The sequence below is a fragment of the Sceloporus occidentalis genome, unplaced genomic scaffold, assembly GCF_023333645.1.
Source record: "Sceloporus occidentalis isolate IW3139 unplaced genomic scaffold, rSceOcc1.0.p SCAF_5, whole genome shotgun sequence".
Classification (NCBI taxonomy): Eukaryota; Metazoa; Chordata; class Lepidosauria; order Squamata; family Phrynosomatidae; genus Sceloporus; species Sceloporus occidentalis.
In genome coordinates this window covers 80,429,612-80,566,539 of record NW_028316985.1, presented here as the reverse complement: position 1 = coordinate 80,566,539, position 136,928 = coordinate 80,429,612, and the positions used below count along the sequence as shown (strand labels likewise).

Here is a 136,928-nt window from a genome sequence, read left to right as displayed (position 1 = left end):
ACACAAGGGAAGGAATAGATACCTAGGAACTGTGGGTAGCGAGAGAAGAAGGGGAAAAAGAGGATGAGAAAGAGAGCAAAGTTAAATCAAGAATGAAAAGAGAAGGGAATCAAGGGTCTAAACAGAGCTAAAGAAGAAAGACTGATCCAAACTAGCTTTCTTTTTTTGGCTATCAGGGGTGCAGCACATATGTGCTATAGATCAAGAAAGAAAACTGTACTGCAGCTTTAGCTATTCAACTAGGGCAAGGAAGGCTGAAATATAATTAGAAGCATTAGTGACAAGATAGGCAGAGACACAGCCCAGCAGTCCTGTAGTACAATATATAGCAAGTCCTTTGGTGATAAATACTGAGACTGCTCAATATTTTCCCATGCTGACTTCTCTCTCACACAAAACTTAGGTGCCAGCTCTGGTTGGAGAAACTTTGTGAGGGGGAGTAGGAAAGAAAGGAGGCACCCAGGCACATCTCATAGAAAATCTGAAACAGCCTGAACAGCAGTGGCCAGAAGCATAAGATTTTTAAAAATCCTTCTCGAGACAATACTCTCACCCTGAGATTTCTCCTGGCTCTGTAGTCTAGAGGAGAACTGAGAACCCTAACCACATGTGACCTAGAGAGTTTCTTTAGCAGATGTCAACTGGCTCTTAGCCTTGCAAGAATAAAGAGATGACTTCTCAGGTGGCTGTACAACAGATCATAAAGTACTAACATTCAATATTTCTTCTCTTGACACCAGCAACTAAAGTGATGTGCCCTTGATGCCATTCACAGCAACAGGAGAATTAAAGCAGAATTAAATAGGCAGAATTCTTCAGTCCCAGCACTCAAAAAATACTTAAGAGTTTTTTGCAGTAACCATATTTTAAAATATTTGTTAAAGACAAAAAGGCACTGCTTGTCAGAAGGAAAAAAGCACTCCAAGGGAGTCTCCACTTTTTCAGTCAAGGGACGTTTTTAGAACCCTTGTTTTAAGATGCTTGACTTAGGAAAAACCAGTTACAGAAGCCCTGAAATACAAAAGAAGGGTTAATTGTATTTCTATTCCTTTTCAAAGAGGGGGGAAATTCATGTAATACAGATTCTGTCTATATTATTAGGAAACTGCTTTTGTACAGAGATTGTCTTGATGTTTTTGAAAACTATGTGAAGAGAAAGATATCTGTGCAGTCAGGGTCATGGCTCAAGGTAAACAAGATTTCTGTAAAGGAAGGTTATAGGTATAATGAAAGGTGACCTGACAGAGAAAGAGAACAATAATTGTATGCCTCTTGTATGTTGTTGTTGTTTAGCGTGAAAGCATGAAGAAATTCTGCCATCTCTCTCTCCAACCCTACCAATCTGTTAAAAAAGAAATTATCTTAAGGAAAATATGGAGTTATGGTAAGGAGGAGTTATGTTATTTATATTATTTCATGTATCACAGGCAGTTTGCCTCTGAGATGAAGGAAGGGTAGGGAAGCTACAGGAAAGAGAGACATGGAGAGAATAAGAAAGAAGAAATTATACTGGGTAAATGGGATGCCTCTGAATACCAGTCGCAAGGAAACTGGAGCAGAAGGATGCTGTTGGGGTCATATCCAGCTTGCACACTTCCTATGGGCCTCTGGTGCTACTGTGGGAACATAACACTAAACTAGATGGGTCTTTGGACTCATCTTGCATGCTCTTTATTTACAAAGTGCTGAACATTTCCTGGGCACTGTACAAGGATTTTTTTTTAAAGATAGGTCATGTCTTCAGGCTTACACTCTAGGAGAGACAGCATAGGGGGGAAACCCCATGAATATAAAAAAACCAAGCAACCATAAGTGCCAAAATATTTAGCTGTAGGATTACAAGGGTGAATGATCACTGAGGAGATGTTCCAGGAGAAGACATCAACACCATCTCTGTACAAATGCCATTTCCAGTGAGGCCCAGTTGAGTTGATGAATCAAGCCATGTTGTCTCTTCCTTCCCTCAGTCACAGCCACCTGGCTGCTTAAATAGCAGATAATTTCAAGAGACACCAAAGAATTAATGAGTTTGACACCGCCTTAACTGTCATGGCTCAACGTTGTGGAATTCTGGGATTTGTAGTTGTGTAAGATATTTTGCCTTCTCTGTCAGAGTGCTCTGGTGCCGCAACAAACTACAAAGTCCAGCATTCCATACCATTGAGCTATAGCAATTAAAACAGCACCAAAGTGCATTAATTCTGCAGTGTGGTAGCAGCCCGAGTTCCAAATGCCATTGGGAAATGCCGTTGCAGTGACAGAGCATGGAAAGGAAGCTCTGAGGTGCAGGAAGAGTGGCAGAGCTACTGAAAAGAAACAGAGGAAGACTAACAGGTGAAGTTATATTTGCTGAGTAACTGGAATGATATCAAAGAATATTATCCTGGAACAATGGACTATGGATCATAGATCTGTCCATATGGATTGATGTGCAGTGGTATCAGTGCAGCTAAGGATAAGGCTAACAAGATAATCTGGCTCTTCAAAACAGGTTAGTATTTCATATATTAAATTTGGGTTAGGCTACTTGGCCCCTCCAAATGTTTTGGAATACAGCTGTCTTCATTCCTGATCATTAGCCATTCTAGTTAAGATCTATGAATGTTGCAGTCCAAAATCAAGAAGGTAACCTATTGTCAAGCCAGATATTTTGGAGTGTGGAGGAGGGTTTAGGAAATTTACGGTCACTCTCACCTCAGAGAATGTGCTCTGACACTACAATAGGATTGCCATATGATGCCACAATCCCATTTCTACTTAACTGGGAGTAAACCTCAATATTTTAAAGGTAGCACTACTGAGTTTGGTATCTTTGAAACAAGACAGATGCAAGGAAACTTAGGACAATAACTTGATATTTATTTTATTAATAAATATACAAGCAGATCATGTTAATGCAAACTAGCACCTGTAATTAGCAATAAACTGTAAATTTTCTTTCTTATTCCTACAGTTTTATGAAGGTGGTGGTGATACAAACCATTTGGATTGGTTTTCCTAGACATTTTAATTGCTTCAATATAGCATTGCTTTTCATGTAAATAATTTTATTTATTTATTAGAGTATTTATACCCTGCTCTTCAGCCACAAAGGCTCTCAGAGCAGTTTACAAATGGTAAATTAGACAGTTCCCTGCTCTCAGACTTACCATTATTATTATTATTATTATTATTATATTATTATTATTATTATTAACCTTTATTTATAAAGCGCTGTAAATTTACACAGCGCTGTACATACAATATTTTTAATTGGACGGTTCCCTGCCCTCAGGCTTACAATCTAAAAAGACACGACACATGACACAAAAGGAGAAGGGAATGGCAGTGAGGAAGAGGGAAAGTCCAGCATATCTTCTCTCCCTTGGAGGCCTGGACCATGGCAGATGGACTGCAGGGAGGGCTCAGCTTTTAGAGAAATAAGAATATGAACAGATACAATGCAGACTGTGAGGACAGCCCCTGGTATTTGTTTTGTTTTTTTAAGCATTGCTATTCCACTTTAATTGCTGAATGTCTACTGTTGCATTCTGGGGTTTGTAGTTCTGTGAGGCTTATGAGCTCTCTGGCTGACTATTCTATTTTTTTATTGGTAGAATGAAATTAATAAATGTTATTATAATAAACTGATAAAACAAAATATTGGTTAATTTGCCTTACAATAATATATAAACACTTTTACATAATATCCCCCATACATATAATATATCCCTTTATATTCCATTCTTTACTACTTTATCTAAATCTAATTCATATTTCTTTTCATCATATACTTTTCATAATTCCCCCTCCCCCTGTTTTCCCCTTCCCCCAAGTGCTCCCCATCACCAGAGCCTAATATCTTCTTATTACTCTACCTCCAGAATTGTAGCTCTTCCTCTGGTGGTAAAACACCTCCTTCTTTTACTAAAACCTTTTGTACAAATGTTTTCCATATTGCTTCGAAATCATTTCTCTTGATTATTCATCTTCTAAACTTAATTCCACTAGTTAACTTATCATTAATTGCTATTTGCCATATCTCTCTATACCAATCTTGTATTTGTAAATCTCCCTGGTCTTTCCACTTTTTTGCTATCATTAATCTCGCCGCTGTTAATAAATTTGTAATTAGATCCTTTATAACTTGGGTGCAGTTAGTTTTATCATATACAGATAATAAAGCTATCTTTGGACAAAATTCTAAATCAATTTTTGTTATTTCTTTTATCTCTTCAAATACAATTTGCCAAAATTTCCTTACAGTTCTACAACCCCAGCCCCTGGTATTTGTTAGCACTCCTCCATCCAAGTTATAAACAGGGCTGAACCTGCTTAACTCCCAAGATCAGACAGGGTGGGGTTGCCATAAGTCTGAAACAACCTGAAGGCACATAACAGCAGGGCTGTTGGGGAGAGAGAGAGAGAGAGAGAGAGAGAGAGAGAGAGAGAGAGAGAATTGCAACAATAGGTGCAAATTCTTAAAACATCTGTTCAAGAAAAAAAACATGCTGAGGATGGAAGGAATATTTAAAAATGTATTTGTCAGGAGTCCAGAAACACTCTCAGCAATTCAGGACTTACTCTGCACAAAATTCACATTTTTTTTGTGCTGAAAAGTAGAAATACTATTTTGTGTGTGTGTGTGTGTGTGTGCAGAAAATGCTGTTTCCTGTGTAAAAAATATCCCCAACCATATGTGAATACATACTGAACTATGAACAGTCTTCAAAAACTGTGCAGTTTTCAAATACTTTCTTACAGCAGAAAGAAAATTGCTAAAATTACTCATTCCTCCCCTCAAATACTAATTCAGCAAGGAATTACATCCCATTCCCTGGTGTGGACAAGAAAGCGAAACAAGTACTAGAACAAGCACACTGAAAGAAATTCCTCCTGGAATGAAACAATATTCCATTGGTTTATTGTTTCCCATAACAGTATTAATTTGTTCTAGCAGGGACGTAGCTAGGATTTTAGGAAGGGGGGGTCCAGACTAAGTGCCACCATTATAATGGGGCCTGGGTGCGGCGGCACAGCAGCACACACCATTCATTTTTCTAATGGAAGGGGGGTCCGGACCCCAAGACCTCCCCCCCTTGGCTACGTCCCTGGTTCTAGGCAATGTGCATAGATAATCCTTAGCTTTGTGGGATGAACTGAGAACATATATCCTAGGCTGCATCTACACAGCAGAGTTAATGCAGTTTGACAGCACATTAACTGCCATGGCTCAATGCTATGGAATTCTGGGATTAGTGGTTTTGTGAGATATTTAGCCTTCTCTGTCAGAGAGTTCTGGTGCTACCGCAAACTACAAATTCCAGTATTCCATAGGATGGAGCCATGACAGTTAAAGCAGGGTAAAACTGATTAATTCTGAAGTGTGGCAACAGCCCTAAAAGCAGAGTGTGCACATGGCAAATAGAGAAACAACTAGCTATAAATCATGAGTTATTTACAATCAGTTCTACTTTCACTAATGAAAATATAAGTACTTTACAATACCTGTGTAACATAAGGGAGTTAATTTTGCTATTTATGCTATGTTTTACATTTTTTAAAGATTTCTGGAGTATGTCATTGCATTAATAGTGGGTAAAATTATTGCATGCTCCAAGTGCAGCCTCAAACTGTGTTTCATTCTTTCTTGTGGGTGCTGATGAAAATATAAGGTTGAGGAAAGAAGAATGCGTTCTGTCCCATATGCCAAAAAACAACAACTAAAAGTAAACCATTTAGTTAAGTTTAAGAACTAGGAAAGTAAACAGTTGGGGTTGGGTTTTTTGTTTGTTTGTTTGTTTTGCAGTTGTAACTGTAATGCCCCTAACTACCTTCTTTCTACAACCAACTTTCCAAGCCCCTTCTCAGAGTGTACAAAAATGTGGTTTGCCAAGATGTGCATAGGAATATTTAATCGATGAAGAAATAACCCAAGGTGCTCCATGGAAATGCTTACACATTTTCTTCAAATTAAAAGAGATAATATATTCAGGACAGTTGTTCTACTATGAGTGAACATAGATTTTGCTCTTTTGTGTTTATTGCCTTAGTCATCGGCTGCTAGACCTGGTTGTAATGAACAGACGTTTCAGTAGAAAGTAGAGATGAAACAGCCAGCGTGGCATAATGGTTTGAGTGCTGTGATTCTGGAGACCAGGGTTTGATTCCCTGCTCAGCCATTAAACCCACTGGGTATCCTTCAGCGAGTCGCATGCTTTCAGCCTCAGGGGAAAGCAGTGGCAAATCTCCTCTGAAGAAATCCCAATGATAGCTTCCCCTTAGAGTTGCCATAAGTTGGAAATGACTAGAAGGCACACAACAACAACGAGGCCCGTATTAATTGGATGTCACGAAACGCCTGAAGCTGCTATAAACATCCTCATTGACAACTTTCCTTTTTGGATAGTTGTCCTCCAGGTCCACATGGTTTTTCTTTCATTACAATATAGACTGAGACTTTTCTTCCCTCAGAAATATCCCTTTAACCCTTGATCCTTTTACTGGCCCCAATTCCTTTCCTAGTCCACTCAATAAGTGACTCAGAGATAGGCTCCCAGTATCCTTACCCATTAAGGGTTTTAATATTTTTGGTAGCGTGCCTTTGATGCGTTTAGTTATAAATTACCTCAAGCCATTCCTCTGTAAACAAGAAAAAATATAAGCTTTATTTACACACAGAAGTTAGTATCTTTTCACAGTTGGTTCTCAAATCATGTGGATACATTATGTACAGCACTTTACTTTTTAAAAACTGTCTTTGTTCCAGTTCCCTCACTGCTTTTATTTCCACTTGGACCGGTGTTTTATTTCTCTAAACACAAGTTCTAATATCACCCCTTTGTCACGAATATGAATCCCGTGAGAGTCTGGCTCAATTCACAATTAACATTCCCTGAGAACAAGGCGGATATGAGCCACCTTGATTTAGCCACTCATCAGGCAGGCCTCCACCTTTGCAGCCAGCCTAACTCAGATTGACTATAGGTGTTAAAGGACCTCTCCACTTTGTAATTAAAGAATCTGTTTTATTCTTTTAGTCATATTTTATTTCTTGGATTGAACTAATGTACTTTTGTTTGGATCAGGGGTGACAACTCTGGTGTGGGGAAAAAGGTTTAAGCACAAAGGCAGAGCGCATTATAATGCAATCATATTCATGCATTTAGGGAGGGTGATAGTAAGAACAATATACATAACCATCTCCTGGAAGTCAAGAATGTTATATATGAGACATGACTCACTGGAAAAGATTAAAACGCTCAAAAGAGTGGAATCATATTGTCTCAAGATACATCCAAAGTATGACAACCTCAGCGTAGTGATCTTTGCTTCTTGGGAATGTTCAGGCTTGATTTCCTCTACCCTTTATTCTTTAACTTTCATCCACAGTCATTTCAGGCCTTTGCTGTTTTTTATAGTTAATATGGTGCATTTGCATATCTTACACTGTTGATGTTCCTTCCCCTAATTTTCACATCTCCTCCATCTGAGTTACATCCTGCTTTCTGTATGAGATGTTCAGCATATAAATTAAAGTGAGAAAATGCAGCCTGGTTTAACCCCCTTGCCAATGGAAAATGTTTCTCTTTTTCTCTGTATTGTTTTCTGACATAGTGCATCATGAGTGTGTGCATGCACACACATTCAAGTTGCTGTTAACTTATATCATAGCCTTTCCTTAATACACATAAAAAGGTACTCGTGTGACATAGAAAGATTGTATCAGGCAAATCTTTTTTTCCCCCCACCACAACTCCAGAGTGATGAAATTGCTCTTCCAGAGAAATTTGCCTGGTGCCATCTTTTTATGTCACATGAGTACTTTTTTTTTATTCATTCAGACTTTTAAAATGACTTAGGTGTGTAACAGATGGCCAGGATGGAGTGGCCAGAAGCAGCTCCTGGCCCGATTGCTCCAGGGCCATGGCAACCACATACCACAGCCCCGAGGGCATCTGCTGCCGCAGTTCCAAATGGACTGCAGAAAGAAGTGGAAACATCAGCTCCATTTTGGGCCACCTAAGGTGCCCCAGCATGGCCCCAGGGAGGTTACAGCCTGGTTTGGGGACGTACGTCATCTAATTGCCATGCCCCCAAACTACACGGAAGGCTCCCCGTTTTTGCCCATCTGTAAAAATTCTAAAAATCGAATATTGATTTTGTTGTAGATCTTGTAGCACCTTTGAGACTCACCGAAAAAAGGAAATTGGCAGCATGAGCTTTTGTAGACTTCAGTCTACTTCCTCAGATGCACAAAATCTCATGCTGCCAATTTCTTTCAATTAGTTTCAAAGTTGCTACAAGATCTCTCTATGTACTGATTCTACAGGCTAACATGGCTATATCTTTGAATTGATTTTGCTCTTCACCATGGGTGTAGTTATCAGTGTGTGGTGGGGGGAGGGATGAGGGCACCTTCTCCCTGAAGAAGAATTCTGTTTCTTCAATGAAATTTTCCTTCAGTCCCCAAATTTCTAGCATTTCATTCACTCCTAGAACTCTTCTATTTGCTGAGTTCATATTGCCTTGGTAATTCTGCTGCCCCTTTTCTAAACTTATTTGCAAATGCTCAAGTGAAGTTTTAAGTTATTGCAATGCTAGAAATTTTTGAAGGAAAATTTCATTTGGGGCATCAGAATTCTTTTTGAAGGGCAACGTCCTCATTTTGTCTCATCATTGTAACACATACTTACTTGTCCCTAGTTGTAGCCTTCTTCACTTTAGTTGCCAAGAGCATTCAGAGTCCAGTGCCCAGCAGAGTAGTAGCTGGCTATGAGAGTCTGAGAGCTGTAGTCCAAAAAAGTAATTTTTCTAAGCTATGTGAGGGAGGGTTTTTTCTTATTCCTTCCCTTAAGGTACATGCTTCTGTCATTCGAATGCTTCGGCAAAATTGGAAGAAGAAAGTATTGTTTGCATACATATTATTCTGAATGAGACCCCAACAAAGAACTATAGCCAGAACTCTGCGTTCAGTAGAGACCTGGCTGCATCTGCAAAGCAGAAATAATCTGATTTGGCACCATTTTAACTGCCATGGTTCAATGCTATGGAATTCTAGGAAGTGTATTTTTTTGTGGCATCAGGGCACCATTTTGCAGTGCAGATGTGGCCCTGGTCTCAAGTCTTAAAAGTTTCACAGCTAACAGTGGTTTAGTTTTAAGTTACTGCTGGAAGATCCAGAGGTGGTTTATTACTGCTTCAACATGAAATAGTCACCAGAAACAGTGAAATTGGAGTAGATGACTTTAATCAGGCCTCCTGGGCAGAAATAGTTGGACAGCATTCAGTTTTCAAAGGAAGTATGTTTCATAGTCTGTTAAGTTGGAGATAAACAGATTTGGTTTCTGTTTATTTCCCCATGGAAGTTAAAGGGAGCATTACCTATGTTACATCTTGCAGAAACCTGTAGCATTTTGAAAACCTTGCCATATATATTTGAGCGGAGATGATAGCAAGACAATAAATGGATATTATAACGTTAAAAAACTACACTGTTAAAAATTCATAGGATACAAAGGTTAAAACAAGATTAAACAATAAAAAAATTAAGCAGATAGGAGTAGACAAGAGGAATAGTACTGCTTATTTATATACTTCCAAGTATTTTTCCCACCTTGCTCTTCAACCTAAAAACCTTCCAGAGCAGCTTGCAAAGAGTGATAAAACTCCTGCCTTCAGGCTTATGCCTAACAGACCTGACGCATGGGGGAAAAGGATTCAGAAGGAAAAAGGGAAGAGGGACTGAAACACACATTCGATGCTACAAAGTTCTTAAAACTGACAGCTGGCGTAAAAATACTTCTAAGAGGCAAAAAGCCAAATGTTGCTGGTCTTCCCCTGTCCTTACAGCCAACAAACAGACATGGCTTCTTTTGAGGTCATACACATATCTTTTTTTGCAGCAGAACGATGTGAATAACCTTACTCAGACATTCCAGTTTTGTTATTCACATTACAAAATGGCATCAATCTGCTTCTGTTCAGGTTTTTCATGGGAGATGGTGGCTGAGGCAGGGCAGCCCCCCCCTGCTGTTCCTGGGGGGAAATGTCATTTTCCTCCTGGAGAGCCACAAGAAGCCAGCCCATAGCAATGGGTGTGGAGGGGAAAAAGAAGAGTGTCTCCTTGTAAAGCCGGCCAGGAGGATTCTTGTCCCCCCCCCCCCCCAGCAGTTTGCAATGTGAATGTATTCAGACTGCATTCAAGGTATGATGAATTTAATCTGGGTCTCTTCACATTGTTCTTTACACCACCGACAATGCAAATCATTTTTTTAAAACTCGAGGGGAAACCCGTTATTGATTATCCTGGGTTAAGTGGCTTTTTTGGAAACACCCCCCCCCCCCCAAAACGATTTGAGTGCATTCAGGGTGTTGTGTGAACAACAGGGATTTGATCCAAATTCATCCCAGATTATTTTCACCATGTGAATAGCTCCTTTAGATCCTCAGATACATGGGACAACTAAAGGATTATTACTCAGTGTGATGAAAAATGTGTTACTGTATACGTAATTGCACTAAACCAAAGACTGAAACATAATTAAGACAACCTGAGGCGGGGGGAACGGGGGTGGTAAAAGCCCATTGACATGAATGGGACCTGCAGTTGGGGGCTCATGATATGTCTCTCCTTCATTTTTATGAGAGAAGATCTGTGGTCACATTAAGGTCTTATTATGTGGAAATATTCTTTACGCTGTTGTATTTCTAGTAATAGATCAAATATATTCGATATATTGCATCAGAATGGACTGGTTTCACCTTGAATGATTCCCTCCCTCCCGGGTATTTAAGTAAATCATAATCTACTGTGAATGCCTACAGCAAAGGCAGAGAAACCAAGTATGGCTGCATCTGCACTGCATAAATAATGCAGTTTGACATGGAATTCTGGGATTTGTAGTTTTGGGAGCTATTTAGCCTTCTCTGTCAGAGAGCTCTGGTGCCACAGGAAACGATAGTTCGTAGAATTCCATAGCATTGATCCATGGCAGTTAAAGTGGTGTCAAACTGGATTATTTCTTCATGTGGATGCAGCCTACATCACTACTGCCAGCTGCAGCCATATCAACAGGCTGCTGCAGTAGCAGCAGAAAAAAAATATGGCAACTACATTCTCATCTGAGAGATCAACAACTTTTGGTTCTGCTTCACTTTGAATTTGTTTTGCATTCTAGCTGGTCTTGATAAGAACGTTAACTCTGTCTGGTTGCATAATGGCCATTGCAGCATAGTATCTGTATAACAAGTGATTGTTAGAAGTGTACAACATTAAAAACAAGTTCCTGAGTTATCCTCTTTTCCCTCCCAACTCACTTTCTGTGTGTATGTCATGTCAGTTTACATTTTAAATGTCACTTTACATTTTAAATCAGAGGGATTTGTTTTTATTGATCTGTAAGATGTCCTGAAAGTCTGAAAGTTTTCAAAATTAATGTTTCATAAATGCATCAAGCTAGAGTGGAAAGTTATGTAGTCTTAACACTTTAGAGATGTAATTCTTCACTAACTTTGTTCTTAAAGGAATCAATATGCAGTTTTTGAGGATTATTCACACTCTGGGTCTTATGCATGTGATATTTACTTTATGCAGATAGCAGGAAATTGCTGTTTGCTGTGCAGAAAGTGCAAAACCTGGGGACTCATTCTGCACAAAATTTGCACATTTCTTGGCAAGCTGTGCAGAAATGGTGCTGCACAGAAAGTGTGCTGGTGGCTGTGCAAAACGTGCAATATTTGGGGACTCATTCTGCACAAAAATTTGCACATTTCTTGGTGAGCAGGAAACACCATTTTCCATGCAGAAAATCTTTGTATGTATCTTCTTTATCATATATTATTTTACTGCACAGAAAATGCTGTTTTCTGTAGAAAAGGGGTGTAACTTTTGCACAGAATAAATCTTAAACTGCAAAGATTCTTGTCAATCATAGGGATGGTAATTCTCAATTTCCCCTTTCTCAGAGGACATTGAGGGAAATCCATTTATTTTCCTTCCCATAACATTGGGAAGCGCAGGATTTTTCCCCCCTGAGATCCCTGGAAGCTGCACAGCTTTCTCTGGAAACTGCGCAGCTTCCATTGAAAAGTGCATAGCCTTTCAGGCTGACATGTTTCCCCACAACTTTCCCTCCCTTTTCCCCTCCCCAGCTTCAAAGTTGTACAGAAAAAATCAGCAAAGAAAAGACATTATAGCTATCAAACCAGTTGGTGGAGGGCTGGGGGAAACGGGGAGTTGTCAGATTGACAGCTTTCATTTTTATACATTTTATATTAACAGATATTTTAATCTTTAATTTTAATTGTATTAGGTTTAATTCTGTTTTAAGGGGGGAATTGAGATATAATATTGAACGTGGATATTTTAATGTGTTGTGAGCTGCTTTGAATGTCTCATCACAGAAAAGCGGGATAATAATAAAAGTTTTATTATTTGTTATTATTATTATTTGAGAGCTGCAGTGTCTGGCCAGAATTTCTGTGAAAGATTGGGAGCGTTGTGGAGGGAGAGAAGCCATGGATGTTTGGCTGCTGACAGGCTTGTTTCTTCTTTGTTTTCCCCACTGAAACATTTTTTCATAGCCTCTGGTCAGATTTTCTGTGAAAGACTGGGGCTTGAGGGGAGGGAAATTGTGCAAAAATAAAAACTAGATCAGCAGCTCCCAAATATCTGCAATTTCCCCGTGTCACAATCTTTCACAAAAATTCAGACTAGAGGTTGTGAAAAGACATTTTCGCTTCCTCCCCAAGCACCCAACCAGCAGGTTTCATAACAACTGAAACATCTTTTCATAGCCTCTGGTCAAGACTGGGCCTTGAGGGGTGAAAAGTTGCAAAAAAACCCCCCAGAAACTAGACTAAAATTATCATATTTCTTCTTTCACAGAAGTACTGGCTAAAAGCTGCAGCTCTCAAATGATAGCTTTGGGGCTCAGGTGAAGAGAAGTGAAGGAAAGTTGTGGGAAAATCAGTACCAAGAACAACTGACAATGCTATGCGCTTTTCAATGAAAGCATTGCAGCTTTGGGCCAGAAAGGAAGGGAGTCCAAGCAATGCTGCAGGAAGTTTGTGTTCTTCTTTCCTCACTTGAGGGACTGGGAACTCTGATTTCAATCCAATTTGAGAAATTGGTAAATTCCCGCTTCATCCCTATCCAGTAGTCTCCTTGTCAGGGTTTGCCAAAATACGCTGGTTTGAGACCGCTTTAACTGCCCTGGCTCACAGCTAAGGAATCCTGTGAATTGTAGTTTATTGTAGCACCAGAGCTCTCTGACAGAGAAGGCTAAATGTCTCACAGAACTACATTTCTCACAATTCCATAGCACTGAGTCAGGGGAGTTAAAGCAGTCTCACACTGGACTATTTCTGCAATGTGTTTTAGACCTATGACCCTTTTTTGAATATTTTCAGATATTCTTTCTATGTCTATTTCAAGCCCTTCTAACATGTGCAAAATGATCTTGAGGCTGCAGTATTGCAGTATATCTTATTTGACAAGAAATCTTAAAACATTTGAGAGATGGGTGTTTTCTGTCATTTTTAAAGTACTTGTTATATTCAACTTTTTTTTTTAAATAAAGAGGAAAAGATTTTATCTCTTAAATTATGTTTTATGTCAACTGTGTTGTCTTACCTATATCTGACAGGTTTGTAATCGCTGAGCTTTTTAAAGGAACCTACTCCAGTTTTTGGAAGTTAGAAAATTCAACAGTCTGTTTCTTTGTGGAATGCTGCTGCTGTTGTTTATGATGCTAGACATACCACAAACACACACACTATCCTTTTTATGCCCCTAACCAAAAGTCAGTTCATGTCGCTGAACACTAGCCATTGGATAGTATTTTGTAAGGGAGAAATTCCAATGAAATTTTTCACATTTTTTATTTATTTATTTCTATTATTATTATTATTATTATTATTATTATTATTATTATTTTGCTTTTCTACAAAACTTATATGTCTTAACTTGTTACCCTCGTGCACATGCTATGAATTATCCCATTTGGGCTACAAATAAACCAACAGTTAAGATTAAGTTTCTTGTTGTGGTTATAGAAATCCCGCTCCCATTCCAGATGCAATGCAACATTGCATAAAATTCATGCAAGATTTTCACAGAATTCAAAAGGGCATACCCATACTATTTGGAAATTCTAGAATTGCAGCTATTCAAATTCATTCCAGTGGCAAACTCCCATATGTGAAGATCAGTGAAAATCCATTAAAAGATTTCACTGAAATGTAGAATTTAATGTTTTAACCACCACGCCACCACAAAAGTATGTTTAGTGGGTTTCTTGGAGATTCCTTAATCCTAAAAAAGGCTTAAACCCAACATCACACTATAGGACTTCTCCATCTTCCCTTGCAGCTTTCTGTGTCTCCCATTGACCTATTCTGGTATGGCAAGGAGTGGAGGGAATCCAAAAGGAAGAAGGCCTGCAAATGGAAGTAATTTCATCTGTGAAACAACCTTATTGGATCCTGCCCTCTCCCCTCCCTCAATGAAATCAACTTTAAAGATGTGGAAATCCTCACTCAAGTTCTCCCGGCAGTTACAGAGCTCTGGTAACTTACCAAATAAGTAAGTTGAAGGATGATCAGAATTATTAGGTGGCATAAAATCAGTGCTGCTTCTTCAGCTGTCCAGAGTGGAAGCTGTTGGGGCTGAGGGACACTTCATCAGCTATTACTGCAGCCTCTTGGGCCACTCAAACATCTTCAGAATGAAAGACAGTCTGGAGGGCTGCCTCTGCCCTGCAATTTTAATCACTTAGATATTTACATTTATCAGAAGAGAAAACTGAAGTTTGCCCCAATCTGGATAGTTGTTGTGACCTTATCCTCTGCTGTGGAATCCAGAGGGCAAGGTCATAACAAAATAAAACAAATGAAATTGGCAACATTGTTTTTCCATTGATCTCTAATTCATGGGAACCAGTGCTTCTCCTTTGGCTAAGGGAAAGGCAATCATGATGTTGTTCCTTTTGGAAAGTGGTGAGTCACACTCTCTCAGCCGCAGGGGAAAAGAATGGCAAACAACCTCTGAACAAATCTTGTCAAGATAAACCCACAATAGGTTTGCCTTAAAATCACTATAAATTGGAAACGACTTGAAGGCACACAACAATAACAACAAAGCTATATAAGAAGGTGGGCTGGAGAGTGGAGGGAGTTGTGGCATAGTTAATACAGTGGTGGAAGCAGTGGCATAGTTAACATAGGGGGAATACAGACTGGCAGTTTATGTCAGCCTGTGTGAGCGGTAGGGCTGAGGGAGGGCAGAGCATTTACACACTCCTAACTCTTCTTCCTCTGCCAGGATGCCATCTTGGCGTGCGCCCGTTTAACAGGGCATGCAATGATTATGTCCTTCATGAGCAGCATCCAAACGGTGCTGCGCACAAGGGGCATCATAGCACCGCACCAGGGTGCTTATGGTGCCCCTGTAGCAGCAGAAATAGGAGGTGTATTTCGCAGTTCCTTTTTGCACTGGGTTGGGGGTATGGTGTCTGGTTGCTGTGTCCCAACCCAGCGCTTCCTACAGTGGCATGTACAGAACTATAGACCCTGGGTTTATTTCCATGTCACCTCCAGGACAGGTTTCTGGACCTCTTTACCAAACCCTTCATCATTTGCCTTTCTCCTGCCACCCCTCCTGTCCCTTGCTGAACCCTTCTGCTTACTTAACCTTATTTAGCTCATTGGTCAGCTTGCTCAACTGACTGATGCCCAAAGAAGAGAGAGACACTCCGCTGGTGATTGGAGCAATGGAGCAAATGTGAGCAGGCAGCAGCAACAGTGAGTGAGACATGGTTGCTGAGCCTGTGCTTCACAAGGCATGAAAGCGACCCAAGAAGCATCCACTCCAAGTGGCCATGGCTGTGGTTTCCTGTCCTTGTTAGCCACTGTATTTATTGAGGGAAGAGACTCTTGTTCACAGCCAGGCCTTTTAAAGGACCCTCGTGCATCTTTGAACTGTTGTCTTTAGAAGAGGCAGAGGTTCTGCCTGCCTTTAGCTCAAGGGCAGGGGGCATTTGCATTTCATGCCCTAACCCCTTTGGCATTCAGTATCCCGGGCATACAGGGTAACAATATAGCTTTCTGCCCTGTTATACCAGGTGTGTGGGGGTGTGTGTGTGGGAGGGGGTGGCTACTATGTTCCACATTTACTAGCAATTGTATCCAGTTCTAAGTGGACACAATTCAGCAATCCAATTTTTTACCATGGTAAGCAATGAATTTGTATGAAGCTTTCCTGAACTCTTGAGATTTTCATGATGTAAGGAGGACAAGTAAACAATCTCAATCTGGAGAGATACTAGTTTTTGTTGTCATAACTTGTTCTCATGTGCCTTCAAATAGTTTGTGCCTTATGGCAACACTAAGACAAACCTATCGTAAGATTTTCTTGCCAAGATTTGTTTGGGGTGAGTAGGTGTTGGACTTTGCTTCCCTCCAAAGCTGAGAGAATATGACTTGCTTAAGGTCACCCAGTGGGTTTCCATGTTTGTGTAGGAATTTGAACCCTGGTCTCCAGAGTTGTAGTCCAATGCTTGAACCGCTATATCACACTGGCTACACCTGAGGAATCTTGAATATAGGGGTATATGTATGGCCCATATGTATATGAAGGGGTATGTGTATAGCCCATATAGAGAATATTAGATGATATCATTATAAAAATTACTCTGCCACAAGCATTTTTTAAAAAAAGCTAATTATTGAAGGCCCTTCTAAAATTTGAAAACAACTTTCCTTCTGCAACGTAATAGCATCATCTCTGAATCTTTCATTTTGGAATCACTTAGTAAGAGACAGCATTCCTTCCTTTCCCCTACAGGCTGGTGGAGGTGGGGGGTAGATTTAGCCACCCCATTTCCCCTATGCCAAGCCAGTAAAGAGATTAAGCAATCAGGAGACAATTAAAGCCAATTAGAACAATTTTGCAGCTGTGAAAGGGGACCTTTCTATTGCAAGGATTTTGTCATTATGGCATACGTAATGAGAAGCTTGTGACTAAGAAAAGAATTAAGGTTTTTTTTCTCCCTCAGGGAGTGGGAACTAGTGTGGAACACTAAAAATAGGGCATGTTTTCCAATGCTTAATTTGTTATCATATACTAGATATTAGTAGTAGTGGTTGTTGTTCAATGTTGCGGATATGCATTTTAGTCATGCTTCCTCATTCTGCCAGCCATGCAACTACAATAGGAGATTCTGCTCACACAATGCTAAAGAAACCAAATCTGTTGCAGCACTTCTTTGTAAACTGAATGAACGCCAGTGAATGTCTTAGCCACTGCTCAGCAGAGTGTCAGGCACACTGAGGCGCACCAAAACCCATGGGCTTAAGTGCATCTAACTGTGTTGGACTGCAGCCATTTTTACAGTTTAAAAGACTTGGGCTGCAATGCCATCCTGTACATGCGAATCCTTTAGTCCCATTGATTACATGGGTGCTTAAAGCAAGTGTATGATTCCAGCAGTAACATTTAAATAAAAGATCTACTTTGTGGAGTAGGAGAATGTTTCTAAGGGGGGGGGGGAACCATTTACTTAGCTAATGACTTCCTTTCATGTGGAACTAGATTTATAGGCATATTCATGCTTTCATTTTCATTCACACCAATTTCATTTCAGCTGCAATTACCACATGCAAATTTCAATTGGAAAATGTAATGCTGACAATTGGAGCTGAACTGCTCATTCTTTCAAATGCCCCGGTAAACTCTATTCTCTTCCGATGCCTTCTCTCTCATGAGTATCTATCATGATCTCCAGGAAAGATGTGGCCCATGCTAATATGCAGCAAGGGAAGGGGATAACAAGAGAGATGGGGATTTGGCCTGCCTGAGACCTAATAGTTAATAGTCATTGACTGAAAGGAACTGAAGTTGGGCTTTGCATCCACCTTGCATTTTTTGAAATCCCCCTTCTTACACTGTACATACAGGTTTCACATTTTTGTTGTGGTGGTGGTAGTGGTAGTAGTGGTATGCCTTCCAGTCTTTGCCAGAAGTGCATAGCATGTCTTAGCTGAACTGCATATTGCTCAGTTTTAAACTCATCCGTTGTACTGTTGCCAATATTATTTCTAAATGAGAGGCACCAGTATTTCTATATTAAACCACACAGCAAGTCTCCTAAAAGTGTAAAAACACTCAAACATACCCCTACCTCATGAGCAAGACTATTATACCTTGATTTTGACATGATGATGGGAAATGATGTTGCATCACTTTCTGTTGCCATTTTGAGACGGACTACAGAGCAAAATTAAGTGATTTGGGCTTGCAGGGGAGGTAATGCCTATAAGGTTATCGGGAAAGGAACTGGTCCTCAGTACCCATGCAGTTGCCCATCCCTCAACCTTAAATGAGAAGCCTATCCCTGCTTTGTGGCTGTATTATCAGACAATGGATATGTATAATGGGGCAGGTTGCTCCTGGCCACCTAGTAGTTGAGATTCTCAATTGCATTTGCATTCAGGAGCCCAAACACATAATTGTCAGAAATATATTTAGAAGACCCAGTGCACTATGATAAACATAACTGTAATGGGGAAAAATGCATGGCACACAACTGCTTATGACTGCTGTGCCTACAGTTAATTGTGTCATTTATTTAGCTTAGAAATAAATGGATGTGAAAGTGCTGTATCAAGCAGTTGTTTTCTCACATGCATTACTACAGTGTGGCAGGTTAATGTCCAATTCACTTTACAAACTTATGCTGGGTTTATTCCATTTCAGCTATAAAGCCAACATACAAATAATTCAAAATTTGGTAAGACGCTGCAAATGTGTGGTGCAAAGTTCTTAAAAAGCAACAACGTAGAAACCCACAATTTCTTGGTTTCATCTTCCCTTGTCCTTACTGGCAGTGCAGAAGTAACAACAGAGCTATTATGAAACTTACAAAGAAACTTTTTGAATGTGTGACATGGACTATATAAATAGTAAGTATTTAGGTTCTTAGAAATGGAAGCATATGCTGCCATTCGTAATAGTAATACAAATATTAAATGTTGTCTTTGGGTTAGGGAGATGCCTGTCGAATAGTAGTAACGCATATGGGAATAGCTCTGTTGGTTATTGCTAATTTTGCATATCAGTTTTGTATGCTTTTTTGTATTTATTTGTATTTGTTTTTTTTTATTATTTTTGTAAGCCTCTTTGAGTCCTAGATTTGGAGAAAATGCAGGAAATAAATTCAACAACAATGGCAGATAAATAAATAAATAAATGGTACTATTGTTACTAGTATTATTATTTGTCCTCTGTTCACAATTCCAGTTCCTTCTCACATGTGGACAGCAACTACTGATATTCAACTGATTATCTTTGTGGAGCAAATTAAAAACAAAGCTTAACAACTCTCTTGAAACACTGTTGTCCTTTTAAAATGAAGAACAAAATTGACTTACCAATTTTTCTTCTCTAACTGCTCCATTCCCTTAATTGAATTTTTCCTTCTCCTTTATTACCATGTCATTATGTAACCTATATTTCATTTGGAAGGAGCAAACAAAATAAAAGCATTGGGGAAAACATAACAAAAGAGGTAAAATAGTTTGAAGTATTACTAAATAATATGCTCTTTATAGTTCACTGAGAGAATTGAGCAATAAGGCAGACAAATAAATGACACACAACTCAATAAGACCAAAGTAATGCACTCCCCTTAATGGAATTAGAGCATGGATGGATTTGATCCAAGTTGCTTTTGGTTTTTCACAATATTGGTTTAATTATAGGTATGATAGAGAATAATAGCAATATACAATTGCAGAGGTACCCATTATGCATAGCATTAAATCACAGAATAATTACCCTCGTGGAGTGCTTGGGACCAATGAATATGTATGTGTGTGAGAGAGACGTATGCAACATACTACGGTTGTTCCAAGTGTTTCATTTTCTTTTGGCTGCAGTCAAAGATCATCTCATTCCAATGGTATTGTTCTTGTAGCAGACCAAGGTATCTAATGCTATGTTCGGGTCCTTATGGGGTAATCATTCTGTTAATGCAGCCATAGTGCCTGGAATAATTCATTCAACTATTGCACTCTGGTCAATTGCAGCTATTCAAAAGAGGTATGATGACTGGGTGGATGAATTTGAATGCTTCTTTGGACATTACCACACAAGCCCTGCCGCAATTGCACTGGTCAATGAAAATAGAATTATATTTGTTTGTATAATAGCTATTACTGCACCTATTTGCAGTTGTCATGCTCCTTTCCTGACTGCCTCTTAATCTTCCCTATGCCTTACCCAGCATACCTTTTGATTTTTTTTCACACAGTTCCAGAGTTATGTTATTGTAAATGAAGTTTTTTTTTTTTTTTAAAGAAGAAAATATATAGAAAAATGAATAAAGGTGATCCGTTTGCTTGGGAATAGCCAGGGGGAGCGGGGAGAGGAGGAGTGACTAGCACCACGTGACCGGCAATATCACAACTGCCTTGGCAGCTATATTCTGCACCTGGGGAGTAGTGTGAGTGTGAACTCATTGATGAGTTTCCCCCATCAAAGAAAAACAATGCCCAAATCGTGCTTCAGGAACACAGCAGTTATGGGTTGGATGCGCCATCGTGCAATAAGTATTGCCAAAAGCCACTTTTTCTGGGTCTAGTTGTGGTTTAAAAGTCATGTTTAGTAATCTCCATAATGTGGGAGAGCAGTGCTTCCTGCTCTTGAAGAGGCAGTGGTGTGACCTCTCCTAGAAACCTACTGTGGTTCTCATCACAAATACTCTTTTAGGGGAACAGTTCTCAAGCAAGTTATAGCATTGTAATTGCAGGTGATTTTGGATTATACTAATAATGTACAGCCATTTCAATTCAGGATCAGAACTAAACTGGTCTTGATCCAACTTCAGAATCGGAGTAGCGGGGGGAGAGTTTGGTTACATCAGTGTTACAGCAGCCTCTTGACCCAGAAGAGTTGGAAAATGCACACTAAGATGGCAATGCTGAGTGAGTACTGAGAACTGAATGTGAAAACTCATATAGGGATGATGGATTCTGTAATGATCTAGGAAGGACATGATCCAACTGTCCTCTGGAACTCTCTGTTCTTGACTCACACTCCTGCCTCAGTCTGGGGCTGTAAGGGGAGGACTTAGGGACAAGATGTTCAGAGTCCTATTCAGCAGCATGAGCAGAAGTGCTCTTAATGGAAGTACAACAGGAAGTATAATAGTCATGATTATTAATAGCCATTGTTATCTAAGGAGAGGCCCTTCCCTTAATACAGTCATTTAGAGTTAGTATACATCTTACTTCTAAAGAGAGAATGGAAGGTTGTTGGCTTTGATTTATAGCAATCCAGAATTAGAGACCTCCTTGATCCCTAGTCATAAAGAACACTGCCCAGGTCTTATATTCAGAGCCATTGCTTTTCTTTTATTTTCTTTAAGGGGCTCGACAGGCAGCTGTACATTATTCTCTGAAGATGCCAGCCACAGATGCTGGTGAAATGTCAGGAAGAAACTCTTCTAGAACATGGCTACATAGCCCAAACCCCCCCACAAAAAACCTAACTTAATAAATTCTCCTGCAGTGTGATCTTTCTCTTTTCCTTTTGCTTCCCACATTGCCAAGCATCATTATCTTTTCTAAAGAGTCATGTTGTCTCACGATATGTCCAAAGTATGATAGCCTCAGTTAGTTGTTTTGGCTTCTAGGGAGAGTTGAGGCTTGATTTGCTCTATGGCACATTTATTGGTCATTTGTACATTCTATGGTATCTATAGAACCCTCATCTACCAGCATATTTCAAATGAACTGATTCTCTTCCTGTCAACTTTCTGTAGCTTTCACAACCATATATAGAAATTAGAAATATGATGGCATGGATGATTTTGAATTTGGTATTTAGTGATATATTTTATACTTGATGGTTTAAATGGGAGATAAAGACCACTGACAGCCAGTGTGGTAGGAGTGTGTGTGTTGGAACAGCACTCCAGGAGAGTTGACTTGTGGAAACTCATGGAATGACCTTTAGTAAATCACCCCTCTAAGCCGCAGAAGAAGACAATAGCAAATGCCCTTTGAACAAAACTTTTCAAGGAAACCTTGTGATAGGTTTGCCTTAGAGTCACCGTAAGTCACATAATTGTTTGCTATGTTAAAATATACATGGATACACACTTCCAAAACACTGCCTGCCAGAAGCTACATATAAGCTGTTAACACTAGCAGTCATAACTGTGTTGGAAATTCTGTGGGCCTTCAGATCCGTGCTACTGTTAACCAAATAAAGGTAGGGGACTGGGAAGTCCCCACCATGTCAGCTTCTCTTTAAATGTTGGGGGAATTAGCTATAGTCTACAGACAGGTAATTTTAGGATCAGTGGCATTTGTATATATCAGTATTAAGGTGAGAGAATTCCAGGTTTGGGTGAATTAAAGTTTTATTTAGAAATATGCAAGAGTGCAATCAAACACTCTCAGATAGTAATTCAGGCAGACACAACATTTAGAGCTAACCAAAATGGAAATATGGAAACTGGATAGCATAGTTTGAGGGGTACCGAGGAGTGATAATTACCTGTCTGTAGACTATAGAAATTGGGAGTGGCTCAGATGGGTCTGGGGTGACACATGAAGTGGAATAATCTCTCTGTGCACATGAGGGGGCTAGGTTTTGGAACCAATATTTGTATCTGAGATCCTAGCCTCAAGGGATGTGCTATCTTGCAAGCTAACAAAGACCAAATGGTCTTCCCAGGAATCAACATTAGTATTCCAGATGTTTGATGGCTTTAACTTTAGGGTAACAAAAACAGCAATTGGCTCAGGACAACCCCAGGGTGAAGGGATAGGGAAGTTGGCTGGGAATATGACTGGTAATAGGTAGAAAGCACTGGCTTATTGCTTTGATAGAATGAGACCTCCTTTGTCTTTTGGTACAAGAGGAAATGCAGATTGTCTGGGGGAGGAATGAGTGACTGGTACACCCATTTAGCTTTGATTATAGCATTACCTGGTCTTACACATGTCTTTGGATCTGCACTCCTTTCTCAGGGGAAATCTACCTTGTGTTCCAAAGGTCATTGTGACCCCTTATGAACATGCTGGCTCCAGATATGAAAATGTGAAAATATGGAGACCCCAAATACAATGAGGGGTATGTAGGGTATACTAATATTATTCAAAGTGGTAGACCATGGACTTTTGCCAGTCTGTAAAGTGTAGTAGGGGTGTGTGTGGTAGGGGAGCAGCTGCTGATCTCTGGCAATTTTCCAGAAAAGAAACAGTTGTTGACAACAGACACAAATATGTTACAGGTCTCTGGAACATTAGGGAGAAGAATTGTTGTCCTTCACATTAGATAGTCCGAGAAGCACTGCTCTAAATGTTGCTAGACTGCAACTCTCAGAATTCCTCCACTGACTATCCTAGCTAGGGCTGTAAGAGCTGTGGTTCAATGATGCCTGGCGGGCCAAATATTTCTCCCCTTCATGAAATAGAGAAGAGAGTGGTGGGAAACAGGGGCCAAGACTAGGCCACTCTTGGGACCTCTATGCTGTGATGTACCAACATGATTCTTCAAAGTTTTGGGAGAGGATTTTATTTCTCAGTCATCATTTTTGCAGTTTATTGAAAGTCATTTAAGTCTCTAATTACATGGAACAACGTGTTACCAAGTAATATTGGAAACTGCATGTCCAATACACACACATACAGAGTAGGGAACCTGCATTTAAGATCGAATGTTTCTATTGCTTCCAAATAATAACAATAATGCTTAAAGGGGGAGGCTTTCTATAAATAGTATTATAACTCTTTGCAATTCTATGTTTCTTCTCATTAAATTACAGTGTTATTTCTTTTTGGAGGGCAAAGACTGAGTCATGAAACTTGTCTTTTTCTTGAGATGTACTCATTAATGACCTACCAAGAAGAAAACAGAGGAGGTGGGAGGGGGAGTGATCGATGTTTGCATCCTGTGCCAGTCAACTTCAATTATACCCTGAAATGTGGAAGGAGGAACATTAGACAGTAATTTGTTCATCGCTGCACATTTCATTTATTCTGCAATGGGCAGGCTGCATGTAAGTCCTATTGTCATTTTTCTTGAAATCAAGTTGCTTAAGGCTAGCACTACAAGTCCCAGTTAATTAGTAACCACAGGTAAAAATGCTTCCCTAAACAATATCAAATGATGAAATATGTGTGTTGCCTTCCCAGTCTTGCCCTTAGCCGCAGTCCCCTTTCTTATGTTTTACTGGAGGTTATTACTAGCCACTGGAGCTGCCTATCTCCCGCCTGCACTGGCAGGATTACATGAGAAGTCCAGGCCAATGTGGGATATGCTATAGGCTGCATATGCAGAAATGGAGAAATAATGCAGTTTCCTACCGTTTTAACTGCTTTGGCTCAATGCTATGGAATTCTGGGTTTTGCAGGTCTGAGAGATAATTTAGCCTTCTCTGTTAGGGAGCTCTGATGCCATAACAAATTACCAATCCCAGAATTTCGTACCATTGAGATTTAGGGCTTTAATCACATGCGAATTTAAACTGTGATTCCCACTGGAAGGAAGCAGCATTGATGATGCTGATCTCACGACAACACTTCCCTCTAATAGCTGCCCCGTCCCTTTTCATTCACGGGGGAAACTTATGAACGAACTGCCGATCGTGCAATGCCCTGAGTGCGAAAAGCAATTCCCAGGGCATTTGCGTGATTGAAAGTCACATGGTGTCACTGTGCTTCCCCTTCCCCTCTCATTATTTTTTTAAAAACCTTCAGGTTTTCACACAATTCCAGAGCTTTGCAGCCTCAACATTTTAAATAAAATAAAATAAAATGTCAAATCAGAGCTGGAGAGTTCCAAATTGCACAAGATAATTTTAATTTTTTTAAAAAATAAAGGTATGCTGGGGAGGGAGGGCAGAGTTAAGAAAGAGGACGAGAAGGGAGTGTGATGATGGCAGCAGCCCCCAGTCATGCAAAACCAAATCAATGCGATGATGGCTGCAATAAAACCAGTATGTTGCCATTTTATTTTTTTATTTTTATTTGCCGTGATTGCAGCGAGAAAGGGACTGGTGTGATAAAGCCCTTAGCAGATCAAGCGGTGTCAAACTGTATTATTTCTTCAGTGCAGATGCAGCCATAGTGGGAAGAAGACACTTCACAGACCCCTTTCATGTATCCCAGGCTTTTCACATTCTCCTGGCACTACAGGAAAACATTTTTAAAAGAGTTCTCACAGCAATGTAAAAAAGAAGAGGTGATCAGCTCTGTTTATATTTACATATGTTGGTGGAGTATTTGTGTGCCTTTGTTTCTGACTTAGCACTAATGGATTTTTTGAGGCAAGATTTATTCAGAGAAGGTCTGCCATTGCCTTACTAAGGTTGAGATTGTGTGACTTAGACCTGGTACAGCCAGCCTGGGGCTGAAAGTAAGGCTCAGAAAAGCAGAGTGCCTGCACACTCCCAATCCCTACCGTGTGCCGTGCGCACCATCTTGGTGTGCCGCCATTTACACAGCACGTGTGACAATGACATGGTTTGTGTGCCATGTCCAAACAGTGCAGTGCACAAGGGACGTCACAGCGCTATCAGTGACATAGCCAAAAGGGGGTCTGTGGGGTCCGGACCCCCTTCTATGAAATACAGTGAATGGCGTGCGCTGCCACACCGCCGCACCACCATGCCCAAGCCCCATTATAATGGTGGCACTTAGTCTGGACCCCCCGTCCCAAAATCCTGGCTATATCCCTGGCGCTGCTCCAGGGTGCTTATGGCACCTCGGCAGCGCTTTTTCCCAGTGCATCATTGCTGTGCCATTTGGTTAGTGCAGCTATGATCCAGGGGAGAAAGGGGTGGCCTCTGTCCACCCCTTTCTCCCAGTCTGTCTAGGCCCTTAGTTAAGGTTATCCAGTGGCTTTCCATGGCTGAGCAGGGATTTGAAACCTGGGCTCCTGGAGTCAAAGTTCAACACCAAAAACCACTACATCAAGTTGGCTCTGATTTATTATATGGCATATGGGTTTTTGAAAAGCACATTTTCAATATATGTGCTTAATTTAGGGATGGTTGCAGAAATAGTTAATATGATGTTTTTAATGAATCTAATACAATATTAGTTGCCACTTTGTCATGTAATGACTTTAAATGCTTTCTGTGACATCAACACAGACAGGACCTTGCTCACAACTAGTACATAAATGTTATAGCATTTTATGAACCAAAGTTTCTGTCCTACCTGATGCACTGGGCCCTTGGTATCCACTGCAGTTTTGTTCCAGGACTGCCCTCCCTTCGTCCCTGTGGATACCATAATCCATGGATGCTCAGGTCCCATTATATACAATGGGGTAGTAAAACAGTGTCCCTTACATAAAATGACAAGGTCAGCATTCAGTTTTTGGAATGTATATATTTATTGGAATATATTTCAAGCCATGGATGGTTGAATCTGTGGATAAAAATTCCATGGATATGGAAGGCTGACTGTATTTCCTTCATATCTGATAGTCTTCTAATGTAGAGATAACCTGATTACAAGAAGTATATGTCACATAGTGGTAATAAAAATCCCCCCAAGTTTTGCTGTATTTTCACCCAAACTATAGGGGGGGGGAGCAAGATGGAAATGGAAACAAAAACTACCTGTAAAATGTATGAGGGTATATAAAAAAGGAATGGTGGCACAAAGATGACCCTTGGGTTATCATATTTTTTGAGTGTGAATAGAATTCAAAATGGGAATGGTGCCAGAATGTTTTCCCCATCATGCCTGCCTACCTCTGGAAGCTGAAAAGTCCTGAAGAGAGAACTAAAATGTTAATAACTGTCTTTAAAAAATGTGTATCGGCGTATTCCAATGTAATATTCTGTTTTGAAAACAGAAAAATCTTGAATGCTTTTAGGCTTTTCCATCTGTATAATCATTGGCGAAAAGTCTTATACTCAAGTACATGTGTATGTGTTTGTGTATTGTGTGCCTTCAAGTAGTTTCTGACTCATGGCAACCCTAAGGTGAACCTATCATGGGGTTTTCTTGGCATGATTTGTTCAGAGGAGGTTTGCCATTGCCTCCCCCTGATGCTTTGTGATAATTAAGAGCTATATAAGTGAGTTGTGTTCAGCTCTGGAACAAATGTACCAGTTTCTGCCTGTGCGCAAGTTTACTGCTTTAGTTTAAATTCAAAATATCTCTTTTTCACACACTGGACAGATTTTCCTTTCCATTACTAGAATTATGTACTTATATGGCCTAGTATTAGGAGAAAAGATATTTGCAGAGAATAGTGATTTTTTAAAATATAGCTCTAAATTAAATGCTGGCAGCAGTGTGTGCATATTCTGTCAACTTGTCAAATTTAAAAACCTCCATGTGTGTGTGTGTTGTGTGTATTTGGGTCATTACAGATTATGGCAACTCTAAAACGACCCCATCCTGGGGTTTTCTTGGCAAGATTGGTTCCAAGGAGATTTGCCATTACCTTTCCCCTGAGGCTGAGAGAGTGTGACTCCCCCAAAGTCATGGGTTTCCACAGCCCTCCCTCTGAATGCCAGCCTCTAGCTTCCCCTTCGCTTCCAGCCCAGCATTTCCGCTTCTTTGGAACCTCTTCCCTTCCCTTCCCTCCCAAAGCATTCGCATAATCTCTCACAATAATAATAATAATAACAACAACAACAACAACAACAAATGTCACTTGCAAGGGAGGCCACCTGAATGCCATCTCTGCATCTGCTTTCCCTCCAATTGCCACCCCAGAATGCCATCTCTCCTTACATACACACATGTAGCACAAGCATTCACACATTGTATCAATTTGCCAAATCCAAAGGGCAACATTTTTAACATTCGCATATTCTGTCTCTCTCTCACACACACACACACACACAAATATTTTTTTAAAAATGCCACTTGCAAAGGGACCTGCCATGCTGGCAGCAAGCAAATGAAAGGGAAATGTAGCACAAGAAGACACATTCTATCAGTATGTATCAACTTCTGACTTTTAATCCGGGTTACAATTCGGTACGAAAGGTAGTCTGAATGGCCCCTTTCTGTAGCTTTGTTTCATTAATAAGTGACCATCGTTAAGGAGATGAACGTTATTAGCAAAAGTTCAGAAACCCAAACCAAGTATACAGGTACAATGAAATAAAAGCACTACATTTAGCCACTCTTTGGATAATCTGTCATAACATAAACCAAAAGGCATCCAGTAAACTGACTGAAAATATTTGTCATCGGTTATTTATTCATTTCTGAATGTTTTATTCATGTCTGAAACACGGACAGCAATGGTTTGAACGTTTTGGCTATGATACAGCTTGAGCGAAAGCGGCTGTTGATCTCAGCATTTGTTATGAGCAAACAGTTTGGATCACACAGTAAATTGTATGCCCGGTTTTTTAAACAAGTCTTTTGCAGGCTCATTCCCATCATTAATAAACATGCAGCACTGCTTTCCTCTGCAAGCTGAAATCCATTAGTGAACGGGTAAATTTTCAAGCCAATCTGGAATTAAATCCCAATTAATGGGTAAAATTTGGTTTGGCAGCCACAAGGGAGTGTATATTCGTTGCTATTAAGTCTGGGAAAGGTCTGGGAGAAAAATCATGTAGATTGATATTAGTATTTGGATATAGTGGCATGAAACAGCAGCTGTTTCAAAAGATGTGCTTTTGAATAGTAATCATATCCGTTATGAAAACACCATTGTGTGTAATAGAGAAATAATAATAATGTGTAATAGAGAAAGATTATGCTTTAACACAGGCTTGCATTCTGCTTTTTATTCTGTCAGCAGTTTCAGCTAGTGAGCTTCTGCTTTTCAAACTGGACAAAGAGCCCTAAAAACAAGGTTGAATGACTAGAAGTGCCAGTTTTCCACTGTGCCCTTTTGGTTGGGTAGATTTCATAGAAGGACATGACAGTTAAAACTAGCATGCCGCTGTTTAGTGTGCTGCCCAAGATAGGGTTCCCCCCCCCGCCTTCTTTTAAATCCATTTCATACTCCTGCGAGGTATAGCTGCGGAAGACTGACGTTGCTAAGAGAAAACATTGTGTTTAAAAGCTCCAGAAAAGCATGTTAGTTTGTAATGCAACATTTATGAGTGTTAATGCAGCTTAGAAAGCAGAAGCGAATCGTCTATCTGGCATTGTGCTCCTGGCAATGAAGGCTCAAGGGTGGATTGGCTCAAACTGGTGTGATGGCTTGGAAAGTTCAGTGACTGAGGGAGCTAAATAGTTTGTAGTCCAGCTTCTCCGAGGAAAAAATGTTAGTTCGACTGGAACCGAAACCTCATGCAGGATGATGGCTGAGCCTTGAAGAGACTGCACTACACTCTTATAGCACTATTATGCCATTTTTACTGCCATGGCTGCCTCCTGTGGCATTCTGGGGTTTGCAGTTTAGTGCAGCATAGATGAATGTTTTATGAATGTTTTTAGCTTTTGTTTTGTAACGCCTTACACTTTGAGGTGCCTTATCCTTCTTTGTGGTTAGGACCTCTGGTCACTCTGAATGGAGGGAAAGCTTTTCTCCTGCTACAGAGAACCAATGGGTTCAAACTACAGGAAAAGAGATCCCACTTCAACATGAGGAAGAACTTCCTGACAGTAAAGAGCTGTTCATATGTTGCCTCAGATTGTTTGGAGGTCTTTAAACAGGGGCTAGATGGCCATCTGTCAGGGATGCTTTGTTTGAGAGTTCCTGCATGGCAAAGGGAGGCTGGACTGGATGTCTCTTGAGGTTTCTTCCAACTCTATATGAGATTTGCAAAGGCAGGAGGCATTTCTCCACTCTGGAATTAACAGCTGCCTCTGTGAGAACACAAGCATCCTCCTCCTCCTCCTCCTTGACATCTCCCTGGCTTTGTCCCAAATGCTTTCGGGAAATTATGCAAGACTTTTCCCATCTGGTGCCAGAAAGGAAGGGATTCCTCCTCCCCCTCCTGCAGCTTCTTCCACGAAGAGGCACTTTCGCCTTCCCCGAGACCGAGGCTGCATCCACACTGGAGAAATAATCCGGTTTGGCACCGCTTTAACTGCCCTGGCTCAAGGCTATGGGATTCTGGAAGTTGGATTTTGTTGTGGGGCCCAGAGCGGAGCTCTATTTGGAGGAAGGAGGGAAGAATGTCCCCTCATTTTCCAGTTTCCTAGGTCTGGGTGTGTGTTTCACAGAGATAGACACTCGGCTTCTTTATCTACGGATTCAAACATCCACGGCTTGAAAATATTTTTTTTACAAATATACCAAGTCCAAAAAGCAAACCTCAATGTTGCCATTTTAGATAAAGGACACCATTTTATGGGACGCACTAAAACAAAAGACAGTGCTTGCCAAAAGGGAATCATTGATTGGACAATACTTGACCATAGGAAAACACTGGGCACCTATTCAATGTTTCCCTATGGGCAAATATTCCCCTATGAGTCCCTATGAGCAAATATTCCCCTATGGGCAGGTAGTCCCCTATGTTTCCCTGTGGGGCAAGTCTTCCCCTATGATTCCCTATGGGCAAGTATTCAATGTTTCCCTGTGGGCAAATATTTCCCTATGATCCCCTATGGGCAGGTCTTCCCCTATGATCCCCTATGGGCAAGTCTTCCCCTATGATCCCCTATGGGCAAGTCTTCCCCTATGATTCTCTATGGGCAAGTCTTCCCCTATGATCCACTATGGGCAAGTCTTCCCCTATGATTCTCTATGGGCAGGTCTTCCCCTATGATTCCCTATGGGCAAATATTTCCCTCTGATTCGCAGGTCTTCCCCTATGATTCCCTATGGGCAAGTATTCAATGTTTCCCTATGGGCAAGTATGGTTTCCCTATGTGCAAGTACTGTCATTTGTTTCAGTCCGTCCTCCATTTCATGGGACTTGAACATCCATGGCTGTTCTAGCCTGCTCTCCTTTGAGGGAACAGCCAATCATTGAGGGAAAAAGCGCCCCGTTTGTGACCGAGACGTGGCTGGACTTCGCCCTGCCTGTGGTCACGAGTCTTTTCCGGTGAGCCATCTCATTGTTTCCTCGTTGAAAGTACAGCAGGAAACCCCTGGCTTCCCCCTTCCTTCCCCGTTCCTTTGGCGTTACGAAGAGCAGGGAGTGCCCTCTCTTTCAGCCTCCATGCAGAGCTTTCTTGGAGCAAAAGTCGTGGAAGGATTCCTCTGCGAAGGGATTTGGAGACTGATAGGTCCAAAACACACTGCAGAAATAACCCAGTTTGAGACCGCTCTAACTGCCCTGCCTCAGTGCTAGGGAATCCTGGGAACACTAGTTTTGTGAGACATTTAGCCTTCTCCGTCAGAGAGCTCTGGTGTCACGATAAACTACAGTTCCCAGGATTCCCTAGCACTGAGACAGGGCAGTTAAAGCGGTCTCAAACTGGATTATTTCTGCAATGCGTTTTGCTCCTAAGAAATCCTGGGGAAACAATCCGGTTTGTCGCGGCTTTAACTGCCATGGCTCAAGCCTATGGAAATTTTGGGAAGTGTAGTATGTTGGGGCACACTTCCCAGAATTCCATAGTCTTGAGCCATGGCAGTTAAAGCCGCGACAAACTGGATTGTTTCCCCAGTGTGAATGCAGCCTTTCTGACAGAAAGTTGGTAGCATGAGCTTTCTGGGATTCGAACCTCGGTCTCTGTTAACTTGTACTAATATGTATTATATTTAATCCACTTTCAATCTGGATCCATGGATCGTATAAACGCATTCTACCTCCCTCAACATCCCTCCCCCCCAATTTTATCTCCCTTTCCACAGAACGCTCTCTCTGACAGAAGAACAGAGGCTCGAGCCACCAACCGACGCCCGCTTAGCCCCGCCCCCTTTCCCCCCAAGCGCGAGGCTGCAGCAGGCAGCACCCGCCCGCCCTCCCTCCCTCAGTCCCTCAGAGGAAGCGGGAGAGAGAGCAAGCAAACCCAGTTGGCTCCACTCTCGGCCAAGAAAACCGTTAGAAAAAGCACCTTCTCCTCCTCCTTTGCCCCTCCCCCCTCCCCTTTCAGCCTCGCCTTGCGCAGCTCCTCCTCCTCTCCATCGGCCGCGCGCCCCCGCTTCTGTGTGCGCGCGCGCGCCTATATGTGTGGCAATGGCAATGGGGTTTTTTCGACAGTTCGTCGCCACCCGCGTTTCGCCACAGTTGGTGACGACACACAAAACACAAACACACAAGTACTGAAGCACACAAACACACTCACACAGTTCTTCGCTCTCCTCCTCCTCCTTCCCGCCCTTCTCCACACAGCGCTGCCATTCGTTCGCCCCTTTCTCTTCCCTCCTCTTTTTCTTTCTTTCTTTTCTTTCTCTAGCCTCGCCTGAGGAAATTCCCTTAGCGCCACCCCTTCTCCTCCTCCTCCTCCTCCTCCTTCATTCCTCTCTTTCTTTCTTCCCTCTAGTTCTGCCCCAAATGTTCAGCCCGGATAAACTGTTGGGGCAGCTGTCCAAGCTGGACAGATACGGGAACATGGCGTCCATGGGGGATTTTAACTCCGTCAGCGCCAACATCCCGGCCACCCGGGTGGAGGTCTCCGTCTCCTGCAGGTGAGGAGGGGACAGGCAAGACCCAGCCAGGGTTGTGTGGTTGTGTTGTGTGTTGTGTGGGAGAGACGGCGGCGGCTGCATCCACACTGGAGAAATAACCCGTTTTGCCAGCGCTTTGTCTGGGTCTTTGCTATGGAATTCTGGGAGTTGGAGTTTGTTGTGGGGCCCATTGGGTTAATTCTCTACGACGACGACGGGAAAGTGAAGGGGGTCTTGGGTTTGTTGCCCCCTTTTGAGGCGTGTGAGGGGGAAAGGGGGTGCCAGGAGGTTGGGGGATATGGAGAAGGAAGGGGAGGAACGGAGGGGATGGTGGCGAAATCTCTCCCTGCCAAGGTGCCTCCCCTGGATGGGGCATTCCCACGCAAGGGAGACCCGTATCACCGAAATCCCGTGGTTTCCCTTCCCCGCAGATGTGGACCTTGGGCAGGTCACACTCTCTCAGCCTCAGGGGAAGGCAATGGCAAACGTCCTCTGAAGACACTCATTGGGAGACCTTGGGCAAGTCCCACTCAGCCTCAGAGGAAGGCAGTGGCAGATCTCTGACGATATTCACTTGTTGGACGTGAAACCCACTTGGACAAGTCACACTCTCTCAGCCTCAGAGGAAGGCAGTGGCAAACCTCCTCCGAAGAAACTCACTTGGACATGAAACCCACTGGGAGATATTAGGCAAGTCACACTCTCTCAGCCTCAGAGGAAGGCAGTGGCAAACCTCCTCCGAAGAAACTCACTTGGACATGAAACCCACCGGGAGATCTTGGGCAAGTCACACTCTCTCAGCCTCAGAGGAAGGCAGTGGCAAACCTCCTCTGAAGAAACTCATTTGGAAACCTTGGGCAAGTCACACTGTTTCTGCCTCAGAGGAAGGCAATGGCAGATCTCATCTGAAGACTTGGACATGAAACCCACTGAGGGACCTTTGGCCAAGTCACACTCTCTCAGCCTCAGAGGAAGGCGATGGCAAACCCCACTCTGAAGAAACTTGCCAAGAAAACCCTGTGATAGGTCCACCGCCTTGGGGGTGAAGGCAAAACAACACACAGAGACACACGGATCGTAATGTGTCCCCCTCTACTGGAGCGATTTGTTCACCCACTTTGGGGTTGGGTGTGTGTGGGTGGGGGGGTCCCTCCTCTATACAACGGGGAGGGGGAAATGGGTGTGTGGTGTGACAGTGCAGAGCAGTAACTTGACTCGCGTGGGAACTGTGTTCTTTAAACCAACCACTTCCAATAGTTCAAAACAGAACAGACCACTTCAGGTGAAGCCAGAGCCGCGGAGGAACGACGTATATGTTCTCTGGGAGGATTTTTTTTTTAAACAGCAAAAGGATGATGATTTTGATGATGATGATGATTGAATATTGATTGACTGATTGATTTCTTACCCGCCTTTTCCCAACAACAGACCAGCAAATGTGCCTCAGTTACGAACACAAAAATCAGCTCAAAAGAACAAACAAGACAGATAGGCACTGTATTAGAACAACCAACGTTTAAAATCCAGTAATATCCAAACAATGAGAGTGTCCAAAGGAGGGAGACTAAAATGGTGAAGGGTCTGGAAACCATGCCCTATGAGGAAAGACTTAGGGAGTTGGGTATGTTTAGCCTGGAGAAGAGAAGGTTAAGAGGTGATATGATAGCCCTGTTTAAATACTTGAAGGGATGTCATATTGAGGAGGGAGCAAGTTTGTTTTCTGCTGTTCCAGAGAATAGGACCCAGAACAATGGATGCAAGCTACAAGCAGAGATTCCATTTAAACATTAGGAGGAACATCCTGGCAGCAAGAGCTGTTCAATAGTGAAACAAACTCCCTCGGAGTGTAGTGGAGTCTCCCTCCTTGGAGGTCTTTAAATAGAGGCTGGATGGTGCTTTGATTGAGAGTTCCTGCATGGAAGGGGATTGGACTGGATGGCCCTTGTGGTCTCTTCCAACTCTGATTCTAATAATACCTTTATTTGGCTAACCAAAATGCACAGGTATCATTGTTTGCATGTTATCGGATTTGGTATATGGCCAACACGGCTACCCCTAAGATATTCGTTTAAAATAACTACAAGACAGCACCCTTACATGCCATTGCCACCATGATACCTGAGTCGTTTGAAAGGGTCCCCCCCCCCTTTCTCACACACAGAGGGAGTCCTGAAAGTACACCAGATTTCCTTTCAGACCTTCCTTCCTCCCTGCTGAAATGCCTTTGCTTGCATTTTGTGGAGGGGTTTCCTGGAAAGGAAGGAAGCACATTCTTCTCCCTGCTTGTTTTCCCTTCCCTGGTGGAATATGCTGTAACTTCACTTTCTGACACTCCTGTGCATGTTAGACTTGTGGTAGGTGTGAAATGCCATTCCTTGCCTTGTACATCAGAACAGCCTTGCCATGGGTGTTTTGTTTGTTTCCCTTGGGCAGGAGGCAGCTGCACTTTCCTTCCCAACATTTCTTTCACCAGGGTTTCTGCTAAAGAGGGGAGTAGTGTGTGTCTCTCCAACCCATCCCCACCCCGAAATATCCTGGATGTGAATGAAATGTAGACTGTCCAATGGTAATATCCAGTTTTTAATGGCATAAGAAAACCCTTGTCTCTGAGGTGGACTGAGGTTCAAATCGGTTTCCCTTTGTGTGAGAAAGGAATAGGATCTGGGTCTGAAATATCCATCTTTTCAGCTCTGGGGACACCGCCCCCCTGCAATGCATAGTGGTAGTACAGTCAGTTGGAAGTTAAAATCCTCTTACTCTGAAAGATGTAAGATGACAAAAGGAGGATTAGGCTGCCATTCACCCCCCCCCCCCCCAAATGCTGTGACCTGAGGAAGTTAATGAAGCTTCACAAACTGGTTGCTTTTCTCCACATGTTGGGCAGTAGTGATTTATTTGTAGTGTCTTTGCACACTTTCCAATCTTGTTAAAGATGCCATGCTCCTCTTTGTTTTGGTACAAGATCCACTGAGCATTTATAAACCCAAGGACAGAAATGCAGGCTGTTTTGGTGTCCTTGTTTTTTTGTCCCCATCTGTTACAGAAAAAGGTGATTGCATTACCTTTGTGCAGACATGGGAGGGGTAGCATACTTTCCTGGTATTCATTAGTGGAGTTAGATTTCCTAAATCAGATTTATCCTAAAGGAATTAAGTTGAAATTCTCTGGTTAGAGAGCAGATAATTCAAGCCATTTTCTTTGCTCCTACTCACACCTTCCTCTCCCCCGCACCCAGCACTCCAAGGTGTGTTTTTGTTGTGGTCTATAATGCAAAGGCATACTAAAAACAAACATTTTAGGGAGAGGCAAGTAAAACTGGTTGCATGTATTACAAAGTCAGCACCCTTTGTCTGACTTGCTAATTCTTATTTTAAAAGGAATCTTTGCAGAGTCTCAGATGTTGGAGTCCTAAGAAAGAATGGCAGCTTGTTTTTAATATAACGCTTGAACTGATGGGTATTAATTTTTTTCCAGAACCTTCAGCAAAGGGGGCCAATGTAAATATTATTGTCTCCAAATCATTTTTGTTTGGTTGGTTTCTTGTATGATTAATGATTATGACCGGAGAACAGTTTTATTTTATTTTATTTTATTTAAACTGGTCTTTTCCCAACCCTTCTAATGAGTCACGTCTCATGAAATGATCAAAGTACAATGCCGATTGAGTCTCAGTTATCCAAAATGTTTAGGACTCAAAGTGTTTCCGCATTTTGGGATTTTTTTTTTGGCTTTGTTTGTTTTTTTGGATTTTGGAGTGTTTGCATATGCATTATGAGGTATCTAGGAGATGGGACCCAAGTCTCAATATTTAATTCATTTCTGTTTCGTATACACCTTATAAACATTGCCTGGAGGAAATGTTATACATAGCATTTTAAAATAATTTTGAACATAAAACCCAGCTTATGTACGCTGAACCATCAGCAAGCAAAGGTGTAACTATCTCAGCTACCCATGTGGACAATTTTGGGTTTTGGAATCTTTTAGATTTCGGAATTGTGGATGAGGAGGGATACTCAACCATCACTTCAGTACTTTGTTGTTCTAAGGAGAAATCAGGCTTGAATTTCTCTACGATCCATTTATTGGTTATTTTGGCAATCCATCACATTCATAGAACTCTCCTCCAGCACCACATTTCACACGAGATGATTCCCCTTCTCAGCTTTCTTAACCATCCACCTTTCACAATCATACATAGAAATCAGAAATATAGCATGAACTAGACTTTGCTCATTGCACTTGAGGATCTTAACTAGTTCCTTTACAGCCTGCCCTTCCACAGTCTTAGCCTTCTGATTTCTTGACTGCAGTCACCATTTTGATTTACGATTGAGCCAAGATATAGAAAGTCTTTTTGAGTATTTCAAAACCTTCATTATCCACTTTAAAGCTAAGTAAATAATTTCTGATCATTTTTTTCCTTTAAATTCAGTTGTAGCCCTGCTTTCTCATTTTCTTCCTTGACTTTCCTTAACGGTTCTTCCAAGTCTTCTCTGTTTTCTACAATTAATATGATATCATCTGCATATTTTAAATTTTCACACCTCCTTCCTCCAAGTCTAATCCACTTTGTGTATGAACTGCTCTGCGTATTAATTAAACAAATAGGGTGATAAAATGCAGTGGTGTCTGACCCTCTTTGCTAGCTGGAAATCATTCTGTTGCTCCATATTCTGTTCTGACATTGGCCCTGAGTATAGATTACACATCAACAAAATCAAATGTGGAACACCCATTTCTTTTATGATCCATAGCTTTTCATGCTCTGCACAGTCAAAGGCTTTTCTGTAAGCTATTAAGGACAGACTGATTTTCTTCTGAAATTCTTTGGAGCGCTCAATTATCCAATGTACGTATGTTTGCAGTATGAATTGTAGTGCCTCTTCCTTTTCTGAACCCTGCTTTGATGTCTGGCATTTAACTAAAATGTTAGTTATTAATAAGCTAAAAGATCTAATTCAATCACATTTACGTTAGAAGCATACTGTATATACTCGAATATAAGTCAACTTCATGTATAGGGCGAGGACAAGTTTTTGGGCCAAAATTATGGATTTTGATATGACCTGTGGATAAGTCGAGGGTAAAACTTAGCAGCATGTAAGAAAGGATGTAAAGGATGAAGCAAAGGAAAACAATACTAAAGATCTTTAAAAATGTTGTCAGGAATAACTCTGTGCTCACCCTAAAGGCTGGGTGGATGGGACAGTAGAGGGGGCTGATGCTTCTTTTTGATGCTTCTTTCATCAGGGTGTGGTTCTTATTTTAATAAGAGTTAAAGTACAGTACATACATTGACCCGTGGATAAGCTGACCCAGGTTTTTGGGGTCAATTTTTTGACTAAAATTCCTAGACGTATACATGAGTATAAATAGTATATACAGTTGGCCCTCCTTTCTCTCGGGGGATCCGCTCTGAACCCCCCGCGAAAACGGAAGCTCACGCTTATTCAAGCTCCATAGGCTTGAATGGAATGCGCCCCTGTATGTGCGGCATGGGCATGCATGCCATTGCAATTAGTGGAGGTCGGCCCTCCACGCATATTCAAGAACGTGGATCTCCGATCCACTCATTAGGAAGGGCAACTGTATTTGTTTTTATTGCCATTTAAGTGTAAGCTAAAAACCTTCACAGGAACCCTTATCAGAATGAAGCTGAAAAATGCCATAGATGATTTTAAGCTCTCTCCCTTACCTTCATTTTGTCCCTTTCTTGGGTTTGGGAGAGAAGGAAACAAGTTACATGAATTTTTTGAAAACCCTATTTCCCTCCACTTCACCAAAACTTTATTTTGCTTCCTTTTCCCCTTCCTTGTAATCTCTTTTCTTTCTTCACCTTTTAAGTCCCAGGGATAACTGCTTCATTATTCCATTTTTTGGGACATATGTGGAGCTTCTATATAGTGTCTGGTGTAGTACAGTATATGCAAGGACCATCTGGTTACAAAGAAGAAAAGCCTTCTTCCAAGCTTCCCTTAACTAGTTGTTTTAAATACACTTAATGTTAGAATTAACTAAATGACCATAATGTAATCATGATAAGAAAGAAAGGTTCCTATAGCCATTCATATTTGCAAGTCAAATCAGTTACTTTTTAAAAGACAAACTTACACCTGTTGCTAGAAAATTTCTAACTTAATTGATAGTTAATTGATTTCCTAACACTGTGCTATGGTTATTAAGAAGACTAATGCACTACACTCTCATAGTGCTGCTATTCCATTTTAACTATTCTGGCTCCTAGCCTTTATTTAGGTCAGTATCTTCTGACTCAGACAGGAGGTAAGAGTAGTCTTGTATGTTCAGAGAAATGTATGGTGTCCTTTGTCCTCTAGCTTTTAAACTGGGTGAATGTGTGTATGGGGACCCAAGAAAAGATATATTTATCCTGCAAACACAGGTCTTGAACTGGAGTAGTAACAGTATGTTCTCACCAGTCCAGTGAAACACTTTGCTTTGCTTTGACAGCAGATTGTGGACTTGTAGATAACATTTGTAGGTTCAGGTAGCTAACACTTCTATGTTGTCTCTGTAACTTACACAGTTGGATTATACTACACCTGTGCAGTGCATCTTCGGAATTGTATGGAATGCAAATAAGAATCTGTAAATAGCATGATGTTGTGGTTTGAGGTTTGGACTATGATACTGGAGAACAGAGTTCAAATCCTGGCTCAGCCATGTAAACCCACTGGGTGATCTTGAGCAAGTCACAAGTGGTGTACAGACCAATACTTTGTGCCAGCTTGTGGGCAGAGCCACAGTACAGCGCTCTGCATGCTGGACTCCACCCATCACGTCATGATGACACACGCCCTTCTAGACAGCACACGGCATCATGGTGCACCCCTGGTGCTGCATCTAGATTATGCAGTGCTGAAAGGGCGTCACAAAGCCGTGCCGCCACAGCTATGATGCTCTTTGGAGGGTGCAAAAAGGAGTCTCATAGTCTTGAATAGGGCGTGCACACCATGGTAAACACCTCAGGTCATCCCTCTGCGGATATTCGTGGGCGCAGAGCTCAGATCCACGAGTTAGGAGGGGCGACTGTAGTTATTCCCCAATTGGGTTAATGGGAATCTGTAGAAGATTTAGATTGGGTAGGTGGCAGGAGAAACACTGTCTTCAGCAAACACCAATTTGATCAAGTTAGCAGCCTCCTACTCAAATTTAAGGAGGAAAAAACAGAGAAATCTGATTTTGGATCTTGTGTGTATCATGTTAGCCATCAAAACAGGTAGTAGAGCAGTTAAGCCAGAATGTTTGTTGGTTAAAAGCATTAAACTTCCCATAGAAATGCAATGATGATACAGTGCACCCTCTCCTTACGTGGGGATCCTTTCCGGATCCCTCCGTGTAAGAGGAATTACACATGTGCTGGAGCCCCATTGGAAGTAATGGAGCTTGTGCCAGCAGTGCGCAACAGTGTGCGTGCACCACGGATGCACCCTATTAGTTCTTCTGGGGCGCGCAACAGGCTCTTCCGGCGCGGCTTTCAGCATATACTGAAAGCCGCGTATGGTGCTCCTGCATAAAACGCTGGCGCGCTGTACCTAAAAATATTTCTTGTTATGGATTCATTCTCAACCACCGACCGAACCCAAAGAGTGCTCAGCAATGGGTCCTTTTCATCCTGGAGAGAAGTGACCAGTGGGATGCCACAGGTGTTTGTCCTGGGCCCAGTGCTATTCAACATCTTTGTCAATGACTTGGATGACAGAATTGGAGGCATACTTATCAAATTTGCAGATGACACCAAATTAGGAGGAATAGCTAATATCCCAGAGGACAGATCAAAATTCAAAATGACCTGAATAGACTAGAAAGTTGGGCCAAAGCTAACAAAATGAAATTCAACACGGAGAAATGTAAGGTACTGCACTTACGGCAGAAAAATGAAATGCACAGATATAGGATTGGGGACACCTGGCTGAATGAAACTACATGTGAAAGGGATCTATTAGTCCAAGTAGACCACAAGTTGAACATGAGTCAACAGTACGATGTGGCAGCTAACAAGGCCAATGCAATTTTAGGCTGCATCAATAAGAAGTATAGTGTCTAGATCAAGAGAAGTAATAGTGCCACTCTATTCTGCTTTGGTCAGGCCTTACCTGAAATACTGTGTCCAGTTCTGGGCACCACAATTCAAAAAGGACATTGAGAAACTGGAGCATGTCCAAAGGAGGGCGACTAAAATGGTGAAGGGCCTGGAAACCATGTCCTATGAGAAGCGACGGAGGGAGCTGGGAATGTTTATCCTGGAGAAGAGAAAGTTAAGAGGTGATATGATAGCCCTGTTTAAATATTTGAAAGGCTGTCATATTGAGGAGGGAGCAAGCTTGTTTTCTGCTGCTCCAGAGAACAGGACCTGGAACAATGGATGCAAGCTACAGGAAGAGATTCCACCTCAACATTAGGAGGAACTTTCTGACAGTAAGGGCTGTTTGACAGTGGAATAAACTCCCTTGAAGTGTAGTGGCGTCTCCTTCCTTGGAGGTCTTTAAGCAGAGGCTGGATGGCCATCTGTCAGGATGCTTTGATTAAGAGTTCTTGCATGACAGGGGGTTGGACTGGATGGCCCTTGTGGTCTCTTCCAACTCTACGATTCTATGATTCTATATTTCAATATTCTTATGCCTTTTGCTTATAAACTAATATTCACTATCACTATGTTAGGATGATGATTGTAAGCCCCCAAAGAATTAGATGAGAAATTAAAATGGATAGACTGAGATAACATATACAAAATATGGAGTATAATTCTCCCAAATATATTTTCACAAACAAATATGTATCATCTGTACACCACATCCCCAGATAGGCCCAAAGCCAGCGCTTTTGGCCCATCTGTTTTGGGCCTTTGGCTCCAAAGTGGCTGTTCTTTCATTTTGCTTTTTTGAGGTTTGGGAGTTTGCGAATGCTAAACAAAACAAACCACCATGGGTTGTGCCATTTGTGGGTTATTATTACTGATTTTGCACTTTGTTACAGGTCCAACACTGCAGAAATAATCCAGTTTGAAACTGCTTTAAGTGCTTTGGCTCAATGCTTGGGAATCATAGGGGCTGTACAGACAGGCAGGAAGGGGTGGTGAGACACCGCCCCTTTCTGCCTCACATCATTGCCATGGCCACCACATGGCAGCAGCAACAATGCGCTGCAAAAAGGAGCCGCAAAACGCGGTTCTTTTCCGTGCCACTGTCAAAGCACCGTTAGCACCCTGGAGTGGCATGGTGATGTCTCTTGTGCGCCATGCCGTTTAGAGGCAGCACACAAAGCACATCATCGGTGCACACGCTGTCTGAATACATGCACGCCCAAAATGGCGCCGGGAGAGCATGAAGCATGCGGATGCTCCGCTCTCCTGAGCCCTAACTTTGGACCCAGGTAGGCTTGCCATATCCCGCCTAGGGGCGGGACTTTCCCGGTTTGGGGCGGGTCCGCACGGTCCCGCCCCGGTTTGGCCCCACCCCCGGGATTCCCCCCCCCAGCCAGGCCCTGGAGGCGGCTCCACAATCACAGAGCCTTCCAAGGCCTCTCTAGGGCCTGGGAGGCAGCGTCTCCCAAGCCCCAGAGGGGCCTTGGAAGGCTCCGAGGCAGGGGAGGAGGAGGAGGCTGCTTGCCATCGCGGCGATCGCGCAATGACAGGCGGCCCTCACACTCCTTCCCGGCCTGGGAGCAGGCCGAGGCTTCCTCCCAAGCTGGGAAGGAGAAGGAGGACAAGGTTTTAAAATGTAGGACTTTTTTTTTTTAAATTTCCTGGCTAGGAATGTTTTTTTAAAAAAAAGGTCCTACATTTTTAAACCTTGTCCTACATTTGTCCTGGTTGGGAGGTCCTCAGCTATGGCAACCCTAGACCCAGGCAACCACAAAGTCTGTATCAGGCCATAGCTCACTGTGGCTCCAGAGCTCTCTGACAGAGAAAGCTAAATGTCTCACAAAACTACAATTTCTAGAATTTCCTAGCACAGGGCAGTTAAAGCCGTATCAAGCTTGATTATTTCTGCAGTGTGTTTTGGACCAGTGTTTTGTGATGTATCTTGGGGCATTTAAAGGCCAGGAAAAAAAAAAGAATTAGGGTCTGCCTATGGCACATTAACTGCAGTTTCCTTGGCCCAATATATGGAGTGACATTAAATTTTTGAACTATATGATCATGGTGGTACATCTGATTTACAGATGTACTTCAACTGTAAATCTAGGTACTTGTTCTGTTTATGAGAGGAATGGACTACTACCAGGATATGAGGGCTACATTGACCATCCATGGGATTTGGAGAGCCACATCTCTTTCTCTGCCAACCCCCCCCCCCCCCCCCCCACTTCCAGCATTATCTATGCAGGAAACAGTATTTTGGGGACAGGAAATAATAATGGTGTGCAGACAATGCTGTTTCCTGTGCAGAAAATATTGTTTTCTGCACCAATCAACAACAAGTGTATTTGTTAAGTTTTTCCTCAGTCAAATCTTGGCTTCTTGAAATTCAATAAACATTTTTTTCTACCATTTTTTAATTATTTTAAAATATCCTTCCCATCCCTCTAGTATTGTGTGTGGATGGGTGTGTGTCTGTGTGTGTGTGGGTAGGTAGGTAGATAGGAAGGAAGATTGGTATGCGACTCCCATACTCCTGTTCACACCTGATCTATGCATCATTTCACTATTATTAACATGGTGGCAATATGTTTAAAAGTTTCTGGCACCCAGACAAAGGGTAGGGTGAAAAGTTATGCTGCTGTAACTCATAGAAGGCAATATACTGGAGTTGTGTTGACCACACAAGGCATTTTGGATTTTAAGTTCTCTGCTTAAGCAGGTGTGGCATTAAGCAAGTTACTTCATGTTGTTGCATGAGAGGTTCAGAATAATAACATCTCTCTCTCTCTCTCTCTCTCTCTCTCTCTCTCTCTCTCTCGCACGCACGCACGCACACACACACACACACACTTTGGTTTGAATGTTTCCCTCTTCTTTTGTAGCATGGCTGTGAGGAAGCTGGAAGCAACTACTCAGAGGTCCTGGTTATTAACTTGGGCAGACTCTGATTATATAGAATCAAAATGTGATTTATAATCCTGACATTTTGTCAAATATTAACAATTTAAATGAACCCAGATCCCTAAGTGAAAATGTCAGAGGGAACTTGGATTCAAAATGGATTATTTCAGTATTCTTGCACTTTAGGAAGAGGACAGAGAGCAAGCAGGCTCATTAAAATTCTAGTATTATGGTTTCACATTATGTCTAAACCGAGCTAGTGTGAAAAGATTTCTCTGTGAAGTCTTACATGTCTTAGCTATTATTTTTTATTATCTTCAGAGTATTCCCCTTCTAAAAGTGACAGGTTTATACATTGAAATAAAAGGTTTTTCAAATATTGTAGGGAAATTGCCTCCAGTAATGTATGGCCGAATCTTCTATCTTCGGGCCAGTACAGACTGCCGCAAAACGGTGGTCTGTATTCACCTGTTTTTAAATCCAGAGGAACGGTACAACCCCCAAACTGCACGCCGTCCCTCCTGAGTAAAAAGAACCCAGTGGCGAGTTACAGACCGCCATTTAGGACGCGCTCTGCACGTGCTAGGGTTAGGAAGGGGCGTGCTAGGGTTAGGAAGGGTTGCCCCTTCCTAACCAGCCCTGTTCCCAACACGCGCGGAGCGCGTCCTAAATGGCCGCGCCCATCCACATGGGCGCTGCCATTTTTACATCGTGGACACTGTGCATCCAGACATGGCGCGGCGGAAGTGACGCCGTGAGTGCGCGCCTTGCGCCTCGCGGCGCCACTTCCAGGGGCCAAAAAGGAGCGCCATTTCGGCGCTCCTTTTTCACTGCGGCCGGAAGCCTCGCGGTCTGGCTGCTGGGGCTTCCCGCCGCAGCTAATGGCAGCAGCGGGAGAACAGCCGCTTGAGGGCGGTCTGTAACGCGCCAGTGTTTCCAGATTCTTTTTGTGGTGCCAGAGTAACATTGCGAGTGCGTCACTGGTACACTTGCGACATAAGCAATGTGTGGCGACGTGTGGACACTGCGCGTTGCTTACATCAAAATGGCAGCACCCATATGGATGGGATGCCATCATTACTCCGCCGCTGTACTAGGGTTAGGAACCATGCAGTTGGTGCGTGGTTCCTAACCCTAGTATCGGCGTCAGCACGGCACATTCGGCCAGTCTGTTCTGGGCCAGTGTTAAGAAATACATTACAACCAGTATTCTCAGAGTAGTTGTACAGTAATTTAAAGTGAATGATGCATATTTCATCTGTTAGAGCAGTGCATCTTAAACAGTGGTGGGGGTGGGCAATTTTGTTTCCTAGAGTGCCACAGTACCACTATGGTACTGTGGTACAGTGTTTTGAGCATTGGACTACAAACATGTGGTACGGTGTTTTGAGCATTGGACTACAACTCCAGAGACCAAGGTTCAAACCCCCGCTCTGCCATGGAAACCCATGGGTGACCTTGGGCAGGTCACACTCTTTCAGCCTCAGGGGAAGGCAAAAGCAAACCCACTCTGAACAGATCTTGCCAAGAAAACCTTGTGTTAGGTCTAACTGGCAAAAACACCATAAATCAGAAACAATTTGAAGGCACACAACAATTACAACTGTATTTATGCCCACTGGCTATACAATTGTTTCTTTCTGGTGAGAAACACCAGGTCCAGTACTGGCAGCTCATCAGGGGCGGACAGCCAATGGTTCTTGGGCTGATACTGGTCCATTGAGTAGCACTGTCTATAAGTTGTCTATATCCCAGAGGTAGGTAAAACCCTAAATTTGATGCCAATTTTTGGTGGTATGGCAGGAAGAAAAGGGCCATAATGACATCTCAAAATAAGAGGCACAGTCCCCACACACGTTGCTCAAGGTTAAATTGCAGGTTTTTCATTTCAGTTTCACTAAAATTTGACACTGAAGGCGCTATAGCAGCTGGGAGATGTGCCCCCTCAACCCCAGACACTGCTTATTACTGCTGTATTTAAATTTTCAGATATCATATTCTTATGAATAAAAACAACAAATATCTTGTGGCACCTTAAAGACTAATAACAGTTTTGTAGGTTTTCTTTTTGCTTGTTTTTTTGTGGGCTGCAGTTGACTTCTCCCAAAGTTTATGTCATTATTTAAGGTGCCCAGGCTCTTTCATGTTTTGCAACAGATTAATACAGCTGCCTCTTTGAACATTGTTAATATGCATCCTAGTTCTCCAAGTAGTAAACTCACAGGGGCTCAGTATTTATCCTAAGTTTGGTTTCATTTTTATGGGGTCACTGGAGACATACAGAATCTTCTAGTATTTGTATGTATTCAAAAATATACAGTTTGCACATAGTTGGAAGACCACAGCATTAATATCCCAGTGATTCCAGGAAATTTTCCAGTCCTAGTTTTCTCCCTTGTTGTCTGTGTCTTTTTGAATTCCTTCTCTGTGTGCCTTCAAAAGTACACGCTCAGCTTACCTTCCCTATGCCTGACCACATAGCCAAGGAAAGGATGAGTCATCTTGCTTTCCAGTCAGAAAAGTAACAATTGATAACCATTCAGTTAACACTGAGAAGCATGGCCAGGCAAGAGCTAACTGGACCAAGTTGTCCTCTAAACTGGGCTCCTCCAGTTTTCCACCACTACAGTCCACACCTTGTGTAGAACTGTAACCAGAAGTGACATCATGCCTCTTCTGGTTTCATTTTTGGATATATATCCAGGGCACAGAGGAAGACACAGATGACTTCAGTGGCATCACTGCCTGTGGTGGCATTGCTTTGCGGGGAGCAAAAGGGCTTTGTCTACCTTGCTCCCACAAGCCACTGTACTCATGAGTAGAACAGCATGTGACATGGAGTGGAGCTGGGCAGTCCTCTCTCTGCCGAGTGCTGTTCTACTCACATTTAGAGTGGTGCATGGCAGGGTGGGAGTGTGTTTACCCCACTCCCTGCTGTGTGCTGTTTTATGTGTGGAATGGCATGTGGCAGGGGCGGAGGTGGGCACACTCCCTTGCTGCCCTGTGCCCCTCTACATGTGAGTAGAACAGTGTGTGGCAGGGAGAGAGGGTGGGCATTCTCCCTCACTGCCATGTGTTGTGGCGAGGCGATGGCACTGAAGTGGGGAGGAGGCAACCAGGTGTCACCCCTTTTCTGACATGTCACCAGGTGTGGACCACACCCCCCACACACTCTTAGTGATGCCACTGCATGACTTCCTACCCCCTAACTCAGTGGTCCCCAAACTGTGCTCTTTAAAGGATTTTGGACTTCAGCTCCCAGAATCCCAGACTATTGGCCAACCTGGCTGAGGCTTCTGGGGGCAGAAGTCTACAATCTCTTATAGGGCACAGTTTGGGACCACAGCCCCTAACTAATGGTTATAAATGCTAAGTAACTTATATCCATTGCGTGTTGTCATTGTTGTGTACCTCAAAGTCAAACCTATCATAGGGTTTACATGGCAAGTTTCTTTAGAGAGTTCCCTGTTGTCATCCTCTGAGGCTGCAGTGACTAATTAATCCTAGAATTCAAAGATATAGCTGTATTAGTCTGTAGAATCAGTATGTAGAATCAGAGATCTTGTAGCACCGTTTAGACTAACTGAAAGAAACTTGTTAGCATTCATTTCTGCAGACTTCAGTCTATTTTCCCAGATGCTTTTGGTCTTTTTCAGCTTCCTCAGAGGAAGTCTATTAATATTTAAGATTCTTGCTATAGCGACTGATTCAGTATGGATCCTGGGATAATTTTATTTCACATAGTAATGAATGACACTGAAATATGGTGACAACAGTATTAACCCTGCACTGTATTTGTATAGCTATACTTCGCAGACATGATAAAATTTGAAAGCCAAAGGAGGTCTTTCGCAGAATTCTCCAGTAAGCTATGCCAGATCACTGTCTGTGGGATGTGGGCTTGGGTTTGCATTATGATTTACGCTGTATTTTTTACACATCTATGGCTTGCACATATGGATTCTCTTCCTGCGTTCTGGTTCAAATCTGGTTCAAAATGTTCTAGAGCTGAGTCATTTTGGCATGAGCATTTCTCTTGTACTCAAAGGCTATGGCTCCCAATTACTTCCTCTTCAGCTGCTGCGACAGTGTTGTGTTAGCAACCTTCCTGTATATGTAGAGTAGAGCTCTGCCTGGTTGGTTAAGGATTACTGTATTGTTTGTCTAGTTTTATTCCTCTCTCTCTCTTCTATAATTCATCTCTTTGTTTTGTTTAATTTTTGCACCTCTTTTCCCATTTTGGTTTGTCTTCAGATATTTTTCATGGGTCTTGGGTACTTATGGTGTTTAAATCTTTCTTTAAGAAATATATGGCTCTTCTAGACAGTGTAAATTATCAGGAGGTGGTGATACTTGTTGCTGTACATCCCACTTCTAAAGAATAAAATGTAAAAAACAACAGCATAAAAGACCACAAGCTGTTTTACCAGTCACATGATGTTCTCAGCTATTTCCCTTCCTTTTCAGTGTTTTTCCAAAAGGTTTTGGTCTTATCCAAAAGATGAGGTTTTTAAATCAATACATTTTGACATCATGTGACAACTGCAATGTTCTCCAGGAATGTTTGTACCCTCTTTCTAATTTCCCATGCCTTCTTTTTATGTTTTTAATTTTTTGAACTCTTTCTAGAGCCTTGCCAATAAAGCTTTGGATTTCTGTACTCAGAAAGTAATCCTCCTTTACACTAGTTAATTTCAACTTGGGTTGAAGCTATAAGATTGGGAAAGAGAAGGAGGAAGAGATATGATTGAAAACCTTTCCTCAGGTGGTTGGTAAGTGTGTTTGCATGGGGTCGATGTTTCCACCACAGAAACCTGAACTTTTGCTCTAAGGCGCTATAGGTTTCTCTCTTCTTCTTTTTGCTCTCTAGAGCTATAGTTCAAGTAGTAAACTGATCTGTTTATTTCCATGGAGCTAGATCAGACCTCCCCACACTCACCTGTATTCACTTCTTGTATAAAATGGGTCACTGGAGGAGATTGCCTACTGAGGGAGTGATTTTACTTTCACAAAATAAATACAGCAGTAGCACTATTATCAGATACCAAGTGGTTACAAAGGACCCACTACGGCGCAAAGTAGTGGTTTGAACATTGGACTACAACTCTAGAGACCAGGGTCCATTTCCCAGCAGAGCCATGAAACCAACTGGGTAAACTTGGGCAAGCCACACACTCTCAGTCTCAGGGGAAGACAATGGCAAACCTCCTCTGAACAAATCTTGCCAAGAAAATGCCATGATAAGGTCACCATAAATTAGAAACGACTTGAAGGCATACAACAACAGCACTAATATATTTTCACACTTCAATACGACACCTTTGGAGAATTTTTTTTTTAAAAATGGGGAAAAATTCAGGAGCCACTGGACAAGAAACAGAAGGAGACTGTGTGGGGAGTGCAACAATTTGCCAACATGGCATTTGAAAGGGAAAGGAACAAGAAGCATCAAGAAGCAACATTAAGTGGTATGATATAAATTGGCACAAATCACCAGCCTGGGTGAGCCTGTGCAGTGAATGTACCTTCTGCAGATGGTCATTCATTTTGCTTGATTTGTTTTGGGGAGGGACACATTGTTGCATCTTGTCAGCACTTAGATTTTTATAAAGGCTTGAAAACTGTTCCTCTCATCTCCATTTGTGTGTGTGTGAGTGCAAATATTGAAGGGTGACTCAAATTGTCCTCTCCATTCTGAACCTCAGTCTGGTTTAGGTTGGCGCCACTCATATCTTGTTGACTACAAATCTGCATTTGGAAACTACAGTACTTCAGGTTTGGGAGAAGAATAATAGAATCATAGAATGGTAGAGTTGGAGTTGTTTTGTCTGCAGTTGCTGTTCTTGTTGTTGTGTTCCTTCAAATTATTTCTGACATGATGATCGTAAGGTGAACCTATCACAGGGTTTTTTTTGACAGAATTTATTGGGGGGGAGCTTGCTTATGGTTATCACACACTGGAGCATTCACGGATTTTGGTATCCTTAAGAGTCCTGGAACCAAACCCCAGTGGATACCAAGGGCTCACTGTACAATCATTATACATTCTTGCCCCCCCCCCTCTCTCTCTCTCTCTCTCACACACACACAGAGTCTTCACCAGGCTGAACCATGCTCAGCTCCTTCAGCCCATCCTCATATGTTTTGTTCTCCATACCCCTTATCATCCTTGTCCTCTGAATTGTCTCTGGCTTGTCTATATCCTTCTTAAAATAAGGTGCCCAGAACTGAATGCAGTACTCCAGATGAGGCCTATCTAGTCCAGAATATAGAGGGACTGTTTCTTCCCTTGACTTGGAAACTATAGGTCTATAGTTTAATCACTTTAACTAGGTTATTGAGAAGTGGAGCTGAGTTGAAGGGTTAGGAGCAGAAAAACATACTTGATAGTAACAGTAATGTATTTAGCCAGCTCGTGGGAGTCTGGTAATAGGTGCTGGGGAGTTACTCACATGGTGCTTATAATTAGGGAGCTAGCCATTCAGATAAGAGGGTGATAGATTCTGTCCAGCTGAGAGAGGGAGATGAGAAAGTGAGGCATAGAGAGTTCAAGGAAGGTTAAGAAGGAATACAGTTTTAACTATGGGAACAAGGAAGAAGGGCCAGCCTGGTAATTTTAAGTGTATAAAGAGAAGCCTTTTCTATTTGGTGGCACAGTAGTTAAATAGCCTGTACTGCAGCCACTTACTCAGTGGCTCAGGTCATCTCAGTCTGGCATCCTTCTGAGGTTGCTAAAATGAGTATCCAGCTTGTTGGGGGCAATTAGCTTATACATTGTAAACCACTTAGGGAGTGCTTAAGTGCACTGATAAGCAGTATATAAATGTACTTGCTATTGCTGTTGCTATATTTCATGATAATCTACTCCCTGAGACTATTCTGTTAGAGAACTTGCTGGGTCTTGACAACATATCTACAGACAACAGGGACATACATGTGCATATCTATTTAGTTCACTGTACAGTTGGCCCTTCACATTTGTGGCTTTGACATTTGAGGATTTAATTATTCATGGATTGGATTAATATGTTCTCTCTAGGACTATATAGGCCCGCTAGTACAACTCTATGGTTAACATCTGCCAAAAGTCCTGTTGAAGGACCCAGAGATTCCTAGAGAGAACACTTCTCTAGGCATTTGTAGGTCCTCCAGCACAATTCTATGGTCATCTTCTACAGTTTCCTAGAGAGATGTTCTCTCATGTTAAAAAAAGTGGTCTTTTATTTGTGTTTTTTCCAGTTTCACAGAGGTCCTGCACCATTAACTCCAGCAAATGTGGAGGGCCCACTGTATATACTTTGAGACAATCTGGTAGCAAGGTTCTAAGGAAAGCTTAGCCATTTACAAAATAATAATAATAACAATAATTACTGTAAAAGGTTCTTTTTCCTTCTAGCATCTGACCAAACATCAATGAAAGATGTTCTTGAACTTTCCATTGCAAGAGCACCAGTTTCCTGGGAGGCAAATTACATGCCATGGAATGATTGTGGATTAAATGTATAGTTGTGATGTACAGCCTTGTTGAGGAGGTACACATAAGGACTGCTTGGTGGGAGAGAAATCAAGATCCTTATAGGTATTGCTGGGTTTTATGTGTCTGATGGTGGAAGCGACTCTCATAATTTTAAGAGCAATTATGAACATGGTACAGTTAGTTCTCATTTCTTCATCCTTCAAAAGTACTCTTACCCACTTTCTAAGTTGTTAGTATAGAAAGTAGGAAGGTTTGTTTTGCTTGAGTCATTCTGGTGACAAACATTACTTTTGCTGATATAATGAAGACAATACTTATAAGGTCAAAGCACTGGCATTTGTAGATTATAGGGAATAATGACTGAACCCTAATGCATCAACTTTTTTGGGGGGGATTAAACAGATTGATGGAGGATAACGTTACATGTACAGTAGCTGCTAATTTCAGAGGCAGTATACCTCTGTATTGTTGTTACTGGGTAAAAGGAGGAGGAGCATGTTAATATGGTCATGTCCTTATGTAGGTTTCTCACAGACATCTGATTGGCTATTAAGGGAATGAAACTATGGACTAAATAGGTCTTTGGCCTGATATATCATGGCTCTTCTTTATGTTCATCAGTATGCTTTGTTAAACAATGGAAAAGGTATTTCTATGCAGATGGTTATCATATGCCATTGTTTAAACATGCCTTTCCCAACCTAATGCCCTTGAGATGTAACTATAATTCCCACCATTCCCGACTAGGACTGTCTAGGTTAAAAACTGTGAATGTTGGGATGTTACTGTGCCATTGTCTATAATGGGACTTGAACATCCACAGATTCTGGTATCCACAAGGGTGTGGGTGTGTGTCCTGGAACCAAATCCCAGCAGATACTAAGGGCCCACACAAACATTTACCAATTGTTCATATAGTGAGCACTGCAGTATATTTTACAGGTGGTATTTGTAGCAGTATCTTATCTGGAGATCCATTTCTGTTTGTAGCAGTGTCTTATCCAAGCATCCATAAACACACTTAAAGTTGTCAGACAGCAAAGATATTTATTTTGTATCTTTATTGCCTCAGTTCAAATTTACCATTGTGCAAATTTCTGATAAAATGTGATCCAGTTTTCTTACCTTTTTCCCCCTCTGAGGCTCAGGGCCAGGTTACCTGCAATAACATACAAAATTCTCCTCGTATATTTTATGGAAAAGCTGCTGGAGGAACCTGTGATCTTGAGAGGATGATACACTTAGTGGGAGATGAATTCGGCTTATTCCTCTCTTCCAGTACACATATAGTCGGCCCTGGATATCCGCGGACTTGCCACCATGGACTCAAGCATCCGCAGATGGCAAGCCCGTGTTGTCCCCAATGACGACGCATGCAGATCCTGCCAAAAAGACAGTTGACCAAAAACCATCCATCTTTTTGGTACTATCCTCTAGGTCATCACTTCACATGGCTATGAAGTGAATTTTCTGAATCAAAAGACTGGCTGCCTAAGCCTAAGAAAAAGTCTCCTCATGTCACTGAGCAATCTACAAATCAGTCCAGTTAGCAGCTCATCTCTGAACAACTTCCTTGCCCTCATATCCCTACAATACCAGGGAAACTGAACAACATCCACCTAAACATCCAATTCACGATGGAAAAAAAAAGGAAGGAAGATTGTTATTCTTGGATGTCCTGGTTATCTGCAAATCAAACCAACAGTTGGACCACACAGTGTATAGAAACCCTACACACACAGAGATACCTATATAAGAACTCCAACCCTCACCCAGGACAAAAAAGAAGCACAATAAAAACACTGATAGACTGGGAAAAAGGGATCGGTGAACCCCACTGCTTGGAAGACTGGGGTCTACAGGCTAATGGTTACTCCAGCGGAGACATCAGAAGGGCTGCCACACCCAGAAAAGCCCATAGGAGTGAAGACAAACAAAGGGAAGGTATTTTTTACCATACATCAAAGGAGTCATAGACAGAATAGGGAATCTGGTGAGGAAACACAACTTCCAGATGATATACAAACGAACCAAGAAAATCCAGCAAATGCTGCACTCAGCAAAGGACAGAAGAGGCCCTCTCACAGCTGTAGGAGTTTATCACATACTGTGCAGCTGTGGAGAAGTTAGGAAAGGGCATCCTTTCCGGACGTCCTAACCCTAGTATGTACCTAGTACGTACAAAATGGCAGCGCCCATTTTACGTGGGCACAGCCATTGGGACGTCACGACCGCGCCACCTTCAAATGGAGTGGCGCGGAAGTGACGTCCTGGCACTGCTGAGGGTGCCTGGGGCACCCTTTCCACGGCGCTGGAAGGAGCTCCGAAATGGAACTCCTTCCAGGTTTGTGTCGCTGGTGCAGCCTTTACAAGGCTGCGCCAGTGACACAAATGAGAAAGGGGCCAAGTGGCCCCTTTCTCTTCGTCCCCACCACTGTTGGGTGTCCTTGGGGCATGAAGCCTTTTGCCGCTTCCCCACGGCCTGGAAAGCGGCGGATCGGGGCCTCAGAGGCTGCCACTGTGGCAGCTGAGGCCCCGATCCGGCGGGGAAAGGGGTGGGAACAGGCCGCCCCAAAAGGGCGGTCTGTAAACCGCCAAAGTTTGGCTACCAGTCCTGAAAAATAGCAAAATCAAGACTCAACAAATGCAAATGAAAACGACCCAGAGTGAGGGAAATTCCCAGCAGAGAATTGATCATTAAGTAAACAGACAGCTTGTAGGCCTTACCATTCAGCGACAGAACAATACACAGATTAACACGTAAATCACTTCCTCTCAACCAACAGTATATATACCCCACTCTCCTCCATACCAGCATTCTCTGAAGATAACAGCCACAGCTGCTGGCAAAACATCAGGAACAAACTCTTCTAGAAACAGCCTCATAGCCCAAAAACCCCACAAAAAACTATGGATGCCAGCCGTGAAAGTCTTCAACTTCACACCAGGGAAACTGTTGGAGATTGAAAAGGAGTCTGTTGTTTCCTATCAAAACCAAGAAAAACCTGTAAAGAATATATTCACAGTGGAAGAATGAAAGGAGATAAAGTTCCGCTTGGAAGGTCGAAGGCCTCTTGGTATAAGTATGGATTGGACCCGGAGAGATATTATAGCCTGACTGCATCTAGATAGCAAAAGTACTCACCTTTGCCTTCTTCCTCCTATTCAAAGAAAATGTTGACAACTTCACAGTGAGGATGCATACGTACCAACTTTGGTTCATTTGCTTCAGGCTTTACACTGAACTGTCAAAGAGAAGTCTCTCCATATCAGTGGGCTCAAACTGTTTGGTGTGGTGAAGGCTCTTCACACATTTGAGATGATGCTTTGACATCGAGTAGTGTAGGTGGTGACTAGCAACACAATGGTCATATATTACATCAATAAACAAGGCGGATTTAAATTATCTACTGTTCTCCAACTAACCCTATAGCTATGGGATTGGTGCATATCCAAGAACATCTTCATCTGAGTAATTCACTTTCGGGCGAGGGAGGGGGAATGTGATAACTGATTTCTTTGAGCAGGATGTTGGATCAGTGTCACGATTGGAATCTCCATCCAGAGGGACTGTGTGAAATCTCTTGACATAGGTGCACACAAGTGGATCTGTTCACATCTCTGGAAGACTGTCAATGCAGGATGTTTTATTCCAGGATGCGTCAGAGGACATTGCGAGGCAATGATTTTCTATATTGTTGAGCAGTCCAAAAGTCTATATGCTTTCCCATCACTAGAGTTGTGTCAAGATTGTGTGAAGACAGAACAACTTACATCCTGATTGCTCTGTGGTGGCATGGATAGCCGTGGTTCATTCAATTTTTCCATTTGTCCCAGCACTTCTGTCTGAAACTTCAGTGTAAGGCAGAGTTGTTAACAATGCAAAATGGGATAGTCAGGCATCCAAACTTGGAGACTCTCAATTTGACTGTGTGGAGAATATAACACTAGCGTCCCTTCCAATGGCAGTAAGGATCATTGTCAAAATCACACACAGACTGTCTGCATAGTGCTCTTATTGATACAAATGGGAGTCCTTTCTTACCTTGTTGACACAGAAAGAAATCTGTCTGATTCAAACTTGAACCGCTCATTTGTTGGAGTTTCTTACTATCACACAAGAGTCTTTCTCTTTCTTCCATTCATTGCTACTTGGCTGTTATATCAGGTAACCTTTAATCCATTTGCAATTGTCATGTTTTTGGGACCCATTGATGAAGAAGATTTTGAAGGGCTACAGGAATATCCATTCCCCAGTTTCAGGACTGACTCCTCATTGGAGCTTGGACTTGCTGTTGTCTCTGATAGCCAAAAACATTTGAACCCATGGCGTCCTATGATACCAGACTGCTTCCCTAGAAGATTGCATTCCTGGTAGCTATCACTTCTTTAAGGAGAGCTGGAGAACTTTGTGCGCTACAGGTGGACCTTCCATACCTGTAAATTTTAGCCCGAACATTACTTTTGTGCCAAAGGACATATTGATGTTCAATCAAGACATTGATATTAAGACATTTTGTTACCTGCATAATCCCACGTCGAACCTGAAATGGACACTGTTATCTGGAGGGCTCTTGCCTTCTACATTGACAGGATTGCAGGATTCATAACCTCTGAAACACTCTATCTGCTACTTATCAAAGAAAAACAATCTGCTTGCTTCCTCAAAAGGTTTCTCAAAATGGATAGTATCTGTGATACACATATATTATGAGATGGCTAAGAAAACCCTCTGGTTTGTGTCTGGAATTACTTGACACAGGCTGTTGTTGCATCCTCTGCCTTTCTCACAGGGGTGCCTATTGAGGACATATTCAAGGCTGCTACCTGGTCACAACCTTTGACTTTCATCACCCATTAAAGGATAGATGCTAGGTCCAGAACTGAGGGAGAGCTGTCCTGTATTCCTGTATTACCTGATGATTCTGGGTATGCTATATTGTCTTCTTTATAGACATGACACCTCTCTTCCTATAGCTTGCTAGTTTCCTATTTGTGTGAATCACAGAGACCATGAAAGAGAACAGATTGCTTACACGTAACTGTAGTTCTTTGAGTAGTCATCTGTGAATTCATACAATCTCACCCTTCGCCCCTCATCATGTCCTGCCTATCCTTAGGTCTTTGGAGGCTCCATTTGCAGCCTCCGTGGAACTGAGGAAAAATGGTGGGAAGGGCAATATATGTTGCCTCTGAGTGCATGTGCTTACCATCAAAAATTGTATGCAACTGCTCCAGAAGGTTCCAAATGATGTACTGTGCAAGTGAAGTAAACACATTTATGTGAACTCAGAAATGACCACACAGAGAACTACAGTTACAAGTAAGCAACCTGCCCTTCATAATAGCATATATAATTAGTATTTTAAAATGGCTAAATAGTGTGTTGCAAACCTACAAGTGCCCAGTTGATTTATTTATCCTTTGTACAGTACTTACATGATGGTATGTTAAGCTTTGGGAGGGAGGCTTCAACTATATTTTTAAGTAATGTGTTAGAAAGCATGTTTCATGATACAGAATTACTGAGTTTGTTGTTATGTTCCTTCAAGTTATTTCTGATCTGTGGTGACCCTAAGGTGAATCTATTGTAGGGCTGCTGTTTTTGGCCAGATTTGTTCAATAGGGGTTTGCCCTTGCCTTCCTCTGAAGCTGAGATAGTGTGATTTGCCCAAGGTCACCCAGTGGGTTTCCCTGGCCAAGTGGGGGTTTGAATTCTGATCTCCCAATGTGCCAGCCCAACACTCAAATCACTACACCATGCTACCTCTCATGTTATTGAGTACCAACTTATAGTTTCAGTATATCTGAAGCTGGGTGTATACATTGCTGTAAAACGAGATGGTAAATTTTTAAGGTTGTAAAATGGCCAGCACTTCAGACTGCAGGTGGCAGTATCACTTTTCACAATTTTAATCACAATTAAAAAAACTTCACAAGAAAAAAAATAGTACATCACGGAGAAAAGAGACAAGCTCTGTTTGTTGCCTGCTATGCAGAGATTTTTTTTTAAATTTAATAGCAAAATTTTAAACGTAGGTGGATGTTCAAAAATATGAGTCACTAACCTGCAGTTTGAACCGGTGGTAGTCCTTTCTGTAGTAGTCTCTTAATGCAGAACTTAATTGTTCTGCATAAGGACCAGAAGTGTATTGCAAACCAAGGACCAAAGGCATGTTGTATATCAAAATTACTCTTAAAGAGGCCATCTTTCCCAGTCAAGTGAGTCGCAGAAAAGGCACCTGAGGGAATGCCTCCTCCCATATAATCCTTCCCACACTCTCAGGTCCTCTGGGATGAATCTATTGCAGTTAGAGAGAACTAGACTATTAACCACTTCCCAGAGGACATTTTCTGTTGCCGCTCCAAAACTCTGGAACGATTTACCGGACAAGATCCGCCAAAAAACATCCTTAGGTGCCTTCAAGAAGGCAATAAAAACGGATCTCTTCCGGCGAGCCTTCCTGAATTGACTTCCAATTTTTCCACTTACCTAATTGTTCCCATTGGATTGAATGATCTTGATTCATTTTATTGGCCATCGGTTGGGAATTGTTTTATTGTTTTATAGGGTGGGAGGGAGTTTGGGAACTTGAAATGTAATATGTCTTTTAACTATTGTTTCCATGTTTTGTTTTTGTTTTTGTTTTTTAACTTGATTTTATTGTCTTTGGTAGTTTGTTACCCACCTTGATCCAATACAGGGAGAGGCAGGATATAAATTATTATTATTATTATTATTTGTTTCAAAGTGCTTTTGCTGAAGGTGAAGGTGATTGTGGATCACTCTGGCACCATAGTACAATACATTTCAGAAATGTTCAGATATGTTTATATTAGTGGCAGCAGAATGCATGGCTGATGATTTTCAATTTTATTTCTTTATGTCATCTAAATCATGTGAGGCTGGATATATACTGAATCAGTCTCTGGATTTTTCTAAAAGGACTAATGAGGGCCAATAAACTGAGCATGACAAGATGGAGACACTGTTTATAAGTGGTTGTCACGATTGCAGAATGCGTATATAGTCTGGCCTGTATAAGGCTGCACTCCCATTGAAAGAGCAGGTGTGTTGTTTGAGGCCTTAGGGGCTGTACAAACAGCTCCGAAGGGGTGGCATGGAGCTGCCCCCGTTTCAGACGGATCGGGGCCACGGCAACCTCATGCCACGGCCCTGGTGCAGCCTTTTCAGGATGTGAAAAGGAACTGCAAAAAGCAGTTCCTTTTTGCACCTTGGAAAGGGCGCCATAGCCACGGGGGCACAGCTTGATGTTCCTCCCTCGGTGCTGCATCGTATGGACACAGTGCTAGAGGAGCATTATGATGCCGCTCGCTGTGTGGAGTAGTGCATGGTGTCATGGCGCCCTGGAGGCGGGGTCAGGCCATGTGTCATCTGGATGCAATGCCCGACTCCACCGCCAGGCCTGCCTTAGTGGATGGTCTGAAGAGGGCCCATAGAGGCCAGGAGCCTTTCATCTAGTTTACTAGTTACAACAATTCTAGATCTAGTTTCATTTTCATCTAGTTTACTAGTTACTACCATTCTAGATGGTGATAGCTTGCTACAGTTGTTTATGTACTGGCATCCCCTTGCTTTAATTATTGTAATGCATGGGTAGGAAAAGTACAGCCCCTCCCCAGTCACTCACCCCAACAGTTTAAAGAAATAGGTGTGATTTTCACGCATTGCCATTGTGAAAACACTGCCCTACCCACCCACAACCCTAAGTAGTTCCTACCTTAACTACTTTTATTTTGGTCCATAATGCAATGTCACATCTGGTTGCTATTTTGGGGAAAATGCAGGAAAAAATGGAAGTGTTTGGGCACATTTTCAGGTGGTGCAGCTTGCAGGTGTGGGAGGGAATTGGACCTGTCCCCATGTCACTGCATACTCCTGCTGTAATGCATTGGGAGTACCTTTTGAAGACAACTCAGAATCTGCAGCCAGTACAGAATGCAGTGACCAGGATTGTAATGGGAATAGTCTCCTTAAGTTAAACCTGTTCTAAAAGAACCACATTGGCTTTTTATTAATATCTGAACACAAATCCAAGATGGTGGTGCTAACGTTTTAAATGGCTTTGGATTCATTTATTTGGAAGAAATAAATTTTTCTCCCGGTATCAGCCTGCCTGTGCATTAAAATCTCCACCCCCATGTAGTTCAGAGACTTTAGGTGATGAGAAGGAAAACACGCTTCTCTGTTTTGGTGCTTCAGTTGTGGAAGACTTTTCCTTTGAAGGAGTGACTGGCAAAATATCATATTCTTTATGACACCAGCTGGTGTAGGTATCTGTTTTATGTATTTTGCTTTTCATGTTATAGTTTTATGTGATTTTGTTAGGGTTTAAATAATAGTAAAGTTGTTGTTCGATTACATTTTGTAAACTCTAACATACATATATTTAAATTAAATATATATATATAAATAGGAATAGACATACACTTCAAATAATATCTTACTACAGTTGCCCCTCCCAACTCATGGGGGATCCGTTCCAGACCCACCCTCCCCACAAAAATGGCTACTTGCATATATGTGAGTCCCATAGAGAATAATGGCATGTGCGTCTGTGGTGTGCGAGCAGGCGCGCACGCCCATTTTAAAGATAGCAGCTCATCCCTCTCATGAAGAGCGAGACTGGACTCCTGGCCCACACATATGGAGGACGACTGTATATAGCTCCATTTGGTTTAAATCTTTAACACTTTTTTCTTTTATTACTAGGAACCTTCTGGACAGAGACACTTTTTCAAAATCTGATCCAAGTAAGTATTATATTATAATGAGACTTGTTGTTCAAATGAAATAATACAGTATAAACTTACTGAGCCATGTAATAATAAGCCATGCTGTGGTTTTTCTGAAATCTGACTTGCAGTGTTGCCAATTTCCAGGTAATAAAAAGCCTTTCCGGGTAATTTCTGGGTATAAAAAATTATTGGGAATTTCTGGGGAATTAAACCTTCCCGTTGGGTAATTAAAAGCCCTTCCGTTTATGGGAAATTATTTCATTTCCCGAGCAAAAAAAATATGGCTGAAAATGCCTTTCCTACCCAAAAAATGGCCGACCTGAGAGTCCCCCCCCATGGCTGACCCGAAAGTCCCCACTCCCTTTTGCCTTCCCATAGTGCTTTGCGGCCCCTTGAGCCAGAAGTCCCGCCCCCTGGCCCAGATGCCCCAGGGAATTTGGGTGCGTTTCAGGGATTTTCAGGGGGATTTCCTTTGAGGGTGATTGGCAACACTGCTGACTTGTTCTCTTGTACAAACCTGCCTCTTCTACCTAGCTACCCAGATTAGTTACCAGTCATAGGCTGATTTGATGGATTCTATTCTAAATGCTAGTTTGTTTAAATCTTGGCTTGTCATGATATCTGTGCCTTGTCTGCACTAGTTTTTCCCCAACTTTGCACTCTGAAATGTGAACTGTTAAACAGGGAGGCAGATAAACAAACCAGAAACAAAATTGTAATTGGGAAGACAAGCAAAGACGAGGTACACACCGCCAGAAAGAGGCTCGTCCCCGGCGCCTCTCTTTGCTCCGCAGGAGAGCTGCAGCAACTAAATTGTGCGGCGCTGCTGTGGAGCAAAAAAGGAACGCCCGGAAGTGGCTCTTTTTTGCCACCCCAAAGCGCCAGCAACTGCGCGGTGACATCGCAGCTGCACCGCCCCGTTTGGAAGCAGCACAGCTGCAACGTCATTGTTACACACCATGTCTGGTGGGTACGCTGCTGCTGCGGCGCCCTCGGCACATATGAGGGTTGCTGGGCATGTGGGCGCTCCGCCCACCAGGCAACCCTCACACATGACGAGGGCTCCTCAAAGGCCCATCTGTTCCAGGCCAAAGTTTGCATGCTTCTCTGCTATTCAGTTTGTGACTTAAGCAACAAACCATGGTTAACACAAACCATGCCTTAATGTCATGTGCTAACATCCTAATTACTTCTTTTTATTAACTTTACCACAGATAAAAGTTTTCCTTTAGATTAATCTGGATTCTGCAAGGGTAGGATGGAAAGTTCATAAGTCTTTGCTAGTGCTCAGAATTACATTGTACTAATTCTACCACTGTCAAACATACTTGTTAATAAACTTGCAAAAATTACTAGCCCCCAAAGTTTTTTCACTTGGTTTTTTACGTGTTAGAGGAGCTAGTAGGCACAGACCTCATTTCTCCATAGCCTCTACTTTACAAATATGTTATTACAATCCTGAAATCAGAATAGGCATAGTGAAACTCTGCATATTTTGTTGGACTACAACTCTCACTATCCCTCATCATTTGATATACTTGCTAAGGACTTTATCACATGTGGGAAAAGCTGGGATTAAAAAGGCATTTTCCCAGCAAAGTCCCGAGATTGTGCAAGACACATCATGATTAGAGAGGATTTATCCTGAGAATAACCAGGGAATAACCAGCAACAAATCATTCACACATTTCCTCTAACAAAGAAGCTCCTATTTACAAAGGCTTATTACACCTGCCATCCCCCCACCCTTTCCCCCTTTTCCTGGAAGGTTTTTAGCAATATTGGAACTGGGAGGATAGTAAAGGAAGGCTGGTATAACACTTTTAGTATCAGGTTGCAATTGTTTGTCTACATACAACTATGCAATAAAGTTTGAGCTGGGAAATATTATTATTATTATTATTAACCTTTATTTATAAAGCGCTGTAAATTTACACAGCGCTGTACATACAATCTTTTTAATTGGACGGTTCCCTGCCCTCAGGCTTACAATCTAAAAAGACACAACACAAAAGGAGAAGGGAAAGGTGGTGGGCAAGGGGCCTCTCTAGTAGGATAATACGTATAAAATACATAGCAATACAGGAAATGATTCAATAAAACAGACAACAAAAGAACAACAAATATGGGATTCTACTGTAGCCAGTCCTACTGTAGTTGTAGTTATAACAGGCAAGGTGAACAGCTGCTGATTCCAGAGTCTCTTGCTGAGCATGTGTGAACAGCAGAACTGAAAGAAAAGGGGAAAGTGGATAAGCCTACTGCACCAGCTTCACCCAGCATGTTAAAAACAAACAAACAAACAAAAAAACAGAGACTTATAAGTATGACTATCAAAATGAAAATAATCAGAAAAATGGAAACTGGTGAAAGGAAAAAGAAATATTTCTGAATACATCTTGAAAGAAACTTTGAAGTGTTTTCTAGGAGGTTCAAAATGTTTCTGTTTACATATGCAACACTTACCTGACATGGTTGTTTCATTTCACACATTAATATTGTTAGCTTTGAATAAAAACTTTACTGAACTGCTCTTGCTATTTGTAGTGTAGGAACCTGTCCCTATTCTTTCCATGTTGTTTCTGCCTCTGGCACCAACTTCTCCATTAAAGAAGTCATGTCCAGGAACACATCTACAGTCAGTCATCCGTTTTTGCGGGGGATCCATTCCAGACCCCCCCCCCCCCCGTGCGCAAAAATGGAAACTCACACAGATTCAAGCCCATAGGCTTGAATGGGGGCATATGCCCTATTTTAACCCCTTCTGTGCCCTGAGGTGCGCATCCCATTTTAACCACCTCTTGTTTGCTCCTCGTGAGTAAGTGGGAGTTGAGGATCTGAAGTCCGTGCAAACAGAGGGGCAACTGTACTTTGTTAACTGAAGGGTACTTTATTCTGTCCTATTCTGTTGTACAGTGATAGTAATGGATTTTTTTTAAGTTTGCAGAATAGCTAGCCCTTTTGATGGACATTTGTGCAGAGTAAAATTTCAATAAATAATGGTTTACTACCCAGGAAAATATATCCAAAATGCACGTACAGCTTCTAATGGGTGCTAGAAAGTGAAAAAAGTTTAGGACTTGTAAATTCAGTCATATACAACTCTATTATTTTAGGCTGCACTCCTGACATTAATCATATTGAACAAATGACAACAATTATATGTTATGTTGATGTGATCAAAATTTCATACAGTGAAACATATGAGCCTGAGGTTGTCTTAAGAGAATGTTTATTGGGATTTGTTTCACTAAAGGAGACGATGGTGCGTTACAGACTGCCGCTGCTGTTTGCTCCACGAGGGAGCCGCAGCAGCCAAACCGTGCGACTCCCACGTGGAGCAAAAAGAAGCTCCAAAATGGAGCTTCTTCCTGCGGTGCAGTTATGATGCCACGAGGCGCCAATGGCGCACTTGCAACGTCATAAGCACCGCGCGACGTGTGGACGCACAGCGTCCGCTACGTAAAGATGGCGGCCCCCATGTGGACGCTCCGCGCGTACTAGGGTTGGGGGCCGTGAGGAAGAGATGGCTCTTCCTAACCCTAGTATGCGGGAGCACATACTATGCGCGCGTTTGTAACGCGCCTATAGGAGTTTTTATGATAGAAATTTTCTTAGACAGGTTGAGCAAATTGGATTACCAATTGAGAATCTATGTTATGTTAATGGGAGTGATATGAAAGGGAGGAAAAAAGGAATACCAAAGGGAGTCCTAGACATCACATGCTTTTTTGTGCCCTGCAATGTACACTCTTTAAACTTGGTAGTCAATGGTGCCGCTAGGTGTTGTCTGGAAACAACTAATCTCTTCAGTTTGGTTTAACAGATCTATAAGTTTTCCCCCTTATCCAGAGTTCTGAAATCAAAAATACTCCAAAAACCCAAACATTTTTCATGGGTGGCTGAGATAATGACACCTTTGTTTTCTGGCAGTTCAGTGTACACAAACTTTGTTTCATGCACAATATTGTTAAAAATATTTTGTAAAATTACCTTTAGGCTATGTGTATATGAAACATAAATCAATTTTGTGTTTAGAAGTGGGTCCTATCTCCCAAATATCTCAGTATTTATGTACAGTGCACCCGCATTAGATGCGGGCGCGTTTTACGCTGCTTCCAGCATACGAGCTGGAAGGAAGGGAGCCACACGCTGGAAGAAAACAATGGCACAGCTCCCGTGGTGTGCGCCACTGCTGCGCCACTGCGGGCACAAGCCCCATTCATTTGAATGGGGCTTGAGCATCCACGATTTTTCCCTTACGTGTGGGGAATGGTTCCCCTGCGTAAGGGAAGGGACAACTGTATATGCAAATACAGATTTTCTAAAATTAAAAAAATAATAATCCAAAATCCAAAACACTTCTGATCTCAAGCATTTGAAATAAGGGATACTCAACCTGCATAATTAATTATCTAGAGTGAGTCAGGGTTGGAAATTCTAACTAGCCATATATCAGATATTAATGGCTTGACAGTAATGGCCGATACATGACTAGTTAGTGAAACAAGGTAGGAGAGTTGGATTGACGCTTTGAAACCACTGTGGCAATATCTTGGTACTGTGTTGCTTTAATAAAGGTATTTAATGACACAAAGTTTATTGACACATGATTTATCTGGAAATACTTCCCATATTGAAGCTTAAAATCTTTACTGATGGAGTTTGTAAGTTCAGTTTGTAAACGTTATTTTTGGCATGATCGGGCACCACCATCAGTGCATGTGCAGGCGGGATGCCACTATGATGGCGACGTCCGTACAGACTAGGGTTTGGGAGTGTGCGGTTGGCGCGCACTCCCGAACCCTAGAATCAGCATTGGCACGTCACTTCCTGCCCATCTGTCTTCTTTTCTACACTTCCAGTGAATTTTAAATACTCATTTAGAAGTTTCATTTATTAATATTTAAAAGTCTTTTAATTATAGGGCAGAGTCCTGTATCAGCTACGTAGGCGTGAAAAAGACAGTGGGTAAGAAGTAGCTTGCTGCCACCCCTTTGCTCACTAGGTTGGGGCCGTGGCAACTGCACACCACACCCCCAACCTAGCCTTTTCCTGGCGCAAAAAGGAGCAGCTTTTTGTGCCAGGGAAAGGGTGCCTTTGCCGCCATGGCGGCTTTTTTAAAGCATTTCTTCAGCACAGCATGTGTAAATTTTGTGCTGCCAAAATGCCGTGGATCCACTGCATGTGCAGTTGGCCGTGCGGTTTCCCGACAGACTGGGGGCGTGCTGCTGTCTGAACGCCATGCCCCCAGTCCACTGGGAAGCCGGCTCTTTTTGACCATCTGTTTGACCCACAGTCCAGTATACTTAACTGAGTAAGCTCTCCTGTTCTATCCCCCTCAAACCTAACAGAAATATCATTCACTCATGCTTCAATCGCTGGCAGAATGGATCTCATTCTCCCCATGCAGCTGATGGTAAAGTAGGTTGGGATGGGAAGAGTTACAGTTGTGAGAACAATAGTGATTAAGTTGCAGTCTTGGATATGAAACAGTTATGGATGGGCAGATCTAAGTAACTGTTTTATATTCATGATCGCTACTTAGTCATGATTGTGACATTGTTGCCATGATTGTAACTCTCCCCAACCTATTTTAGGGTCATCAGCTGCATGCGGAGAAGGAGGTCCATTCTACCAGTGATCACAGCATGAGAGAATGATGTTTCCATCATGTTTGCAGGGGCGGGATCAGGCCATCCCAGGTTTACTTACATAATTGATACAGGATTCCAACCATAATATTTACATGTACTTACAAGCTAGATACATTGTTTGAATCTAATCAAATGATACAACATAAATACCAAATGCCAACTTCAGTTCAGTGGACTCATATGTCTTTCATAATATTTTAATGTTCTACTTAATATCTTCAGGATTATGGACTGGACATTTGTTTGTAATGGAAATGTTAAATATATATATATTGAAACTGATTGCCTGTTCTTTTTCTTCTTCTTCACAGTCTGTGTTTTATATACACAAGGTATGGGGAATAAAGAATGGAGAGAGGTAAATTTTTTTGTTGTTCAGAAAATTATGTATACCAGTTCCAGTTTGAAATGGTAGGGAAAATCTTGTAGATTAGCTGAAATAGAAGAAAAACTGGAGTGTCGTATAGAGGAGGTTTAGAATCATATTTTTAAAAGTTATATATGCTGGGTTTTTTGCACATGGTGCTAAACTGCGGTAACAAGCTTGAACAAGAAATAAAGCAAGATGGGAGGAGTTGGGAACAAGAGCAGCAGCAATAAGGGAGAGATAAGTTGGATTGGGGAGAATGTGGCAGTAATAGGGGTGGCTCTGGAAGTGGGTAAAAGTGGACTGGTGCAGAACATTTTTAAAGAGAGATTGATGTGTTTGGCACGCTTGAAAACAATATTTTAGAACTGGAACATTTCAGATGGAATATTTTTGTTAATGCTTTAACATTCCAAAAAGACAAAGTCTTTTTACAGAAACTCAGCCCAGCTCCTCCTTGTCTTTTCTTTTGTCTAGCTAGAAGGTTTGTTTGGGGTTTTTTTTAGCATTGGCATGATGGTCAAGGAGGACTTCCAATGTTGGGTTTCAGCAACATGTCAGCAGTAAACATTGCAATAAAGGTTGACTGAGAAAGAATGGAATTCTACTCTAGGTGATCCTAATGTAGCTTTGTGTGCTTACATACAACAGCGAGGTAAACAGCTGCCTCCAAAATCACTTACTGAGCATGTATGAAGAGCAAAAGAGAAATAAAAAAATAAAGCCAATTAGCCTGCCTCACCAGCTACCTAGGATGTTGAAAAAGCATAGCTCTATATGTTTGGGCCCCAAAATGGAAATCATATGAAAGAAAAAATCATCTTGGGGTGCATTTTGAAGAAACTTTCAAATGGTCTCTAGAATATTAAAATGCTTTTGTTTGCTTATGCAAGGCTTACCTGACCTGCTTGTTTCATTTCACATGTGAATATTATTAGTTTTCAGTAAAACATTTGCTGAAGCATCTTGAACTGCTCTTGTTATTTGTGGTGTAGAAACCTATCTATTCTTTCTATGTTATTTCTACCTCCGATACCAAAGTTTCTGTTAAAAAATAAAGCCAAGGAACATATCTACTTCATTAACTGAAGTATATTTCTAAAACAGTCCAGAACACCAACTTCCACCAAATTCACTAGTTGCATAAGATTAGATGAGAACGATGATGAAAGTCACACAAAATTCTAAAAGAACCCTTTTCTTGTCTTCATACTGGTCAAAACTTCTGTCTTGTAGGAAATAGCCTTGAAGCCAATTTTCAGATAGCCACTCCCCCTGATTACACCAGTTACACAAGACTAGGTGAATATAATGCCAGACACCATAAAAATCCCCAAAGAAACTTATCTTCTTGCAGCCGTTTCTGGCAACACACCTGTATTTTGGAAAATAGGCAGAAAAACTAAATATCTGAATATGCTCGTGGAATTCATCAGTCCTGCAAAAAGAGAGTAGTTGTTGTACATTTTTACTCACAATGCTACTCTTACACTGGTTAGTAACTTGGTTTTGTTTTTTGTTTTTAAATGAAAGCTCAGAATCTAGCCCAGATGGCAGTCCAGAGTCATCAGGTGGCATATCTAGAACCCATGGGCATTGCAACCCTAATGCCATCTGTTATGTGGATTGGCAATTCCAGTTCTGAGACAAGTAGCAGATTCTCTAAATGTATTCACTAAATAAAATATTATTTTTCATATCCTTTTTCTTCTGATGGTCTTCTTGACACTGTATAGTCAGCCCCCTGTATCCACCAATTCTGCATCCATGGATTCAACCATTCATGGCTTAAAAATAGCCCCTCCCCCCAAAAAATAAACCCCAAAAGCAAACCTTTATTCTGCCATTGTATATAAGGGACACAATTTTACTGTGCAATTGTATATTATGGGACTTGAACATCCATGAATTTTAGTATCCACGTCGAGTACTAGAGCCAAACCCTAGTGGGTACCAAGGGCCCACTGTATTCATTTTTCTTCTTGCCATAATACCATACAGAGATTATCAAATAATTATATTTATAATGATTTGCATAAATGGTTTTTGCAGATTCACTTTGGAGATATTTATATGGAGTGGGTTTTAGGGACTAAAAGCAATTCTAGTTATAACACATTGACCTTTTAAAATATTTTAGCATTTTTGCTTGAATGTATGAAATGAGTGAAAAGGATGGAAATAATCAGAAATATTTTTGGTTCTTTTGTTTCCTTTTGGGGGTTTTTTTTGGGGGGGGGAGATCAGAGAGCACACATATTGCATGTATCTAAAATATGAAAAAACACATGGGAGTAACAGAAGATGTCTCAGTTGATTACCTGTTGTAATAGGTTGAGATATTAGTGCTGAGCTGGCTTTCTGATTAATAGAATTTTTAAAATCCATTATTTTGAATATACTGGGCTATCATAAATTTCATTTTAATGTCCCCTATTCAAAAATCTTATATTGTACAGTGACTTTATTCAGAGTAATATTTACTATAATACCAAAGTTGGTACAGCCCCCCCCCCCCCGTTTACACCAATTCTTTATCCCTGATTCACCTATCCACAGCTTAAAATATATTTTTAAAAATAATATATTCCAATAAGCAAACCTTGATTTTGCCATTTTATTTAAGAGACATCACGTTACAATGCCATTGTATTTAATGAGACTTGAGCATCCATGGATTTTGCTGTCTATAGGAGGTCTTCGAACCAAAACACAGCAAATACCAAGGGCCCACTGTATTCTGTTCCTTAATTTCTATTTCTGACAAAAAACAAAAACTAGCAAAATTTAAAGAAAAAGAAAATATTTTTTCTGTTTAAAAGACTGAGAAATACTAATTGTTAGATTATAAAGAAACAGCCTGATCCTGTCCAGAATTGAGTGTACCTAAACTGATGGATTTCTGTGGGTTTAGCCATGCCTGCATTGGACATTAGTGACAAACTGACCTTTGCAAGAATACTGCAGATTCCCAATCACTTTTCTTCCTCTGTTTTAACGTGGTGGTTGAGGAATTGAAACTGCTTGAGAGAATCAGTGTTGAAATACTTATTCTTCCCCCTGCTGCCCAAGTACCAATATGTGGCAATTTCTTTTCCATAGCTGGACTTTGAAACTGTTAGTAAGCCCTGCAATAGCGAACCTCTATTGTGTGTGATTTGTGTGCATGTACACGTGCATGTGTGAGAGAATTACCAGGCGTAACAGGGGATTTGAATTTCTCTTCTGGAATTATTTGTTTCTTGGTCACTATAGAGTTGATCTCCTTTTGCCAAAGTAACTCTCTTCCACCTGCACACTTCCCTGTCTTGAGAGTGAAGGCTGAAACACTGACGCTTCCTATTGATTGCTGCTTCCTTCTTGCCACTCGCATACACACACTTGACCTATCCACAGGTCATGTCAAAATCCATAATTTTGGCCCCGAAACTTGCCCTCAACGTATACATGAAGTCAATTAATATTTGAGTATATATGGTACTTTCTTAAAGAAGTATATTCTGTAAAACTGCCATGTGCTGAAAAAATGCTCTTCTAACTGGCTGGTGCAAAAGGGAGTTGTCTAAAGAAATATGACACAATTCACTTCAAGGTGCTCTCTGTTCCAGTTGTATGTTCCAATTTTAATTGCAAAACCAATATATTTTAAGAATACTGTGTTTGTACTTATATAGGATAATTTTCTGAGGAATATTCATGAATAGACTGGCCCACCACTATCTTGAAATGTTTTTCCTCTTTCTGCATACTATATTCTTTCAAATATTATAGATGAAGGGTTAAGGTATGCTTGTTCTCTTATTCATAGGGAGTCTTCTGCTTTTATCAAAAATAATTTTATATGATGTTTAACCTGAAGTCCTCCTCCAGATCTTTTGCCATATTGTTGAATTTATTTACATACGTTTTATTGTTTAATTGCTCAAATTTGTAAGCTGATTTGAATTTTTTTAAATAAAAATAAAATGTTAAAGACAACTGTTAAATACACAAGATTAATATTTGAGAACATTTTCTGATAGAGATTTCTTACACTAGGTTCCTACATCAGGAACTGCTTAGTTGTTTTTTGTTCAGATTCCCCAGCTCCTCACTGTTAACAGGCATTGTTGATCTTTTGGTGTGCATGCATACACATATATTACATATAGCTTTTACTGATGTACATTGTGTAAAATAAATTTTCTTTTGTAGTTTGGGAGAACAGAAGTAATCGACAATACATTGAACCCAGATTTTGTAAGAAAATTTATAATGGATTACTTTTTTGAAGAGAGACAGAATCTACGGTTTGACTTGTGAGTTTATTTTCATACATTTTGTATGGTGCTATAATAGTGTATAGTTTTGATACAGTAATAATAGTGTATTTTTCTACTGTAATGATAGTTTATGGTTTTTATACTGTAATAGTGTATGATTTTACAAATGTGCAAATGGCAAAATGAAGTGAAATTTTAAACCACATACGGAGCAGGAAAATCTGTTTTTACCTAATTCATGAAATTCTATTTTTGTGTTAAAGTTTTCATTTCCCCTAATTTTTAAACATCCAGAACCAAGATCAGTCAGCTTGCAAATTCAGTGATCAGAATCACTCCCTCAAAGCATGGTGGGTTCTACCTCTTTGGAGGTTTTTAAACAGGGGCTGGATGGCCTTCTATCTGGGATGCTTTGATTTTGAGTTCCTGCATGGCAGGGGTTGGACTGGATGGCCCTTGTGGTCTCTTCCAATTCTATGATTCTATGAAGGCAATGGCAGACCTCTATGAAGAATGCATACAGTTTTTGCTGCATTTAGACTGGAACCTATGATGATCTTTACAGCAACCTAAGAGATGTTTAGGTATATGGCATTTTTAATTTGAAACTGAAAACAGTCTAATTGCCACCTCTGAACTACAACATGAGTAAACTACAATTCAAAGGTGCCATAACTCACTATGAGCCACAAGTCTTCCATTCTGCTGTATATCAATAAGCAATATATATTGCTATACAGGAATAATAGATTTAATGGGATAAGTAAGACATAGGTGGAAAGATCAAATTCCAGTTGAGCCATATGGCAGCCATAATCACAGGCGGGAGAAACTATTGTGCCCTCAGCCTCAGTGATTATGATATCTGGATTTTTAAAGGCATCTATGTCATTGGTGTTAGTAGTAGTTATTTAGTTTTATAGGAAAATGTAAAAATAATTATTTGTGGTCACAAATTAGTTATCCTGCATAATTTAGAACCTTCTAGAGCAGTGCTTCTCAACCTGTGGGTCACTACCCCTTTGGTCGCCAAATGAACCTTTCACAGGGGTCACCTAAGACCATCAGAAAACACATATTTTCCAAGACACTGCAATTTTATGGTTGGGGCCACCACAACATGAGGAACTGTATTAAAGGGTTGCAGCATTAGAAAGGTTGAGAACCACTGCTCTAGAGCATTAACTGAGCTTTTTTCAGTAGTCCTGCCTACCTCTTGTGCTTCCCACCAAAACCACCAGTTCCTTTTTGTCCATTGCTGGAGCAGGATTGCTAGTAAGCACATCCCTCAAATTCATCAGTCTTTGTTGATTAATTCCAGGCCTATTCTCTTTTGGCTTCAACATTGGTTGTTTGTGTTGGCATTGAAAGCCACACTTGCCCTTTGAGTTATTTCTACCACTGGCATTCTTTAAGAGGAGCCTTTTGTGTGGTGTTAACATGCCGGTACAGGATGGAGACTTGAAATACCTTCTATTCTTTGGTGAAGCTCATATGGCTGCTTATTGTGCCCACTGTACTGCTTTTACATCTCAGGCTGGATGGAAAAGAGTTGTATCTGAAAGCACTTTTGTGTAAACAGACTGTCAGGCCTCAAATACCATCTACTCTGTCTTTGGGATTGGTCAGTGTGGAGCCAACAGAGAGAAATTTGACATGGAAGTTGGTCTTGGCTTTTGCCTTGATTCTGTTTGCTCCACTGGCAAGTGTTCACAGGTAGAATTGGTGTCTCTACTGTCTGAAGCTGCATTGGCCCATCTTGATGCTGCAGTGGTGTGCTAACACCAGCTTGTGCCCAGCTGTTCACTGGAGATTTAACTAGAAGCAGCAGCTCATCAATGTAAACAACACGAAGAAACATCGCAAGGACAAGAACCATCATCACCCTCCTGACTCTACCTCCATGACCTCATCTCAAGTTGTTGTTGAGATCATCTCATTGCAAGAGCCTTCCTCTCCTGCTCAGTCAGCCTCTGTTGCACTGGAGGCTGCAGGATCAGTGACTTCAGGAGTCCTTCCTCCTCAGCTGCTAAAGAGCCTGCATTGTTCCTCCGAGTCTGTCAAGGTGGTTTCAGCCATTCGCCCACACAATGAAAATATATCACAAGGCAAAATTCTAGAGTTTTCTCCTGTACTGTCAGTTTTGGCTACACCTTCTCCTAGACAGCCCCCTTCTTTGGATATGCTTGAAACTAGACCTCTGCCTCCACTAATGTCTTTACTGCATTGGTGGTCATATTGATCCAGATCCAAGTCCTTTTTTATCTCTACTACTGATTTTGACTCATCTTCAAGTTTTCCATAAGACATCAACAGTTCTAGCACTCTCAGTACTGTGGTGGAGAGAGGTCACTCAAGAACCAGCTCCATATACTCTTCGTGTTACCACTATGGAAGTTATGTGGCCTTCTACCGTCACTACATGTCATAGTATGGGTTCCCTTATATTTTCTACTGTTAGAACAAGGCTTACCCACAATAACATTGGGGCTGAAAACATGCTCAGTCCTGTCACTGGAATGTTCTTCAGCAGCCACATTGGGCCAGCCTACTGCTCAGCATGCTAATGTTAATGTACAGAAGATTCCATAAGTAGCATAGCAGGAACCTGACCAATCCAATCTGTACAAAACCAACCACTTCCAAACTGCGGCTGAGCAGGTTGAAGGTACAGCTGAGACCAGAGCTCATTTACTTTCGCCCTGCACTACTTTGTCCCCTGAGTCTGGGCCTGACTCTGACTCCGTCATCATTCTGACACAGAAGTCTTCCCTGATGCTGTTGGCATGTTACATTCTTCCTCGTCTACTGATGATATTAGGGCATTCATGGACACATATTAGTAGTTACCTTGGGAGAAACGAACTCCTTCCTTAACAAACTCAGAAGAGGATTGTGGAATAGTGTCACTGCTATAATCTGAGGCCAATAAATTGACTGGGCAGCAAATCATGGCTTCTTGTCATGTTGCACACTGTGGAGGTAAAGCTCTGGGTGGAACTATAGCTCTTCAAAGACATGCCTGATTTAGGTCCTCTGGTCTTTTAGATCAGGTGTGTTCGGTCATTGAAGACTTGTCTTTCAATAACAGCATACTCTTCAAAGGTGACACTGACACAAAACTGGAGCACACAGTGAAGATGTGGTCCAGTGCCTAGACATATGGGTGCAACCTCTGTTTCAGCCTACTTTGAAGTCCAAGTCCACCTGGTAGAGATATGGCTCTACCTCTAAAGATACCTACGTACATCCTCTCCTGGTCTAGGCATCAATGTACTTTTCTGCTGCCTTCCTCTGCAATCTTGTATTTGAAGCCCCAGCCTGCCATCCTACCAGATAACCATTTCTCAACACTTTGTTGCTCAGTTCTGCAATGCCTCAGCTACAGATGATCCACCACATCTATCACATGTCATACTAGGCTTCAAATATGATCTCCACATGACTGGTTCATTTTCCAGTTCAATCCACTTTGAGACTGCCCCATGAAGTGGCTCATCATCTCTAGAGCAGCACTGTCTGAAGTGGTGGTTAGATGCAGCCAACATCCAGAGCAGGATGCATTTTTGTCCTCAGCCTCAGACAGTTGTTATTACAGGTTCATCTACAATGGAGTAGGGAGCCTATCTTGACAGCTTCATCATACAGAGTAGAGGAAAATTTTCCACATCAATGTTCTGGAGTTTTTAGCAGTACAAAAGACATTCTGTCCCTTTCAAATTCTCCTGAGGGGTGAGGTACTGCAGGTGCTAATTGACAACACTGTGGTCATATATTACTTCAATGAACAAGGGTGTACACAATCCATCATGCTCCTTCAGGTTACACAACAGGGACATCATGATCATTGCAATCTATCGCCCCAGAGATGTCATTGGGAACACTCTGGTTCTAGATCTCTTTGCATCAGAGGTGAATGCTCAGTGCAAGAGTTTTGCTCTCAGATTTGACAGGGGAGGTCATCCAAAGATGCCTTTCTTTTTAATTGAGGAGGCATCACCACATACTGTATGCTTTTCCTCCTTTCTCTTTCCTAATTAAGGTAAAAGCCGAACTGTCAAGACAGAGTGGCTTGCATCCTGATCACTGTTGTTTCCCCCAGCAGCCATGGTTCGCCCCTCTCCTTCACCTGTCTTGAGGAGTCTGTGTTCAGCTTCCATACAGACTGCATCTTGTTACCCTGTACCATGACTAGGTCAGGCATCCCAATCTCAGCACCCTAAAATTCATGGCATGGAGAATTGCTGACTTGCTTCTTTACTCGTTGTTATCAGGGACATTATCACAGCTGGTCACTAACCCTTCACCAGACAACTGTATTTGTACAAATGGAGGAAGGTTCAGGACTTCTTTGCATCTGTTGGCATCTATATTTTCCAAGCTGATGCCAGTCATGTTGTGGATTTCCTCCTTATATTGGCTTCAAAGGATTTGCTATTGCCATCAATCTGGTGTTGCCTCATGCAATTTCTGTAGACTTTCAGCTACTTGGGAATTCTTCCTGCTTCTTTGATTCTTGTGAAGACATTCTTGAAAGGGTGCAAGAATCTCCACTCTCCAGTGTTGGGCTTGATGCTATGTTGGAGTCTAGATCTTGTCTTGGCCCAGCTTTGGGGGAAGCTGTTTAACCGATGGTTACCTGCAATCTCCAGTTGCTGTCATGGAAGACTGCTTTCCTGATCACAATCATGATTGCCAGATGGTCTGGTGAGCTCTGTGATTTACATGTGGACTTCCATCCTGACTGAGCCACCTTGGGACTGAACATTACCTTTTTGCCTAAAGTGGTGTTTACCTTCCATGTCAATCAGGATACTCTTCTCCCAGCTGTCATGCAGAATCCCTTTTCTGCATTCAGGAGGAGGCTGTGCTGCTTTGACATACAGGGGGCTTTGGCCTTCTGCATTGACAGGACTATGGCATTTTGGACTTCACAAAGTCTCTTCACCTGCTACTCCATGATGAAGAAAAGACTGCCTGTTGCAGTGCTTCTTGAAATGAGTGGTACGGAGCATCCATCTCACGTGTGAACTGGCTCAAAAGGACCCTGGGGCTCAAGTTCAAGCCCATTCTACACAGGCTGTTCTGCTTCCTCTGCTTTCCTGACCAGTGTGCCACTTGAGGACATTTATTGGGTGTCTACCTTGTTGCAGCCGATGACCTTTATCTCTAATTACAGAGTGGTCTCAAGGTGACACTGCATTTGGAAGATCTGTACTGTTTTCTTTTATTACTTGAATATATTATTACTGTTTTGTAATAATTCCATCTTTAGACTTTGATTCTGTACTGTATACAGTGGGCCCTTGCTATCTGCTGTAGTTTGGTACCAGGACCCCCTGCAGATACCAAAATCTGTGGATGCTCAATTCCAGTTAAATACAATGGCATAGTAATAAGGTGTCCCTTATATAAAATAGTAAAAACAAAGTTTTCTTTTTGAGTGTGGATGGTTAAATCTGTGGATACAGAGGGCCGATTGTACTGATTTTCATATCCTTCATATCCTTTTTGTTCTTTAAATTGTAGGCCTCTCTGACTCTCGTTTTTTTGGAAAAAGCAGGATACTTCTATTACTACTACTACTACTAATAATAATAATAATAATTCTGTTTACTGAAGCCTGTTATGTACTGATATTTCCGTGTATTGGTATGGAAGTGTTATGGTCATGCTTGATATCATGGATGAATTTTATGTTCAGTAAATCGCTGCTTGTTTTCAGTGACATTCCCATCTCCTTGTGTAGCTTGCTAGTCTCCCATTTATGTGAGTCAGAGAGACCATGAAGGAGGAGGTTGAATACCTGTAAGTTAACTCTAGTTCTTCAAGAGATCATCTGTGAACTCACATAGCCCCACACATCATTGTGTCCTGCCTGTTTTTTGGATGGCTTAATCAGCATTCAATGGAACTGATGGCTTTGCCAGGAAGCCCATTATATACTGGTGCTGGAAGAATTCCTTTCCCCATAGCTATCTTAAGAGGAAACATGGATGGCAATAATACCATTGCTCCTGTTAAAGATGAATTTCTAGGGGTGGCAAATTTGCAGCCACTTTAACCAAAATTGTTGGTAAGGGGTCATGGGTATCATTTTGGCTAGAAATTGAAGCTACAGACTTTATTGTAACATGTGGCTCTCCAGCTATTGTTAGACTGCAAGTCCCAGCATCCCCTTGCTGGTATAGCCAATGCTGAGAAATGCTGGGAGCTACAGTCCAACATCATCTGGATCATGGAAGCTGTGCTATTTGAAGGTATACACACACGCACGCACGCACGCACACACACACACACACACACACACACTTTGCAATCTCTGCAGCCCCTAGAGCCAGGTGGGCCATCTCTGGTCCCAAGGCCAGATGTGGCCTTCAGACTGTTTTTGCAACCATTAGTTCCTCCAACATGTCACCATGGGAAAGAGAATAAGTGTGGCGGGGAGAGGCACAGTCAGGAATTGGAGGGCCTGGGGGTGTATGGTGGGAAAGCCCCTGTCTTTGAGGGTTTCCTGTTCCTACATTAGTCTTTCTTTACTCACCTCCTTTAAGGCCTCTGTGAGGATAGGAGGGTTCAGGTAGATTTCAGGGAAAGGAATGGGCAGAGAGGAATTCTTCCAGAACCAGTATGTTGCTGTGAGGTCTGCCAGTCATAATATAATTTTGTAAAGTGAAGTTTGGTTGAATTAACTTGTCTCAAATGGGCAGTCAAGGACCATAAACATTGCAAAAGATATTCTTATATGATTACCTATGACTGCCCATTTTGAGACCAAGTTAGTTTGGTTAGAAAGGATGCTGAAGAGGGCATGGAGACCTGCTAAGAGGGGACAAAGAAGTATCAGATATTGAGGACAGGGTAGGCGTTATTACCTCATAGAAGCTTGCTCAGCCAACGTGCTGGAAGATGGAGGAAAGTCAGAGGAGTGTGTGTGAGAGAGAATGGCTGATACCTCTGCTAGCTGCTGTGTGTGCAGCTGTGGTGGGTTCAGGGGGAGTCAGTTTTTGGTCCCTAGGCCTTTTGTGGGGCCTCATGAATTGTTCCAAATACCCCAAGCAAATCCACTCTGTATTTTTGGGAGGATTATTAAATAGTGCATGGAGAGATATGAGCTATTTAAAGGTAAATTGCTTCTCCTGGAGCCCTTCAAGAGAGGCAGCTCACCCTTTCATGTGGCACAAAAGTGCAGCCAAGAGATACTGGAGAGGTCAGGGGCCACAAAAACAGATTTAGTGGGACACATGTGCCCGCAGATAATTTGGCAGTGAGCCACATGCAGCCCACTCCCTCTGCTACCAAAGTATTACAGTTCTGGACCCTACCGCATAAGGTGAATGGGCTTAAGCCCATTCAAGTGAATGGGGCTCGTGAGCATGGCCGTGCACCCCATTAATTTGAATGGGATGCATCGCCCCTTGCGCCCAGCATGCTCCCGCACGACTTGAGTACATACACTCAAAGCCGCGTATAACGCGGGCACACTGTAATATGAAGGGGACATGGTGATATAATAGATGAATAGGAATGCATAGAATGCATAGTGTTCTCTAGGACTCATCCCTTTGTCCCTCCTTTGGTGGCTTGGGCTAGATATCTCACACATCTTATGTGGGGAGAACAGTAATTTTATTTCCCACCATTCTTCAGCCAAGAAAAGAATTATTCTGTTACAGTCCGCCCTTCCTTTACGCGGGAGATCCATTCTGGATGGACACACACACACATACCGCGTAAAGGGAATTCCTCAAATGCTCGAGCCCCATTTAAATGAATGTGGCTCGTGCACGCAGCGGTGTGATGGTGCGGTGCGGCACGTGTACCACAGGGGTGCATGCCATTACCCCTTATAGGGTGCACTGCCCCTTTTTTCATAGGCAGGCGCACTGTATTTTGCATTCCTCGTTTTCCCTTTAATGCACTCTGTATAGTGTGTCCAAAACTTTTAGAAATTTGAACTTATTATGGCACAGGTAGTATAAACAACATATCTCACAAATAATGCATGCATTTTTTGTGTATGTTCATGGAAATGTCATTACAATAGATTTATGTAAAGAAATAGAACAAAATAATAAAATTAAGTGTTCATTGTAATTTTTATGTGTATGATTCAGAACACATTCTGCCAGCTGAACTAGAACTGTGGTTAGGTATTTCAGTTTATCTCCAGGCCAGTGCCTTTTGTCTGGCACATTACCTGTTATATTTGCCTTACCTTTGGACAAACGTACGGTTTATGCTGGCTATGCTTCTATCAGACTCCTTTGCAATCTGTGATACGTTGTCTGGGTCATTCAGAGTTTTGAGGAACTGCAGCTGAGTTACACCTTAACTCCAAGGCTAAAATGAGATTTGAATGCAGATGTAGGTCCATCATCCTCTCTCATAATCTAAATTGCCAAAATTAATGCTGTAGTAAGAAAAACAATATAAAGCTCTTACTTTTTCATGGATATTTCTGCATATAAATCAATTCATTTTTTTCTCTTTTCAATGTAGGTATGATGTTGATTCAAAGAGTCCAGACCTATCAAAGCATGTACGTACTACTTGATTTTAATACTGAAACTGTGTCCTGATATGATTAATCTGTGGACATTTCTAGGGAGTTTCTGTGTCAGTTTGCTGTAGTAAAAATAGCAGAATCTTGAAGCAATTTAGGGACTAACAAGTTTTATTTGGCCTAAGATTTTGTGGACTTCGGCCCATTTCACTATATGCATGGAGTATACCCTTAGCTGAGAGATATTTATACACATGTAAATGGAATGGAAGTGCAAAAGATACTAGCAAAACAGAGATCTTAACAGTTAACATTTTATAGGTTTGGGGAGTTGAGAAGCACAGGTTAATTTGTGATATACCACTGGTCATCACAAAGGATTTATTATGTGTATTATTAACTGATATTATAGAAAACATTATTTTTATCCTTTGTCCAGTAAAATACTGCAAAGTGATCATATAATCTCTGGCAGCTCCATGATATAATATAGCCATAAACCTATTGCACTGATCCCAATGAGCTCATAAACTTCAGCATAACAGAAGAGAAGGAGAGACAGTTGGGAAAGAAGCTTTTAGTTTTCCTCACAGCTTTGTCTGAGGAGGAGATGGTGTGTGTCTGTGTCTGTGTGTGATCGTGTACACATGTGTGACTGCCTGTCTTTTTGAACTGGAGGCTGTTCTAGGCTCATCCATGACAATAAATGTTGTAGTACAGACTGTGTCATATAATGTTTATAATGCTTCATTTTCATAATGATGTGAAAGTGGGGATGACATAGCAAGAAGGAATGACTTCCCTCTATCTATCTATCTATCTATCTATCTATCTATCTATCTATGAGCTTTATGCATTTCCATAATAACACTTTTTCAGGATTTCTTGGGACAAGTGTTCTGTACACTTGGAGAGATTGTTGGGTCACAAGGAAGCAGATTAGAAAAGTCAATTGTGTAAGTATTTTTTTATAATTGTATTTATTTATTTTAATAGTTGTAGATGCCTACATTTTTTATGTGCTCTCTATATAAGAAAATCCCTACAAGTAGACTCAGGAAGTTATAGGCATGATGCAAAAGGGAAGAAAAACGGAGAAAGAAAAGCAAGTATCACCCTACCTGCATTTGTGTTTATATTTCTTATGTTCTCTGTGTCCTTACCAGTAACTATCTTTTCCTGAGATCAGGAGAACCTTCTATTCTTTCATGTATGAAAAATTAGCATTCTAGGCAGACGATACTTGTAGTCAGTGGCATTATTTTATCTACTGGTGTCTGTTCGGAATTTGAATGTTGTTTCAAAATAACTTATGAAGTGATTAAGATGAATAACATATTAAGCATTCTATTATTATAAAGACAAAGGTTCTAATAATTAAATCAAGACTGTTAGCTCAGTGATAAATTTGATGGAATAACTGTTTTTCAAGGAATACACTGGGCCCTTCACATTTGCTGGGGTTACGGGGTACAGGACCCCCATGAAAGTGAAAAATCTGCAAATAAAATCTACTCTTTTTTTACCTGAAAGAACATATTTTTAGGAATTTCTGGATACTTCATTGCAACTATAGAAAGATAAAAAGTACATTTCTATACCATTTATCAGTGCACTTAAGCACTCCCTAAGTGGTTTACAAAGTGTAGGCTAATTGTCCCCAACAAGCTGGATACTAATTTTAGCGACCTTGGAAGGATGCCAGGCTGAGTCAACCCTAAACCTCTGGCTGGTATTGAACTCACAACCTAGTGGTTTGTGAGTGAGTGGATGTAGTACAGGCATTTAACCATTTAATCACTGCACCACCAGGGCTCAATTAGGTAGCTAATACAGGAATCCCCCCCCCAAAAAATGAAAGAAGCCGCACTGATCCATAAGAAAAACTCCTACCACAACCAATTTGTTTGGTAAGGGAATATGTATGATTTTATGTGAGGCTGGGGATGCATCTTGATGCTGCCCACATTAACAAGCAAAGTAAGATAAGAAAATATTATACAATTTGAACTTTCTGCGAGGGATCTAGCAGTCCGGGAATGCTGCCAGCACGCGCTCACACACACACACACACAGTGATAAGAGTGGCTCAGCAAAGGAAACAAGGCTGGACAGCCACAAGCCAGTCCAGATTCAGGATTCCAGAAGTCACAAATACCAGTTCAGTTAGAGGCCGAGGATGCCAGAGGGTTTGGGGGTCAAGTCTGTTCCGAGGTCGTAGGTTCAAGAGCAGTCAAAGGTCTAGAGAGCCAAGAGTCCAGGAAAGCCAGAGCCAGCAGCATTCACTAAATGGAAAGCACAATAATCTCTGACAAAGGGAGTCAGCGTCTCACATCTTGTCTTAAATCACAGAGCTGCTCCCTTATCGCAGCTGATGGGTGCTTCTCAGCTATCCTTCTTGAACTTCGCAGGCCCTCCCCTTCTGCCCTCCTTTGGCTGAAGTTGGGAACTTCAATGCCTGACTGTTGCTCTACATCTCCCAGGCCTGGCACCTCTGCTGAAACAAGGCTTAGCTGCTGATCCAGAGTGTCCCCTGAAGGAGACTTAACAGCCCCAGGATCTGGTAGGGCAGAACTAGAACCTGGCAAGGCAGGGCTGGGGTCTAACACTCTCTCAGATTCCTCTTCGTCGTCCTCCAAGTCCTCCTCGTTGCTGATCATGACACTAGCATAATATAGTAATTCAGCACTGGACAACTTTAGAGAACAATGTTCAAATCACCGCTCGATCATGAATACCCACTTGGTGATCTTGGACAAGTCATACCCTCTTATCCTCAGAGGAGAGCAAAGGCAACCCTCTCTGAATATGAGAGAGAATGACATGGTATGATTTGATAAATGTTTGTAAATACATAATAAATATTTGTAAAGTTCTATAATATTAGCACAAGACATTTAGGAATTGGAACAGTTATTCAGGAAGGTCAAAGATGAAACTGCAAAGGCAGGACTGATGCTGAATATAAAGAAAACAAAAATAATGACCACATAAGAAATACATAAATTCAATCTAGACAATGAAGAAATTGAATTCTCAATTCAAACATTGTTCAGAATGGAGACTGCAGTCAAGAAATAAGAAAACTAGGAATGGGAAGGGGCAGCTATGACACAACTGGAAAATATACTGAAAGCAAAGGCATACAGCTAAGCACAAAAATCAGAATCGTTCAGGCCATTGTATTGCCAATTACCATGTACGGATGTGAGAGCTGGATAGTGAAGGAAGCAAACAGAAAGAAAGTCAACTCACTTGAAATGTGGTGCTGGAGAAGAGTACTTACGATACCATGGACAACCAAGAAGACAAACCAGTGGGTTCTTGAACAGATCAGACCTGGGCTCTCCTTGGAAGCAAAGATGATCAAGTTGAGACTATTGTATTTTGGCCACATAATGAGAAGCCACGGATCGCTAGAAAAAACAATAATGCTAGGAAATGTAGAGGGAAGAGAGGAAGACCACAAACCAGATGGACAGGCTCAATCTGGGGGGGGGGAGGTGTGGGCAAGGGTTTGCAGGAACTGGGCAGGGCAGTGGAGGATAGGGAATCTTGGAAATGTCTCATCCATGATTTAAATAATAATTATGGGTTGTATATCATGGAGGGAACAAAGTTGATTAATAAAAAAGCAGAAACCAATATATCTCAGAATGCATTGTGACAGTTGATTAGTAAGTTAAGAAAGGCGGGATACAGACCGCTCAAAAAGGGCAGTCTGCTGCCACCTCCATTTCTGCCGGCGGGAAGCCTCAGCTGCCAAATGACGAGGCGTCCTGGCGGCGGAAAAAGAACCCAAAAAAGCGGGTTCTTTTTGTGTCATGCTTGCAACGCCCAAGTTTGCAGATGGCGCACTCATGATGTCACAAGCGCAACGGGACGTGCGAATGCTACGTGTCTGTCGCGTCAAAATGGCAGCGCCCGTGTGTACAGGGCACTGCCATTTTGATGCCTCTGTCATGTGCTAGGGGTGAGGCCAATATGGACAGTGCGTCCTCGGCCAACCCCTAGTACGTGACGGGGGCGCACTATCTGCCAGTATGTACAGCACCAAAGTTTCTTAATTTATATTTCTGTAAACTGTAGTATCTCATCTCAGTTCTGTTTTGTTAACAGAGGAATTCCTGGGAGGAAATGTGGAATAATTATACTGACAGCAGAGGAACTGAACTGTTGCCGGGTAAATTAAAATTTAGTTTTCTTTTGCTAAAGTGTATCATTTGGTTCTTACTAATTATCATAAAGATCGTACTTACCCTTTTACATTTTAGTAACCTTTGATGCATACTTTCCTCTGTGATGATCTAGATGCATTTCATTTTGGCTTCAGGTCTGGCTATAGGACAGAAGCCATTTTTGTTGTTTGTCACGATGATGTGAAGCATTCACTGGGGACTGGAGTTAGGGAGTCCCTGCTGGTTCTACTGGATCTCCATAAGCTATGATATTGTTCTTGGCCACTTTGCTGGGATGGGACTTGGAGTCACTGTTCTATACTTTAAAGATAATGTTTGTCAAAATACAGCACAAAAACTTTGAATTATTAATGCTGATTAAAATATTTGCTGTGATGAGTGAAAATAATGTCTCATGACTCAGAATGATGACAGTTTCCATGCTAGTAGTGAAGAAAGGGAAATTTCATAGTACTTTTTCTTTTGAACACTGTTAAAATAAAAGAAACCTAGTCTTAATTCCTAGTAGTCATGCAAATTGTTCTTTATGCAAATAATATGTGCAGTATAATTTATGCTTTAAATCTATGTTACCCTTGCTTCTTTTATTAGGATGCTGTACTGATGCAATTTTGTGCAAACAAATTAGACAAGAAAGATTTCTTTGGGAAATCAGATCCCTTCCTTGTATTTTTTCGCAGCAACGAAGATGGCAGGTAAATAAATCTTACTTTCTTCTGTTAAACGTTTAGGAAAATAGAAGTTCTGATGGAGATCAAGGAGTTTGGTAGGCAGTTTGTCAACAGTTTCTTTTAACATTCAGAGCAGTATTGTCTTGTATTTTATTTAAAAATACAGATCACCATTGCAGTGTAAAAATAAGAGAATGTACATTTCTTCTCTAGGACTGATTCACATGGCTTTTTTTTTTGTATGTATGTACAGTATGTATGGAGTTGCAATGGTAGCCTTACATAAATAAATATGTCACTAATAGGTGGTTTCATAAAAGATAAGTATGGCTTCTGTCCCTTATGTTTGTTGAATTTGTGTACCATAGTAGTTAGGACTGGTGGCACAAGCAAGATTTAGAACACAAATGTCATGGGAGATCAGCAGGATTGAGTAATCCTCAAACTGTGTACAATGGTAGCTTTTGGAATCTTCATTCCTTGTCTTCCCATCCAATCTACCTAAGGTTTTCTCTTCCTGTTCAGTTATAACAGGGCAGCGGATTAGCATATTATTTTATTGCCGCAAGGATAACAAATGTTGTGGCATCTTAAAAAACTAAACAAGTTATTTGGTATAAGTTTTTATGGACTGCAGTGCATTTCATCTGATGAAGTATGAGACATTTGTCAAAAGCTTGTGCAAACAAAACTTGTTAGTGTTTAGTGTGGTACAAGTCTCTGTTGTTTATAGCACTACATTCATATATACCTTTTGCCTAAGAATCCACAACAATTATTTAGTATATAATTTGGAATGTTGAAACATATATATTATGTTCGGAGAGGAACTAGTCTGCATCTTAGATATATTAGAGGTCCCCATTTTGTTTGGAGGAAACTGAATTCTTAGTCAGACATAAAAACAATCTGACTGGATCAGACACAGAAGCTGTCTATACTACTTTTTAGATATTTTCAAGAAGCACAAAAGCAATTAATGAAGTCAACAACCCTTCTTCTTCTTTGTGGTCTCTCTGAAATCACACAAAAAAGATCTTGGTGTCTGCACAGAAGCCCTTATTGGAACATTTTATAGCTGAGTGATTTTGGGCAGGAACCCTGGCCCCATCATCTCATAGTGCATCCCTTAACACACCTTAGCCTCAGTTTCTTTATGTTTGTCACACTAGCAGCTTCTTAAGGAACATTTTCCTCAACTTATTTTTTTCCTCATTGTGTTTTATTGGCATGACATTCTTTTCTAGACCATTCATTGCTTATTTATTTCTTTTTTGGCTGCTGCCTTACTTTAAGAGAGAGAGATATAAGAGAGAAGTCTGCTTTTCTCCTTGAACCTCCTCTTTTTTCCATTGGAGATTCTTTCTTCATTCCTCCTGTGAAGTAGTCAGATGGCATAAAGGACTCTCAAATTATGCTCCTCTTTTGAATGGAATAGCCCATGTGGTTGTCATAATGAGTGTTTGTACTATCTGTAACCCTGGGTATATACCTGTCCCCAAAAGAAACACTCAAATGCCAATGTATGTTTTGGAATTGTGAATTAGCTCAATGGTAGTGACTGGGTTACTTAGCAATGGGATCAAGTCCCTATGTATACCAAGTCCAGAGACACAAAGAATTCCAAAGGCAAACCTCTAAGTAGTTTATTGTAAAGAAGGGAATTCAACAATCATCCAGTATATACAACCACATACACTCACAAAGACTAGGAAATTCACATGTGTTACGTTGGAACAGAGGAGGCTAAACTAATGGAAATACTGCACCTGAATAGAATAGTCACTCCACTTGTTACAGGTCTGGAGATAAAAGAAACTCACTGTCTCCCAAGGCAAATGGAGGTTGTCAAGCAAGAGAGGGTTAGCCAAGCAAACTGGCAGCATGAATGCCTGGCTAAGCTTGGGGAAACAAAGCAAAGCACTAGTATCTATAGGGAATTTTAGCCCTGGGGCAAAATTCAGGGTATAGAAAAAGCCAAATGTGGGTGCTTCCTTTGAAATGGATTTGAATCACTTTGAAGCTGTTTTTTGGAGCTGGTAACATTGGGGTGTGAATGTGGGTGGTGGAAGTGCATTTCTGAAGTCAGGTGGATTAGCGGGCAAAGATGCCAGGGCCGCTGACTCATTAGCATCATCCCATGGTGGGCATTTCACACTTCCTCAAGGATGTCCGGAAAAACAGAGGCCAGGCAGCTGCTATTGCTAGCTTACATGTGATGAAGGAATCCCAGTAATGGCATTTACAATAGGGTCATAAAAGGGCAAATTAAGCTTTATTTCTGATATCAAAATAGGAGAGGTGTAAGGAAGCTAACTTATCTTGAAGCTATACCTTCAGTTCCATTGCTTACAATTCAATCAATTCTGACTATCACCATGACTCATATGCCAGGTTTGATGTCTTTTCTTCAAGAACACTCCTCAAGGAGATTTGACTACTTTTTTTTACCACAAACGTCCATGCTGCAGATTCAGCACGCTACTTGAGAAGATGTCCCACACATTTTTTCTGATATCATATGTAGGAGAAGTTGAAGTTGTACAATTCCCTAGAAGGGATGATTCCCTGGTTTAGTAATACAGAGGAACCAGGCAGGAGGCATTCAGTGAGTGATCTATTGAGGAGTATTGCTTCACCATTCTCCTTGATACTGAGCCCATCACCCTTCTCACATTTAACATTACTTGGATGATGCAAAAGAGTATTCGCCATGTCCAGTCTGGTCTGACCAACATAGTGATTTCTAGTAGTATAAAAGAGAATATTAGTGGAGACATCCTTCTTTCTGTATGTCCTCTCGTTCATCATATTATGGAAAGAGATCTCCTTTTAGTAGAGACTGGGCACATTCTCATTTCCATAGCTGTGATCAAAGTCAAAGGGCTCGTGTTCACAACTACAGGCCTAGTACTCCACCACCATTTGCTGGACATGTGGCTGACTTCTCTTTAAATGTCATGGCTGCATCCGTTGCCATATGGCACCATGCATAGCAGAAAAGATCTGCTCTTATTTGTGCCGGTGAAAAGGCACCTTTAGTGGCCCCAGCACAGTCCTAGGGAGGCTCCTGGGGGTGTGTGGTGTGTACATGGCATACCCCCAGAGCATCTTGAAGCTGGTCCTGCGTGGTTGGCCAGTGCAGCTTCTGGATATCTTGGGGGCATGCGGATTTACCAGTCCCATCTGTTCGGCCCCTATAGTTGTGAAAGAGGAAGGAAAATGTGCTACAACTCCTTCTGTACACTATTTATAATTTTATAAACTTCTATCATGTCATTACTTTCTTTTTTCTTTTAAAAAAAACTTCTTAAGGTTTTAGTCATTACATATAAGGAACGTGTTCCAAATTCTTGATCATTTAGCTGACATTTTAAAATCATTATTATCTTTTTGAAATGGGGAAAATATATCTATACATAGGATCCTAAATGTAGCACTATACAGATATAGTTCTGGTTGTCTTATTTTCATCTTCTTTCCTGATAATCTTTTTTGGGCTGTTTTCTAGCTGCAGCACAATATAATGTCATTTTAACTGAGCTGTCCTGTATAACTCCAAAATATTTTTCTGGAGTTTTTCCACAGTTCCATGCACAATTATATGGATGATGTGGAATTCTTTTCTGTATTACTGGTTGTGTGTTGCAGATTTACAGCTGAGTTGAGGCTTTTAGCACCACCTCAGAGTAGTGGGAGGAGAAAGCACCACATCATGAGCTAGAACCTGTTTTCTCTTGAAGACTGGCATAATCTACTATTTTTTCCATCCCGTGTTTTAAAAATAAACTTATATAAAGCATTATACAAGATATATTAAAGTGTTCCATAACTCTTTCTGAAGTTGAGGCAGATTGTCCTGAGGATTGTGTTACTGTTTTGGGGGGGTTCTCTGTCCAACAAGTACTGTGCAGAAAATTTAGATGCTTTATGTACTTCATCCAAAGGTACAGCCTGTACTCATTGGGATTGTTTGCCAAACATTAGGGTAAGGGAAAGATTTGATGTCTGTGTTTGTTACTTACAGGATGGTTCAACTGCATCACTATATCATTTACTGTAACTGTTTCTGCTCATCTAGTCTATTCTTTGCTAGCTATATCACCCTCCTTCTTCTGCCACCAAGCATGTGTCCTTCTTCTTTAAAACTTCTTTGAGTATGATACATATAGGTGGCTTTTAAGATTGTTCTGATGACTGACAAACAAGCAATAAATACCTGAAATAAAAATAAACATTTTTTGTTTTTTAGCTTTACAATTTGCCACAAGACAGAAGTTATAAAGAATACATTAAATCCAGTGTGGCAAGCATTCAAGATATCTGTCAGAGCACTTTGTAATGGAGATTATGACAGGTAAGAGATGTTGAATTTTTGTCTATAGAATTTTCTGTAAGCTGTAAAATCAGAGAGCCAGTAAGGTGTAGTGGTTTGCGCATTGGAATATGACTCTGGAGAGCAGGGTTCAAGTCCCTGCTTGACCATGAAAACCCACTGGGTGACCCTGTTCAAATCACACTCTTTCAGCCTCAAAAGATGGCAATGGCAAACCCCCTCTGAAGAAACTTGTCAAGAAAACCCTGTGACAGGGTTGCTTTATAGTCGTGCTAAGTCAGAAACAGCTTGAATGCACACAGCAACCACCAACAAACTTGGCCATTCTTCACAAAATTTTATTATTCAATACATCCATATCTAAGATAATCTCTGTTAGTTAAAAGTACGTTTCTCAGTGTTGAAAAGACCTTACTTTTATATGGATTTATGTAAGATTGCAATGTGAGAGATGTATGAAGTAAGGTAATATTATCCATATACGAATAGTTCCCATTTGTTTCATAGATTGCTGATATCCAGATTAAAAGCTGGCAATCATCCCAAAGATCCTCTAACCTGCTCTTTTAAAAAATGCCTCAAAATAGCTTAGAACTGAAGGGGACCACTAAAAAGAAAAAAAAGTGGTATCTTGGCTTTCCCCTGCCAGAAACCCCTTCATGTCCCTAGAGCCTTTTTCTCAGCCAATAGCAATATGCTAATAGGATGTTGCAATGTACTGATGTGGCCTTTGGGGGGATAGGGGCCAAAATGGCCCCCTCGACACTATGCACTTGCCTGTCCTTGTTCTGGTAAAATGAATGGAAACCTATCTTCTGCATATTGATTCCCAGATTCACTTCTTGCATTAGTAAACCAATTCAGGAGCCGGCAGACTGCTGATAGAGTTTCTACTCCATCTGCTCCATCACTTCTTCCCCCTTTGGCACCTTCAGCATGAAATGACAGGCAACAATATAAGAAACAGATTGCCAAATCAAGGCATTTTGTATTGGGTTTTTTGTTAGGTAAAGAAAGAAGAATCAGAATTTGCTCTTGTCAAAATGAATTGTATACTTGCGTTCTACAAAAGCTAAGGATCCCTGTCTCCTTTCTTTCATTTCATTGACAGAGGAAGTTTTTTTCCAAATTAGAGGGAGAATGTAATCATAATAATAAACTTTGGGTGTCAAAATTTTTAATTATATAAATTATCCCCAATAAACAAACCTTTAAGAGCCAATTAAACCTGAGGCAAATTGCCTAACTTCATTATCTTATCTCTTAATATTTGCTTGAAAGTTGATGTTGATGTGTTTAGACAGAAAGTACAATGACAACATCATGCATGTGGATTTTTATTTATGATTTGTGGAATAATAATTTTATCTACAATCCAGGCAAGAACATTTTTATCATTGTAATTAATGTGTACAGTGTAGTGGTTTGAGCGTTGGACTTTGACTCTGGCGACCAGAACTGGAATCCCCACTTGTCCATGGCAACCCACTAGATCTTTTATCCCACATTCTCTCAGCCTCAGAGGAAAAAGAAGGCAAACAGACTTGTAGTCTGGAAGTGCTGTTCCATGTGGTCCTATCTCTGGAGGTTCAGATGACTTTTACCAGCTAAGGTTGTTGCAACAGATATGATTTTCCTGGGGACATGACTTTGCTGTGACAACAAATTTCCTCAATCAATCAAAGTGTATTTCTCTTACAGTAGAAATAATTGTAGTAGAGCCCATTAAATCATTTGGTTAGTGTGTTATTTACAGAGCATCATTCTTCTGATTATGATGCACACCATTGCATCAGTGGGAACTCAGTTAAGCAACACTTATGTAAAATTCATTGATTCAATGTATCTGCTCTCATTGGGATTAACAATTGGATTTAGGTCCTTGTGTCTCATTATCACAGCTGCCTGTCAATCATACGTGAAATGACAAGTTGTTTGAATAATTTCACCCACCTTCATAAAATTTTTCTTATGTATTGCAATTTGATTGAAGCATTATCTTTCATTACTTTTATGTTTGAGCACAAAGCTTCCCTAAACATATACTACTATTTTCTTACAGTATGAAAATGCTACAAATTCACTCCTCTGTATTCCAAATCCTTTACTGTTTCTGTTTATGCAATATGCCACTCTGCAGATGTAGGCATGTGATGGTGTGATGACATATTGCCCCTACCAGATTAGTCACACACTCTTAACCCCAGGTTCCTGGCACCTGTCTTGCATTTTAACCTTTAAATCATCCTGGGCTTTAATATTTCAGGGCCCTAAGATGGCTACAACAATGGACCAATGAATGTGTTCTTTTGTGGATTCAGGTTTATATGTAACCATTTCCTCAGCTTCTCCCTTCCAAATAAATTCCACTTAGGCAGAGGTTAAAACAAGAAAAACAATCCCATGTTTATCATACAAAAGATTGTTTCAGTATAATAAGAAATAATATTGGTACAATACTTATTTAGTGTTACTGTTCTCAACTGTGGCACTTGCACTTTGGAGCACTTTCATTTTGGAGAGTAGATCATATAGACTAGATAGTATAATTGTCACCATCAGAGAAAAACCTGTTATTTTTTTATCATAGTCTCTGTGAATCACACAAATGAGCTTTCCTGTGCTAGAATTGCTAGGGAAGACTTTTTTGAGGTAGCTCCACCCACCCTATATATACCCCTAGTGTTCCTGCTCTTTCCCTTCAGTTCCTTTTTGTCCACCATGCTGACAGCATTGAGGGAACTGATCCTTAGAATCTCTCTTCAGTTCAAATTATAATGAACTTAGATCTCGGTTTTGGCTTTGAATGTCAACTTTCTACTCAGTTTTGGTATTGGTGTATGTTTATTTCTGGCTTTGACTTGGTTTGATCTTGACTGCTCCTTTGCCTCATGATTGGACACTGTTTGATATTCTTGGATTGTTCACCATCGATAAATATGGCCTCCCAGTCCATGTCTTTTAAGAGATGTGAGGAATGTGAGCAAAAATCCCATGGCAAGACAAGCACTTCAGTTGTTTGTTGTGCCTGGTTGAGGGGCACAATATGCAGACCTGCGCCCATTGCAGGGCCTTTACCCATCAAGCCAGAAAAAATTGGCTCTCCTCCCTTCTATCATTGTTGTATGAGAGTGCCTTGAAACCTCATGTAGCTCCGACTGCTACTGTCTCAGTCCCTCCACCTTCCCCATCATGGAGGAGACCATTGATGATGCCGTTCATCCAAGTTCCTCGAGGTCAACAAAGCATCGAATGGGACCTGAATGTAGACTTACTTTTGAGGCCACTGAATTGAGGGATTCCCCCCACACTCACGCACACACAAGCAGATATCCTCATCAGCTGCAACCAAGCCTACCTTCAAGCCTTCCAAAAAGGCCAATGAGAAGAGAGAGAGAAAGAAGAAGCATGAACATTCTTCTCATTCCTCTAGTAAGAGGGTGACTAGATTAAAAATGCAACCGTTTGATAAACATGCATCTCCTACGTTATCACTTCAACTTGTCAAGGCTCATGCTGCTTCAGTTTCCCAAGGCGAGCTGCTGGACTCTCCCATATGGTGGTTCCCCTCTCCATGGGCAACCTCTCCTCAACTATCCACCAGATCTCTCTCTTCCCATGTTCGAGTTGTGTCCTGCTCTTGCACATGTACCCTCATAATGCTTCTATGCAGCGTCTAATTGGAATTGAGAGGAAAGAGCAAGAACACTAGGGGTATATATAGGGTAGGTGGAGCTACCCCCAAAAAAAAAGTCTTCCCTAGAGATTCTAGATGGTTCCAAATGTCTCTGCACAGGTGCAGGAAAACCCACTTGTGTGAATTCACAGATGACCACTCATAGATGACTACAGTTACAGGTAAACAACCTGTCCTTTGCTAACATCTCTAGTTGCAATTGGTTGTTTTAATTGGATTTTACATAGAGTGTTTTTAGATTTTGTTGTACATTTAATTGTGCACCTACTTGTTGGAAAGGCATCAGTTAATTTTATTCTCTATTGAATCAAAAGTAGCAAAACCCAAAAGGCTATCACCTTTACTGCTTACTCATTAGATGTGGACTGCATAATGCAAGTAATAAATCACCTTATTTATTACATAATTTATGTTGACAAGCTTTTCATTTATATTTGTATATAGTTTTCTCTTTTTTTGTTTGTTTGCAGAACAATTAAGGTAGAGGTGTATGACTGGGATAGAGATGGAAGGTAATTATTGTGCATTGCTGACTAAATTTGTAAAAGGATTTATACACTGTTATTATTATAGCTACACTTTGGAATGCTATTATGGAGGTCTTTCCACCAGTTAAGCCTAAATCTAAAATTTTAATTAAAGGAAATTGTATGTTAGTAAGAGTGACATGAATCCATTGAGCCACACCATGATAGTTTGCAGTGAGATGTACTGTATATCAGACTTCCTCTTCATTGTGGTCAGAATCTTATTGATTAGTCTTAGCTAGATTATATCCACTGAATCAGTTTCTGAATGGTGAGTCAACACATAAGTGAATCCCACTAAGTCTTCTTTAACTTAGAATAACAGTAGGTTTTAGGCCTATGTATTTTGAGATGGGGTATGTCCAGTTAAAAGTGAATTATACAAAATAATAAAAATGTTCTTATGAAACTTTCATCCCCAAAGTAGGCTGAAAACTCTTTAGAATCTTGAGAATCTTAACTTGCATTTTAAAAATGTAGAGTCTCATAGTACTTAACATTAAAAAATGTGATTGCAAAAATATTGATTGAAATTCTCCTTGTTGAATGAACTGCCTTACTGATTGCCTATGAAACAGCAACTGGCCCTAGTTTTTCATTATAATTCTGATTTGTCTGTCTATTTATACATCTAGTAATGATTAAATTTGCCAATTCACCAACCTTTTTGTGACATGAAACAAAGCCTATGCTTCTTGCTCCTTGAAAATGAAGGTGTTCTGTTTATATGTTAGGGAATTAAATCTTTGCACATTTGACAAATGTTACTGTTCCTTGAAGATCAGATGAGGTTTTTACCAAAGATCTGGCTGTTACATTCAGATTTATATGTGATATTCTGCAGCCCGGTTTCTTTTGCTTGCCTGACGAATTGGTGAAATACGATAGGTGCCCTGTGGACTGAGTTCATGGAGTGATAACAAGGTTTCACAACACCAAATGATGGAATTGTGGAAACTTCTTAGGCACATTCCTAAGAATCCTAAGATTTTATTAGCAATATGTTTTGGAAAACATTAGGTAATGTTTTATTTTCACCTTTATCCATTAATCAATTTCGTTTCTATTTCTAGTCATGATTTTATTGGAGAATTCACAACGAGTTTCAGAGAATTGTCCAGAGGACAGTCACAGTTTAATGTGTATGAGGTAAATAGCAGGATTGTTTCTTTTTATATATCTTTGAGTGCAGAAATTGAACCATTTGCACTGCCTATGTATCCTTTATAACATGTGAACAGTAATTTCTATAATTTTAAGCATCTATTTGCTTTATGTGTGAAATTCAAATCAAATATATAACTTCCTTTGTGTACATTCACATTCTCTTGGTGGCAAAGGAGGAGCAATCCAAACACTCTTGGGTTATTCCCCACATGCCAGCTGACTATGCAGGAGTCCAGATTTTTTCTCTGTTATGTCTATTGACTTTCTTCCCTTTTCCATTAGTTTTTTTGTTTGTTTGTTTGTTTACTGCTTTGCCAGCTACACATGCTTTCCCCTTCACTCACACTAATTAAGAAAAAGTGAGAGTATTAAGAAATAAAGAAAAATCCTAAAATGTTTAGGGCTACATACAATGAGGTGGACAAAGGGGTCATGGAACAATTACTCTTCATTTTGAAACAATTACTCTTCCTTTCAATGGTGGAATAGTTTGCAGTAAACATAGTGACTACAGCAATGGCTGATCTCAGTAGCACAGGAATAGGTTTCAGTATAAAAGACAACAAAAAAGAGGAACAGATAATTCTGGTTGCTTATGAGAATATTTTGCAGCATCTTAGAAGCAATATTTGTAATGTGAAGTCGAAGGCTTTCATGGCTGGCATCCATAGTTTTTTGTGGGTTTTTCGGGCTATGTGGCCATGTTCTAGAACATGGCTACATAGCCCAAAAAACCCACAAAAATATTTGTAATATTTGTGTGTACAAAATTCAAGTACAATAGACTTCCTTTCTTCTCCCCTCACTTCCTTTTCCTTCTTACTTTCCTTTCCATTGCTACACTCTATGTCACTTGAGGGCTGCTCAGCTACCCAGAGCAAGTCATGAAAGTAGCTGCTGAAGGGAGGTGGATTGGTTATTATTATTAACCTTTATTTATAAAGCGCTGTCAATTTACACAGCGCTGTACATAGAAACTTTTAGTTAGATGATTGAATTGTTTCTCCCAGTCTCACTGGTGAAAGCAGATCTATGGCCATAATAACCACATTGAAACCTAGTCAATGAACTCAAAATAGCTTTGGTTTTATTTCTGTTACGTGCATTCAAATCCCTTCTTCAAAACTGTGCTGTTCTAAAACAGCTTCTGGTACATTAATTGTATAAGCTCCAGGCCATCATATTGAAATCAATATATCTTAAGATGGTTGTACCTAACCTGCCTGATTTGTTTCAGTGGGATTTAAGTGCATTCTCCAAATGAGTTGGATTATACCCACAACACATTGCAGTCCAGTCTAGGATTATAATTCCTTCTTCTCTTTAGTTTTACTACTCCCAGTTGCTTTGTGATATATAAATGTGCTGCTAAAATTATATCTGTATTGCTGACTTAATTGCAAAGCTAAGCACATTAGTTGGTAATTTTAAAACTCTGTTCTCAAACTTGGGGCAGGAAATTTCCAGAAATCTCCAGACTGGTTTCTCAGGAAAAAAACAACCCTAGCTGTTCAAGGTCTTATAGTGAACATTTTTTTAAAAAAATGACCACAGATGACGTACACAATTTCAAAGTAGATGATGATGACATAGAAATAGTTCAAGATATTCCATACCTTGGCTCAATAATTAATTTTAGTGGAGAATGTGGTCAAGTAATCAGAAGAATAGGATTTGGAAAGGCAGCTTTGAAGGAACTAGACGAGATTCTGAAGTGTAAAAAGATATCACTGAATACTAAAGTCAGGATGGTCCGTGTTACAGTATTCCCAATTTCTATGGTTGTGAAAGCTGGCTAGTGAAGAAAACTGAGAGGAAGAAAATCAACTCATTGAAATGTGATACTGGAGAAGAGTTCTATGGATATTGTGGACTACTAAAAAGACAAATAAATGGGTCCTAGAGCAAATCAATCCTGAAGTCTCCCTAGAAGCCAAGATGATTAAACTGAGATTGTTGTACTTTGGACACATCATGGACACATCATGAGAGTTTTCATTTCACAACATTTGGAACTGTCTTTAGAGCAGCCAGTCAAATCAACTGACACTTTCTATCTGCTGTCCCAACTATATCATCTGTGTACTCACTGGGCCTTCCAGATGAATGAAACTAACTCCTTCCCCTGATACAAGTGTTAATCTCATTTTGCCTCATTCTGCCTCCTGAATATACAACCAGATTGAGTCAGAGTTCTACCTTTACTTTTCCTATAATACAGCCGCAATTCATGTCTTTCTCACACATTCCTTTCTTTCTCCATGCCTGCACAGAGTGTGAACAACTCGGTTTGCCTATCGGTGAATGCTTCTTTTGCTCTTAAACCACACTGCCTTTTAATACTTCCTTCTCCACCTTTCTTGAGCCTGATTCCAGGGACAAGTAATGGTGGGATACTGTACTTTTGAATGCATTATTTTGCCTGTATGTAAAAGGTTCTTGTGGCACCTTTGAGACTAACTGAAAGATAGGGGCTGCATTTGAGGAAATAGGCTCAAGTCTACAAAAGCTCATGCTGCCAACTTCTGTCTCTCAGTTAGTCTCAAAGATGCTGCAAGATCACTTTGCATATTGATTTTCCAGAATGACATGGCTATGTCTTTGAATTATTTTGCTGGGATCATTTTGATAAAACATTGACAACTAGACAGGAGTATGAAGGTGAGGGAAAGCAGAGTGGTAGTTGTGTGCATTCAAGTCATTTCTGACTTAAGACAACCCTAAGACAGCCCTATCATAGTTGGTTTATTTTTGTTTTGTGGCAAGATTTATTCAGAGAGGGTTGTCTTTGCTCTTCTCAGAGGCTAAGAGAGTATGACTTCCCCAAGATCACCAAGTGGGTTTTCATGATGGAGCGGTGATTTGAACATTGTTCTCTAAAGTCGTCCAGTGCTGAATTACTATGCTATGCTAGATCCCTCACAGAGAGTTTAAATTATATAATATTTTCTTATCCTACTTTGCTTGTTAATGTGGGCAGCATCAAGATGCATCCTCAGCCTTACACAAAATCATACATCTTCCCTTGCCAAACAAATTGGTTGTGGTAGGAGTTTTTCTTATGGATCAATGCAGCTTCTTTTAATTTATTTATTTTTTCTGAAGGAACTGAGTAAGGTATTCTGAGATAAAGGCTGGACTCCAATATTAACTACCTAATTGAGCCCTGGTGGTGCAGTGATTAAATGGTTAAATGCCTGTACTACAGCCACTCACTCACAAACCACAAGGTTGTGAGTTCAATACCAGCCAGGGGCTTTAGGGTTGACTCAGTCTGGCATCCTTCCGAGGTCGCTAAAATGAGTATCCAGCTTCTTGGGGACAATTACCTTACACATTATAAACCTCTTAGGGAGTGCTCAAGTGCACTGATAAGCGGTATAGAAATGTATTTGCTATTGCTACCTATTTAAGTATATCTTTCCTGGCCTGCCCCTCTAAAACCTGGTAGAAATGCCATTCACTCATGCTACAATCACTGGCAGAACCAATATCCTTCTCCATATATAGCTGATGCCCAGTAAAGTAGGTTTAGGTGGAGTAACAATCATGGCAGTAGTGATGCAATCATGACTAAGTGGGGAACATGACTATGAAAGAGTCACTATGGCCGTGTCCTGGCGGCGATAGTAGAGCTTGGGACCAACCGCATGGTCCCGAGACTTACTACCTACGGGCAACGGCCTGATGGCAGAGTCCCATCCACATAGGCACCCCCATTTTTACATAAGGGATGCACAAGCATCCGCATGTCGCTGCCCATCCGTTACATGATGAGTGCGCCAGTGGTGCACTCGCAATGTAACACAGGCATCACAAGAAGAACACGGAAATACCGGGTTCTTTTTACTCCGGAGGGATGTTGTACTGTTTGGCGGCTGTGGTGTCCCTCCAGAGTTAAAATGGGCGCCTGCATTTTGTGGCTCCTTTTTGGAGCACATTATTGCCGGCACTGTGCGGTCACCACGGCAACAATGCGGGGCAGAAAGGGGTGCCATCTTGGCTCTCCTTTCTGCCCATCTGTATCGGCCCTTAGTCAAAATTTTGGCACTATTGCCACAAGTAGCTAAGTAGCTGATATGGGTTTCCAACCAAATTTGCTTCCTTATCACAATCCTATAGTATATACACTGATGAGCTTGCTACCACAAATAAAAAGTTTGATTCTTTGAGAATTAAATTGCTGGTAACAAAGTTCATATGATTATCTAAGCCCAATTTCTAGGCCCAACTACAGTAGAGTTATTAAAGCAATGGGATTTATAAAAATGTTGTTTTAACCTTTAACAATTGACTCTCTCATTGGGACTAAAAATTGGATTCACTTTTCTACTAAAAATAGTCATCATGACATTGAACAATAAACCATATTTGAGGATGTTTTGAAGGTTGAGCAGTATTTGGATAAGTGGTGTGTAGAAGGGATAAGCCCTGTTTCCAAAAACATGAAACATGGCCTTAAGAATAAATAGATATTTCTCTGCATAACAGTTAACATATTTTTCTTAACCTACTTTTCTAGGTAATAAATCCAAAGAAAAAGGCAAAAAAGAAAAAATACGTTAATTCAGGAACAGTTAAGTACATGATTTTCCATCTATTGTAATACATATTGAAGTGAGATATTTTTAATTCAACATTGTTCAAGAAATTCCAAGACAATATCCGCATTAAAACCAACCAAAAGGTCACAAAATAGCGAGCAAGCTTTTGTTGGTTTTAATGAAGATACTACATGATTGTTAATTGTCAAACTTTTTCTTGACATGGGTTTCCTTCAGTTTTCTGAAGGACCTGTGTAAAGTATACTGAGAGAAATTTGCTTCTTCATTGTAGTCTTATAATATATGTGCTGATGAAGTTGCTACCAAAAATGAACTTTCTGATTTCTTCAGAATTAAATTGCTGGTAATAAAATTCATATGTGATTGCTTGAAGAATAGTGTTGATTTAACTAAGACTTATAAACTTTCCCAAACACTTCAGATGCTAAATGTAAATGGTTCAATTATTTTGGTTAAACAAGACAAGATACTGTATTTCTGTTCTGATTTACAGAACAGGGATGGAATCTGGCAAAAAACAAACCACCATGTCTTTAGCTTTGTTCACAGAATAGGGCAATGCAATAGCAGCAAACAATGCAAGCTACCCCTTTAATATGCCACTTGTTATGCACATGGCATAACAGAATAGCACCATACAGTGGTGCAAATGAGGCTGTAATCAGGACTTTCTTAATTTATAGTTTGTACTATTTCTGCCAGACTGTGTAATACTAACAATGATTATGGTGGTGGTGATGGTGATGATGATGATGTTGATGATGATTATGATGTGAGGAAACCAATTATGGAAATGGAGGTTAAGTTGTTAATATATGCCAGTTGCAGATGTAATACCTCAGCATGCTGGAGTAGTTTTAAATAATGCATTGATTCTTAAATACTACAGATTTCTTTTGTGTGTGTGGTTGTTTTTAAGATTAATCTCTCTCGCTCGCTTTTTAAGATTAATATTCATTACTTTTCCCTGTCACTTGCTCTCAGGTAACATTACTATCCTTCCTAGTGGAAACAGAAGTTTCATTTCTTGACTATATTAAGGGCGGGTAAGTGATTCATTTATCTAGAATTCTGAAATGAACAGGATGTTAAAGAAATTGTTACTGGAGTAAAAATAATATCAATGTAAAGTTTCATCTTGAAAAAGAAATGTGCATGTATAAAAATTATCTTTGTGTATACTGGTGTCTTACAAAATCATCTTCAGAATGTAATGCAAATATAAGTGTACCAAATTTTAGAAGCTGGTACTTATTTTATTATTCTCTTTCATCTACCGTTTCATTACCTCATTAACAGAATATGATATATTTGTTTGTTCATAAAACAAAGGAATCCACTACGGAATCCAGTTGGTATGAGACATAGCAAAACTATGTCTTCAACATAGAAATTATAAATATACAGTTTTACAGAGCAATAAAGATTTAAATTGTAGCTCAATGATGCGTTATCTGGAGGAAAATATCAGGAAGTGAGCCAAGGATTCCCTTCTTTTGTTTGGGAATCTTCTCTGTTTAGCTTGCAGATTCCTTAATTTTATTTCCTTCTAAATAGATAATAATTGCAGGGATGCAGTGACTCAAGTAGTTAAGATGCTGACTCTGTTGATTGCAAGATTGGCAGGTTGGCAATTCAAGGCCCAGGTGCTGTGTGATGGGGTAAGCTCCCATCACTAGTCCCAACTTCTGCCAGCCTAGCATGCAAAAGTATGCAAATGCAAGTAGAAAAATAGGTGCCCCTTTGGTGAGAAGGTAAACAGCATTCTGTGCAATCATGCTGGCCATGTGATCACCGAGTAGTCTCTGACAACGCTGGCTCTTCAGCTTAGTAACGGAGATGAGCACCACCTTCTATGGTTGGACACGACTTGACAACCTTGTCAAGGAGGGGGGGGGATACCTTTACCTTACTTTTAAATAATAATAATAATAATAATTTGTTTTATTTATATACCGCTATTCCAAAGATCATAGCGGTGAACAGCAAGTAAGCTAATTAGCAAGTACGCTAATTTACCCCCAACAGTCTGGGTACTCATTTTAGCGACCTCGGAAGGATGCAAGCCTGAGTCGAGCTTGGGCCCTTTGCTGGTCTTGAACTCGCAACCTTGTGGTTTTGAGTGAATGGCTGCAGTACAGGCATTTAACCACTGCACCACCAGGGCTCCTTATAGATAATAGTGAGGAGCTGAAGACAATAGGTTGCACCAGGAAGGCAAGGAATGCTCATTGATTGAATTCTTTCTATCTTTTTTCAAGACAGACTAAAATTTAAAATAAAAGAAACAGACAAAATGAGATCAAAGATTAAAATAGCAAAAATGTTTCTGACCTTGTTTGGATGTAACAATAAACAGTTTGGAAACAAGCTCCAGTGAGTCTTGTCCTCACATGTTCTTCCTTTCCCTTTCTTCTTTCTGTCTAATTAACAGCACACTCCTCTGCTTGTTGCTCAGAAGCAAATCCCATTGAGTTCAGAAAAGTAGGTATAGGGTTGCCATCTCAGTCTACTTAACTTCCTGCTGCACACCATACTGAGTCTTTGAGATGCTAGACTTCTGGCCCATTTCATCATGCCCACCTTGTTTTCTTTACATCTTTTTATTTGCTTTGTTTAACACAGAGACTAAAGAATATTTCTGGAAACTGAATGGCTTACCTACTGATGTTGTAGACATTAAATGTGTGATCACATTTAATGTATTTTGATTTTGGTTTGTTTAAATAGCAGCCCCATGGATCTATTTAGAACTGAGGCAATAGTACATGAGGTACAGCTTGTTCTAATAGAGGTATTATCCTACTGAGGCTCTGCAGTTTTGTTTTCAATGGACATATATGCAAGTTTTATATAAATCAAATAGAAATGGTATTTGCTAGTGAATTCATACATATTTAAAATTATTAATTAATTATTTGATGTTAATAGTTATTTTAAAATTATTAATAAATAATAATTACACTTGGGCCTCAACATCCATAGAGTTTTTATCCACAGTTTCAAGTCTCTATGGCTTGAAAATATTCCACATAATATGTAAATTCCAAAAGAAAACATTGATTTTGCCATTTGGGATACTATTTTACTATGCCATTGTATTTAAGGAGACATGAACATCCATGGATTTCGGTATCCACAGGGGGTCCAGAAACCAAACCCCAGAGGATACCCAGCGCCCACTGTAATTTAAAATCCTGTATAGCAGTTACGTGTGCATAACCTGGAGGTCTACACTTGTTACTATTATGTATTCACACTCCCTACATTGCCTGTGATATTAAACACCTTTGGTGTAAAATGTTGTTTAATATACTATATACTAAGGTAATTTGTTGCACCATGTATAAGACAAAGAGCTGTTGGGAGGGTTGAAAGAATGGAGTGTTGAGAGTGAGTAGTGACTGGTGGAATGTCTGAGGGGATATGAATAAGGTTGGTGAATGATAGTTGGGATGATGTTTGATATAGTCAAGGTAGTTAGAAGAAAGGAGTGAGAATTAGGGTTAAGAGACTCAGTCAGTGAGGTTTAGGCCCCATTCCCACTGGGTTATAACGTGGATCAAGAATCGAATTAGGATTGCATTGTTCCCATTTGAGCTCGTGTTCAATTCTCATTACACCGATTTCGTTCCCATTGGAATTCGGATCTGATCTCCATGTATTCGATTTTTCCTTGGAAAACCCGAATCAGTGGTGGATAAACTTGTTTAAAAAGAGTGCATATTTTTAGAGGTTTTTCCTGTGCCTCCTGAGTCTGATTTGGGGCAAATGAATGGGAACGAAAGGGTGTCTGATTCGGGAACTTGGGAATGGGAGAAGCAGTGCTCAAGGGGCTGGCTTGGGGGTGTCACCCGCTTGTTCTCTTTCCTGCATTACCGGCGCCATTTTCTTCTGTTCGCATAGCCTTTCCCCCAGTGGATTGGAAAGCAGGGTAAGGTGATCGCGCTACATTGACCTCCAAACGCAGTAAGCACATTACGCCCCCTGCAACCTCCCCCCTGTTCCACATTCATAGACCGATGTGTGAGGAGAGCCATTGAACACCATTTTAAACTATTATTTTTCTTTTTTCTTTTTTTGCCTCTGCCTGAGCGCCTGAGCAGCAGATGGGCTTTGCAGTACATGCCTGCTAGATCGCCCCCCAGACAGCCCAGGGAGCAATGGGGGAGGCAAAGGGACTTGGGGTGATTAGAGGCTCCTTCTCTCTTTTCCAGAGGGAGTCTGGGGAGACACAGAAGAGCCTGGACGCAAAGAGATTTGGGGTAAATAGAGGCTCCCTTTTCCCTTTCCCAGAGAGGAAAAGCACCTAAGTGACTGATTGGCTGTGACATCAAGCGCTTAGGTGCTTGATTGACAGCTGCTTTAAAAAAAAAAGAGGTTCTGGAAGGGCAATGGGGATGGGGAGCAAAATAACCCGCTTCAAATTACCACAGGGAAAATACCAATGGGAACGAAAACAGGGGTAAAAAACCCCGGTACTGTTTGCACCTGTTTTTAATGGGAATGATGGGTCAGATTCAATTACGACTCGGGGAAAAAAATCAGAGTCAGAATCGCAGCAAAATAAGCCGGGTTTTTTTGCCCAGTGGGAATGGGGCCTTAGAAATTAATGTGTGGTGTTTAAGAGTCTGGTTTAGCTAGAAATGGTGCATAAGAGTGAATGAGAATGTGTTTAAATGTATTAAATACAGTGGACTTCGGTATCCACAGGGGATCCATTCTGGATCCTGCCCACCGTAGATACCAAAAACTGAAGGACCTCTAGTCCCATTGCCCCCAATGGTGGTGCATGCACGCAGCCACACCACCATTAAGGACAAGTCCCCAGACAACAAAGACTTTCCTGAAGTCTCATTGTCCCTAATGACAGCGCAGCTGCATGCATGCACTGCGATTGGGGACAATGGGAGCTTGCCATCCATGGACGCTTAAGCAAGCCTGCAGATAATGAGGCCTCCCTGTGATCTCTTACATTATGTTCAACTTCTCTTAATGAAGTATTGTTTTTGTATTTATATGCTTTTGGCCTACAGGAACACTATATTTTATAAAGTTTGGATTCACTATGTCTTTGTTGGCAGCAGTGAATCAAGATGGGTGGTGTCTGATGGAGATATAAGTTGCATAATACACATCACACATGTACCTTAAGGGCATCTAGGAAATCCCCAGAGTTGCTTGCCACATCAGTAAAACAAGAGGAGGTGGCACAGTTGGGAACATGATAAAGCCCTTAGTCTTGCTGGTAACTGTGAGATTTGTGGAAGTCTTCACCTTTGGTGGCATCAGAGGTATAGGTAGAGCCTGACAGCTGGTAGAAAAGTGGTGGGTTATGCGGTAAACCTTCACAGGTATGTAGGGACTGTGAAAGTCCCACAATCTCCACTTACCAGGAAACAAATGTTGCAGTTAAAAGGGGTCTGTTCACTTGTCAATCAGGACTCAACTGACTGACCTTCCCACCATCTCATGCAAACATTCTCTGGTGTGAGAGGGACTCTTTTTTTTTTTTTTTTTTGCCTGCTGCAAGCTGCTTCCTGAGCAACAGGGGAACAGACTCCAATTGATCACATTGTTGGCTGCTGGTAAATGAGAACTGGGGAAGGGTGAAGCCAAATTTACATCATAGCACTATAACTACATTGTTTACACATACGTAAAGACCATACAGGATTCTGGCCTACCTGAGAACAGAATCAGTTGAATTGATTAGTCTGGTGTAATAGGACTGCAGTACAGTTTCTTAATTGTGATCTGCTCCTCAAGTTTATATATAGGCTTTAAAGTGTGGAATACTCAAAATATTCCAGCATGTTGCATTAGAGAAGTGATTCTTTTAAGTATCAGTTTAATAATGCTTGTCTCTGCTTTTTTTAAGAGCAAACTAGTGCCAGTGCCAGGCTGACTGGAACTTCTGTTTCTGATGGATGCTGTTTGACAGTTTTATATACTACAGCATGCATATTTATCTAAGTGGAATTCTGTTGGGTTTTCATAATTCATTCTTCGTGTATGAACATTCATATTTAAATAGCTTACATTTAATTTACTTCATAGGACGCAAATCAATTTCACTGTGGCTATTGATTTCACAGCTTCAAATGGTAAGTGGTGTAAGTTTATTTTTATTAAAATTAGTAATCAGCCTATATAGTTTTCTAAATGTTTTATTATTTGAACTGTTTTAGCAGTGTATTCTTTTATTCAAGTTTGTTTAACTTGTCATGAGCACTTACTATTCTAACATCTTGGAACCAATATTTCCCTGAATAGGCAGAAAGATAATTAAGCTGATGAGGGTAGATTTGGGTGGTTGCCTGCCTTGATGCTGCATCCCCTCGCATCCCATGTTGTTTCATTAGATCCTCTAAATCTCATAAGCACATTTTCTGGTGTCCAGAAAAGTACTCTCAAATATTCCAGCAGTCTGAAATTCATTGCCTAAAAATACCATCTCAACCTATTATAGGAAACATTTTTTTATTTAACCAAGCTTTTAACTAGTATACATTTAGACTTTACACAAGAGACTATTAATCTACAACAGCTGTGCCAGTTGCTTTATTATTTCTAAAAGTTGTTTCTAATGTTGATACACACACACATGCACACACATTTATACACACACACACACATATGTTGGCAGATGAATTATGGAAAATAAAGGCTGAATCCACACCTGTAAAACAGTGTGTCCTTACCATAAACTCAATCCTGTTGGAATACATGATGTTCCTCTGGATTCAAAGGGAAAGCATTCCTTTTTAATGGCTGAGATCTTTAAAGTGATTTTTTAAGGGAGATTATCAGACAGGGGAAAAAACCTGGGAGTAAAAGGCATACTCCCAGCATAATCATGAAATTGCGCTGAAGATTTTCAGACAATGTCATACTCATCTAGGATTTATCCTGTGAAGATCCAGGAATGCTCCAGCAGCAAACCATTCACAGGACTTCCCTATGAATTGTTTTGTTGCTGGAGTATTCCTGGATCATAATGGGAGAAGTTCTGGATGAGCACAATGTGTCTGAAAATCTTGAGCATGATTGCGTGATTATGCCAGGAGTATGTCTTTTACTCCCGACTCCCCCCACCCCCCATTTGATAATCTCCAAAGATTACTGTGCAGTTTCTTGGAAAACCTGTTTCTTTCAAACATGTACCTTACCTGCACTCTAAATCAGGATTGGGGTGGAATTGGGGGGTGGGGGTGGAGTGGAGTGGAGAGCAGTACAAGTTGGTGGGAGGTGACAAGCGAGGTGTCACCATTTTTTGTTGTTGATCTGCTGCTGTGGTTATGAAGGTGGTGTTTTACCTTTTCTGGGGATATAATGATAATAGTAATGCTAATACTGGTGTGCCCGAAGAGAAAGATCTAGGCTGAAGGAGGAGTAGAAATAGCTTTTCACCTTATTTACAGAAATGTACAGCTTTTAAGAAGAAAAGAAGGACAGAGATGTGAGGGGTGTGGTGAGAAGGAAACAGCTAAAAAGAATTTGTTTCAGTTCCAGCTACTATCTTGCCATAGTAAATCATGCAAATCTATCCCCCCACACACCCAAAGCTACCCCACTCTACATCACAAAGGAGCACCCAGGGCCAGGAATCTGGTTTGCCTTCGCATTCAAGCAGTTTCCCACCCTCAACCTCCCTGCTTACTCCCACTTGCCTGCCCTGTCAAGTGCAGTTTTCCCTGGCAGGAAAAAAGCGAAGGGGCAGGAAAGCATGGAGCAGTCCTTGTAAACATACAGAGAGAGAGAGAGATGCATACACTTGCCCCATCCTTTAGGAATACCAAATGAAAGCACGATTATTGTCTTTCTTCCAGGAGGGAAGGGATTCTGTGAAACTAACAAAACAGAAATGCTTGTTATTTCCTGATTTAAAATTGTGGAGAATGGGAACAAATTAGGAGGTTGATGAGGGGGGGGGGGGAATGCTTGAATGCAAAGCCAAATGAGACTCCTCCTATTCCTGAGTGCTCCTTTGTCAGTGCTACCTTCCAACCCCTGATTCCACACACACACCCTGCCATGTCTGATTGAAAGCAATCCCTTGAATTAGTTTAAAAGAGAGCAAGAAATGGTTAGTTGCTTGGCTCTGCAAGCTTGGCTCTGCCGATGCTGCCCTTCGACCGCTGACTCCCCTCATGTACTGATTCTTGCTCTCTTTTAAACCCCTTCTAAGAATTGATTTCAATCAGACACAGGGTCTTCCGTTCTGGTGGTACAAGAAACTACACTTCCCAGAATTTCATAGTGGAGCCAAGGCAGTTAGAGTGGTGTCAAACTGGATTATTTCTACAGTGCGGATGCAGCCATAGTGAAAGATGAGATAGCATGTAATTCCACGTATAGATTTTAATTCCCATTAAAAATCATATTTAGGTAAGGCCCACTAAAGAGTATGCTTTGTTTCAACAGGTAACCCTGCACATTCCACCTCACTTCATTATATGAACCCATACCAGCTGAATGCTTATGGCATGGCATTAAGGGCAGTAGGAGAGATTATTCAGGACTATGACAGTGACAAAATGTTTCCAGCTCTAGGTTTTGGTGCAAAACTGCCTCCAGATGGAAGAGTATCTCATGAATTTGCCTTGGTAAGAAATGGATCTATCGTCTGTTTTCCTTTAATCTTATTTGCCTGTATTCTGCAATTCTTCATATACTTTTATGAGTCAGCATATATTCAAGCCTTTTAGTAGTATTATAGAAAATGCTGTTTTTCCCTTTGTATTTTTTCATTTGAAGCATGAAGTAAGGAGATAGAAACTGAAAGCTTGAAATGTTTGTATTTTTATTTAAGGAACTATCCTAATTTAATATTTTTTTTCATGTAGGTTCTAAACAGTACAGCTTTTAATGTGCCTTTCTTAGTCTTCCAACATTCTGAATCACAAATCTCTGAGCAATTTCAGCTCTTTGTTCACTGTCAGCAATAAAAGTGTTTTTGTGTATTTGCATTTTTTTGAAAAAAAAATACTATGTACAGTTGTTGCTTCATCCAATACTGTAATGCATTGATGGGGAAAATATGGCTCATAAGTTGTGTGTAACCCCCAAGGCTATTTTTGAAGTCTTTAGGGTTCTCCAGTGGAGTGTGGGCCAATATTGCCATGTTCACCCACTCAGGCCATTTTAGGCTCAGGTCAGGAGAAGCCTTTTTTTTAAGTGTGTATATCAAGGAAGTAATAGTGCCACTGTATTCTGCTTCAGTCAAACCTCACATGGAGTACTGTGTCCAGTTCTGGATACCACAATTTATTTATTTATTTATTTTATGGTATTTATACCATAATTTATAATTTAAAAAGGATGTTGACAAACTGGAGCATGTCTAGAGGAGGGGGCACCAAAATAGCGAAGGGTCTGGAAACCATGTCCATTGAGGGGAGACTTAGGGAGCTAGGTATGTTTAAGCTGAAAAAGAGACCATTAAAAGGTGATATGATAGCCCTGTGTAAGTATTTGAAGGGATGTCATATTGAGGATGGAGCAAGCTTGTTTTCTGCTGCTCCAGAGAATAGGACCTGGAATGGATGCAAGCTACAGGAAAAGAGATTTCACCTACAGTAAACATTAGGAGGAACTTCCTAACAGTAACAGCTATTCAACAGTGGAACACACTCCCTCGGAGGGTGATGGAGTCTCCTTCTTTGGAGGTCTTTAAACAGAGGCTGGATGGGCATCTGTGGGGAATGCTTTGATTATGTGTTCCTGCATGGCAGGGGTTTGGACTGGATGGCCCTTGTGGTCTCTTACAACTCTATGATTCTATGAAATAATGTAGAATAATCTGTAAGTCAACAATATTAAGTGAGTACTGAGAGAAAAGCCTTTTTCTAATGGGGAAGTAAAGTAAAAGAGCCTAAAGTAGAACACCTTATTGGGATAAAGTTTTTGTGGGTTGCTGTACTGAGGCCTCAGTTGGGTGCCATTTCTTTTGTCTTTTTACTCTGGAGAATCCTTGGGCTTAGTTCAGGCTTCTGAGAGGGTGGGATGAACAGCCAGTCAGGTTTAACTGGATCACAGAGAGGCGGGACCTGGAGAAGCCTGAGTGAAGTTTTCACTCAGGTCCATCTCTGTGGGATATATGTAAGCCCTTTTCATGACTGGACTCAGATTCTCATTAATCTTCAAGTCCACCCTCCCACCCTTTATTTGTACTGCTTGATTGTACTTTTCATATTGTACTAAACTTACTTTGTTAAAACTTTTGGTGCTATTGGCATATTACTTGGATCCATTCAGAAGGGTTAATGGGCAGCCTGCACCTTAAGTGAGTGGTTTGAAGGTCTGTTAGGGTACCTTGGGGGTGAGGCAAGGGGGAAATTAGCCCAGCTCAGGAGCAAGGGGCTACATCCTCTCTCCCAGATGACCAGGAAAATGCAATGGCTTCTGACCATGTGGTATCCCAATACCTGGGATAACAGTGCAATATCCCAGTACTGACATTCCAGGTATTGCCCAGCAGGCAGGCAGGCCAGGCATTAAACTCACTTCAGTTGGCACTCATGTCATCTAGTGGTGAGATCTGAGCACATGTTAGTGCCAAGCCTTCACAGCTGTAACTTATAATGTTGTAGCCTTTCCTGCCAATGGTTTGTTGTGGTATATTATATAGAAAAGCCACTACTTGCCATTGACCAGCAGTGGTTTATTTGCTGTTAGAAAAATGGCTCTTCTAGGCTTAAAATGATTGGGTGAAGGGACTTTGAGGGAAAGACACTCTTATGGCACTTTGAGCAAGATTTTTTTAAAGAAAGGTTAAAAACATTTCTGGAGTGAGAGGTACAGAGATGTGCCAGCCTCATGCAAACAGGGTCATGTCAGCCTCTTACTGTGATGTAATCTTACATATATCATCTCAAAAGCAATATTCATACCAGTTAATTCTTTATATCTGTGTTTACTTATAGAATGGAAATCCTCAAAATCCTTATTGCAATGGAATAGATGGTGTAATGGAAGCATACTACATGAGTTTAAAATCAGTACAGCTTTATGGACCTACAAACTTTGCTCCTGTTATCAATCATGTAGCAAGGTAATGATTATGAGAGCTATTCTTAGGGAATTTAGTACAATGACATTATAATGCTGATATAATTATATGCAAGACTTTATTTAGACAACGTGATCTATATCTAACAGCTAGTTTCAACTAGTGTAGAGCTACTGAATCAATAGGCATTTACTATGTTGGTTTACCATGTAGCAATTGATTCAATGAGCCTATACTTGTAAGGAATATCAGTTGTATTTAGACCTTGAAATAGAAATACCAGATAAGGTGCCATCACCAGATCATCTAGTACAGAGTATTTACTGCAGATATAGACAGAAATCAGGGTTGTCTGCTTTGTTGTTGTTTTCTTCTGGCCTCTTAGGACACATGCATCATTTAAACAGCACACCTCCAAAGTGACCCGAAGCAGCTTTATTTTGGCCTGTCCGTTTGGGCCCAGTCTTTATCAATTTTCTTTGTTTCTTTTTGGTTTAACCAACTTGTTAATTTATCTAATTCAATCATATCAATCAATTTCACTAACCAATCTTCTACAGCTGGGATTTCCTTTGCTTTCCATTTTAGCATAAGCAATAATCTGGCTTGAGAGACCATATATAATAAAATTCTCCAATATTTCTTCTTAATATTTTTGTAATCTTATTGGTCATGTTAAAGCAGCTAGATCTCTGTCCTCATTTGATAAGTGATTTTCAGAATCTCTTTTATCATTATATATATATTCTTTTCCAGAATTTTCTCACATGTGAACAGTTCGGCCACATATGATATTAGGATCCCATTGCTTGTTGACATTTCCAACATGTGTTTTGTTTAGTTTTGTAGATTTTTGCAGTTTTTTGCGGGGTTAAATACCATAGATGAGCCATAGCCTTGCCAGCTTATACTGAACTTGCTAAGTATGGATAAAAATGTCTCCTGGTGTCATTGTAAATAAACACACTGCAATTAGTTCCATGTTTCATGCTTGCCTTCTCAAATATGGGCCCTTTAGCCTGTTTTAATCAGTGAAGATTTAAAAGCTTTAAAGTTTTATTTTCTGACATTAAAATTTGATTGTGTGCTCTGTTATGTTTCTTTTATCTTAGATATGCTGCCTCAGTAAAAGATGGCTCCCAGTATTTTGTCCTCCTCATTATTACAGATGGGGTCATTTCTGACATGGCTCAGACTAAGGAATCCATAGTGAATGTGAGTTGTGTTTAAACTTGATCTTGGATGAAATTATAGCATTATTAAATTGTATATGTCAACTCTATAATAAGATATATTTTACTTGCAGTCAACTACCATATTTTTAATAAAGGTGAAAATGCAGAATACACGAGTGAAATATTATGAAGCAAATACAGGGCAAAAAACTGTAAAAAATAAAAGTAATAGTCAACATTCCTCACATAAATTAAAAACTATCACTTAACTGTGATCTGAGAGATAGATAAGTCAGTTTAAGAAAACTCACAGTAAAATCACCTTATGAACACAGAAGCTATTTTATAAGAGGCATTATACATCACAAAATCTTGTTTCCGCTTCTAGAAAGTTGCAAGGACAACAACAAGCTTTTAAAATCAACCCTCTAAAAATTTTGAAGGCATTCAGTGAAAGTAACAGAGCAATAACATTTCTCTGTTAAGTTTTGTCAGGAATTTAAAGTAAGGCATGCAGCTGTCAGGAATATATGGAGCAAACCATAAAATTATGGAGTGCAAGTTTATTGGGTGCAGATTTTTTGTCCCTGCTGGCATATAATTTAGGCCCTGTTTGACTAGGGAACTAGCTGAATCTACTTCCCAAGATAACAAGTAAAAAGAAGGAAAGTGATGGGAAGAATTTTAGCAATCCTTTCTTCCAAACAGAGAAAAGAGAACTGGGCAGTTTTGGAATTCACTGGAATACAAATTGGATGCCAGTAAAGGGGCCAACCTTCAAATTTAGAGTATCACCAGGAATACCATATGTGAAAATCCCCCAAATGTTTCTCAGTTGGTGGCAAAGTATGTACACCTTCCAGAGAAAACAGAAAGCTCAGAAACTGTATTGGGAAACTACAGAATTTGAGACACAGTTATAACTGCAATCCTTCTGGAACAAACTTGCAACTTTGAAAAAATTGCTCATACACTTTGCTTTGCTTTAGTCTGCTGTTATTCTCTTGAGTCTTTCAGCTTAAAACTCATGAAAGCACATTTGAAAGGGTTTGCTTGCTCAAGGGATGACTGTCAAATGTCCAGACATGCTTGAACTTCATTTCTGAGAATAACTTAATGTTGGGTTTCACTTAATTTATTGTTTTCAACTCTTTCATACATAAATAAACAAAACAAACAAACAAACAAAAACCTGTCAGTTTTCTGAGGCCGAAAAAGCCATGGAAAATTAAGCTGGAAATCCTGTTGCTGACATATAGCCACTCTGATAGCCTTTAAGGCTGAAGGGCGGGGTATAAATACAATAAATAAATAAAAAATAAACATGCTTACACTATTAAACCAGTGTATGTCACTGCGAAAGGAGCCATTCAGTATCTCCTTGCACAGTGATACACATGCACAACCCTAGTGCAAGTGATCTTTTCAGAACTAGACCACAGCCCCATAGCCAGTTAGCAGGCAAAAGAGGGCAAGGGACACTCAGGTGAGAGGTAGCTTCAATTTCACAGCCAATTTCACCCCTTCTCCTTGATTTCCAGTGAATTTCTGGAGACTTCATTGAGAAGCTGAGGAATTCATTGGAGATCCAAGAGTACAAGTTCAGTTCTTTCCTCTAAAGCTGTCACACCGCTGCCAGACACTGTCCAACTGGGTCTCTCATCCTCCTCCACAGCAAATTTGCTGTAAGGGTACACTCTAGCACTGAAATGTTCTATTGCACTGAGGGCAGAAGTGGTGGCACAGTAGAAGTACACTGGCATCTTGCACAAGAATAAAAAGTTTATTGATATTCCATTTAGGAAGATAAGAGTCCTATTCCTATTCTGTTGTTTCTTTGTATTATTATTATTATTATTATTATTATTATTATTAAAGTGATGCTGTATGTTCTGAGGCTCAGGAAGACTGAAGTGTTCTGCAACTGGTTTTTGTGTATTCCAGTTCCTAATGTCTGATTTGTGTCCATTTATTCTCTGGCACAGACACGGTCCTATTTGTTCAATATAAAGTGCTGAAGGACAGTGTGGACAGAGGATGGTATATATCACATTAGAGAATGAGCAAATCAAAGTACTTCTCATATTGTGGGTGATGTGATTAGGTCCTGTGATGACATTTCTTGAGTGGATGTGAGCAGACATGGCATTTTGGTTTTTGACAAGGCCTTTTACTGTCTCCCCATCTATGTTGTGTGTCCTACTGTAGATAAGTAACTGAGATTGGGAGGCTCTGTATGCATGTAAAGACCTGCTAGCACGAGCCCTTGAGAGGACAGCATTATTATCCAAAATAGATTGCACTTCATTGAGTGGCCTCAGTTGGAAGCTGAGCGAGTTCGGCCATTTTCTGCTTTAGTCTGTTCTGTAATAAATTAGTCCTGGGTACAAGTCTTGCCTTGTTGTTTTGTTTTTTACTTCATATGGTGGGTATTGTAGCTTGAAGAAAGCTTGATGTAATTCCATCAGTTTGGCGTCTCTGTCCTGTGGGTCTGAGTAGATGCGATTCTATCTGACAGCTTGGCTGTAAACTATGGATTTGGTAGTGTGTTCAGGGAAACTGGAGGCTTGTAAGTACGTGTAGCAGTCAGTTGGTTTGTGATATAGTGTGGTGCTTAGATGTTTGTTGTGTAGCTGTATGGTGGTGTTCAGAAAGTGAGCTTGTTCTGTTGATGAATCCAGGCAGAGAATGATGGTAGGGTGGAAGTATTGTACATCACAACTATTGTATTATATACACCTGCATCACACATTACACTATCAACACAATGGAGGCATGTGTGGTTTCATTGCTTTCTTGTGAAAACATAGGTTCTAGCCCGAAAACCCACAAAAAATTTTAGACCTCAGTTACTCCTTCTCATTTGCATTTTATTTACTATTTATTTTTGTGTTGATATATACTCAGGCTTACTAAGTAAATAATAGGCAGGTACCCATCATTATATACTATTTTGGCATATAGTAGAGCATTAACGACTAGATAAACAACACATAATTATGTATGTCAGGACACAGAGGAGCATGAGGTCCCAGAAATGCTGTTGATGACTCTGTTGTTTCACAGAGACTATGGAATGTTACAGACTGCCAAAATAAAGCTGCTTCGGGACTCTTTGGAGGTATGCTGTTTAAATGACACATGCATCCTAAGAATCCAGAAGCTGCACCAAAACTGCACTCCAGTGCTTAGGAATGGAGTGTGGCTTTGGCGCAACCTCTGGACTCTTAGGACCCATACATCATTTAAATAGCATACCTCCAAAGAGACCTGAAGCAGCATTATTTTGGCAGTCTGTAACAGGCCTATGAAAAAAGGAAAAGGAGACAGGAGCCAAATTTTACATATTTTCACACTTCAAGTTGAATTAAACAGCTTAATGTTGGTTGCAAGTCTTTAATTAGAAATATGACTACAAGTGTAATTTGCATTTTCTAATGAAAACCTGAAACAATCTTCTGTATATTTTACCGAATTAATGCAAAGTTAAATCATTCAGACACTAATGAAGAAAATAAACTAAGTAATTTACTTTTAGATATTTATTTCAGTATATTAAAGTATAGTGCTTTTGAATTTCCAGATATAAAGAAAACTGTACATAGTATTGGAAATTATGCAATGATAATTCTGTGTCTTCTTCTTTTGAAGGCGTCAAAGCTTCCAATGTCAATAATAATTGTGGGAGTTGGACCAGCAGAATTCGATGGTGAGCATCCTGATTTGAGAATGGGTTACAGAAGATGTTCTTGTAGATATCACTTCGGCTGGGAGCCAGTTCATGGAACTGGAAAAAGAACAGTCCCAAGTGTTTATTTATGTTTATTCTCTTTAGTAACTTTTATCCTCCTTGAACTGAACTCAGATTGGCAAACACAAGAAAAAATAATACATTAAGACAAAAATAACAAAAATCAACCACAATTTTCTAATATGGAAGTAACAGCAATTCAGGTTCAGTAATTTGTTAAATGTCTTTAGAAACTTCTTTATTTTGGCCCAAACCTTGAAAGACTAAAACATTGGGGGTCTGGTAAATCTCTACCCTTTCCAGGATACTGACACCCATGGATCCTTATCCCATGCTCCACAAATATGTGTGACAAATATGCAAAAATACAAGAAACAAGGAGGGCAAATGAGTCAGCAGTGGAGGCTAGCTGCACAACAGTATATGCTGCACAAATGGACCTGATTGAAGACTTCCATTAGAAGTCCCCAATCAGGTCCATCCAACTCACAGCCAATCAGGAGCAAGCAGGCAGCTTCAATCTACAAACCCCGCCCAGCAGGTGAGTGCAGAGCCTGCTGGGAAGAAGAAGGCTTGGCTGACAGCAAGATTGTTGCTGGCCCCTTTCCGCTTTAGCCCTGGCCTGAAATTAAGCTGTGGATGAGTACCTGCAGCTGCAATTGCCCTCCCCTGAGACTGAGAGCATGGGACTCACCCAAGGTGACCCAGTGGGTTTCATGGCCAAGCTGGGAATCAAAGCTTGGTGTCCCCAGTCCAACAGACAAGCCATGACTGTGTGCTTTATAAGTGAAAATGATGATTTTTCAGTCTCTAGACAAAATAGGTAACCAGAGCAAATAAACAAGATCCCCCCCCCCCCGCTTTTGGGGGGAACTCCCATTGATATCTCTTTCTATTTTAATTCCAATTGTATATTAATGGTTTTATACTCTTTCTAGGTTTAATTTCTTTTTAGTATTAACTGTTTTTAAGATTGGGATGAGGAATGGGGTTTTGCATTTTTAAGCATCTTTCTTTTAACTGTATTTTGCTATTTTTACTGTTGTAATCCGCTTGGATTCCTTGAGATTAAGCAAAGTATCTATCTGTCTATCTATCTATCTATCTATCTATCTATCTATCTATCTATCTGAAGCAATGTGTTCTGAACATTTAATCTAGCCAACAACCTGGCAGTAGAAGTTTGTACCAGTTGAAATTTCTAAAAGCTTTTCAAGAAAAGCCTCAAATGGAGTGTGTTATAATAGTCCAAGCATGAATGAAGGTAGCAAGGTACAACTTAGGAGAGAGCAGAGCAGTTGTGTCAGACCAATACCTCCTGGCCTCAAGGTCAAGGAGCACATCCAGGCTAACTTTTTAGGAAGGGTACAACTCAGTACATGCTGACCCAAACATATGGTCTGTCTAGCAGTAGTATTTCCATCTGCAGTATTTCCATAATATTTGAGCTTGACTTCTCCCAAACAGGAGTTTCCTTTTTTCCTTTCTTTTCCTTCCTTTTTTCCTTTTTTGTTGTTTTGGTTTGGTTTGGGGGTAAACTAAATTTCTGCATGACATCGATTCTTGCCTAGAGTAGGGGTAGACAACTATGGTAGGTAGGGAACCACACTAACTTAGAGCCTGAACCACCCCACCACACTGGCTCCCACAAACAAATTGACCTCAAATGCCCTTTAGAGATCATGGAGGCATTTTACCATGTTTGGGGGCATTCCTAAACCATATTGGTCCCAGGAGATGCCTTTTTTAACAAAAGAAAATGAGTAGAAGTCATTTTTTATTCAGTTCCTGTTTCAGAAAGGAATTTGCCTGGGCTTAAAGGGCATTTGAGGGCCAAAAAAAGTTGAAAATTTTGCAAAAAATTGTTTTGATGAATGCAGCCCATGAGAAGCACTTTGTTCACCCGCATCCTACACTTAGGGAATAAAAGTAAATGACATAATTAATGAAGCAGTAGGCAGGAAAAGAGAAGATTGCAGAAAGCTGAACTGTCAGCATTGCCTACTTACCGCTTTCAGTCCCACCCAATTCTGGTATGTGGCTCCTAAGACAGTGCCTCTGAAAGAATTAAGCACTCACTAGAATATACTGTAGATTCCCTATGCTTGACCTTGCATGCTCTCCCTGCTTTGCAAGATGGATAGTGACAGTTTCTAGTTTCACTTATGATTAAGCAACAGGTTTCCTGTTGATGATTCATATCTGTGATTTATTCATACTTTAGTTACTTAGACCTGTGGTTTGATAGACTTTTAATTAACAGTGACTAGAATAAACCAACGTTTTCCAAGTTATTACATAATGCAGAACTGTGGCTTTATTCCAAAGTAAAAGCAATTTCCCCCTCTCATGCATAAAAAGGGACGAAAGTTTCAATTTTTGTCAGAATTAAGCCAATTATTTGATTAAGACATTCACAAATACACATGCATGTCCATTCTCTGTTGTCCCACAGTATTCTGCTATTTATTGCATTGCAACCATATGGGTATTACAGCACATATTGAATAAAATGTTACTTAAAATACAGAGTCCAAAAATAAGTCCTAGCCAACAAAGATGTTGGGGGTTGTGGACCAGAAACATCTGCAGGGCCACAGGCTTGCCACTGTTGGTACAAACACAGTGAATTGGATCCAGAAATGTGTTGCTTACTTGTCATTTTAACTGGTTAAAAGTTTGGATCATTTGCACAAGGATATGATAGGAAAACTCCTCTTACAAAAAGGCAATGAAATAGATATAGTTATATGACCATTTACTCTTTATATGCTATCTCTTACTTTCTGCAGCTCTTGCTACCAACAATAAATGATTTTGAGCAAATTACTGTATTGCATCTTCAGTATACAGTGTGTGAAATGAGAATAACAATCCATAATACACAATGTGATTGCTATTGATGGATCATATTTTCAGGAGTATGGGTGAATTGTCTGATAGTGTTGGGACATCCAGTCCTATTTGCTGGGAGTCTGACAACTCCTGTGATTAGGCCATAAAAGTATTGTATAAACTGAGAATAGCAAATTGACATTTTCATATTAGTTTACTTAGATGAAATCCAAACATGAAAATAATGTACATGTTTATCAATCTTTTCAAGCCATGGAAAAATTGGATGGTGATGAAGTAAGACTGTCTTCAAGAGGAGTATATGCAGAAAGAGATATTGTACAGGTAATGTAAAAATACTTATGTCTAGTAAATTTTTTCTAAGTCTGTGCATGCACACACTTGTTCTTATGATATATAAAATTATATATCATATGCACAGTCTAAATGTACTTACATATACATAGTTTCATGTGTATGTAGAGAGATCTTGTAGCACCTTTGAGGCTGAAAGAAAGAAGTTGGCAGCATGAGCTTTCATAGACTTCAGTCTACTTCCTCAGAAGCATATGATGAAGCAGACTGAAGTCTACGAAAGCTCATGCTGACAAATTCTTTCTTTCAGTTAGCCTCAAATATGCTATAAGATCTCTCTACATACTGGTTCTATAGACTAAAATGGCTATATCCTTGAATAGTTTCATGTGGTCAAAGTGAAAATTTTCTTAGTAAAACATTGTAACAAAGCTGTGAAAAAGGGAACATTTCTGTATAAAGAAACAAAGGAAAAATGACAATGGAAAATGAATCTATAAGTTAAATGAAAAGGTGTACGCACTTGAAGAAGGAAGGTTCAGAACTATGTAAATGGAAGAATCTGATAACAGCTTTATGTTTTTAATGTGTTTGTCTTGTAGTCAGGGTTTATATGTTTACATGTTTGTATTGTATGGTATTGTGTGGTGTTATGTATTCTAATGTTGTATGTAATTGTCTTTATTAAATAAAATAAATAAATAAAAAATAAAAAAGTGAAAATTTGGTAAAATGTGATATTTTTAAAGAAAAATGTAAAAAAAATTAAAAACATTTTTTAAAATCAAATTATTCTATTCTTTTACATTTTTCTATAAAAACATCACATTCTGCCAAATTTTCACTTTGACCACATAAAACTATGTATATGTAAATATATTTTTGCTGTGAATATGATATATCTTGCTAGTTGTTTATGTCACAACTATTACCATTACATTCAGGAGCCCTGGTGACGCAGTGGTTAAATGCCTGTACTGCAGCCATTCACTTGAAACCACAAGGTTGCGAGTTCAAGACCAGCAAAAGGGCCCAAGCTCGACTCAGGCTTGCATCCTTCCGAGGTCGCTAAAATGAGTACCCAGACTGTTGGGGGCAAATTAGCTTACTTGCTAATTAGCTTACTTGCTGTTCACCGCTATGATCTTTGGAATAGCGGTATATAAATAAAACAAATTATTATTATTATTTATTATTATATTACGATTTATGAGTAACATTAGTACAGAAAAAACATTATTAAGAATTCTGAATGGTGTGGTATGGGTAAAGGTACATAGGGGAGTGACAGCATGAGTTCTACCACATCGGGGGACACCAACCCTAGTGACGCCACTGATTGAAATCACTCTAAAGTATGTCATTTTTAAAGTCTGTAATAAATTGCCATTTCACCAAAGCTTTTGTAACATACATTTTTATTTGAGGGAGGATTTAATTGAAGGATTTTTTCCAACTTGTATTTCAGTGGTTCCCATTCTTTATTTGGTGAGTTTCATTAAATGGCAGAGCTTCAATTAATGAAAAGAGAATGCCTCACAAAACTACAAATCCCAGAATTCCATAGCATTGAGCCTCGGTAATTAAAGTGGTGTCAAACTGGAATATTTCTGCAGTGTGGAGATGCAGCCCAAGCCACCCATGAAAAAAGTTTTAGGTTTTGGAGTATTTCAGATTTTGGAATTATAGATAAGGGAGGCTCAACCTATATTTTGCTACTATGTTTTTGATAGCGTACATATTTAAGCATATAAATGTTTATATTTTTGTATATTTTAATCAAATATGCTATGATGTTTGATTTTGTGCTACATGTTGATTTGACACAAAAATAGCCTGTAAATATTAAGTATAGTATACTTAACTTTTGAAATAAATGTTATTCTGTTTCCAGACATAAGTCTTTATTCTGTATGATATGACAATAGCAATGCTGACAAATTTCTCCCCATTTTATTTCATTCCAGTTCGTACCATTCCGGGATTACGTTGACAGAAGTGGAAACCACATATTAAGTATGGCCAGACTTGCTAGAGATGTCTTGGCTGAAATCCCAGACCAATTTCTCTCCTACATGAGAGTCAGAGGAATCAAGCCATCTCCTGCACCGCCACCATATACACCACCAATTCATGTAGTGCAGACTCAGATATGACCACACCAGATGCTTAGTGATTTCACAACCATAAAGCACTGCTAAAGTATGTGCTACAGGATAGTGGTGCACTTTGATGGGCCAGTGAGCTGAGGCCAAGTGTCCAACTTTGTATGCAGCAGGAGATTCTAGTGGGCTTTGGAGCAAAATAAGTTATTCATATACCAAAATGTCTAATCTGGTTGCATGCGCAACTGAACAGCTTTTATGTATGAGGAGCAAAATGGTGGTGTTTGTTTCTGAGTTGTTTCTTTAATTTCTAACAGAAAAGGCTATTGTCATGTTACTGGAGAAAGCACAAATCACGGGTTCTATTCAGAAGTCTTTGTCTTTCCTGATTTAAAATGTACATACAATGTGAATGCAATTCCTGTGTATCAATGTTTACATGTTACTACTTTTCAAATTTAACAACTTTTTTATAATTAATATTAAGAATTTGGAATATTGAATTGTCTTCTATCTTGCAATAGTAAAATCCACAAGAGAAGCAATATCTCTCTGACTGATTGTCCAGACAAATACAAATGCCAAACTAAGGGTGGAAAGTAGACCAGGGACATAGGACAAATGCATTCATAGGACTTGATAATGAAAACACCTCACTTAAGTGCTCAGTTAAGAATTCATCTGAAATATTTGAGAATAAGCTTCCAAAATGTGAATACTGTAAGATATGTATTTTTGCAAGGTATAACTGTTACTAAAGTAACTTGCGTTTACATTTTTTAAGACTGATTATGCTGGCATAAAAAAATTTGATCAAAGTAGTGTAATCCTAGAAAATGGCTGCATCGAATAACTTTTGAGTCCTATAGCTGAGTCCATGTAATGTGTAGAGTATCTTGCATACAGTAGAGCTTTGGCATCATATTGAGTTCTGCAGGTGGGTATATTATTATGAGTGACATAAAGCTCTTATGCAAATTGCCAGTTGATGTGAAGTTTGTCGGAATTGTTCACTCAAAGGGATGCTGGCTCAGTTTGAGTTGGCTGTTGACATTGTCACACTGCCACGTAGGGCACACAAGTGGTAATATATTAACTGAGTTATAATTGCACAGCTGTGTTGCTTTGTGCACAACTTTGTGTATAGAAATACTCAAATATTTTATGATATGCCTGTTCTTATTCTAATTATCAAATGTTTTTGCATGTACAGTTTTTACAAGAAGTTCACATTTTTGTGAGTATTTGTGTCAAAACTTTTAATTATAACAAATGGCCTTAAATCTCACAAATACTTTGGAAATGATTGTGAATTGCCTTCAAATACTGGAAAACATGTTTTACTTTTGTGTCAAAGTTGTAATTGCCTTGTAATATGTGGCTCTCCCTTTTTTTTGGCACATAACCTGTTTACTACTTTATTTACTACTATATATAATATACTGAACAGTATTAAATTATGGTGCATTTTTAAGCATGAAAGGGTTTTTTTCTGGGAGAAAATATAATCACAGCATCCATAGCATATTATGCTCTGTAATACGAAATCTTCCATTTTTAAATATATTAAATGTCTTTAAAATATTCTCATACTGGAAATTGCTTCTCTAAATATAATAATTGGACTAATTGGTTAATTCAAAATGGCTCAATGCTGAGCAAGTTATCAACCCTTGCTACAAGTATTAAATATGCCAAAATAAGGGTTTCCCCCGGTAGAGTGGATAAATGTTTCTGAAACCTTGAGAAGTTCATAGCCTAGTAGAATAAACAAATCCATGCAAAATGCATTAAAAGAAAGCAGGAGCATAGAGCTTGCCAAGCACTGAACAAAAAATCCCTCTATGCTTAGGAACAGTGGAAAACAAAAACCTATCTTCACCAAATATGAAATTATACAGCAAAACTTCTGTTAGAAGGCTCCCAAAGTCTAGAAGACTCCCAAAGAATTTTCCTGACATTGTGTTTCATGTGAATTTACTATTATTAACCTTTATTTATAAAGCACTGTAAATTTAAGTATATTGCCATAAAGATCAGAAAGGCAATTTTCTAATGTGTCAGCTGGAATTTTTCACTGATAGACCAGACTTCTTCTTGATCTGTGCTTTAGGTTGCTAAAATTCTGTCATAATTTTTTCTAATACAGTTTATTCTTTTAATTAGGTGATCTCATAACTAAAATCAAGTCATTGTTTAATCTATATGTAGCAAAATCTTTATCAAGTATGTTGTCTACCTCACTCTACCTGCAAAATTGTTCTTCGACCATATTTTTTAGGAATTGGCCCTGATACATTATCTGGGAATTTCAGTTGAATATTTATATCCCCAAATGCCTTGACATTAACATAAATTATAAAATGTTGCTGTCTTGTCAGTATTAACAGAAGTAACACATGAATTGAATGTTACTAGTCTGCTTTATCTGAAGGAGCCTTAATGGCTGGTTATGTCTGATTAAGTTACCACAACTTATTTTTACCACAGTAGTTGCTTGCATCCTACCCCTGTTAACCATGTCATGGAGTTTGAAATGAATGGAATAAAATCTAAAGTGATATGCCAAGAACTGAGAAATGAGAAGATTCATTTTTTCTGTACTTTACAATCTTATTCCAATAATCATTTATGCTACATTAATTACAGTCACTGCTGTGTTCTAAAGGATATGTTCATATGAACAGCCTAAATACCTGTGTATGAGTGTCCTGCTGTAGAATAATGTTGTGTTATACAACTTACTCCAGATGTCATGTTCTGGAAAGCAAGTGTTATTATGGACTATCATGATGAGTCTATAGCAGTGCTTCCCAAATTTTGGTCATCCAGATGTTTTGGACTTTCGCTCCCAGAATTCTTGATTATTGGCCAAACTGGGTGGGGCTTCTGGGAATTGAAGTTCAAAACATCTGGACAACCAGAGTTTGGGAAATACTGCTATAGACTCATCATGATAGTCCATAATATCATGGTACTTTGGTTGCTCAAGTTCAAAATTGCTGTGATGTTTTGCAAAAGAGAAAGCAAGATATTTGACCTGACAACCAGTAGGGAGATAGCAAAGTGTGGGAGTTGTAGCAATGAATCTCTCTAGGGGAATTTTTGATTAGCTCAATTAATTACTAGGTTGTGCTACAGGCAACCCTTTTGGAATTGTTTCCCACCTGTATACCAAAAGAAAAAAGATCAAAGTAACTTCACAGAGGCAGAATTCTCTAAATTAAGATATATTTTTTTTAAAGCGGCAAAAATCACACAACAATCCACGTTCACTCACACATATATACAAGGACTAAGGAAATCAGGAGGTCGCTTTGGAATAGTTAGAGGCTGAACCAACAGCGATACTTACACAAGACAAGGCTTGACTCCAGGTCCAATTGTGATGGGAATGGCGTGCGACATGGCTGTTCTGGTGAACAGGGGGGGAAATGGACATATCTGGACCGATCAGAGTTCACAGAGATAGTGTGTCCCCGTGCCTTCCAACTAGCTCATTAACAAAGGATTTTGGAGATCTTTTATAGGCAAAACCTAGCCTGAAGGCAAAGGTGTTTGTCCTACAACAAAGGAGATCAAATCTACATTGGAAAGGATCATTTGGTCTGGCAATGTCCATGTTGAGAATGAAGTTGTAAATCAGCCTTATCGGGCTTGTCAGGCAGAACATCCTGCCTATCTTCCTGACTTTGGAGGTGTTAAAGTTTCTCATTTGCAACTCCCAAACTATTCTGTTTGATATGCCTATGGGGGGTAGTGTGGACGTGACCAGTTGCCTCAGAGATCATGGCTGCCCAGAGTGCAGAGTCCATTTGGGGCCATAGAGAGAAAATACACACACCAAAATTCAGATGATTTTGGTTCTGGTAACAGGGTAGTGCTATAGTAATCTAGGTCTAAAACACACTGCAGAAATAATTGGCTAAATGCTAGGGAATGCTGGGAACTAGTTTTGTGAGACATTTAGCCTTCTCTAACTGAGAGCTGTGGTGCCACAATAAACTACAATTCCCAGGATTCCCTAGCACTGAGCCAGGACAGTTAAAGTGGGCTCAAACGATTATTTCTACAGTGTGTTTTGGACCATAGTCTCATTGTTCTACTACCAAATGAATGAGAATACTGAATTCTGAGTGAACTGCAGTGGAAGGATATTTGAGTAATGGGTGTTAAAGATTCCCTTGAGGAATGAATGTAAATGTCTAGGCCAACTGGTTGTGTGTGTATGTGTTTGGTATGAAAGAGGATACAATCCTGCATCACGACGTAGTGTAAATGTTATTATTTATTTATTTTCTGTGTAATATCCTGTCTTGATCTATTTTAAATCCAAAAACAAGACAGTGTTTACATTCAAGATATTCTGATAAATTTTAATTATGCTATAATTCTCCCACAGTCCAAAACAGAGCCACATCAATATATATAGTGATTGATGTCAACTATTGGGCAGAGTTAAACAGTTACTTCAGCCTCCACACACTAGGAAGAGTCATCCAAGTGTTACAAAACGAACTAAGTCTAGGTGTCCTACCCTGCACCTCCTGAGATTGCCATTGCCCTCAGGCAATGTAATGTATTCGGTTGCATTACCAAAGTTGCAATGCCAGTCTAGTCAACTCATATAAGTGGAAATAGTGTTGAAGGGTGTTTTTCTATCTAGCAGCAAAATGCTTGAATCTATCGTAAAAACGGTATTGTGCTTTGTGCAGTGTCTTAGTGATTATGTGCATGCATTACATCAAGGTATGCTAGAGATTTTTCATCACCAGATGTAGTTGTCAAGATGTAGCTTCCTTGTAGCTACACCTCTCAATTCTGAGTAGAAGAAAAAGATGGTTTATCACTGGTCCAAAGACCATTTGCAAACAACCCCTCTCAATTCAACCTCCCCAAACCCACCTTAAAAGCCAGGCAGCTGGGTCAATCAAAGGAGTTTTGAGGCCCTGGAGAGGAGGACAATGAACAAGGACACAACTACTGTGAAAGCCTCCCAAACTCCCACCTTAGAAGCCAGGCAACTTTACCAACCATAGAAGTTCCAATGAGCTGGAGTACACAATGCTGTGTCCACTGCCCTCCTGCCAGCAAGTCATGGGGCCAAAAGCAGCATCCTGTTGCACCTGGTTTTCACTCCCTTATTGCCTTACTGATAGGAGGGATCTGAATACATCATTGTTTAGTAATGAGCTCCCCGGCACATCAGAACACCATTGGTAGATGAGTTTGCCTGGCTTCTAAGAAGGGGTTGGAGGACATTTGTGGTAGTGGCAATGGTGCTATGAGTATAAATGTGAGCTGTAATATTTACAATATGTAAATATTTAAGTCTGGCTTAGGACTTTGTAAATGCTGACCGGAATGTCAGCCAAACTGTACCCAACCATGCATATTTAATTTCTAGATGGCCTAGGGAGCTGTTTTCTTAACTCCATCTATAACTGCTTACACAGCCATTTTCAAAGAGTCCCAAACATTTCTTCCAAAGGCAGAAAGGGGAACAGTGGTTTACCATGATGTATTCCAAGTTTTAAGAAGGGGGGGGGATGCTTTTGGCATTGGTGCCTTTTGGAATCACTGGTATTGGAAGTACAGTCTGCCCTCTGTGTCCACGGACTTGCCATCTGCAGATTTCATTATCTGTGGATGGCAAACCCACATGGGGGGTGGCAGAGGAAGGAGGAAAGAGGCAGAAAAAGGGAAGAAGGGGTGGCTGCAGGGGCAAAGGGGAGAAGGAGGGGCAAGGAAAGGGAGGAGGAAGAAGAAGAAGAGCAGTGGTGGTGGGAGGGAAGAGGAAGAGGAGGAAGGAAGGAAGAGGAAGAAGAGCAGAGGCGGCAGGGGTAAGAGGAGCAAGAAAGAGGAGGAGGAGGAGGAAGAGTGGTGGCGGCAGGGGGAGTATAGGAGGAGGAAGAGGAGACAACCACCTGCTGCAGCAAGGCGGGCTTTGGGGGAGCAGGGCAGCAAAGTGTCATTGTCCCCAGCGGTAGTGCGACCTTGTAGCCACACCATCATTGAGGACAATGGGACTTGGGCATCCACAGGGGAATCCGGGACAGATCCCCCACAATACCAAGCTGTATTAGACCATTTCCACTCTGAACCTGAAACAGTCTCTCACCCCACCACAATAGTTATGTGCTCAGTCCTGGCCCTTCAGCCAACATCAGCTGTTGCAGCAGCTATAGGACTGGAGTGGGTTCTATGTTCTTTCATACATGAAAAATGAAGTGAGACCATCCTATTAATTTATGACATTCCTACTATGGATCATTAGAGCCCAAGTTGCTGGTTTCCTTTACTTTATAGCTGAGGGCTATACGATTTTTTTAAAAAACCTTCACTCTGAGGCAATGGTTCTAGGTCTTCATGGAAAAACATAGATAAAGATATACTAAGGATGTAAAACATAAATTTTGGCTGCTGCTCAAGATCTCTGGAAGGAGCAGGATGGAACATCAGTCTGCTGCATCCTAGTGGACAGGAGAACAGACCCCATCGCTCACAGCAGCTGATGAATGCAACTAAATATGAAGTTTGCTTCAAAGTCCAGAATTGCAAAGATGTTCTTCAGTCCTTTACATCAGGGTTTCTCAATAACAGAAACACATCTTTCCACCATTTTTCAAATATTTTCAAATATTCTTCTCATCCTTAGTTCACAGACCAGCTAAAGTACACTGGTAAGAACCTATGACCTAGAACCTGAGGACTGCATATGTGCTGTAGTACAGACTACAGTAGTATCACATCTTTCAGATATTGCACTTGGTTTACAGCTATGGGTACCCTAGGTATAGTCAATTATCCGTATCCACAGATTCAAGCATCCACGGCTTGAATACACACACACACACACACACACACACACACACACACACACTTTTTGCCATTTTATGTAAGAGAAACCATGTTACTATCCATTGTATTTAAAGGGATGTGAACATCCATGGATTTTAATATCCATGTGGGGTCCTGGAACCAATACCCAGCAGATGCCAAAGGCCCACTGCATTTCAATAAGAATTCTAACAAAATCATGCCATCTCTGTCACTGTGCCCCAAGTTATGGTAACTGAGTTTGGGCTGCAGTAACATAGCATATGCTCCTGAACCAGAACTGTTTTCCCCATTATTATTATTACGATACATGTACATTAAAAGACATGGTTCCTGATTTCTCTTCACTAACTTCACCTCCCTCCCTGCCTCTTTGCTTCACTGAGTCAATAAATTTAATTATTTGTTTTCTATATGCTGAACAGCCTTCAAGAAGCTTGATTGAACAATATGGGTGCTATACAGATGGGCGCTATAGGGCACCCTCGTCACATGCGAGGGGCGGCGCTTCCAGATGCCCCTTGCACATGATGAGGATGTCGCAGATGCGCAGTGCCATCTGCGCAGCATCCAAACAGCTCTGCGCAGCTGCGACGCCATCCGGATGCCTCTGGAGGTTTGCGACATCACAACTGCACTGCAGAAAGGAGCCACTTCTGAGTGCTCCTTTCTTGCTGCACAGCAGCATCACACAGTTTGGTTGCTGCAGTGCTGCTGCGGAGCGAGGAGAGGCGCCCCCCCAGCACCTCTTTCTGGTGGTCTGTACCCCGTCATGATTTTTATCTTTAGCCTCCAAATGAGTGGTCTTTTTGAGACAGACACATTTTATAACTGAATCTGAGATGTCAAGGCAGCAGTCCAGAACAGTTGCAGAAGTGTCAGTTGTCACCAGATTTCAGTGCTTTTCAAGCCCATTGCTCTGCAGTGGTCATGAGGGAATCCTTTTGCCAGCTGAGGCCTCTCTCTCAATCCTTCATCTGAATAATTCTTACCTTGCCCTTAGGTTTGCTCAGACACATCCAGGCACTTTGTAGTTTATAGTTTTCTCACAAGAAGCAGTAGTGTGTCCTTTCTGAGCAGAAAATGAATAATACAAGAAGGTAAGTTTAAAAGACAAAGCATTGAGGTGATGAACTTCAAGACTGTGATTGCTAAACCTTACACGCATAGGCAGAGAGAGAGAGAGAAATTCTCACTCATTTCAGTCTTGAAATCTGCCAAAATGCAAAATATCCTATAGTCTATCCTGCATTTCTTTCTGCCTGCTTGCTTCTACATTTTCCTAAGTGCCTGAATTATCTCCATTTTACTTGCTGATTTCTCCCCAGAAATGACAGTTTAAATGGGTCACTTTAGAAACTTACTGAACAACCTTGGAAAATGCTTTGGCAGAATTTTGATTGAAGATGCTTGTCTATAAATGATTGGGATGGAAGGCCAGAATGTACAGTTTGTCCCGTGCCTTTCAGATAACATTTGCATGTGCAAGCCAGCCCTTATCTGTTTGCTTCCTATGGTGAAGGAAAAAATGACACCCTCTCCAGTTTATAAACAGAAGCTGCCTGGAATGCAAGTTGAATAAAAGCAGTGTAATGGCATTGTCCATCACACGTGAAGGTAGTAGGCCAGTTTAGGGGGTTGTGATAGGCCCTGTGGCATGCACAACTCTGTCCTTCAGCTGAGGGCAATGGCCAGAAGGCTCCAGAGGGAAAGCAGAAATAGTGCCCACAGCATCTGACAGCATTAATTCTGAGTTCTGTCATACCCAACCTTCTTTACTGTGATGGATGCAGATAATCTCTGAGGGGTTTGTCACACCAGGCTAGTAAAGTGCAGTTACAGTAGGATAATGGCATCTTTGGCAGGTACTTATCACACAACTTCATGTCGCTCCTCTTGCTGCTTTGCATTTAAGTTGTTGGTGGAGAACACCTTTTCATTGACAGTTTTTCCCAGTCATTGAAAAGGTGGTCTCCACCAACTGAAATGCAAAGAATCAAAAGGAGAAACACCAGTACCTGCCAAAGATACTATTGTTCTACTATAATCACATAATTGCACTTTGCTAGCCTTGTGTGATAAGCTTCTGAGTCTCATTCTTGTTATTTATTAACTATTCTCTGTTTAGTTCTTAGTACTTAAGTCTATCGACTTTTGTGCAGTGTTTTCAGAAGGGCCAGATTTGAGGTATTTCAAATAGGTAACATTAGGGAGTTATGGTCAATCCCAGAATACTGATGGTAAGACAGAGATATAAGCCCCAATGAAGAATTATTACATGCTCAAGGTGGGGGAATGTGCTAGCCTTACCTTCTGATGCCATTTCACAGAGGTGGCTTTCTGAACCACAGATCCTCCTCTATCCATGTTATTGTTGCTGTGTGCCTTCAAGTCATTTATGACTTATGGCAACCCTATGGTAACCCTTTCATGAGGGTTTCTGGGGCTGAGAGTGTATGACTCACCCAAAGTCACCCAGTTGCTTTCATGGCTGAGCAGGGATTCGAACTCTCATCACCCAAAGTCCTAGTCCAAGGCTCAAACCACTACACCATGCTGGTTCTCTATAACCTTTTCCGTTTATCACCCTCCATACAGTCATGTGCTTTTCATTGTTCTGTTACTCTGATTATTTACATTTACACAGCAAACAGGCAGGCACTTTTACGCTTTGCCAATGTTGGCGCAAAGCTGTACAAAGTTTGTTCCCAGCCAGGAATGTTTTATTCATGGGCTTCATGCATCGCAAAGAGTCCCAACAAGACTGGGTTCCTCCATGTCACTTGCCCATCAACATTGCCTCTGATGAGTTTACAAGCTATTCTAGTTTCCATTTCAGCCACTGCCCCTTGTGAAGGGCTTAATTGATGATGATGATGATTATAATGAAAACTAAATAATGGTAGACACCAGGCATCTCATTATCAGTTTCTATTAGGATTAATACTGCAGCAGGGGAAGGAAAATGCCAGACGCTGTGTGCACATTAATCCCTCTCTAATAACAGGGATGGTTTCATTAGGAAATAAAATGCTTAGTGATACAAATCTTGATTCCTTGCTTTCCCTGGCTCTGCCATATCCTGATGTTTTCCTTCTAGGCCTGCCACAATTGATAGACCACAGAGGGTTCAGATGACTGACTGAGCATCAGTAACAGTTTGCATGCTCTTTTTTGAAGAGTGACAGCCTTAGCTCTCAGCCAGGCCAAAATTGTCCTTTCAGGCTTGTCAGAGCTGTAAAAAAAACCTTGTCAAAGTTTCTAAAAGATCTGGAGACTGAACATTTCCTGTGTATTTGCTGGGAAACAGTAACATATGGCTAGACCCAAGTCTTGATATATATTCCTTATAGAAGGCAGGTACTAGAAAAAAAAGAAGGCAACTTGACCCAATGATATCATTTTAGTCTTCCTTGTAACCATTTCAAGCAGTGGAGGGAATAAAAATGGCTCCTCTTGTGCCAAGGAATTTCTGTGTGAAACTGCTTCTCTGTTCAGTCTGAATGGCTCAGTCAGTTCTGCATACCTGATATCTATTACATAACTATTATTTGATACCTACTACAACAATGCAGGTAGAATCATTTGTTACCCCCTTCAGAGCTTGATATATTATCTTTTTGAATTCCCAGAGTTCCCCAGGCAGCATGGCCAATTTGCTAGCTGGGAAATTCTCGGATCTGTGGTCCAAAAGAATAACTTTTACAAGCTCTGCCCATTTTTCCCCTATTAGGATAACCCAAATAATAGGACTTTCTTGATATGTATACATCAGAGATTTCCCTTTGGAAACTACCTTCACAGAATTGCCAAACATCTTCCAATAACCCTGGTCTCCAGAGTTGTAGTGCAACACTCAAACCATTACGCCATGCCAGTGTCATCCCTAGGGTAGGTGTCACCTGGTGCGGTAACTCATGGTGTCACCCCCCACACACACATTTACATCCTCCTGTTTCACACCATGCAAAATCCTTAGCAATGCCTTTTTGCACTAAAGTTACGTGTAAATCATAATTCCCACATACCACTGAGTGTAATGCTAATAGTTGTGACATAAACAACTAGCAACATTAAAACTATACTTTCACATTACAATATCATATGCACAACCTAAATTTATTTACATATGTATAGTGAAGATTAAATGTGATGTTTTTAAAGAAAATTTTAAAAGAATAAAAAAATTAAAACTTCAACAATTTTTTAAATTGAATTTTTTAAAAAATTGAAATTTGAATTTTAAAAAATTCTGGGGCCTCTCTTTTCTCCAGCCACTGAGCTTCACCCCATTCCCGCCATCTCTTAAAGCATTTTAAAGGGAAGCAGATGGATGCCACAGCCCATTTCTGCCAAAAGGTAGGTCTTTGAGAAGCAGTGGTGTCACACACCCCCAGGTGTCACCAGGTGTGCTCTGCACCCCTCGCACCCCCATAGCGATGCCACTGCACCATGCTGGCCCTTAGATACAAAGCTGAAAAAACACAATAGGCTTGGTGAGATTCCTTGAAGCTGGTGTAATACCAACTTCCTCATATACTTTTAGAAGTCACCAGAATTTAAAGCAGAATGTATGCATAACTTCTTTCTACAACACAGTGAGGTATGTAACCATCGGCCTGAACAGACAGGCCAAAATAAAGCTGCTTCGGGTCACTTTGGAGGTATGCTGTTTAAATGATGCTTGCGTCCTAAGAGGCTGGGAGCCGCTCCAAAGCCATGCTCCAGTCCTAAGGACTGGAGCACAGCTTTGGCACAAGTTCTGGCCTCTTAAGATGTGTGTGTCATTTAAACAGCATACCTCCAAAGTAACCCAAAGCAGCTTTATTTTGGCCTGTCTTTTTGGGCCCCATGTTACTTTCTCCTTCCCGTTGTTTCTCACTTACTTGATTCATTATAGCTCTGAGAAGCAACACAATAGCCTGGAAATGTTGCCCCATCATCAACTCCTATTGCTGTTGGGAATTTAAAAGTGCCCATCAAACTAGGTTACAACCGGTGAGCACTTTTAAGTATTTAATTAGAACTGGAAGCTTTAATTGGCTCAGGAGTGTGCATAGCCAACTAAATTATGGCACTTGATCCAATCTTTGGCCTGTTACAGACTGCCAAAATAAAGCTGCTTCGGGTCTCTTTGGAGGTATGCTATTTAAATGATGCATGCATCCTAAGAATTCGGAAGCTGCACCATAGCTGCACTCCGGTGCTTAGGAATGGAGTGTGGCTTTGGCGCGACTTCCGGACTCTTAGGACCCATGCATCATTTAAATAGCATACCTCCAAAGAGACCCGAAGCAGCTTTATTTTGGCAGTCTGTAACAGTGAAGTATTTTTAGACCTAAAATTAATTATCCTGTGGAAATTGACTGTCCCATTGAGTTCAGCAAGATATTTAAACACATGGGAAAACCTTCGTTTTTAGAATTTTTCATTTTGGTTGGATTGTACCTTTAATTGGAGATTCAAGAGGCACATTATAATGCTGACATTGTGCCAAAACGTCACCTCCCCAAAGGAATATGGAACTCATACAAAGAAAATATTAACACAAGCCCACATTTAGGAAAGGATGTTAACTACAGCTGATATTATGAAGACACATCACTCTTCTCATTGCAGTGCAGGCAGTTTGTTGTGTTTAATGCCATGTTTGATGAGCATTGGCCAGGTACAATCTTGAGTTGCTCAGAGTGCTAAATCATCTCTCCAGCTTGATACAAAATAATAAAGATAGCTTTTCTGTCTGTGGAAGTGAATGTTTGGGCGGTAATTGTGACTTCCTAAACAGAAACTGACATGTTTATTCGGCATTCTCCCTAGCTTCCTTCACTGTGAGGTCACAGTCTGTAAATATCAATTTACTATTAATTTATTGGATAGCATTGATTGATGACATTGTAGAATGTGAAATAGGATTAATATCATTTTGATATATTAATTAACTGTAAAATAGCATAACAAAAAAAAGGCTTTGCATAGCATGGAAGCGTTCAGAAAACTAGGGTGCCCAATAAATGCTTGCAGGGGGGTGGTAGATGTAGCAGTTTTGAGCTCAGGTTCTTCAGTTTTGTAAGTTATAATGAACATTTAGAAACTTGGATCAACAATAGGTGGCTATTTGTGATAACCAATGACTTCCTAAAAGGGGGGGGGGGGGGGGTTTGCATTTTTTTTTTTTTTTGAGCAGAAAGAAGTATTCAAAATGCAATACTTCTCTGTGACATGCAGTGGCAGAGCCCTGATGTCAATCAAGCAATGGCTTTCTGTCAAGTAGAAAATCTCACTTGTATAGCTGTATAACAATTTAAGTTTCTGAGGTCCTCCTTCCAAAGGAAGCCAGCTTTCTCAGTATATCCTTTGTGGTACCTGTATATTACACTTGCTTGTGGAATCTGCTAACATGAGACATAGAAATGGCCAATAGATCAAAGGCAGTTAAGAGCAACAACAGGAAGGGATATTGCTTTTAAATCTTATTTGTGGATTTACAGTATGCATTCAAGTAACCGCTCTAGGAAATGCAGTGCTACACTGGTGGGATCATGGCTGGATCCAGAAGAGGTCTTCTTAATTTGGTATGTCTGATCCATAAATCCTGGATCCTGGAGGCCTAAAGTAGAAACCTCTACTTTAAAGAAAGTGTAGAGCATGAGAAGATTCAAGTGTGGTAGCAGCTCTTCTGCTGTTTTCTCATAGAATAATGATTATTATTATCTTTGAATACAAGTGTATAGATTTGGCAAGCAGAGACATGGGAAGGATTTATTATTGTTTAAATTACCAGCGATAAAATAGGGCCTAAAATAACTGATTCCTTTCAATTTCTTAAAGACCATTTTTCTCTGTTAAGAGAAAGAAAACCTGCATCTGAAAAAGTAGTGTTTAATCGGTGGAAGCTCATGCTGCCAACCTCCTTCTTTCAGTTAGTCTCAAAGATGCTACAAGATTTCTCTATATCTCTGATTCTACCAACTAAGATGCCTATATCTTTGAATTCCCCCACATAGATAGACAGATAATGCAAACATCAGCTCTTCCTTCCTTCCTTCCTTCCTTCCTTCCTTCCTTCCTTCCTTCCTTCCTTCTCCTTTTTGATACATGCACACCATTTTAAGCTACAAACAGTTTTTCCCCCCTTCCAATTTGTATGGGAAAAAGAACATAATCCAAAGTGCTGCCATCTCTCATTTTCCATTTCAGAAGTTCGCATGTGCCCTAGCCATACTAACATTGGGCAGAGGAAGTCAGGAAGATTCTGACCTGGAATTGAGAAAGAGGAACATAGATAAGGCAGTGTGGTGTATTGGTTTGAGTTTTGGACTACAACTCTAGAGACCAGGGTTCGATTCCCACCAGTGCCACGAAACCTACTAGGTAACCTTGGGCAGGTTACATGCTCTCACCCTCAGGGGAAGGCAATGGCAAACCTCCTCTGAACAAATCTTGCCAAGAAAACCACATGATAGGTTCCCCTGAGGGTCGCCATAAGTCAGAAACAACTTGAAGACACACAACACACTTACACACAAAATAGATACTGGACTGAGAGGATGCTATGACAAGTAAGACTGTATCAGGCATTTGTGTTTCATTTGCTAAGTACTTTTTTTGCTGCCATGGCACAAATTATGATTTATGGCCTAATGGATAAGACACCATCCTTATTGAGTCAGGCTATCCAGCATTTGATTCTGCTATTTTCTGAAGAAAATAACTCCCATTGCAGAATGCAGAGTGTAAAAGGAAACACAGTAAGAACATGAGACATCGGATGTTGGGAAAACAAACACATTTTATTTTCAAATAAATATTAGCTGGTGACGTGGCTGTTGGGTGGGGAGTATAGACTTATATAATAGTAAATAAAGCATAGGATGTTCATCTGCTGTCATATTCCTCATGTATGGCCACTCTTTCTGAAGGAGTTCCACTGTATGGTAAATTCTCCTCAGTGCTTGATAGAGTATCTACAGCTGACTAGCTTTTCACATGGTTACAGGTACACTGGCATAACTTGCCACTATAGGACAAACTGGTGTGATGAAGACTGGGGTTTGAATTCCCACTGGGCCTCAAAAAACCCTGAGAAGGTCACCTTAGGGCCACCATAAGTCAGAAACAACTTGAAGGCACTAGGCCACTGTGGCAAGTCAGCTGGGGCCAAGTGGAGCCCATGAGGTCCATAAAAAAGGGCTGCCAGGGGCTGATGCAGCTGTATTCTGAGCAGTAGAAGGGAATGCTCTTCCTGCTGAAGACTGAGGTGACCAACCGTGCCTCATTTGGACCCAGATACTATTGCCAGCCTTTGAAATCCAAAGGCGGAAGGGAAAGGGGCCACTGCTTCCCAGCACTTGATCTGTTTTCACTTTCTTTGCCTCCCTACATTTCCCTGTCTTAGCAGCCTTTTCCTTCCCTCTTCCCTTTGCCAGACTACCCTTCCATCTGAGCTCTCTGGGCTTATGTTATGCTCCTCCTAAGGGAGCATTCTCTTTGGTCTTCCCAATTTCTGGGACATGCAGTTACCCACATGGTTGTTCAACAAATAAACAAACAAAGAAACCAACCCCAGGAGATCCAGGTCTTGTGGCCACCTTTTTCTCCAGACAAGGCTCTTCGGTGGCTACAATGTGGTGTTCAGAGTTGCATGGTGTGTGGCAGATCATCACAACGACAGGGCAACATAATGTGGAATTTCCAGCTAGGGTCAGAGTCGGCTTAGAGACCAACTATCTGCCAGCCTGTCATCCATTACATGGACATTCTTTTTGTTCCTTTGAGAAAACCTATTCTTTAAGGTGCAGACATAGAAAATCTCTGTGTGGGCAGGCAATGTTTCCTTTCAATTTGGGGCAGAAAGTGGGAGGAAACGTTGGGGGTCCGTTGCCAATATTGCTTCTTAAAAGATGAGATTGATCCACATCCACCAACATTTCACAGATGAAAACTAAAACATGCGTGGCTGAGCAACATCACAGTTTAGTCAAGATGTCAGAGGTTATTAATGAGGAAGAAGAATGCACAAACCTGGAAAGGCTACAACAGTTTGCTTTTTTCTGAGTCTACTGGGAAAGGTAAAATTCCTCTCCTCTAATCCCACTGGGTTTATTGAGTACAAACTACTTTTGCACTTTTAACTCAGTGTTTGCAGCAGTTGACATAAAGTGAGGAAGATTTTAAAAGCATCGTAAAATGTCAGATGACAGAAGATTAATTAGGGCTCTCCCTTGTTTCAGGAAATTTTAAATAAATGACTGTTTGAGAAGACTCTGGTGTGTACTGCTGCTTCCCATATACAAAACTATCACAACATTTAAGAAATAACAGATCTAAAGTAAAAACTGGAAGAGTTTCTGTCACAGTTAGGGTAATGTCAAGATCTGGTTGCTGGAGAAATAAAAGCATATGCTTAAAAGAAAGATGACAGGTTCACTCTGGGTGCATCTGGTTGCTTAATTTAGGGCCAGTCTGGAGCATTATGTCCCAGACGGGTCCCAGACTAATCATGATGCTGACCACACACACCATGCTGAAACCAGTGTGATGCTACACTGTTGGGCACATGGGCCAGCCAGGCTGATACTGCAGCATCCCCACTGATCATTCCCCCTTGGTGCCATCACTGCTGCCAGTGCCACTGAACCTTGCCTGCCAAGCAGTTTCCTGCAAGAGCCTGCCCAGTGTGGCATCACTTCTGCTGACAGCACCCCATTCTGACCTCAGTGTGGAACTCCTGCCCACATGAGAGCAGTAGTGGCAGCTCCAAAAACAAGCCACCCCCTTTCCCTGCACTATTCAGGATGGGGAAAGGGATGGCATGGCTTTTGGTATGGAGACAACAGGTGAGGCCAATTAAACCTGGTCCAGCTATCCACATGCTAAAAACACCTGAGGTCACTCTGGGGTTTCTGGGAAGCATGGGACTTTCCCCCAAAACTGCTCAGTTCAGAGTAAAGTTCAGTTAAGGGCCAAAAATTACAGTATCTCCCCAGAAATAGCCGTATGTCATGAGGACCGCCAGAACTGGCTTTGAGGTTTGTTCAGCATTTTTCCCCAATGTAAACAAGGCCTCTGATACATTCAATGATAAATTAGTCTTCAATAAACCTGATTTACTAACAGTTATCTACTATTCCAGTGCAAAAAGATTGAATGGGAAACAGCTGTAAAAGTCAAACCAAGCATGTTCAGAGGTTCTAGCTGCTGCCTTATGAGAAATAGAATAAGCCTTCCAGGATAGGTTTAATTATATAGTGGCTCTTCACCATCCGCAGGCATGCCATGCGTGTATTTGAGCATCCGCAGATGGTAAGCCCCATTGTCCCCAATAGTGGTGCGTACATGGGGCTGCAGTAGTGGCCATGTGCATGTCAAGCTGCCATTAGGGACAATGGGACTTGAGGTTCCACTGTTTTTGTACCCGTGGTGGTAGGGAGAGGCAAAAAGAATCCTCTGTGAATGCAAAGGTCTGATTGTACTAGAAAGATGAAAAATGGACAGAGTGTAGAATCCAGGACATATGAGGAATCAATATTATGTACTGAACCTTTTGCAAACATCTTGTGACATCACCTTAACTTCTTCTGCTCAGGTAGCATTTTGGTTTCAGGCCAATAGTATTCCTTCTCCTCTTCCCAACGCCAGCAAGGAAGGCATAATCTGCTGCTGCTTGGTTGCTGTTTTCACAAGTTACATTCCATCTTCTCTTGAATATAGATACGGTGGATGTGTTCACACATTCCTGATGGTTTGTCCATTTTGTTAATAACCAGAAACCTACCTCCTTTTGGAAGACATAAAAAATTTGACAGATTAAACAGATATTTCCGCTTTTAAAAGCTCCCTCTCCCTTTGCACAATTATTAAAATAATAGGAACATTTTCTTCCTTTGTGCTCAGCTCTTCCTTCTAGTCAGGAAGGTAATTCACAAACATTAGATTTAATTTTGTGTGGGTTAGGGAAACCATTGGCATTTTGCTGCTGTCTGCCCTCCAGAAGCCCTAACTCTCCCAGAGGCTCTTAAATGGTTGGGAGATTTCCATGATAAAGACTACAGAGGTTTGAGAGCTGAGATCATGGAGGGTATAGTGTTCTCTGAATAAACTTGCCAAGAAAACTATATGATAGGATTGCCATACGTTGGATTTGACTTGAAGGCAAAAACAACAACAAAAACAGTAACACATCCCCAATAATGCTTAACATCAA

The 136,928-nt window shown here is 40.7% G+C and overlaps 1 protein-coding gene across 1 annotated transcript; it reads left to right on the top strand.

Moving 5' to 3' along the window:
* Positions 1–32,199: 32,199 nt before the first annotated feature.
* On the top strand, positions 32,200–121,445 carry CPNE8 (copine 8). The gene is made up of 20 exons (XM_089524486.1): positions 32,200–32,512; positions 59,708–59,748; positions 65,702–65,748; positions 69,952–70,055; positions 78,522–78,561; positions 79,405–79,481; positions 82,645–82,708; positions 83,316–83,419; positions 87,648–87,752; positions 91,899–91,940; positions 93,029–93,104; positions 97,645–97,698; positions 98,672–98,733; positions 103,748–103,794; positions 106,115–106,296; positions 108,616–108,743; positions 109,814–109,916; positions 113,528–113,585; positions 116,734–116,807; positions 118,745–121,445. The coding sequence occupies exons 1-20, from the start codon at positions 32,379–32,381 to the stop codon at positions 118,931–118,933; spliced, it is 1,731 nt and encodes a 576-aa protein (XP_089380612.1). The 5' UTR covers positions 32,200–32,378; the 3' UTR covers positions 118,934–121,445.
* Positions 121,446–136,928: the final 15,483 nt, after the last annotated feature.

Bases quoted from the DNA above. Each gene is read 5' to 3' on its own strand.
- CPNE8 (XM_089524486.1), top strand. From the start codon at position 32,379: ATGTTCAGCCCGGATAAACTGTTGGGGCAGCTGTCCAAGCTGGACAGA. The intron at 103,795-106,114 runs GTAAGTGGTGTA...TTGTTTCAACAG, and splicing joins TGATTTCACAGCTTCAAATG to GTAACCCTGCACATTCCACC. The intron at 108,744-109,813 runs GTAATGATTATG...CTTTTATCTTAG, and splicing joins GTTATCAATCATGTAGCAAG to ATATGCTGCCTCAGTAAAAG.